At 43.5% G+C, this 142,829-nt stretch overlaps 2 protein-coding genes across 4 annotated transcripts in view; both read left to right on the top strand.

The window, feature by feature from the left end:
- FAM207A (family with sequence similarity 207 member A) overlaps positions 1-20,291 on the top strand; it is a gene marked incomplete at its 5' end in the record, with an annotated part of 39,453 nt that extends 19,162 nt beyond the window's left edge. Inside the window, 4 exons of the mRNA XM_041397090.1 lie at positions 12,529-12,597; positions 15,661-15,814; positions 18,282-18,350; positions 19,674-20,291. Of these exons, the coding sequence (XP_041253024.1) occupies positions 12,529-12,597; positions 15,661-15,814; positions 18,282-18,350; positions 19,674-19,800 (419 nt within the window). The remainder of the gene's footprint in view (positions 1-12,528; positions 12,598-15,660; positions 15,815-18,281; positions 18,351-19,673) is intronic.
- Positions 20,292-30,249: 9,958 nt separating this feature from the next.
- On the top strand, positions 30,250-90,644 carry ADARB1 (adenosine deaminase RNA specific B1). 3 transcript variants are annotated; one of them, XM_041397083.1, is made up of 11 exons: positions 30,250-30,285; positions 48,913-48,949; positions 56,542-56,616; positions 62,403-63,334; positions 70,986-71,100; positions 72,868-73,036; positions 73,545-73,693; positions 74,304-74,472; positions 83,129-83,310; positions 88,507-88,685; positions 89,801-90,644. In XM_041397083.1, exons 3-11 carry the CDS (start codon positions 56,589-56,591, stop codon positions 89,975-89,977), a joined length of 2,100 nt encoding a protein of 699 aa, XP_041253017.1. In that variant the 5' UTR covers positions 30,250-30,285; positions 48,913-48,949; positions 56,542-56,588; the 3' UTR covers positions 89,978-90,644. The 3 variants fall into 3 exon arrangements, with proteins under 3 accessions (XP_041253017.1, XP_041253018.1, XP_041253019.1); XM_041397084.1 differs by lacking the exon at positions 30,250-30,285 and adding an exon at positions 30,813-30,935; XM_041397085.1 differs by lacking the exon at positions 30,250-30,285 and adding an exon at positions 44,664-44,739.
- Positions 90,645-142,829: the final 52,185 nt, after the last annotated feature.

Genomic DNA, 142,829 nt, shown 5'->3' with positions numbered 1-142,829 from the left:
AGTTTCTTGAGAAGAGGCAGAACCCAGCTAAGAAATCTGTAGCTAGAAGTACTAAAGCAGGAGGTGAAATAGTGGAAGAAGGAAGATTTTTCAGGCTGTTGATGAGCTGGTGTTAGAGCAGGTCAAAACCTGCTGCTTGATGTTGACCCCTCAGCTGCTGAAGCTGCTTCTGTTTTTTGCTTCCAGGTAGCAATCACAGTCAGAATTGGTGCTGGAATGTTTGATCAGGGACTTTGTTTCTTCCTTCTGATGGTCAGACATGTATTTCTCTATTGTTCCTGTGTGTGGGAGAAGTGTGTTTGCAAGGTGACGGTTGGGGTGGGTCTGCCAATTATTTTCACGTTTCTCTTGTTTCTCATGGCTTAGTTGGTGCTGTCACTGCTGAATCTCTTACAAGATCATCCCTACCCACCAAGAATGCTTGGCATAGGAGCTGGTGTGCTGTGTCAGAGCAAAAAGAGTATCCAAACTGCGCACTCCCATCTTTTGAAGCAGCCAGCAGGGAGAACCTCGGGAGTATACAGCAGCACTTTCCTCAAAATGCTTAGCTGGGTACTTAAAGCATCCGCTGCCTAATAACTCTTACCAAAAACAAACTAGTGAACTGCACAGGTAGAAAGCTGTAGGTACCACCAGTGCCGAATCTACTGAGTGTCCCTGTTCCTCCAGCTGTGAGAGGTTCTGCAGACATTCCCTGTGTCCTTGCTTGTGAACCTGTCCTGAGGACTTGGGAGTGCTTGTATGCTCCTTCATGTCAGGCTGGAATAGGGACATCAGCTGGCCTAGAGATATGTTGCTACTGATAAATTTTAACTTCTGTCTAAAATAGATTGTGGCTACTTTAGACCTCGGGACTGAAGGCTGAAAGATCAGTCCAGCTGGCTCACAGAGCTCCCTGTGCTCCTGGGCACACATCTCCCTTGGTTTGGCTCAGCTCGTTAAAGAAGCAGGAAGCTGACCTGGTACAGGGGAGTTGGGTTTGTGTGCAGAACCTGGGGGAGGCAGGGTGGAAGAAGTGGCAACAGAAGCTTGGATAAGCTATGCCAAGCTAAGCTCTCATTTACCAGCACCCTGAGCTACTGTGGAGTCTGCTTGCTGTTGTCTCTGTGCCAAGTTTCCAGATGTCATGTGTTGATACTGCCCATGGTATTGATACTGTTTCACATTCCATGTCGATCTTTCCAGGGGAAACAGCCCTGCCTCTGTGTCATTAACATAGAAGTCGATTACAGTTGATTTTTTTTTTTCCTTTAGTTCCATTAGAGCCAAGTAATCCAATATTGCATTCAGTATTCCCTGGAGCAAGTCAGCACTTTGCAGACCCCTTCCCTGCTCCCCCAAGCATCCTGCCAGCATCACTGCAGAAGCTGAGAGTGTGTCTGCAATCCCTTTAGCAGTAGGTGGGGCATTGGCATACAGAGACCTTGGAGTGGTGTTCTGGAGATGTTGCCTGTACAGGCATGTGGTGGAAGAGGCTGCCACTTTGCCAGGAAAACATATTTACTGAACAGAGAATTTGTTAAATGAAATCGGGGCTCCTTCCTCCTCACCCAGCCAAGGGCGAGGGCTGCCTACCTTAGGTGTGGCTGAATACACTCAGGCTTTTTGACTGCTGACAAGTTTTTTTTTGAATAGGAGTTTTGGTGAAATCCCAGCTTGATTGTAGATGCTAAAGCACTATTTCTGATTAATGGAACTTTTTTTGAGGAGGTGGGGAGGAAGCAGAGGTGTGACATTTCAGCTTCCTTGTCCTTGAGCTGTGCTGCTCTCTGAACACTGATGGCAGGGTGATCCTTCCTACTGATGGAGTATCCTCTCTATTGAAAAGGCAGCCTGAGATAGCTACTTGCCAGTATTGGAAGGGTGCATTCAGGGCCATCCAGAAAACCCCTTTTCTCATGTCTGGATTGCAATACGCCCTTTAGGTGCTAATTTAGCAAATCTCCCAAGAAGAAGCAGGGAAACTGTTAGCTGGGAAGAATACTTTCGTGGATCTTCAAATGTTTTTCTAGGGTTTCTGATGTTTTTACACATGTGCTTTCATTGTATCCTTGTATTTCTGGACACTTGTGAAGGAGGGAGGGCTTCAGGAATAAATTTTAGACTTTTTAGTCTTTTCCTGCTTGGGGCAAGTCCAAGACCATATTGCTGTTGGAAGAGTTGTTACCACGGAAGATGGAGGGGTGCAGAGATCAGTCTTGGATGTTATTTTTGGGTCAGCTGTCATGTTTCAAAAGTCATAGGTTCAGATTTTTCTGGAAAGCACTGATTGGCATAAGCACAATTGCTTCTCAAACGGAATTTGCTGGAGTGAAGTGCTTGATGCCCTTCTAGCAAACTAGACACTGAGGAAGTAATGGTAGGGGGGAATTCTCTCCTCTCCCAGCTCTTCTCTGCCTTTTGCTGTGCCCCTGAAAGCTTATTTCTTCTCAGCTGATGGAAGGAGAGCATCTGTCCAATCTGTGCCTTATGTGCCCTGTGGAGAAGGGAGGCCTTAGTGAGTAGGTGCTTCAAGTCACCAGCCTAGGAACAGAAATAATCCTCCTGCCACCTCTTCTCCCTGTCTGCCCAGATGGGCTTTCTGTGGGCTTTGGTTTTGCTGTGGCAGCCCCACACCTTTCTATTGGAAGAAAAACCTCACTGAACATCTAATGGTGTAATGGGTGTCCAGTTTCCTTTAATATCCTTGTTTCTGCCCCTTCCCTTGCTGTTCCCACTTCTCCCTCTGCAAGAGCTTCATCCTTACGCTTCTGTCATTTGAAACTATGATTTCAGCCACTTTTGACAGTCTTCTCTTGACCTTCATGGCTCAATTCTTCCTCCTTCACTGTGGAGACTTTTGTGATGTGATCTTTTCTCTCCTCTCTGTGCTGCTGAAGCTCCTGGATGTAACTCCCACTTATTGCTGATCTTGTGATGGTTTTGTTTTTGCCCTGGAGTTACATATTGCAGACTCTACTCAATGCAGTTTCTGGCTGGCGTTGTTGCCTGGAAATATAATTAAGTATTGATCACTGGGCATTCAGCAGTCAAATGAGTTAATATATTAATTAAGTGTAAGAGTTTGTCATTCCAGTAATGTTTGTTACCTACTGGCTGGCATAGTGTTTGTGTGTGTGTGTGTGTGTTGAGAGGAAGGGTGTAGTTGCACCTTGGAGTGGTGTTTGCTTTCTCCTTTGCCTTTTAATGGTTATGAGTCCCTTGACCACTGGTGCTGTGGGCATTGCTCTTTTGCTGGTGCTGGTGTTTCGTGCCTGTTCCTGTTCATTGTTCTCTGCTGATCATAAATTTTCAGAAGCCTTATACTACCTCAGTGGTTACTTCCCAGGGAAGCCAGGCTGGAGTAATCCCAGTTAACATCTTGCTTCTAGGGGCTTCCTGGGAAATGGCAGTGCCTCCCTTACTCAGACTATCTGCCAGTGGTTGACGTGATTGAGGAGCTGAGTAGCTACTGGCTGGAAGATGTGTCTGTCTGCCAAGCCTCCACATCACAGAGTGCAAAAAATCCACCTTGTCCTCCTTGCTCCCTGGTGGTCTTCACTGCTCTGACTCCCACCCCACCCTTATCCCTACAGAGGGCATCCATTGTGGATATGTGGCTTAATATGGAAAAAAAATGTTTCTCTCCTCTGAGGTGTTGCTACCAGTTCACATTGGATTCTGTCCATTAGAATTCTTTAAAAACCTCTGGCCAAAGACAGCTTTTAATAGGAGCTGTGTTATATCCCTGAAACAGTCCCTGCCAGCTCCCCCTGTGCCACAATGGTGTAAAACATCACATAGCCTGACCTCAGTGTGTGGGGGGAGATTATTCACATGTCCAGAGAAGGGCAGTGGAGCTGGGGAAGGGTCTGGAGCAAAAGCCTGATGAGGAGGAGCTCAGGGGGGCTCAACCTGGAGAAAAGGAGGCTCAAGGGATACCTTCTCACTCCCTACAGCTCCCTGACAGGAGGGTGCAGCCAGGTGGGGCTTGGGGTCTGCTCCCAGGGAGCAAGGGACCAGAGGAAATGGCTTTATCTTGCACCAGGGGGGGTTTAGATTGGATACTGGGGCAAAGTTCTTCACTAAAAGGATGGTCAGGCATTGGAAGGTGCTGCCCAGGGCAGTGGTGGACTCACATCCATGGAGGTGTTCAGAAGGTGTCTGTGGTGCTTAGGGATATGGCCTAATGGTGGAACCTGCACTGGTGTTTGGATTTGCTGATCTTAGAGGTCTTTTCCTGCTGTCCAGCCTAAATTTCCCCTGACTCAGCTCCCTGCCCTTTCCTCGAGTCCTGTCGCTGGTCACGAGAGTGAAGAGGTCAGTGTCTGCCCCTCTGCTTGCCCTCAGGGGCATGTTGAAACCACAGTGGAGTCTCCCCGCAGTCTTGCCAGGCTGAACAAACTGACCTGAGGCACTCCTCATAAGGCTTCCCCTCCAGACCCTTTCCCATCCTTGTGATCCCTCTTTGGAAGCTTTTTATTAGCTTGATGTCTTTTTTAGTATTGTAGTGCCCCACACTGCACACAGGACTTGAGGTGAGGCCACAACAGTGCAAATCAGGGTGGGACAATCCCTTCCTTTGACCAGCTGGCAGTGCTGTTTTATTTTATGTGTTTTATTAGTTTCTCTTCTTTCCCCAACACTTGCCATCAGGTAAAGTGTGCACTGTCATTGCTTAGCAGAATGGAAGGGCTGAGCCCTGGGGTTCCTCCTGCCTCTCTTTTTTCCATCTCCATCTGAGGAAAGGTCCAGCTGTAGCTCTTGCTACTGGCTGCATCCCTCCCTTGTCAGATGATGGAGGGAGTGGTTCCTGCAGGCATTTGTTTCACCAAGTTGCGCAGTGAACACGGTCTGGTTGCCTGTCCTTCCTCATTTCAGTTAAAGAAGTGATTCCAGATGATGCAATCTGTCTGAATCCCTCCATGGCCTGTTTTCCCCAGGAAGATGGCTTTGAATGCTAAGTCTGACTCCAGGAAATGAGGAAAACTGGGAATTTCTACTAATAAACAAGTGAATCCATGGAATGTATTGTGTGTAGGAGTGGGGGGAAGGTGGGGCTCTGCATGTAACAGATTCTGGTGTTTGCTGTAATCCCTGAGAAACAGAAACAACTCCACAACTCATTCTGAGTGATGTCTCATACCTCCTCCTGTGTGCAGCTGGTCTGTTGCCAGTGCTGCAGTGGCACCTGACAGTGACACATTTGTCTGTCTGCCTTGGAAGTCTGTCCCTCTGTCCTTTTGTCCCTCTGTACTCTGAGCATCTTTAAATCCATATTTTGTTTCCCTCTCTTCCCTATTTTTGTCTGCTCTCTCACCTTTCCCCAGCACCCCATTAGGCCACTGCTTTGGCTTTGAGGGGAAATGCAGCATAAAATGCTGCCTGAGGCAGGCGTGGTTGGAACTAGATGATTTCTAAGGGCCCTTCCAACCCAAATCATTCTGTGATTCTATGATAAAATGCAGTGTCTCCACTGAATCCATCCACTGGGAATGTAATAACAAGTAGAGCTGAGCAGAGCTGCCTCCCCATAGGTGCTGAAAGAACATATATGAAGGCATAGGTAAAAGAAGCACCAGGTAACAAAAACAGTATGAGAGGGGTTGTAGGAACCAGTGGCTGGAGATGTGAAACTTCCCTAGGGAATGCGAATTTAATTGTCTACTAGCTAATATGCAGTTAAAAGACAAGGAAATTAAGGTGAACTGTTCTTGCTTTTTGGATAAATAAGAAGCACCAGATAAAATCCAGTAGTGTAACTATTTCAGATCTAGATCTTCCACTGTGTAATACTGCAAAGATCCTGAACTACTGATTTTTAAAGCGTCTCAGAGGACAGGATAGTCAAAGATAATCTTATTAGTAGGAAAAGAAAGGATATTTGGGGGAAAATCTCTTTCAAATGCAGGCCTGCAAGGCATTGTCAAAAAGCATAGCAATGTTTCAGTATTCTGCCTCCCTTAGTAAGCCCTAAGGAGAGAATTTACCCATTGGTAAACATGAATTACTCCTGGTCTCAGAATAAATCTCATTCCAGAGATTGGTTGCTGTTCAAGCTTTTATAGAAATGGTGTTCTGTTCTTCTCACAGCCTTTTATTGAAACCGCAACATCCACACCAATAGCTATGGTGTGTGTATCTCTGTTGCTAAAATACAAATTTTTATCCTCTCTGAGAGGACTCTTGCCAACTGTCCAAATTGTGCTGCAGACTCACTGGAGTTTACTTTGGTGGTCCACTTTGATCAGATAAAGCAGGTTGTTTAGGACTGTGTCTAGTCAGATTTTGAATATTTCCATGGGTGGAGACCTGGGGGCTCCATAACCTCCTGACAGTTTAAAGAATCATAAAAATTATCCCAAAAACAAGTGGTTCAGTGTGTGCTCCTTGTCTCTTGTCACTGGGCACCACTGGGAATAGTCTGTCTCCCTCCTCTTCTTCCTTTCCATCAGGTATTATGTACATTTATAGGATTTCCTTTAGGCCTCTTTTCCAGCTGTCTCAGCCTCTCCTCAATAAAAGACACACCAGTTCCTTAATCATCTTAGTGACCCTTACCTGGATTAACTCCCCCAGGTGTGTGTCTCCCTTCTCCTGGGGAGCCCAGGAGAGGCCCTATCACTCCAGATGTGGCCTCACACATCCAGATGTGGGACAGAGGCACTACAGATCCTGTCAGACCTGCAGGAGCAGGGAAGCAGGTACAATGGGTGTGATCCCGAGGAGGGTCACGTGTTGTTTATCTGCAAAACTTCTGCCAGGGCTGGGTGCTGCACCTTTGGGAAGGCTGGTCTTTGGAGAAGTGAGGGTTGCCTGTGCTCCCAGAGAAGCTTTCCCCCAAGAGTCTGATCTTGAGGAACATATATCCTTATATATATATATATATATATTTATATATATATATATATATAAAATAATGTATTTCTACATCTTCCCCTATTGCAGCAGAGGAAGCTGCTTTAACTGGATGGCAATGCTTAATGCCACTCACCAACTTGTGTTCTTCAGGAATATCTTGAGCCAGTTGCTGTTGTCTCCTCTGGGTGAGGGAGGGTCCAGGCTTTCTGAGTCTGCTGCAGACCTACAGCTCCCTGTACCAGCTTGACTGCAAGAATGCTTTGCCATTCATACAATCATAGAATTGTTAAGGTTAGGAAAGCTCTCTGAGTCCCACTGTTCCCCCTGCACTGCCAGGTGTACCCCTAAGCCACGGGCCCAAGTGCCACATTCACACATTTTGAATGCTTCCAGGGCTGGTGCACTGATGCTGTAGCCTCTGCTGCTCTTGTGGCTGAGTGACCTTTTGTAAGTCTGGAAGCTGCAGCAGAACTTGCTGAGAGCTGCTGGACATAAAACTAAATTCACTGTGATCACAGGTATTTATGTTGTTTATGGGGCTGTGCAGAGAGCAAATATATGCCAGTGATGGCAAGGAAAAAGTCAACTTTTTTGCTGTACCATTCCTTGACACATAAGAATATTTGCGCTGTGTAATTTATGATACTTTTGGAGAACTATTGTATTGAAAGAAATGCACACACCCTTGTTGCATGTACATGGAAAGGGATGTGGGGGTGTTAAAACGTCTTTTCTTGTAAGCAGACTCATTCTCCCAAAGCTGGAAAGCCCTTTTTCTTGAAGGACATCACACCTGGTTGTGGAAAGTCTCTGCCATGGCATGTGTTTCGCAGGGCACCTGTCTGTGGGTGAGCCTTTCTATATTTGTTTTGTGGCCTTTGAAGTTTTCCATGTCAGGGAGTACTGAGACCTGTCCTTTTATTTTCCTTTATTTTTTCTTTTCCCCATGGCAGGGGTTTGTGATGAGTTAGTCTTTAAGGTCCCTTCTAACCCAAACCATTCTATGATTTCTTTGATTCCCTGAGCCTGAAATAGCAATACGAAGCTCCTGTCTTAGACAAGGCATTTCTGCAGTCCTTGGCTCAGCAATCTGGGTTCCCTGTGGCATTTCAGCCTTGCTAATAAAAATAACTTTCAGCTGCACAAGTGGCTTTAGGAGCAGTGACACATTGGGCCACCTTGAGCATCCTCTGTGTTTCTGTCTGTGACTGAGCCTTGGAAGGGCAGCCTCTCTTCTGGGGAGGGCTGCTGAGAACATGCAGGGGGGCAGGATGAGGACCTAAAATGGACAAGGCTTGGGCAGAGGAGGAGAAGGAGGTGCTTTTACCTTGTGGAAGGGGCTGAGTGTGCCAGCAGCACTTCAGACACTGTGTGTAAGGACAGACTTTGCCTCTGAAGCCTTTCACAGCCTGTTGTGCACATTGTGACTTCCCAGTCACCTCCTGAGGGGATGTGCTCCCCCCTCTAATGGAACATCACTTGTGTGCTTCTGTGAGCTGAGGCTGAGCTGGGCTGCCCTGGGAGGCCTTGTGCCCTTGCTGGGCTGCTTGGAGCCTGGGGATGTTTACCAGGCCTGACAGAGCCATGACCTTGGTGTGAGGACACGAGCTGCACTGCTGCTCTGCGTTTCCAGTGGGAAGCCAGACTTGGAAGTAGGCTTTGCTTCAGATAACCAGGGGATCTGAAGGGGCAGAGAATGCAGATCCCACTTTTTGTAGGATGCCTTTGTTATAGATAAGTAATGTAAAAGTTGGCTCTCACAATTAAGAGATAATATAGATGTACATAGGTAGATAGATACATATAGATGTATGGTGATATTATTAAAATATGTCATTCCATAGTCCTCTTTCCTTTCCTGCCCTTGTAATAGCTCTAGTAGTCAAGACATTTAGAGGAGGCTGGCTTGTTACCATGAGGTGTGGCATAACAGCACCTGACCTCCAATGAAGATGTAAAAAGTAGTCTCCACCAATGGATGGCAGGGAAAGAGTTGACTGACAAAACTTTCAGAGGAGCTAAAGATATAAAAGGCTGAGCATCTATTTTGTAGAGGAGCCACGTGGCTGGTAGTCATGGGGAGGGGCTCCCAGCGCTGTGATTTTGCCTTATTCAGTCCTTTGTTGTAATTTTTGTCAAGGTTCAATAAGCCTTTTTAAAATTTTAAAAGTGAGGGTCGTTTCTCACACCTTCCACATTGGGGCAGGAAGAGCACCAGGCTTTTCTCCTAACACCTGGTGTAATTACTAAGTGTGAATAAAAATCACGTAGCTTGTTTTAGATCATGAAAAGCAAATGCTGTATCCATGGAGAAACCTGCCCTGGCTCAGCAGGAGCTGGCACCTTTTCCTCCAACACTGGATCCCAAGCCTGCTCAGGGTGCAGCAGGGCTCGGACTGGACAAAACCCAAATGGGTTTTCTGTGCCCACATGCAGGTACCAAGCTGTCCCTGGGGGCTCACCTAACAGCAAGAGGACAGAGAGTTTGGATACAGCCCCCTGCCTCTGTCCTTGCCACCCCCAAGCCTTGGTCACACTCATGACCCTTATGCATCAATGCTTTTGGGAGCAGTGGAGCTGTAGGTCACACATTGGGAGCTGTCAGTGGGATGAGGGCGGGGAGCTGTGGAGCATCCTCTCTGCCAGAGGACATCTTGGCTGGCTTTTTGCCTGGCTCGTGTTGTCCCTCAACTCTGTTCCTAGAGGAATAAGAACACCTTCAGGGGTTGTGCAGTGATAGCTGCCAGGTCACAGCACTGTTGCGTGTGCCCTGGGAGACAGTCCTTACCATTTCCCAGGCTCTTTCATTGGACAAGAGCAGTGCACGATTTACAAGTGACACTATGTAATTTAAAAAAAACAACCCCTAACCACACCCAATATTCTGCTTTTGGATCTAGTCTGACTTCCTTCATTAACTCATCCCACAGCTGTAGGCATATGCTCATTCTTGCTGTTACACAACCGAGGCTAAAATTAAAACATCTGTTGTTATTTAACTTTAGTTTGCCAAAATACTATGTTTTGAGCAGCAACAGCTTTACTGTTATGTATCATTGGGGTTTTGGAATATTAATTAATGCTACATGTTGTTTCTTAATGTCTCATAGCCCAGGAGGAGCTTTGCAAATGCCTGGTGCTGAAGGACCCTCCTCTGTCCATGTGGCATTGCACAGGTTTATTGAATATTTCTGGTAATGGCCAAATGCTCCAAGTAATGTAGTTTCCTGGAACTGTCAAACCCTCTTGGCTGCGGAGCCAAAATTAAATAGTGGGATCTTGGGGCAGGGAAGCCTGTAGTGTTACGGCTTTAACTCACTCCAGCTTCTTTCTGAATGCCTAAAAAGGATAAAATGGGGATTTCTAACGTAGGATTTATAGATATATATTTAGTCTAACGAGTTCTTTGTGGAAAATAGTCATATATATATGGGGGTGTGTGTGTGCGTGTGTGTATATATATTTTTTTTATTTTTAATCTGAGTTCTTTACCAGAAAATCCTCAAGATTTCTGAAATTAAGGAAGCCATCCTCAGAAATCTGCTTCTCTGTCATGAAAGCAGCATCCTGAGGATTGCCAGGAGTAGCACCGAATGCTTGATGTAGGTGGCAAAAAGCTATTATGGGTTTTTTTAACCTGTTGGTATTTGGCATGTCTTGTACTGCACAGATCAGATTGCTAAAACGAATAATTATCAAATTTACAGTGTGGAAATTTTCCTTAGCTAATGTAATGGGGTTTGCTCACCTTTCCTCCATGGTTTCAAAGGCAAGTGTACCTGTGGAATGTGCTGGAGAGGGAGATTCAAACCCTTCTGATTTCACAGGAAAGTAATTAAAATGGAGCTGTGGTTTGGCTTGAGCTCAGAGGTGCTTGCAAGCTAAATAAAAACAAAAGGCTACCTTGGGGACAGTCTGTGCTGTTAATTAACTAGCTAAATTCTGCCTTCACTGTCCTCCAGTGGCTTTCCAGTGGTTTTGGCGCTTGACATCACAACTGGAAGCTGCCAAACACAACTTTGCACCTTCAAGCAGCTGAACAGCCTTCTGAGGCCAGGCTAGGATATGGAAATTGGAACGTCTAGGGAGCCAAGTGATGGAAAAGGGCAGGAACTGGCTGCTGGCACAGGAGGGATGCAGCTCCTTGCCCTCAGGCAGCCTCTGGTTATCTGTGGCCACCTTCCCCCAGCCAGCAGCAAGGATGGGTTCCTGCCAGGAAAACAGCTTTTGTGTTTCCTTAAATATTCCACTACTGTTTTGGGGAAAAAAAACATCAACCAGAACCTGAATTGCTGTTATTACTAGGGTTGGCCAGCTGGCTGAATTGGGCCTTTTTATTTTCATTAACAAATGCTGCCAGACGATGTTTTTCCAGTGAAGTCATGAGTGTGTTTCCAGATGAGGGGCAGATCTTCCCAGCACTACCATGGCTGAAATTTGGGCAGGCTGGAGCAGCTGTGGTGTCTGTGCAGGCAGCCTTCTGGAGATCATTGGGGTGGGATAATAATTCCATAATAATAATATGTATGTGATAATTGACTGTAATTTATCCTTTTTTCCCCTTAAACCACAGAAATGTGGGGTGATCGGGGGTGGGTGTAACTCAAGAGTTGGTTATTGGATCATGCAATTTATTCTTTCAGCATCTGTTTTGACACCACAACAAATGTGGTTTTAGTAAGTGCTTTTGGGGAATTTATTTTTCTGGGAAATGAGGCTGTGGAAGCTCCAGCTTCATTCTCCCTGTCTTAGAAACTCAAAACATGGTGGTGAATGCTGGTTTAATGGGAAGGTTGCCTTAGCCCCAGCAGGTTTGTTCTGTTCTTAAGAAAGTATGAAAGGATGCTTTTGTTTAAATTATCCTAAAGGATCTGTAGCTTCAGAGAAGTTATCCTTAGTGAGTTGTTTTCATAATTATATTGAAGTCCTTTCTGCTCTTTCTTTTGGAGGGGGAGGAAGGGGTACTTTTTCTTCCCCAGACTTAAGAATAAGCTAAAGTGAATGGCTTGATCTTTGGGGAGCTTGTTACTCTATTGGAATTCTGGTATTTCCAGCACATTCAGGAGAAAAGTTGGCTAAAGTCAACTTTGTTTTAAACACGTGAGATAAGATACAATTTTATAGTAAAAATATTTGTGATGGTATTTTACTTTATGTTGAATATTAGTGTTGAACAGCTGCTTTCCAAATACTGAATTTGGTAAATAGTAGGTACTAGTTTTTTGGTTTTTTTTTACAAGCTGCTAGTAACCAGCTCCTCCTTAGGGCTGCCCTGGATATATTTCAGAAATTTCTCCTTGTGATGGTGGTGAGGCCCTGGCACAGGTTGCCCAGAAGAGCTGCAGCTGCCCCATCCCTGGAAGTGTTCACGGCCAGGTTGAACGGGGCTTGAACAAGCTGTGCTGGGGCCTGCAGCAGGGGGGTTTGAAATGGGATGAGCTTTGAGCTTTGAGGTCCTTTCCAACCCATACTATTCTGTGATCCTATGCTGATGATCTGATCTGCTTATTTGCTTTTGTTTTTTAACTCACAGCCAGGCAGTTTTGTTTGGCTAAAAGTTGGGGTGCCAGGTAGCTTCTGGATCTGTCTGCAGCCTGTCTGCTGTGCCAGCAAGTTCAAAAGCTTCAAGGGTTGAACAGAATCTGTTATGCAGGAGCCAGGCTCCATCTCATGTCTCTTCTCTTCTAGGTTTGGAAGAAAAAACAATACTTTCTAAAAAAGAGAAGATGAAGCTGAGGAAGGAAAGATGGCTGCAGAGTGAGTATTCCTGTGACACGGTATCACAGAGCATGGTTCTGATGGATCTCTGTAGTCTGGGTTTGGGTGACAGTGCTGGAAGAAGCTGAATGCTTCTCAGCAATCTTCACCCCTCCCCAGCACTGGCATAAAAGTTCCAGGTATTGTTTCTCAGTGTTTAGCCCCAAGACTTAGTCATTGCCCCAGTTCTACTTTTGATTTTTTACCATGTGTAATATATGTGACTACATAAACCCTTTGTTTATCCAGAAGGGCACTGTGCCCATAGAAGTTTAGCATATTTTTCTATCTTTTAAAACTCTGGTACAGATGTGAGTAGCTGTCTAGTGGAACTCCTCCTCATCCAGGAGCTGTGGGGATGGCAGGACAGGCTGGAGCTGAGCTCCATGCTGCCACCAGCTAATCCCAAACCTCTGTGGTGAGACCCTACAGTGGGCTCTCCTGCCCCCTCAGTGAGGAAGAACTCTGGACACTGCTGACTGTGTTACTGCTCTTTCCCACATGCTACAGGTCACTGAACCCGCTTACCAGACAGTCTGGCCTTTCTCGAGGCAGTGAAATATGAGCTCAACAAACCCAGCCCATGGCAGAAATGCTTCTTTTTTCCTATTTTTGGAGTGTCTTAGCACAGTAGGGGACTATGCTGTCGTACCCAGTGTGGCAGAGGGGTTCCTTGTGTCACCTGAAGCTGTTCTTGGGACAGGCTTTTCTCCTAACGCCTTCTTGCCCAACAGAGCTGGACACAGACTATTTTTGGGGCAAAGGGATGTGGCTTTGTGCTACACCAAATGATCTCTGTGCCTTAGCTCTGAGCCCAAGCTCATTAACCTTTGATTTCACCAGCTGCACTGAAGGTGTGTCTGGCTCTTCTTAGATAAAATGGTATGAATTTAACACACATGAGTATAAAGGAAACCTCCTCCCAAACAGTCAGCCAGCAGCTGCTGAGTGCCTGGACATCTTGCTTGGACACAGAACACAGATGGCTGTGCTAGTCAAGGTCAGCTGCTTTGGAAAAGCCCAGGAGCAGGATCCCTACAAGGTCTTAATCCAGCCTTCCTGATGGCTTTGTAGCATCAGTCTTTCCCAAGATCATGTGTGCTGTTTTGGCCCTGCTGTGGCCTCTTTCTCTTGGCTCTGAATTTACTAAGATGTGGGAATACAAGTGAAATGCAGGGACTTTGCTTTGAGGAGAACACCAAGACAGTAAACTCCAGGGTAAATTACCTGTCTTAGGAGATAGTGGATGTTAGAAATGCTTTACAGGCACAGGAGTACCTAAAAACTCTGCCAATTCTTTGTGGAGAAAGAGCTTTTTGTGGAGACTCTTTGTGGAAAAGGGGTCCCCCAAAAGAGAACCCAGCTTGGACTGCTGAAGTTATCACTACATCTCTGTTTTCCTAAATCTGAGTTTGTTGTTCCTTCTTGTCCCAGGGCTGCTTTTGTGGCACTGGATGCCAAGACCCTGGGAACCAAAGATCAGCCCAGTAGTACAAATGCAAAACTTTCTTCCATTCCAATAAGTAATCTTAGGAGACACTAGAGAGGGGAAAAAACTTATGTAATGCTTCAGACATTAGAAGTATGCACATTTAAAAATACATATATTGCCTGGCTCCTCAGATGAACAAGACTTCATAGGAAAAGAATTTGGGATGTTTGCGCAGAATCAGGTGTCTGAAAATTTTCAGCACATACTGTTTATGAAAGCACTGAAGTAGTCAGCTTCATAAAGCCAGACCAAAAAAAGAAGTAATGCAGAACAGAAAGCTGTGTTCTTGGCAGGGATTGCTGTGAGAAGTGTTTCCAATCCTGATTTGTCACAAACATCCATGTACAGCAGAACTGCAGCTCATGAAAAACTGTTGCTCTTCGACTCAGCTGAGTTGGAGAACAAGCAAGGCAAATGTATTAAAGGAGCAGCCACTGAATTTGAGTTCTGCTTCCTTGACTGTGGGATCAGGATTAGACCCAGGATTGTGGTCTGTAAGTGGGATTGGCTGCTTTTGTGCTCCCACCAAAAATCCTTCTGGCTTCTGTGGCCATGCTGCCTTGGGAGCTGTTGGCCTCCCTGTGTCACCAACTCAGCCCTGTGGCTTCTGGCACACTGTCATGTCCACACAAGGAGTTTGTACCTCAGCACTGAGGCTCATCCTTGCAGCTGTCCAAGGGACTTGTGGTCAGGTGGGGCATTTTGGAGTTCAGCTGGAGGCCTGTAGCAGTACTGGGCTTTTGTGGGCTGTCCTAAAGGACATATTCTGCTGGTACTCACCCTGGAAATGGCTGGCTTTGGGAAGTGTGAGCAGCTGAAGAACTTACTGCCACGTCAGGGAGCCTGAAGGACTGAGGCTGAAGCCTGTGGCTTTTAATGCCCACCTCCTAAGAGAAAGAAGACGACAGATGTAACATTTGTGGAGCTTTCTGTGCCACACCCTTGTCAGAGCTGCTGCTGCGCGACCAGGAAACCTGGTCCTGAGAAAAGCCATGTGCATCTGCCACTTGGTGCAGTGCTTTTCCAAGGGTCCAGTTTATCCAGCATCTGACTGCTTGCACTCCACAATGAGTCATTGAGGTGGAGCCTTGACTCGCTTCAAACTAAGTAAACAACTGACATCTAGTCCATCTTTCCTGCCTGTGCTAGGAGACTGTTGTTTGGACCCAACAGCAACACAGAGAGGGGGCTGTGCCTGTTTAAGGCCAGATTTGGAGTTGACTGTATTTGGATTGTCCCTTCCCCTCTTGTTTCTCAATTCCATGCAATGTCAGTATGGTTTTTTGTCACATCAGGACTCCTGTGCTGTTTTGCTGTGAGCAATGAACAGTGTAAAGGATGGAAACAGAGAAAATCTGGGAATTTCACTTCCCATTGCAATGTCAGAAGGGATGTACAATCAAATGCATCAATAGAGGGCATGACCCAGCTGCATTTTGTTCATTTTTTCTCTGGTTTAAATCGCTTCTGGCCTGTTGTGAATGGTAAAACAACATATTAGTTTCTCAGCTCAAGGGTTATCTCCTGCAGGTGTTTCCCCTTCTTCCAGTAATGCCTTGTTTCTGATACAGAAATAGAAAGTGTAAAGATGGCCAAGCAAAAGCAAAAAGCTGAAGCGAAGCGGAAAGCAACACCTGTGGTGGGAGACATGCAGCCCTTGATGGAAGCCCTGCCTGAGCTCTCCTACCTTACCACAGGTGGCAAGGGAAGGAAGCCTCTCAAAAGGTATGTGCCATTTGGAGATGGGCTATGTATTTCCCTTCTTCCTGCACGGTGAAGAGGCCTTCAGCTCAGCTTGTAGCTGCAGGCCATGGTCAGGAGAACAGGGTCTCATTCACAACTCTATTTTAACCATTTTTAGGCTTTACTTGGCACAAGAAAAAAAGATGAAATGTGTCTTCTGAACCCACAGCTGAGAGGGGAGCAATATTGCTTGGATGGGGCTTGGCATGAGACAGGCTGGGAGCATCCAGATGTCCTGGGAGTTGCAGGAGTGGCACGTCGGTGTCCACGTTGTAATGCTGCTGAGCTCACTGATAATCTCATCTTGTGGTGTTGCAGCCTGACATTCCATCCTTCCAGGCCTTCATCCAGACTTTATCCTGCGGCACTTCAAGCTTTTAAGCAGTGCCCTTTGTGCTCTGGCCTGAATGTTTGTTTTGTAGTGTGGCTTCGGCCAAGAGCATGGCTGAGTTGGCTGTTCCCTGTGCACTGTCAGCTCCCTCGCTCCCTATCCCAGACCTTTGCCAAAAGCCTCTCCTTTTAGAAGCCCAAGCTGGCACAGTGGAGGTGGGAGTTTGACATGGGCTGATGTCACCTACACTGCCTGTGACCTGCTAACCCCAAACCAGCCTCCCTTGGTACTGGCATGGAGGGAGCTACAGGCTCTTCTTCCCCTTGCTGGCTTCTGGCTTCCCAAATGTCTGTATAGGAGTGTTTGAAATAATCAGAGGAGGCCTTTATAGGATTTGAATCATTACAGAAAGGAAGGGTAATACTCTGGTGATTTGTCAGCAGTATTAATAAAAGATTAGATTCTCCAGGAATTTGATCTCCTGCAGGGTAAAAGCGCATTACAGGGAGGTTTTTATTCTGTTTTATAATGAATGAAGGCAATGAAGTGTAATGAAGCTGAGCTGCTAACAGGGTCCAAGTGAACAGGCAGCATGCTGGTGATTTTGAGGCGAAATCCAGCAGGACATGTACTCCAGGATAACTTTGCTTTAGACTTTGTCACCCTCTGCAGAGCTGCTCACTTCTGAAGGGACTGCCGTGGTGACTTAGTGGCACACACAGGTTTGGCAAGGCCTGCTCTGGTGACCAAGGCTGCCATCCAGCTTGAGAAAGGCTTTTCCTGAGCTTCTGTGAGCATTCCAGGCAAACTAGGACCAGAAGTTGTTCTTGTGCTGAGCTTTTAAAAAGGAGAAGAGGGAGAGGAGAGGAAAATGAGCAGGAACTGATTGAATAGAGGTGGGTGATGGAAATGAGTGACGTGAAGGAATGTGAGGCAAGGGAAGTAAGAAGAAAGGAAGAATGGGGGAAAAAAGGCAATGTAAGAGGATGGAGGATAGCATGCCAGAGAGGGGAGTAGGAAGAGGAGGTCACTGTAACAAGATACCAGGTCCTGCTGTCTTGAAGAGGAGGTGAGAAATCGTTGTGTTTCCTGACCTTTGGGGCAGATCAGGTGGAGGTGGCCATAGCCCCCAGCACCTACCCTTATGGGAATATTCCTCCTTGACCTCTGCTCCAACTGAGAGGTGGGATTTTTTTCTCCCCCTTGGCCTGTGTGCTGAGGCTCTGCTTCAGGGCAAATTGGGGAGGAGCTACCCCACAGAGGCAGTGCCTTTTCCCAGCCTCTTTCTTCTGTATTTCTGTAATCCTGAAAAATGGAAATTTCTTCTCCTTTCCTTAATGTCCAGTTCTACCAGCAGCTCCTCTTGTGCACAACACGTCCCAGAAGCAATCTCTGTGCTTCCTGTGTGTCCCTTGCTGGGGCTTAGTGCTGGCTTTGTGGTAAATCTCTGCTGCTGCTTGGCATCGGGTGTCACGAGGGATGGTATTGCACCTCTGGTCTCCTTGGACTTTGCCCAGGGATAAGAAATGCATAGAGAGGTGCTAGATCTGTATCTGCTGCTGTGCCTCTAATGCACACATTGCACCATCTTGCATTATAGCATGTTATACCCCAGTGATCCCACTGCAGGAACCAAAGCAGGGCTGGCAGCTCCCTCCGCTTGCTGAGCATCCCTGGTGTTCCCAGGGTGGCTGTGGAGGCTGGAGCTCTGCAGTGTCATCAGGAGGGAACATGACCTGTGCAGAGGTGACACATGTGGTGGGGAGGGGAGGTTCCATGGAGTCTTTGCTGTAAGCAATGGGATCAGTTTGACCTGAAGGTCAGTGATAAGCAGGAAGTGATCTGGGCATGGACAGCTAATGACCAGTGCTGGCTCTGAGTGATCTGGTTTTCCTGTAATGCCTCCTGCTCTCTCAGCCTCAGGTGGAAGGAGTTTGCATTTCCCTGCAGTGCCTGGCTATGGAAATAATTGCCTTTCAGGAGAATTTCCATGCAGGACAATTAATTACCTGTCCTTTCTGGAAAAGCAGATGCAGAATCCCTGGACTCTTTCCATCTAGACAGCCATTGCTAAATTAATGCTCTAACACTCACTTGTTTTGTTTTTTCTCTCCATAGCCACATAAAAGCAAAGACAGAACCAGCAGACTTCTGTCTGATGAAACAAGCTCAGAAACATCAGCTCCTGTAAGTACCCAGCTGTCAGTGTCCAGTTCCTGCTGAGCCTCATGGAATGGTTGAGACTGGAAGGGACCTGTGAGGGTGACCTGGTCTAACCCTTGTGCCAGTCCATATGGCTTTTGAATATCAACAAGGAGGGGGATCTTAAATATATCCAAGTAACTCCTGGACTTGGTCTGGCAACTCCTTATTCCCTACCTGTTGGATAGTTTATACTTCCATCAAGTTCATTTTCCCTCAGCACAGCTCTCCTAGGGCTAGGCTCTGTGATCTGGCACTGTTTGCTTTCTTGTTTCCTGGATTTCTGTCAGTTTTGAGCCATTCAGCTTCAAACTGAGGCTGAACAGTCAGGCTACAGATGCAGCACTGCTCTCCATGAATACCTTCTCTGTCAGAAACAGGCCAGTGCTGGTGCTGGGATGCCTTTCTCACTCAGTTCTGCCTTGCTTTGCTTTTGGTGGTCTGGCAAGTCTGTGCTTCTTGGGAGGGAAGAAGTTTGGAGGAGGTTTGAGGTTTCTTTCCCAAGATATTAGTTTGGATGATAGGTTCCCTAAGCCTCACCTTAATACCCCAAGCCAAGCTTCAGGAGCATTGGCTCCTCTCTCTGTTTCTCTGGCAGGAGCATTGAAGGGGAGGGAAGTAGCTGAGTGCTACCAAGTGTTTGTCTGGCGAGGCTGTGGAGAGCCTGGCAGTCTGAGGGAGATGAGGATGCTGTAGTGGATGTGGCTATGTGAAAACTCACAGGTTTTTTTTTATACTCCTGCTCTGTTCTTGTCCCTCCCTGCCTGCTTGCTTTTTGAGATGAGGCCATTTCCCCAGGAAGCAGCTGTGACCAGGCATGCAGAGGTAATTCTGTCACGTTCTTCCCATGGTGCCCAGCCAGTGTTGCATGTAGGATTACCAAGGCTCAATGTTCAGCAATAAAGAGAGTCAGTAGAGGAGCTCTCTAAAGAGAATTTGATGTTGTGCTGGTGCAATCTGTAGTCATTTTCATTGCTAGTGATTCACCCGATCCACAGTCTCTTGTTTCTAGTTTACTCGGGGAAAAGCTCTAGAAAAAGCCATTCCCAAGTGATGCTGGACACTGTCGTGATTGTTTGTGTCTCTGTGGCAAGAGATCAAAGTCCCAGGCTCCCATGAAGCTGGCAGCAATTCGAGCTTTGCCCTTGGCTAAATTAAGTTTATTCTTGTGCTGTCTTTCTCTGAGATTTACACTCAGGATCACTCTGTCTCAGCAGAAATCTGCTGCGTTGTGAGTTGGTCCTTATCTGCTCAGTTCCTTTCACATGAGGCACTTAGAGAACTGGTGTGTTATTTTTCTTTCCTCAGAGAGGAGGAAGTGGCTCGGTTTCAAGAGGTTATCAGCGATCCCCAGTACAGAGCCAACCCCCTCCTGGCCATCAGCAAGCATCTCTCTGAGAGGCTGAGGCAGGGGGAAGAAGGGGAACCCCTTTAGAGCTTCAGCTGGGCCCAGACATGCACAGGCTGCAGAGGAGCACATCCCTGGCACGACATCCCAGCCTCTTGGGTCCTTGGAAGCAGTTCAGCAGATGATGAAAACCAAGAGCCCTGCTTTCTGTCTGCAGGAATAATGCAGCTCTCTCCTGACAGGGGCAGCTGCTCCTTTACAGGCAGGCTGCACGGAGCAGGGTGTTCTGAGAGATTCCTGTGCAGGCATTAATCTCCCTGCAAAGTGTCTTGATACATTTGCTCTTCTTGTGGGCAGGTATGGTTTCTGAAATTGTGCCAAACGGCCATGTATCTGTTTTCTGTCATTCCCCCTCTCTCCCTGGCAACTTTGAGAAGAGGTTCTTGCTTGCTCTATTCAGGACCCCAAGCCCTGGAACCCAGGAGGCTTTTGGAGTTTGTCATGACCAGTGCTGCTCTTCATAGAGATTGTTTTCTGTGAGAAATTTAGCTTTGGAATAAACATACTTTCATACAGCACTGAGTTTGTCTGGCTCTTGTTTTGGTAAATAAGAATTGAAATACGAGGTTATTTGTTTCTCTGGAAAAATAACTTAAAATACTTGTTCTTTCCATGTGTACAGTGAATCAGGAGACTGCTACAAGCAATGACAAATGACTGCAGATCATGTCTAACTCAGTAACTTGCCTTCCTCCTGCCCTGGAGGGGCTTCCTATGAGTGGTGCTCATCCCTTTCAGCCTTTGTGCTGTGTTTGGCCTGCCCTGTAGGAAGCATCCCAAAACATGTCCAGCCTGCAGGCTGTGAACTTCAGCCGGTCATTTTGGGATTGGGAACCTCTGGAGCAGACTTTTCCTTTACCAAACACCAATGCTCACAAAATCCCAGTGAATTTTCATGGGGCACAACTGAAGGCAGGGCCATTCCTTATTAGAGAGGATCCTGATTTGACACCCAAAAAATACCAGTGCTTTTGATGCTTCTTAACCTTGGGAAAGCAGCCTGCTGCAGTTGACTCTGACCCAAGTTAGTGCCTGAAACCAGCTTCCATGGAGGTGGCTGGCACCTTGATCACGCTTGTCTTGCCTCAGTAGTAATGCTGCTGCTGTTGTCTCTAATGCTGCTGCTGTTGTCTCGAGGCTGGCACTGTTAAACAAAGGCTTTGTCTGGTGCCTCTTGACTCTGGCAGTGCAGACGCTGTCGCTGACTGCCTGTTAGAGAAATGCCACTCCTCTTCCCACAGGGCCTGGCAGGAGCTTCCGGCTGGCAGAGGCCATGGAGAGAGAGATGCTGACTCTGTCCCATCCTCCATTCTGCTGCTCTCAGACTGGCCAGCCCCTGGTGCAGCCATTCCTGTGCAGAAAGGGAGAGAAGGTGGGAGATGGAGAAGGCAAAGACATCCAAGTATTGAGATTGTTCAGCCTGGACAAGTGAGAGCCCCCCAACCCCCAGTGCCTTTAGGGGTTCAAACAGAGCAGGAGGGGGACTGTGGACAAGGGCCTGCAGGACCAGGACAAGGGAGAATGGCTTCACACTGCCAGAGGGCTGGGTTAGATATTGGGATATTGGGAAGAAATTCTTCTCTGTGAGCCTGCTGAGGTCCTGGCACAGGTTTCCCAGAGAAGCTGTGGCTGCCCCATCCCTGGAAGTGTTTAAGGTCAGTTTGGATGGGGCTTGGAGCAGCCTGGTCTAGTAGACAGTGTTCCTGTCCATGGCAGAGTGTTGGAACTGGATGAACTTTAAGGCTCTTTCCAACCCCAACCATTGGATAATTCTCTCATTCTGTGATTCTAAGTACAAAGGAGGATGGAAACTGGAAACAATGAGACAAGAAAAGGAACAGTAACGGCAACAATGTTAATAACAAAAGAGTACAAAAGAGGGGGTGATTGATGTGCAGAAATGCTCACCCAGACCCTGAGACAATGAATGAGACAATGCTGCTATGTTTTTCTTCGACTGCAAGCCAGAGACTCCCTACTCCCCATGCTGGTAATGACGTGAGGTGGTATGGAAAAAACCCTGGGTCCTAGTCAAAACTTGGATATACCTCTGCAAAACCCGCTCCAAGCACTTTGGAGCCCTCGAAGACATTACTGTCAGGAAGGGCTGTGTGTGTGTAGGTCTTTTTGGGCTGGCACCAAGTTAGGGTCACTACCCCTCAGGCTGCTGGTGGATTTCCCAGCACCTTTAGGTGGCTACGGCCAGAGCTGGTCACTGGAAATTTGGACACCAGCAGTGGAGTTGTCCAGCATTTTTTCTTTGCTCAGCCTGCTTGCTGGATCCCATTCTTTCCCTTTAAACCTCTGGGAGCCAACAGAGCTGAAGCCTCATTATGTGGGAAGCAAAGGGGTGACTGATCTGGTAGAGGTGCTGAGCAAGGTGAGCCCAACCTTTTTACTGCCTGGTAGCTGTCCCCACGTGGAGGTGTTGGGCCAGTGACCCCCCTCAGTACCTCCTGTACCCAGGCTGGTGGCCCTTGGATGGGCTGGCGCCCACTTGGCTATGTGTGTGTAGCTCTGAGCCCTCTGTTTGGAATTGTTGGTCCCCCAGGAATTTAGCAGCAGTTAAACATGTGAGTGTTTAGAGCTCCAGTTCACAGCCTGCTGCTGCAGGCATCTCCTGCCCCCGCCATCCGAGCAGTTGAGCAAAGGACTTAAAATCTGCCAGGAAACAGGCGTCTGAGACACAGAGTCGCCTTCGCAGTTGGCATGTTTTCAGGATGATAAAAGCTTTCACGCCTTTTTTTTTCTTTTTTAGATAGCAGGGTGGGAAAAAAATAGCTTCCAAGCTGTAAGGAGTAGTTGTGCCAGAGGGGTGGGTGGGGGCCCAACCCGGCAGCTCCAGACTTGGCAAGAAGTGAGTAAGCAGTGAATGCATCTCAGCTCCTCTCTGGAGAAATTTGGGGCTACTTTTTTGAGCTGTTCTCTTTCTTGTTGGGGATTTCGCCTTTGAAGGCTGTTCACAGAGCTGTGCCTGCAAGTGGGAGCCAGGGTATCCTGTCCATCTGGTGGTACCAGTGGATATTTTCAGCTACACACAGAGCAGTGGGTGGAAGGGGATTCTCCCTTCCCATCAGCTCCTGGGTAGTGTTCTTGGTGTGCAGGAATATTTTTTAATATCCCTGCTCTTCCCACTCCCACATTTCTCCATGGTACCTGCGATGGCCCATTGGCTGGTTCCTGCTGGAGCAGGGCTTGCAGCAGGGCAGCAGCACAGCCTGGAAAGGTGCAGTGAGTCACACACACAGTCCAACCCTAGGAAATCCCTTGGGCTGTGAGCACATAGCCTACGTCCTTCTTCCTTCCGCTTGCTCTCTCGTCTGCCCTGGAAAGTTTTCCTTACAGACCTCACACAAGTCCCCTTTGCCTATGGAAAATGTGGCTTTTGCTGGGTTGAGAGCACTTTCGCTTACACTCTGAAGCCATGAGCTGCCTTATGTGCCCGTGGCTTTCTTTGATCCCCTGGAGCTAACTGAGCATGTGAGATGGCTTTTACCAGCCCCGGCACGGAAGCATGTACTGGTGCTGTGGATATTGGGGTGGAGCTGGCTGCCTCCCAGGCTGCCACGGAAGCCTTGTGGTTGCTGGGCTCCAGATGGCTCGTCCCAAATGCTGGCTGGGAGCAGTGGAGCTGGGGGCTGCCATAGGCGCCTTGAGGTGACTCCCAGGTTCTCCAGCTGAGAGCAGGCCCTGGGTCATGCAACTCCAGCCCTCAGCTACCCTTCTTACTTGTACTTAGGGTGCCAGTGGCAGCTGGTGAGGAGCAGTGGGAATATTGGGAGCATTGGGTCCCTGCTGCAGTATGGTTGCTCTCCTCTCTCCCCTGGGGCACTGCCTTCCCATGCATTTCCTCACCACATCCACTGCTCAGTCTGACCTTTGAGCCTCTGTGGGTCATTTGGGGGTCTATCTGTAGCTTTGCTGTCTGGGGATGAGGAGTTGTCTCCCAGCTCACAAATAAGACCTGCACTCCTTACCCTTCCATAACCGTGCACGTCACCAGTCACACCCCAGCCCACAGGAGGCTCTGCCTGGGGCACCTTGCCAGGGATGTGGCTGCAGGTGCCAGCAGACCCCTCCAGCCATGGGGATGGCCCTCAGCAGTCCCACTGTGGGCAGTGTTGCTGACCCAGCACTCAGGGAGCTCCACACAGTTGAAAATCCAGCATCTCCTGCTCTTTCTGGTCCAGAAAGTGGCTAGTAGAGCAGAGACTTGGCACTTCTGACCTCCTGCCACTCTTGCATGCTCCAGCATGTGCAGTGAGCACTTTCCCCGTGTGGGGTTATTTCCTTTCCCAGATGCTCTCTTCCCTGGCTGATCCTTACATTTCCCACACTTGTATCTGTTTCTTTTGCTTTTTATTTACCTCTGAAACCAGCCCAGGTGGGTGCACTTGCAGGAGCAGCCTCAGGAAACCCAAGGAAATAAAACTGCATGCAAATTTGAGCTGTGAGATGGTTTTGGAAGCAGATGAGATTGGCACCAGCAGCTCCTTTCACTGAGGTGTTGCATAAGAGAGGGGCAGAGGTGAATCATCTGATTTAGCCTTCGCTTCAGAGCTCAGCCCCACTTGTCCCTGCCTAGAAGAACAGGTTTCACCATTTTTGCCCTTGTCTTTTGGCAGCCCTGCCCTTGGTGGCCGTCCTGCATGGTTGTGCTGTTACAGTGCTGGGTCCTGGCCTTTGCAGAGCACTCAGGTAGGATGCAGCAGCCCTTCCCTTGAGAGGTGCAGTTGTGTTCCTGCTCTTTGCTTCCCGACCTTTCACCAGTTACTAATCCCAGGAGGGCTCTACCTCTTATCCCATGGCAGCTGAGTTTCTTTAAGAGCTTTTGGGTATTCTTTAAGTGCTTAAGAGCATTGCCACATACCATCTTGAAATCCCCATAAAGTCCAGTTAATTGGATCACCCTTATCTCCATACTCACCATTTCCTTGCAAGGGAAAGCCTTGTCCTGCATGCTGACTCTTCCCAATGAGATAATTATCTGGGATCTGCTGATTGTGCTCTGAACCATGGCTGCTTTATGTGAGGCATTAAACCTGGCTTTGTGTTTTTAGTTTGATGAGCAATTTAATGCTGGTCAGACATTTTTTTCTGGGAGAGGCAGCTGGTGTGTGGCTCTGTGGTTTCTCTCTGCCTGGTCCTGATGCCTCATTGGGTGCTCTGGCATCCCAAACTGGGATTGGCATCAGGAGTGATGTTGCTGACAGGGTGACAAGGATTTTTGTGGTGTCTTCTTTTTTTTTCCTTAACCAATTCAGTTTTCCTTACGAAATAAGTTAAATATGTGCAAACATATTTAAATAGTGCAAACAGAACACAGTGCCTTGCTAGCAGCGTTTTTAAGATTTAGACCTTTGCATCTGGATTCTCTGAGATTTTCCAGACTGCTTGATTACAAGTAGGATGCATAAAATATTATCTAAGGGTTTCTCTCTGCTTTAACGATTGGTGTTCTGTGCCAGCTGGGGTCTGTTGGTGACCTTGTTTGAACTCAGTGTGATTTGTACATGAACCATACAGGTCTGCCTGTATCCAAACATCTGGGGAGCCACAGTTGTCCCTGATGGTGGGCAGTGAGGACTGGGGTCTGGATCCATGCTCAGTGTTCCTAAATTGAGAGTTTCTGTGGTTTAATGCAGAGCAGGTTCTCTTTGAGACTGAGTAAGCCATGACCAGGGCTTTGCTGCTGGTCTGTCTGCTCAAGGAGTGGGTTTGCTGTGGAGGATGTTGACCGTGGTGTACAACGCATTGTTTGCCTGGTGCTCCCTGGACTTGGTTTCAGCAGCTCAAGTAGGAGAGGAAGCTTAGACAAAGAAATGTCCCAAACAGGAAGGTGCTAGAAAGGGAGCAAATGTCAGGCCCCAAGCAGGTAAAAGCAGATGATACCAGGATATCCTCCCAAGAGAAGGAGATGAAGGAAGAGATAATCACCCCGGGGCAGTCACCTCTTTGTTCCAGCTCAGCCAGCCTGGGGGTGGGGGGGACGGGGGGATGGACAGAGGGTTCTCAGCTGAACACTTGATCTGTATTTAAAGTGTGGTTTGCCCAGCTTTAGCAGGAACTGTTTGAGGGGTTGATGGACAGAAGCCAACCCACGGAAGCGGAGAGGCAAGAAGAGTTGCTTCCCTGGGGGATGCTGCTGCTCCTGGTCCCCTGCTGTCCGCAGGCTCGGCTGGAGGAAGGGGGCTGCTCAGAGCCCTGCTGTGGGGCAGGGCCGGGGGGGCAGCAGTGCCCCCAGCTGCGAGGGCTGGGCTGTGAGCCCAGACAGCCCGATGGGTTTATGAGCACATCCACAGCCCTGGAGCCATGGCCTGGAGCTGCGTTGGTGGCTGCAGGCTGGAAGCAGTGTTGGTGCTCCATGCAGAGGGGACGTGGCTGTGTTTGCAGCTGTTTTGGACACACTTAACAGCTGTCCTGGGTACAAGTAATCACTGCTCACCAATGTGATGGTTCCTCTAAACACCTTCCACTTCACTGGTGAAACAACCCCTGCCTGCCTCATGAATTCTTTTGCTTTGGGAGCAGGAGGTGTTACTGTGGGAAGACACTTAACTCTTACAGCTCTGTTGACATTCCTCCACCTTTTGGCCCTCTGTGTAAAGGTAGAGCTTGTGCTGCTTTCAGGGGTGCTGTGCCACGATGCCTGATGATGGTGGTGGGCTCCAAGAGAACACTGGCACACTCACCATTGCTCAGTGTGCAATGCAGGTGCATCAGACAAGCACTGGATGCTGCAGGCACCTAGGGTGAGCTCTGGATGCTGATGCTGCTGTTGCTGGTGACCAGTGTAAACAGAAGTGGTGAACCAATTCAAGCAATCCTTTTCCATGCATTTTTCCAACTTCTCACATCTTGGGACTTTTGAGCCAGAGATATTCTTGTACTTGAATAGGACTTGCTGGATCTTACTTCCAGTTTTTCCTCCTCCTAATTCCCAATGTTAACTTTTTTTATTTTTTTGACCACTCCTTGTCACAATTCCACAGAAGGTCAGCTTGGTCTGTCTTGGTGCCAGGGCCTTTCAGCTGAGCATTAACAGCCAGCCAATATTGGAGCTCATCTGCCATGACCAGGACCTCCCTGGATGTTCATGGTTTAAAACTTGGCCTTGTATTGGTCACTGAGCAGGTTGGTTCATGACCTGTTGCTGGGCAGTGCTCAGACTGTCCCCAAGGCAGTTCTGCATTTTGGTGTCTGGTCCTGCCTGCCCACTGTGACCCCAAGGGCACATTTTGCCATGGGTGGCACCACACAGCCCCATGCCTGTGGCTGCCCAGCCTGGGGGTGTGAGAGGATGAGGGGGAGCCAGAGTCCTTCCTCTGCCCTGTACTGCAGTGGGGTCCCTGCAGGTGGGGTGAAAAGACCAAGACCATTGATACTCATGTGACATTGCATTGGATGTCACTCTTCCTCCAGCCCCAAGGATGGAGTTCCCTGTATTTAGGATGCGTTCCCAGCCCAGTGTGGGGCTTCCCTGTCTTGGGAGTGCCCTGATCCAGCTCTTCCCTTGGATGCCATCAGGCACTCTGCTTGGCTGTCACCCGATCTGTTTGCCCACAGGCAGTCTGGCAGCACCATCCTGCCGTGTAGACCCCGCTCAGGCACTGTGCAGGCATGAGGACACACCTTGGCATTGTTCAGGGGTCTACACAAGCAGCTTACTGCACGAGGAGCTGCCAAACTGCCTTGAAGCATGTGCTGGCCTTAGAAATCCCTGTTACACAGCATCTGTGAAGCAGCTGAGTCTTTGATTAGGCAGCTACGCTCCCCAGATGGCCTGCAGCAGCAGCCACCACGCCAGTGACAATGCCATTGTCCTTCCACAGGACTGCCAGCCTGCCCCTTGTCAAGGAATGGGTTAAACATCCTCCCTCCTTCTCTTTGCTGCATGGATTTGGAAACAGGTTCCCCAGGCTTGGCAGCTGCCCCGCTGAGGATCATATGGCGACAGCAGGGAGAAACTCCTAAGCTTGGGTCTGCTGCCAGGGCTTTTCAGGGATGCAGCTTCTGTTGGGTTGGTGGCACAGAATGGTGGAGGAGGTGCTGGGTCTGGCAGTACATCCACCACATCCTCAGGTGAGGTTAAGGACTCCAAAAGTAGGTCTGTATGAACTGGCATGCTGGATGCAAGGTGTGTCTCCAGTACGGTGGATATGGGATGGAGAATCCATCTAAATCCTTGCGGAACTGTGCACCAGGACCAGCACACAGGGATGTGTTCAGCACATGTGGGGACCACAAGGAGCAAGAACAGTTTGCAAATCATGTTTCCCTGAGGTGGAAAATCACTGTCAGAGTGTGGAAACCATGAAGCTGCTTTTGACTTGCGGTGTTTGAAATGCGCTGTGCTCACTTCTACGAGTGACCGCCTAATATTTCCAATTTCCCAGGACTTTGATGAAAAAGCCATTGTTAAAGAGCCATTCATTTATTAAAGTGGGTTTACAGAAAAGAAACCAAGCCAAAAAAACCTGACCAATAAAAAAAAAAAACCCACCCCAAGGTTTGAATTACTTGGAAAACTGTGATGTTTCATAAGCACCGGCAGCTGAGTCATAGTGGCTCAGCTCAGCAAAGCCAGTGCTGTCTGGGGAGGGAGCCCCTTTCATTCCACAATGGCAGGGGGCCAACTAATCCATGGTGGAGTTGTGTCTGCCATTGAGCAGGATGAGGAGCCTGGGAACATGCTGTGCCTCCCATCCCAGCCTTGTCCCTGCCACATTTCGGGGTCAGCTTGGAAGGGACCATCCAGTCCAACCTCCCAGCTCAGGATCATCACAGAGCACACGGCACAGGATTGTGTCCAGCAGTGATTTTCCCAACATCCTGGTGGGACACAACCACTTTGGTGACACAGAGTGGAACTGAGGAGCGTGGTTTTGTTTCGTGGCTTCACTGCTGATCCTGAGGCAGGGGAAAAATGCAGTAGTTAGTGTTAAATTTCCTGAGTGCAAAATGGGATAAGGAAACACAGACAGGCATTCCCAGAGGTGAAGGCATCAGCAGCCAAAAGCTGCCTGCCCGTTTGTCCTGCTGCTCCTGAGCAGGGCAGAGGCGAAGGGCGGTGCCTTGAGAGAAGGAAGTATAAAAATAGGTTGTTGTTTCCAGAACTGGCTTTTGTGTTGGTCCTCTTTACCCTCTCCCTGCATGGATCTTTACCTCACCAGGAGCTGGGAGAGAAGGAAGAAGGCACGAGCCTCTCAGTGCTGCATCTGGAGGCCACACTGGGCACTGAAGGGACATGGTCATGTGGGTGTCACCACCTAAACACTCTGGAGAAACAGGTGAGAAAGCACACAGGGTTCTCAGCACCCAGTTTTAGTAATGCCAAGGTGGTTGATGCAGCAGCATGTGTCAGCACATATCCAGGACCATAGGAAATGGCCTAGAACTGTAGCAGGAGAGGTTTAGATTGGATATTGGGAAAAGTTCCTTTACTGAAAAGGTGGCCAGGTAACCTCAAAGGGACAGAAAGCTGGGAAAGATTTCTCTGACCAGCTGATGTCAGTAGTCAACTGTGGCTAGGAATGAGATTTTGGGATGTGATGAAAGTGCTCTGAAGGGAAGAGATGAGGAATGATATCAGGCTGCAAGCCGGAATTGGCTTTTGCAAGCCTGAATCCTAGCTCCTGGTGGGGTAAAGATCCTGAACCACAAAAACTGAGGAGAGCAAGGCCAGCGTTGCATTCCTCTGTGTCCTGCAGCATCCTATGGGCTGAGCTGGGCTCAGGACCTGCAGGTGCCTTTCAACTGCAGTGATCTGCAGTGGTTTTAAACTGACAGAGAGTAGGTTTGGATTGGATATTGGGACAAAATTCGTGGCTGTGAAGGTAGTGAGGCCCTGGCACAGGTTGCCCGGAGGAGCTGTGGTTGCCCCATCCCTGAAGTGTTCCAGGCCAGTTTGGACAGGGCTTGGTGCAAATGGTGGAAGGTGCCCTTGCCTGTGGCAGAGGGTGGAATGGGAAGAGCTTGAAGGTCCCTTCCAACCTGATCCATTCTGGGATTCTATGTCAAGAGCAAAGTGCAGGTCAGAAATCTGCTCCCTGGGTGACCCCATGCCCTCGTTCCCAGCCTGCTGTCACACAGAGCCAAGGTGTAAAGCAGTTATTTAATCCTTTTCGGATCCCCCGTGCCGCAGGAGAATGAAGCCCTGACACACATCAAGAGCCGTACACGTGGTGGGAGCACCGACGAACCTGACTGATGATGGGCGGGCATCTCCCACCGCTTCTGCAAAACACTGTTTGGCCTTCTCCTCTTGCGCTCGGACACGGACACCGCATCCAGGATAACGCTGGAATGGCAGAGGCTCAGTGCTTGGGCCCCGTGGGAGGTGCGGGGTGCCCCGGCAGTGGGGGCTGGTGCGGGACCCGTCGGGTGTGGGGTCCCGGGGTGCGGCCCGGGGCTGCGGGGCTGGGGGGCCCGGCCGGGCTCGGCTGTGGGCGCTCGGGGGGGGCGGACCGCGCACCGCGCGGCGGCGGGGCCCGGGCAGCGGCGCGGCCAGAGGTGAGCCCGGGCTGCGGCGGCGGGGCGGGAGCGCCCCGCGGGACCTGTCCAGGTCCTGACGCGGTGGCAGGTGCCGGTAGCGGCTGGCCGGGCCGCCCCGCACCTGTTGAGGACGGCGGGAGCCGGGCGGGCCGGGCCGCGGTGCAGGTGCCGGTGCCGGTGCGGGGGCGCAGTGCGGCGCGGAGCGGGGCCCGGCCGTTCCCGGCGGGGGCGGGCGCCCGGGCGGGCTCCCCCGGGCAGGGGCCGCGGCGGCGGCGCTGGGGCCGTTTCGGGGGTGGCGGAACCACGGGAAGTTCGGTCCCGGCCGCCCGACCCGGGCAGCTCCACAGCGGCTCCGGCCGCCCGTCCGGGCGCCCGCCCCGGCCGCCCGGGGCCGCGGGGAGCGGAGAAGCTCCGTGCGGGGCAGCCGCTGCCGCGGGGGGCGGTTCGGCCGCCCTGCCCTTCTCCCGGTACCCCCGGGCCGCCGCCGTGCTCCGCCGGCGTCGCCGGGTCCGGCCGCCCCCGGCACCGCCGCCCGCCCTCTGCAGTGGGGAGGCGGCGCGTCCTTGGAGAGCAGCTCGGGCGTGAAACGCGGCTGCACATCCCAGCGCCTTCCTTCCCGGCTGGATAACCCCAGCGGAGCCCTTCTCCATCTGTTGCCGTGGCCCCCGGTGGGTTTCGTTGTTCCTTTGGGATTTGGTTGGATTTGTGGTGTGCTGGAGCAAAACTGCAGTCGTGAGATCGGTGGTTGTGCTTTTCAAAGTCTGCTTTGCTTAAAATAACAGAGATGAAAGGTTTCCAAAGGGCGCCTGCCTGGTGCCCGAGGGGCACCGCTGGCCTGGGCTGCTCCTGCTCTCTGCCCAGCTTCACCTTGTAGCTGTCGGGACTCAGGTGAGGGAAGCACTGCTCATGGCAGAGAGGGTCTACAGAGCATTCAGGACTCTGCACTCAGGCTGGTGAAACCAAGAATCGATGGATGAGCCACCATCAACCATGCTGGTCCTTGGCCTGGGCTTAATTTTTTTTTTTTTTTTTTTTTAATTTTTATCTACTGTTTTGGTGGTCTATAAAGGAAATACAACTTCATGTAATTTTTTAGCATAAACAATATTAGGGTTTCATGTCTTACTGGTTTTTATTTTGTCCAAGTGGTAGTGGGCTTACTGGAGCTGTTGGCATCTCCCAGGCGCCCTGCTTGCTCTGTGAGTTACTCTGTCACTCCTGAGAGTGAAGTTGTAGCATTGTTCTTGGAGCTGTTTTATGCTGGAGAGTGGCAGCAGGCCAACCTTCCTGGACGCACAAGATGTTTAGAATAATTAGTGATGGAATACCCCTTTAAAATAATTGTTTGGGTTTATCTAGCACTCAGTTGTAGCGATATCTACCTCTAAAAATAGGCAGGCCTCTGTGTAATGAGCCTCGTAGTATAAACAACTCATATTTTGAATGACTGTTGTTGCTTTTGGGATGTCCAAGACAGATGCCTTTGGGGGATTTGCCAAATCTTCTGTCTAACTTTTTTTTTTTTCCTCTGCAGTGAACTATGTTTCTTGGCCCTTCTGCCAGTTGTGTGCACTGACCAGAGGCAAGGCTCAGTAACCCTCGCTGTTCAGGGCTGGCACAGCTGCACAGAAAAGCTTCCCACTGCTCCTATGACAGCCCAAAGTTGAGCAGTCCTGGTTTTCCCGTGAAAGCCATGCTCAGCTGGAGATGGCTAGCAGTGGGCTCTGCCAGGTGACTGCATCAGCCCTGCTCTGAGGCACTGCCCCCTGTGAGTTCAGCACAGAGCCCCGTTCATCTGTGCTCCAGCTCCACAGTTTTCCGTGAGACAGGGACGGAGCAGCTTGGGTGTGATCCTGGTTGTGCTGGTCCTTCCTGGGATGCCTTCCAAGTGTCCCAGGATGCAGCTGTGTGAGCACACCATTCTTGCTTTCAGGAGTTAGGAGGGAGGATGGCACGAGGAGTGTTCTCACATTGTGCTGGGTGGTTTATCAGAGCGTGACAGTTGAGCATTGGCCCAGCCTCTCACGTGCACGTGCTTTTTGGGGTTTGTTTTCAGTGCATGTGCTTTTTGGGGTTTATTTTCAGTGCACGTGCATTTTATGGTTTGTTTTCAGTGCACGTGCTTTTTGGGGTTTGTTTTCAGCAGCCAGCATGCTGGCCAAGGCTTCTCTATGTTGCTGACGTTCAAGAGCACTGGCTCCTCAGCTTGAGAGAGAAAAAAAATCACTAACTTTTTCGGCAGGAGCAGTGTTTGCTCTGCGAGCACTTGTTTTCTGAGAAGGTACCATTGTGCTCAGTGTTGGAAACAGGACTGTCTCAGCTTTGGTCACACTGCTCACAGACCCCAGCCCTCTGCCCCCAGTTATCCAGATTTATCTGCTCAGTTGGAAGTTGAGCGCCCTTTTGTGGGCTGTGTTTTGGGAATGGAAATGCAGTTCCATGAGCCCTCAGTGGCAGGCCTCTGGCTTGCTATGAGCACAAAGGTCTTCTGGAGGACTTTTAACTAAATGGGACTTTTTTTAAAAATCATGTTTTGGTTTAAGTGAGTAAAGCCTAAATGGCTGGGCTTACTAGTTCAGACAGTTTGGGACTGGGACCAGGTGAGGCTCTGCTACTCCCTAGCAAACTGATGCCTACACTTGGCAAACCCCAGGCTGCTGCCTGTAATTGTTCCCAGTCACCCAGTCAGAGATTCCGCATGGGAACGAGGAGTTCTGCTGAACAGGGTGATGGCAAACACTGCTGTGAGAGAGCCCTGGGACAGACCATGAGTGTGACATGCCCTCTCAGCAATCAGTGCTGTCAGTGTCACCTGTGCCTTGAGGAGGTTTTGGGGATGGCAGTGCTGGTTGTGCTTCAGGTGGGGAATCTTTCCCTGGCCACAAGGGCTGGGTTGATGCTGGTGCCAGGGTGGTTTCAGGTGAGGCTGAAATGGGTTGTCCCCCGGTGCTTGCCTTGTTAGGCTCTTGTGTTTGAAGTCATGGTGGTGCAGGAATCTGAGGGTCTTTGCTTGGATGCCTGAGGATGTCTGGTCTGATGAAGAGAGATCACAGCTCTTGCTATTCCTGCAGCTTCTGAAACCGGTAGGTGCTTGGCACGTTTGAAACTCAGGCCATCCAGCTGCTGCAGTGTGGATTTCAGCTTATATTTAAGTACTGATGATTGAAGCTGTAGGTTTGGGCTGTATTTATCAGTGGATGCTGTCATTTATGTATCTTGGTTTTAAAGGAAATACCTTTATAGTAGAAATGCTGCCTGACCAAAAAAAAAACCCCAAAAAAACCTTGGTGAAATGATTATGTAAGCAAGTGAAATGGCATTCTAAAGCAAAAGTTTCTTTCCTGTTTGGAGACAGCGTGGCTGTTTTTTTTTTTTTCTCTTTGCTGCTGTTTAACATTTTTTAAATCCTTTTAGTGAATGTTTTTTGTATGGTAGGTATGAGAAATAGTTGTTTTTGCAATTTAAGTCCTTAAAGAGGTCATCAGCAGGCTGTGGGAGCTAGCAGGAGCCAGATATGAGTATTTGGGGCTGTAGCTGACCAGAGCAGCAGCACATGAGTGCATTTAAGTAACAATTAAGTAAAAAAAAACCCAAGAAACTCATGTAACTGCTATTACTGTGGGAGCTCAGAGGATGCTTGGTACAGTCATCCTCTTAAGAATGTCTGCTTGCAGAGGGATTCAGGATCTTTTCCTGTTCTGTGCCTCTGGGTCAGCTGTGGTGTGTGTCTGTCCCCAGGCCAAGGGAATCCATCTCCTCCACAAAAGCTGCCGGGGTTACCTTGAGCTTCTGTTCCCAGCAGGAGCGCAGGGCTGAGTCAGTGCTGCCTGCCCAGGGCTGTGACTCAGTGCTGTCCCCTCGAATGCACAGCCAGCCTGCTGCCAGCACAGCCAGGGTGTGCCTGTAACCTCATTCCAGAGCTGTCCTCTGTGAGTATCACCTGCTTACAGGGGTTTGGGAATGTCAGGCTGCTTTCCTCAATTGTGTGTGTTGGTGGAAGTTGGTTGTTACTGAGCTTTTTTTCTGTGTGATGCTGAGCATCTGTGCAAGTGCCAGGGAGCTCTGAGACAAGAAGCTTCTCCTGTGTGCAAGTATTATCGTTTCATCTTTGTGGCTTGTGTTCCCTCTTTATTTTAAATTACTTACTTTTCAATTACTTTTTAAGCTTTATGTGCTTGAAGAGGAAAGGTGCTTTGTTTTTCTTTTGGAGTTTTTTTTGTCTTCCCTGATGCTCCAGGGTAACTCTGTAGTTGAGAGCTGTCTATACTTCCAGCTCAGGATTGCTTCATAAAAAATGTCTTTATTGGGAACTCTGGCCGTCTTCCTCTGCTTCTAAGCTCAATTTCTCATTGCCTGGCATCACACTGTTAGTGCCCTTGAATGAAATTGTTCAACACCTTGAAAAGTCCATCAGATTTGGCAAGAGAGTGGATTTGTCACAGGTAAGTACTGAGTTGTGTGAGCACAAGAGTCTGTGAGGAAGGAAATCTCAGATGAGTGCTCTGCTGAAAGAAAAGCTGTTGCTGGAGTGCAAATATTATTGGACATCAGAGGAGCTCTGTGGTAATGAGACAAACAGGAAATCAAGTTTCATAAGTAGTTCCAGTAAAAGGTAGGTCCTTATTTTCCTAAGTATCCCTTGTTTTCCTCTGTGAAAACGGAGAGGAGTGATCTAAAGAGCAATCTTGCATCATCATAGTTGATGGAAGAAAACAAAAGGTTTAGGTACAGTCCCTCACCCTGCCCCTGCGGGCTGAAGCACGGGGGAGACAGAGCAAAGATTTTAAATTTCCCTATGAAGGCTCTTGCAGTTGTTTGGAATAATGTCCTTTTATAGGTGTAGGAAAGCACTCGGGTCAGGATTTTTCCATGCAGAGTGCTTTTGGCAGAGGTGCAAAAGGAAGAGCTGCTCAGCAGATTGCGGAGGAATTGTTGGGTTTAGTTAATTTTAAAGAGACTTTAACAGAATGGAGTTCTTGGACTGAGGTAAGATGAAGAGTATCCTGAGTATCCTCATTTGGAGAAAACATGTGAGGAATATACCATATTTTGAATTTAAAGTAGAAATATTCCTCAGTTGGGGGTGAGTTTGGTGCTGCATGGCAGAAGGTACTTTCTGATTACTTTGCTGCCTGGTGCTTTTGTTATTATGGTACTTCTAAGTTGCGTAAACAATTTTATGATGGGTCTTGGGTAAAATTATGTGTGAGTGCTATACCAATGTCAATTTGTCTTTGTTCCAAACTCAATTTACCAGTGGCTCCTCCTTTCTGCTATTAGTTTTGTCATATTACATCTGAAAAGAGATGAACTGTTTCAAATTTGATCAAAAAGAGAACAAACATGTATGCTAAACACTAGTTTCTTTCTTTTGTCACATGTAATGTGAATATGAAGTTTTTACATAGCAATTGTGAGGCAGCCTCAACCAGGGGTATATTTTTTCTCTTTTAGTCTGTGTAGGTTTTGAGATTTGCAGAGATAGTTAATACTTGCCTCTGCCATTCTGAAGGGCTTCTCCTGAAAGTGTTCAATGTGTCTAAAATGAGGTTAATTTTGATTTAGGTTGATTTATTCAGCACTTCAAGTTTATTAGCCAATGAGCCTTTAAGGTTTTGCTGCTTTTTCCTTGCTTAGTTGTGCTCTAGTGCATGATCTACTGGAAAACTATTAGAGGGGAAAAATACCTTTGACTTTCTTTAGATGTAGATTTTATAAAACCTTGTTTATGGAGGCCATTCTGTATCAAAATGTGATTTAATTTTTCACCTCGAACATTGAGCACAGATACTGCGTACTTAATAAAACAACTCTAAAACTCTTTAGATGGCTCCCAGTAAGAGCATAGCAGGATCTCCAGTTAAAACATTCTGATCAAAACTGGACTAAGATAACACATTTGAATGCTGCTTTTGGCCTTAGAGCTGCCATGTTTTTCACAGCTAAAGGATCAGTGCTGGTATATTTAAATACCTGAAAAATGAGAAGAATTAATATAAGCCGGTGGCTGAACTGTGATTTGTTTGGGAGAAACTTGCAATAAAGCTGGCTCAGTGAGGGAACCAGGGTTATAGCCCTCCTCCACTGCCCAGGTTTTAAGGCTTGCTCTTGATATGCACAAGTAGCTCATTCAGGGAGATCAAAGGAGGAGGAGATAGCTTCTTTTGTTGGGTGCTTACTCACTTTTATAGCCCTGATAGCCTTTGGTCAAGTTTACACCTGGAAGGCACTTCATAGCAAGGGTGTTTCCCACAGTATGGAAATTACCAAGGTGTGTTAAGTAGGGAGAGATCTCCTTTGCCATAGTTTCTGAATCTGGAAGACAAATTTTTCTCCCTTAATTTTGGTAGTTTTGGTAGCTAAAACTTGTGGGCTGATTGAGCAGCACATTTTGGATACTGGGTTTGCAGCCCCTTGGACCTGTTGCCTGTGGAGTCTGCACAGTCTGGGTGTTCACAGGTGTGGAGCCACAGGCAACTGCAGAATCATTATTCTCTGTTAAACCACAGTCATCTTTTCCAGCTGGACTAGAGCATATTCCTGATTTTTTTACCTGTAAGCTTTTCAGAGCAGCTGTGTGGCACCATGCTTGTATTTTCTCAGCCATGGTGGCTTTGATGTCTTCTCTGGGGCTGCAGCCCCTCTCTTGGTTTGGAAGCGCTTTTACAGCCAGCAGAACCATCCTTCCAGTGCTGGCAGCAAAGAGGCTTTCCTGGGATTTACTGTATATTATACAGACCTTCTTGTAGTGATATTTTTACAGATGCTTTTTGTCTCCCGCTGCTCACCGGTGCCAAGTGGTGTTCTGCAGTTTGATGTCATGTGATACTGTGTTTTGGTAACAAAGAGGAGCTGGAAATTAATGCTTAACTCAAAGCAGTGATCCTGGCAGTTGTGGCTTGGGTGTGTATGCCAGTGTTTTAATTGGAGTTGGGAGCATGCTTCTGAGTCTACAAAAACATGTAGATGTGGCACACAGGGACATAGCTTAGTGGTGGACCTGGTTAGGCTCAATGGTTATTGAGGTCTTTTCCAGATTTGATGATTCCATGATTCTGTGACAATCCTGCATGTCTCCACCTCTGTGCCTGAGGTGGGGCAGCTTGCACAGGTTCCCTTTGGAGGAGGGTGAATGCAGAGATGAGCTCTAGGGGCATGTCCACTGCCTCTAAGTTTGTGATTGGATTGTGCTTCTGTTGCTAATGGCTGTTCAGAGTTTGATTAATAAGAAGCTAAATCGGGACCCTTCACTGAATTAGCGGCTCTCAAGAACACGAGACAGAAAAGCACAGCTGATGCAAGCCAAAGCAGCAAGGTCTGCTTGGGAGCGTGTGCCTGTGCTTTTGGCAAAGCGCTGCCAAAGGGGTGCAGTCTCCCAGAAAAACCATTTGTGAAAATGGAGAAAATCCCATCTTCACTCCATAATCTACCGTACATGTTGGAATTGGTGGGAGTTCAAGCCCAGTAGCTCCCCCTCTCTATTTCATGAGCACTGTCAGGTCCTTCCATCAAATCTGCAAAATCTGTTGTTTCTCGTGTCTTTGAAACTCTTGCAAAAATCTGTTATGTTAAATGCAACTCTGCTGTTTTCCATGAGGATGATAATGAGTTGGGAAAGCTTCCCAACTGGGGGAAAGGGTGCATTAGTCTGGAAACCTTTGGGTAGTTTGTCCCTGTTTGATGCTTTTATATCCAAGTTGATTTCCCCAGACCTAAGTGCTGACAAATATGGATAACGAAGGATAGTAAGGGCTACTGTAGCTCTGTTGTTTTTGTTTTTTCCTGGTGCAGCCTAGTTTATCTTCTTTTATCCCCTGAAAGCTATTCTTAGTAGGTTGTTGTTTTTCTTGAATTAAATGAGTGAATAATCACTATTTCATTCACTGTCCTTACATATGTTTAAATATAGTATTAACCTAATCTTCTTATATGCTTTTCCTTCTGCTGCTCCTGAGTTCCTAAAGGAATCAGGTTCACTATTAGTAAGATCTATGAATGAACTTGCCTGGAAATGAAATACTTCTTTTGAGCTTTGGCTTGTGTTTATTGCCAAGATGGTAATTTATTCATATATTTGGACAGCAGCATCATTCTTCATGCACGTAACTTCTGTGCTGTCAAGAGAACTTTTTCTGCGTACAAATTCCTCAGATAAAGTCTGTGAGATGGTTTTTTTGGTTTTTTTTTCCCTGCTTGGAAGGGAAAACGATTGTTTGGTGGCAAACCTTTGGTTTTCCATTTTCGGAAGAAGGGAGGGAGCTCTCCGTGGTACCGAGCGGGGCCGGGGCCGCCGAGCTGCGGATGCTTGCTGCTGCCGGGAGGGAGGAGGGAGGCTCGTTCTGCCCTCCTGGTCCTGCCACATCCCACTTACACAAGATGCTATATAAATTATATTTCATAGATTTTTTTAGTATTAGTATGTGTGATAGATATAGATAAGCAACTTCAGTAAATATCGCTGGTGTTCCTATAACTCTGTACTTTTTTTCCTCTCATCACTGTGTTTCAGATCACGATGGCTAGCTGGCTTTTTTTTGCAGCCCAGATAATACCCAGTGTTACTGGATAATATTCCCACCCCACTGCTTATTTTCCATCTCCTTTGGCTTCCTCAGCTCAGCTGAAGGTGGGCCATGACTCTTTTGGGGCCAGTTGCCCAGCCTGGGTATAAACACCCACAGCTGCTCTCAGCATCTGTGATGCCCTTGATGGTTTTCAGCAAGTTTTCAAGTTCAGGGTTCATAGAATAGCCAGAGTTGGAAGAGACCCACAAAGATTGTTGAGTCCAGCTCCTGGCCCTGCACAGGACAACCCCAAGAAGAGCTGTGGTTTGTTCTCCTTTCATTATGTTCTTTCTTCAGTCTTTTGTTCAATAGATTTGCTTTCTTTTAAAGTTTGCTTTCCAGATTTAAGCGAGGTTCCCCAATAGCTGTGAGAACATTTTTTAAGTAATTGCTCTTGATGGCTTTCAGTGAGTATGGAAGGAACTAGAAGTACATTTGATTATTATAATAAAAGCTCTGTTGAGGAATAGGGCTATTGACTGTTGCTCTCTTGCCAGAGTATCACCTGATCTGTAGGACAGCTTAGCTGAAGCAGGCTGCTTTTAAAGCTAAAGAGAAATAGCCAGTATTTTCAAGGTCATAGCTTTTAGAATGCTGTGGTAGAAAGTAGGGAAAGGAGTTTTTCTTCTGGTGGCTTTCAGTGTAGCAGAGCTCCTCAGTGTTATTTATGGCCTTGGCTTGGGTATTTTTACATCTCCCTGGGTCACAGACCTTCCTTGCTGTCTTCTGGTGTTTTCTTGCCTAGGTTTGGTACGTTGCTGTAGTCCAAATTGGACATAAATTGTAAAAATACAAAATACAAAAATTGTATTAATGGGTATTTTAGTGGTACTTAAAATGCATACAAAAACCTCTTGCTCCAGCAGTTGTCCTGGCAGCATTGCTAGTGAGTGCTACTTTAATATGTGTGCACTGGGGTGGTTTTAAATAAATGACTTTTGGATCTGTCTTAGGAGGCTGCTGATGTTCTTATTGGAGGATTTCACCTCCCAGAGCTAAGACTTGGTTTCTTGTAAAGTGCATGTTCACAGTGCATAGGTTATCCTTGAGAGAACAGCCAACTATCTGTGTTTCTGAATCAGCAGCTGCTTCTTTACTTCACAAAAAATGCATGCAGTATGTGCATATATTAAAAATACATGCATATGTATAATATTTTATCTTCAGTACTTTGTCCAGAATAAAAACTTCAGTCTAAAAATAACTGCAGTAAAAGGTCACTAAAGTAGGTTCATAATCCAGATTCAACATGGAGGTTTTTTGGCATGTGAACTGATAGACTCTTTCCTTCTGTGGCTGAGATCTCTTAAGTATTCTTGATGGCATTAAATGGCTCTTTCTCTCTGTGGTTTTGTTGTCCTGAATCTGAAGGAAATGTTATCTCTTGAGTTATTTGCTCCCCTGGGTTGGTGTGCCAGGGAAATGGGGATTTTCCATCCTCTTACCTGGAGCAGGTGCATCACAGGTTGTGCAGAAGCAGTGCCGGTCTCCTTGGTAATCTGCTGCTGTTTCAAAATCTTGGGGACCTCTGGGGGTGTCATCCTTGGACCTTGTGCCTGTGCTGCTGTAGGTGTTGGGAGCAGCAGAGACAGAGGAAGGATGTGGTGGTGGTATGTGTGTTCCCTGTGAGATGGGGGGGATGGCAGCAGGCATCTTGGGTGGCTCCATTTTTGTCTGGAGTGGAAATAGAACTGAGGGAGGACACAACTCTCTGGTGTCCAGCAAAATCACAGGCGAGTGATTTCTTCAGTCCTTCACCCATGTCCCAGGTGAAGGCTGGTGTTTCTTTGATTTGTTGTCCTTCCTGTGCAGGTCCTGGCTGCTTGGTGGTGGGCACTGCCTGGCTGCTGCCTTCCTGTGGCACATGTGGGAGGATGGCAGCTCTGCCCTTCTCCTGGGGCCACCCAGATGTGCTTTCTGGAGGGCTGTAGAAGGATGGATGTGCTTGGCTAATCCAGTGTACTTGCTCTGCCAACATTTGCAGCATGTATCAATTCTGCCTGAAAAGCATAGACTGTTTCTTGCTTTTGATTCTGTACAGTGCTCCCTTCCAGGACTGATAATTGTTTCCCTTTTCTCCTGTATTTGTACAGTCAGACTCTGATTTGTTCTTCTTGACTGAGCAGTACTTTAGGGTACTTCTCTTAAACTCCCTGTGCCATGTACCACCCTGTAGTCCTTCTCTGTTTGCCTTCTGCTTTGTGATGTGATGCTGATTTGCAAGAGGTGGCAAAGTTGGGCAGGGTCATGTATGCACAGGCTGAAGCTGTGGCTGCCCCATCCCTGGATGTGTTCAAGGCCAGGTTGGACCGAGCTTGGAGCACCCTGGGATAGTTAAAGGTGTTTGATTTGGAATGAGATGAGGTCCCTTCCAACCAAAACCAGTCTTGGATTGTATGATCTGGAACTTTAACTACTTATTCATTTTTGCCCTTTAAATAGTTTCAGGTTTGTCTTGCTGGGAGATTCTTTGGGGCTACTTTGTGGAAATAACTTAGGTGAAAGTATTTTAACTCCCATTTGTCTTGTTTTCTTTGGCTATCAGGAACAACTTTTAATAATCAGCTTTTCAGATAACCTAACATTATTTGTTATGTATCAATTTTTATCTGAACTCAAAAAAGCTAATGAAAATTTATGTATGAGTTACCTCCCAACATCTCAGGTCTTGGGGGGAACACATCAAAACTGTCTGATGTAGTTTTGAGTCACTGTCTTGATACACCCACAAGTTTTGGTCCAGTTGCCCTCTGATGTGCTTTTTGTTCAAGGGGGACCTTATTGCTCCCTGCAGCTCCCTCACAGTAGGTTGTAGCCAGGTAGGGATAGATCTCTTCTCTCAGACAGCAAGTGACAGGACCAGAGGAAATGGCCTCAAGTTGTGCCAGAGCATGTTTAGATTAACTAGTAGGAAAAATTTCTTCACTGGAAGGGTGGCCAGGCACTGGCACAGGCTCCCCAGGGCAGTGGTGGAGTCGCCATCCCTGGAAGTGTTCAGAAGGTGTGTAGATGTGGCACCAGGAACATGGTTCAGTTGTGAATAATGGAGGTTCTGTCTTAAGAGCTGGACTAAATGATCTTAGAGGTATTTTCCAGTTTTAGTGATTCTATGATTCCATGTTGTGTGACATAGATCACAGGTTCTGACCTGTGCCTGATCATGTCAGCATCTTCCCTCTCTCTCGATTTCCTCCTGCCCTATCCAAAATCTTCTGGGTGTTTTCCTGGCTTGTCTTGTCCAACTTTGGGCTGTATTACAGTTTCTTGAATATGAAGGTGGTAAATCCCATTTCTGCACAACGTGGCTGGAAAATGTCTGATATTCTGTGATGGCAAACACTCTGCCCACACACCCGAGCGGTGATGGCACTCAGATTTTACACCAGAAGTATGGTTGGTGGTGGGGATTTTTTTGTTTTGTTTTGGGTTTTTTGGTTTTTATTTTTTTGTTTCTTTAACATACAGTAATTTGATGTTGAATAACTCAAGGGACTGCTCAGGAAGGGGCAGATTATGTCAGTCTTTTGTTAGAGAGATCCCTGACAGCCAGTTGCAGGGCAGATCCTGAGGAAGGCTTCCAGGATCTCAGAAGACTGGCGGGAAGTCAAGATGCATAAAAAGTTAGCTTGAAGTTCTTCAAATCTGCTCACATTTTAGTAGGAGAAAAGCAGAAATGTGACTGTAAAAGTGAAATGAAGCACTTTGATATTCTTAGAAGTCCAGGAGCTTGTTCTTCCTAAAACCTTGCTGGGATGAGACAGATCCTGGAAGTCACCACTATGGAGATGCAGACTGTCAGTGAGACTTGAGTCACAAATGTGGGGTGCTTCTAGTTTAGTTTGCTGCTGCCATGTTCCCCCTCTGGGACAGCCTCAGAGTGGGCCTTTGTGGAGAAGGAAACTCAGTTTAAGATGCTGCCACTGTTTTTTTGACTTCCTGCTGCGCTGGGACACTTGGTGTCTTTTCCTTGTCCGATGTGGTGAGGTGAGAGCCACCATGTGCCCAGAGTCCTTGCTGTGGTGTGGTTCAATCCCTGCATCACTCCTCTGCAGTCTCCAGCTCTGCCCAGAGCACAAAATTAATATCCATAGAGAAGCAGCAAGAAAACAACTGACTTGGAAACATGTTTTCCAGCTAACCCAATCCTTTGTTGGGAAAACAGCATGATGCAGGTTTCTTTCAGTCTTTTAACTTCCCTGTGCATGGAGTTCTTGTAAGGTGCAAGTTAAAGCTAAAGGAATAAAGAGCTCTAAAGCTCTTCCATGTTACTTGCATAACATATATTTAAAAATAATGTTAAGCCTGGTAAAAAGGCTGTTGATGGGTGCACTTGTGCAATCCATGATTTTTTTCCCCTCCAGTGTAGTTTGTGCTTTCTGGCATTTTGTGCACAGCAGATGCAGTTTGTGCTGTATCTAACATGGGGGAAGCTGTTGGTGTGCTGCAGGCTGCTGGAGAATGGGAGTCAAAGGATAAGCCCAAAATTCCTCCTCTGTCCACTTGGGTCTCCACCTGGAGTACTGAGTCCAGGTTTGGGGTCCTCTGGACAAGAAAGACATGAGCCAGTTAGAGTTGGTCCAGAGGAGACCTTGGAGGTGCTCCAGGGGCTGGAGCCCCTCTGCTCTGGAGACAGGCTGGGATAGCTGGGGTGTTCACCTGGAGAAGAAAAGACTCTGGGGGGACCTTAGAGGCCCTTCCAATGCATAAAAGGGCTCCAGGAGAGCTGGAGAGGGATGGCATATTGGGAAGAAATTCTTGCCTCTGAGGGTGGTGAGGCCCTGACACAGGTCACCCAGAGGAGCTGTGGCTGCCCCATCCACAAGTGTCCAAGGGCAGGGTTGACAAGGCCTGGAGCAACCTGGGATAGTGGAAGGTGTCCCTGTCCGGGAAGATGTCCCCTGCTGGTGGCAGGGGTTGGAACAAGGTGGTCTTTAAGATCCCTTCCAACCCAAACTGTTCTGAGACTGTATAAAATGGGCACAATCAGTGACTATGTTAAGCCTTGTTTCCAGCTTGTACATTTTACCTTGGTCTTTTTACTGAAGTTGCAGCACTCTCTTCTACTGTTTTATCTTCATCTTGGGGCAATACTGCAGTCAAGTTGCCTCTGGTCAACAAAACTGAAGACATTTGTTGTCTGGGCTGCATAAGATGTTTTTTCCTGCAGTGATTTGTGTATGGATCTGTCTTTGCCTCTTGGATCTTTTCAGCAGGGGGGGTGGTTTAAATCTCTGTCACGTCACTTGTCTTCTGTCAGGTGCTGAGAGGTAACACTTGGCATCTCTTGGTGTCCTGCTTTTAAGTCCAGGAATAAGTCACATTGGTTCTTGAGGCTGTAGGCATGGTCTGGGAGCTCCCAGTGAAGGGTGTATCACTTTAAGCCTGGCTTAGTATGCACACTTCATCCCACCACTGCTAATTCCCAGTCTGTCTCCCAGCTTTGTCAGCAATCTCTTGTTACACTAGGAGGCTGGAGGCAGTGGCACAGCCATGCCAACCTGTTTTAAAAGCAGAGGTCTAGGAATAAAGTTCTGACACTCCTGAAGCAATAAATTTTATTTAAGGACTGTGAAGAGTGACTTCCCAGGTACCAGCCAGAGAAGATACTCACACATCCTCAATGCACAACATAACCTCGTGGGTTTGAACACTGTTAAACTGAGTGATAATTATTTGGCATCTTTTATTAAACATTGATTTCTGAGGCATTTTTCTGAAGACTAATGCTAACTACAAAGTGTTCACATGCATCTAATCTTTGCCCTAGGGTGGGAGTGAGAATGAAAATAATCAAGTCTGCCTTGTTGTGAAAGCTGGAAAATACTGCTGCTGTTCAAAGGAAGAAAGATTTGCATTCCTTGAGTAGGTGCTGTACATGTGTAGAACAAGCTTGAAGGAAGTTTTACAGGTATTTTTTGTTTGACTGTGTTAAGCTGAAAACCTGCTTGAGCACTGTAGCATTGAGAAGAGCTTTCAGCAGTTTTATCAAGTTGGTGCAGCAACATCTGCTCCAAAGTGGGGCATCTTCCAGTGTCAGAACTGGTCAGTGTGGTGGGATGAGTGGGTTGTCCTGTCTCTGCTGCTCCTGTAGCCTAAATTCTTGTCCACAATTTGTCTGTAGTAAAAAATAGCTTAATTTTCTTTTTTAGCTGTTGTCTAAAAACTGCTAATACCAAACAGAGAAATTACAACTGACTTCTTAAATTCTGTTGCCTTTTAAAAGCTGCTGCTTAGTCTGGAGGTTGCACTGTTGGACTGTTAAAGTTTGACTAATGTTTAGAGCAGCTAAATGAGTAATGTAAATATTTAAACACTAGCTATAGAGAAAACATCAACAAGATTAAAGCCTAAGCTCCCCTGAAGACATTTATGGTAATTTTGCTCATGTTAATGATTCCTTTGGCTTCAATCACATTCTCTTCTAAGGTAACTGCTCTTATCCATGGGATGATCATGTGAAAAGAGGAGTGGCATTAAAACCTTTGATTTTGAAATAATGTTGTTTCAGTATCAAAATTTTGTGTGGAGGGTGTAGGATGCCAAATGTACCAGTACACCAGTGAATATGATTTTTCAAACATAGGAGATGGCAAAATTAAAAGTTAGAAGTGAAGAGTTTCTTGCAAAGAGTTATATGCAAATATATGAAACTATTTTTGTTGAGAGAACGTTTGAAAAATACTTTACTGTGTTTCTTCCTTAACATTTTTGGATCTTTTGTGTGTTTTACCATAAATGATGAACATATTTTTGTTTGTTTGCTGCAGTAAAAGCTTGGATAATACTTGATGGAGTAGCATTCTCTTTTTTTATTTTATCCATGGATTCCTGTTGCTTAATAGCTGCTGAATTTTCATAGCTTTTGAAGTGTCAGTGAACTTTGTTTCAGTGTCTTGTGTACCTGTTTGTAAGTTCCAAAAGAGGTTGTTTTATATCAAGGAAAGGAGAAGCATATGACATCTTGTATTGTGTATAAACTGTACTTATTTTTCCAATTGTAACAGATATGTCCCTTTTTCCTAAACTTTTTTTTTTCATTGTGGTGCTCAGTTGCTGGGCTTTGTTAATTTACTTCAGAATTTTAAATGAGCAGTTCAAAGGGGCTGTAGGGGAGTGTGGGTTGGATTTGGGCTATTATTTCTTTAATTCAGACTGATAAACTGATGTCAAATTGTTTCCTCATATTTAGATGGAAAATGTTTTCAGAGGAAAGCCCAGTTCTGTAGTTGTGCTGTTGAACTGCCTTTATAGTTTATGGCAGAAACTCATGCCTTGGTGTATGAAAAAACATGTGATAATCACAGAATATCCTGCCTTGGAAGGGACCCACAAGGATCATGGAGTCTGACTCCTGGCCCTGCACAGGACACCCCACGAATCCCACCATGTTCCTTCTTAACCTCATGTCTTTTACTGGAGCCTCACACTATTGTTTTCTGGGATCAGGAGCAAAGTTTTGCTTGAAGGCATTTCCTCCTCACATTCCCTGAGTGACTTTTACACAGGCAGATAGCGATAGGGAAAGGGGGAATGGTTTTAAACCAAGAGAAGAGAGATTTAGAGTAGGTGTTAGGAGGAAATTCTTCTCTATGAGGGTGGTGAGGTCCTGGCACAGGTTGCCCAGAGAAGCTGTGGCTGCCCCATCCCTGGAAGTGTCCAAGGCCAGGGTGGACATAGCTTGAAGTATCCTGGGCTAGTGGAAAGTGTTCCTGCCCATGGCATGGCCCTTCCAACCCAAACTGTTCAACACTGGATTTAACATACTTATGGTTTTTGCCATGCATCAGCAGTTGAGATGCCTCAACAGATTACTTTTCTTTTTCAACATGTGAGAAGTAAAATAAATAGGAAGTAAATACAGAAAGATTGGAAGTCATGGTTTGTTTTTTTTTTTTAATCCTGACCACAGGGCTGGTGCTGAGTGATGAGTGCCTCCAGGTGGTTGCCTTGTGTTTGGGTGTTTTTTGCAGGTTTATGTCTTGGCGTGGTACCTCAGATGTCTGTTTTGATTTTCATTGCCTTGAAATATTTTCAGCTGATCTTTAAAAAGGTAGTGTTTGAAAGTATTCCTAACTTGACAGCATGTTGTGTTCTTCAGATGATTTTGCATCCTTTGCTGCCCTGGGAGAAATCATGGACATGTTTCTGAACTTTTTAGGGCAAATTAACTCACTAGTAAGGGACAAAGAATTGGTTTATTGAATCATTTTGCCAAGTAACAATATGGAGATGCTGTGGCAAAGTGCTGAGCTCTGAGAGGAGCTCTTTCTGGCAGGCTCTCCCTGCAGAAGGTGTTGGGGAGGCATGTCATGACTTGAATAACCCCAAAGTAGCCATTTGCCACTGGACAGAGCCAGGTAGGACATGGTGAAGATCAGAACTTTGTTCCTGACTTTTGTAACAGTGGTATTTCCCTTTCTTCGGTTTTTCCTCCACCTGTCTTAATTGCTCACATTATAACAAAAAGAATTATTAAGATAAGCTTTTTTTCCTAGTTTTTAACGCTGGCTGGTTCTTTCTCTGTAAAATTCACTGCACTTGTCAGTATCTAAGGACTTTTGGTACTCAGTGGTAAACTAAAGTCTCAATTTTCATGGATTGTTTTTTGTTTGTTATAGAATTATCAACTGGAGTAATGCTGCATGTAAGGAAGATAATGTGAAACTTAAATTAACTCAAGGATATACTAATATAAAAACTTAGTTAAAAGTGTTAGCAGTGTGTTTTCTCAGGATTAATTGTAACTTTAAGTAATGCTCACATAGGAAGAGAATTATCAAAATCTTGTTTTTAAAGCACATTTTTGGTGGTTGTTGCCACAAATATGGGATTTTCACATGACACTTAATTTATAGCTCATATTCCAAGAGTTTGGAAGCTTTTATTGTGGATATGTGAACATTAGGTTGGGTCAGTATTCTGGGCATTTTTCCTTCTTTATGCTAAGACCAATGCAGTATTTACATTGATCTTTTTTATTTTTATTGGAAAATGCCACTGTGAAGTGTTGAAATTGAAATGTCTTAAAAGCTGGCATCAAATCAATGCAATATGCTAGTTTATGGACTTTAAATATTATGTCAGGTCCCTTTTTGACCAAACTAGTTTGAGAGATGTGCAGCCACGGGGTTGTGTTGTGTAGCTGTGCTCTGTGTAACTTGAATTCAGTGCAGGTTTCTGCAGGGTACCAGCACCCTCTCGTGGGCTGTGTGATTGTGATTTTGGATCTGTTGTAGAATAGTCTTATCTGCTCACTGCTAAGGCCCCGTCAGTATTTTTTTAGAACTAGGAGGTTTTTAAATAAAAGCTGTCTCTTCCTGGTCCAACAGCTGTTCTTATTTGTGGAAATAAAATTGTTCACAGCATCCCTGTTATCCTGTATCCTCCTTAGAATCAGAATGACAAAAAGGTTTGGATTTTAAGAGACCTTAGGAATGGGTGTGTGTGTGTGTGTGTGTTTTACCCTACATCTGCCAGTTGTTTCCACCCCACTGCTGGTAGTTGAGGGATTTTCCTCTTTTGCAGGGGAGGCCAGTCTGATCTCAGTGGGATCAAGAAAATGGTGTTTGGAAAGGGGGTTGTTGTATGAGGGGCCTTTTATATGGATTAAAATCACTCAATAAAAATAAAAACCGAAGATCTAACTTAAAAAAAATCTAACAAGATAAGAAGTTTGGATTTGCTTTCAGAATAAGTTGGCTGTGGTAGCACAGATGTTTATTTTGTTTTTAAACCATTATTTACCACATTTTTGCTGAACCCTCTCTCCTGGAAGGTAGAGAGATTGCAGATTGGGTTCTACTATGTAACTGCTTGTACCTTAGAGATGTTTGAAATGTTTTTTTCTCTTTTTCTGATTTTTTTAAGGTTTGGGTTTTTGTTTTTTTTTTCAGCCAGGAATGTCCAGAATGGTCTTTGCTAGGGTTACAAAAGACTTGGCTCTGGGACTGTGTACCTGTCAAATGGACTACTTATTTTTAGAGAATCAGAAATGTGTCCCTTTTTAAGGTCAGGAATTGCTGTTTGTAATGCACAAATTGTTAAAGAACCAAGGAATTGACTGCATTTCCTCTTCTTGCAGGTTGCAGAATCAGCATGTGTCTCCAATAGTTAAAAAGGTAAGCACACTATATTTGCAAACATGGAGGAGGATTCTCTGTTTCCTGATTGATGCATTTGGCTCATAACTTGGAAGAGGAGAAACTTCATCTTAATGTACTTGACAACTTATTTAGTACTTTCTTGTTTTATCTCTAACTTCTATTTATGTTTGGACTCTTAAATCCCTTAAAAAATACAGTGTATGAGTATTTCTTCAAAGAGTACGCAAAGTAAGCTGATAAAGGGGGCCAAATCTATAAGTAAATGAGAGTTTCAAGGATGTTCTGGTGTGTGGAGATGTTCATGGGATATCTATTTAAAAATTTATCACATGGTATGGGATGTATATAAACATACTTTATATCTGTGTAAAATATGGGCTGCAGCATGGCCTTGAGCCTCCTGCTGCCAGGGAACGTGATGGGAAGGGACTAGAGATGCCACAGCTGCAGGGTCACTAAGCTGGGCTCACAAATCCTTCATCACAAAACTCCATCCATCACAAGTCATAAATCCATGGAATAATAGGCTTTGTTCCACTGGGCTAGGTGGCAGAGGGGAGAATTGAGGAGATGCTGAAGTTTTTCATCAGTCTTGCTGTGTTGCTTCTGATCTTGCCTGGGTTAGTTTATCTTTGGGGTTTGGGTGGAGTATGCTTGAGTTGTTTAGTGTCTCTGCATTTTTGGTTCAGGGATGTAGGTGAAATGGGAGTATTGGAGATGGGTAGGTCCCAAATAGCACCTGGGAGCTGCTTTTTCTTTGGAGAGAAGGCAGCCCATTTTCTCCTTGATGCCTCAGTGTGTGTCAGATGTGTGAAATACAAGATGATGTGGGATTTACTGCTTCCAGCTCACACATTAACACTGAATGCCATAGTTTTGTTCTGTGTGCAGCATTTACTTCCTTGCACTTGGTTTTCAACCTGCTTTTGTCTAATGATGTGGACATGATAATATATATAAGGATATAGAGTATTTAACTATATACGTATTACAGATTGGTTATTACAGGGCTGTTCAGCCTGGAGAAGAGAAGACTCTGGGAGACCTCATTGTGACCTTCCAGTACCTAAAGGGGGCTTGTAAAAAAGAGGGAGGGTGACTTTTCATGTGGACAGATAGTGGTGAAAGAGGAGGAAATGGTTTTAAGCTAGAAGAGGATAGATTTAGATTAAAAGTTAAAAGGAAATTCTTCTCTGTGAGGGTGGTGAGCCCCAGAGAAGCTGTGGCTGCCCCTTCAGTAGAATTGTTCAAGAGCAGGTTGAACGGGGCTTGGTGCACACAGTGGAAGGTGTCCCTGCCCATGGCAGGAGCTGGAAAGAGGTGAACTTTCAAGTTCCCTTCTGACTCAAACCACTGATCTATGATTTGGTTTTATGATATTTTTTTATTTCCTAAAACTGTTATTAATGTTACACCTGCAGCGGGTCACCAAGTTTCTCTCTCACGTGCACTGAGTATGTTCTTTAGACAATAGCCACATTTTAGAGACCTTTTTCTCTCTTCAAAGCTGTCATCCTTCAAGGCCTTGTCCTATGCCTCCTTCCTGAGTGTCATACCCCAGAGTGACTGCCTGGAGGAGCAGGGGCTGGTAGAGTTAGGAGCTGCTTTGGGGAGGAGAGCTACAAAGGTGACCTGAAGAAGTCTCTTTTCAGTCTTTACATCAAATGTTGTGACTCAAATCTCTGACAGATTAGGGCAGATAAAGTAATTATTAAAAGCAAAATCACTTTTGACATCAGATAGCTAATGCAGCAACTCTTCCCCCAGAAGGAAGGAGAAATGCACATTGTTATGTATCTCCATCTTGGCTGTGTTGAGAACAAGGTGGTAAAAGTTTGAGCAGCTGAAGGAACTATGGTAAAAGGCTCAGTAGTTGTACGGGCTGCTCTTTGCATTTTACAAATTGTGCTGTTTTCTCAAAGATGCAAAATGAGTTCTCGTCACCCTAAGGGGTGTTTTTTCCTTTTCTCTCTTTGTCAGTGTTGCTGTTCCTTCAAAGCTGTGTAGATGTAGATACCTCACCCTCCATGTCCTTGGTCTGTCACACACAGCTTATTGTGTACTGAGATGTGAAACCTAGAAACTGTTAATTAGCATGCAGAACACCACACCAAATTAGGCACAGCACTGGTTTGTGGAGTTGCTCTTTGATGGGACTCATTTCCTCCTGATCTTACTGGTGAACATGTGACTGTGGCATGACTATTGCATTGGTGGCTTGTTCCTCCATGGTTAGTTCTTCTTTCTAAATTCAATGTCAGCTGAGCTCAAATGATCCTGTTGCTCTTTTCTTCATTTTCAGAGAAGTAGTGTCTAGTAACTTGGATGCTGAAGTAGAGCTTCAGTTCCTTTGAAGTGGGGAAGTTTGAAGCTTTTAGTGCTTAGGCTTCAGACAAAAATCATTACAGTCACTCAGTCTCTGCTTTCCATCACAGTCTGGAGATGTAAAAGCTGTTACCTGGGATCTGGGGAACGAGTGCCAGCAGGTAGAGTTCCCTGTTAGCACATCAGCCCAGTACCGGTGGTGAGCTGGAGCATGTTGGGTTTGGTTAGTGAAATACTTCTACTTTAAGATGCCAGTGGCAATGTTTTTCAAAAACTGCCAGCCTGGATAGTTGTCAAAATATGATGGTGCATGTAAGTCATGTACCAGAGATCATCTAGATTCACTCATGTGCTGTGTTGCTGATGTACTGAGAAATAAAGGTCTGAGAGCAGCTGGAGGTGACTGATCAGAGAGGTCTCATCACTGCAGTGGCAGACTGAAGAAACCTGTGGAGCTTGCCCCTGCAGGCATTCCCTGCTGGAAAGTGATTTTTTGTCCTGTGAGGTTTAATCTGAGGGCAGGATTAAAGGATAGCTGCAACCCTCAGCCTGTGCTCATGATCTGTAGGATCTACAGGATCAACCTATGTTTGTTGGTCACTCAAACGGGGAAACAGGATGATACGACATTATCCTATAATGTCACATGTTAGTTTTTAGTTTATGAAAAAGCTGGAAAATACCACAGGTGATGTTGACAGTGGGAGGCCTCTTGGTCAGGTCTGATAGAAACCTTTGTATGGAAAATCTGTGACTAAAGTATATTTGAGATTGGCATATTTAGGTATTCCTGCTATTTCCAGCTACATTCTGTGCCTTTTGAGGCAGTGTATGAAATGGGAACATGAGAAACACTTGTAAAGGATGCTGAAAGCATCTTGTTTCATGCACTAGGCTGTATAAATATTTCCTTGCTTATGTCTCTCCTTGTTTCTGAGCTGCAAGACTGAAGAGTTGCCCTCCTTTATTAACAAAATAAAATTAATTGTGCCTTTGCCCACCTAGGAGTAAGGATGCCTTTGATCTAGTCCTTCTCAGAGACCTGTCCTTCCTTGCCCTTGTGTGACAAAGGGTTAATTGTCACATGTGCCTCTGGCAGTGGGTAAGGGTGAGCTGCATCCTCCGCTCGCTCGTCTTTGTTCACTGGACTGCGCATCAGTGCACTCCAGGCTTCCAGGGGCTGGGTAGAGGAAGCCCAGGGATAACCTTCCTTTTGGGAATAGGTTGCTACTGCTTTGGGAGGGGGTGAGGATGGCACAGGTGGTAGGGGGGTGCGTGGCATCACATCAAGGCATGGCTCTGGGCATGGGGAATCTCTGCAGCGTGGCCCGAGTGCACTGGAAGCGCAGGAGGGTGAAGCGGTCTGAGAGGAAAGGTAGGGCTTTAACTGCTGCGTTTAAATGCTGGAACAAAGGAGTTGGTAGAGGGGTGCTGGTGGTGTTGTAAATGCCATTTTCAGGTGAGGTTTGAACCTCTTTGCTAAGTGCTGCTTCAGTGTTTGCACTTTGGATTCGTTAGAAATCCAGTTTGTCAGAAATACTTTGAGAAAGATCCAATGTTGTATTTCACTTGACTTTCAAAGTTTGGAAAGAGAGGACTTCTTAACAAATATGAAACTTCTCTAAAATGGCAGCTTTCTGACTTACACTGTTTTCTAATAGTTGTCATCTGTCAGGTTAATGGGATTTTTTCCATATATGCTATTCGCTGCATCTAACGTGTTGTTAGTTGCTAAATTTCCCTTTCAATACATATTTAGGTTTTCTCTCAGTAATGCAAATAAACCAAGATAACTCTTAAGGTCTTTCACAACTCTTTTTTGCATGCAGTTGATACCTAGGATATTGAAACAGAAGAAATGCAGGTTATCTCTAAGTCCTCATGTGCTATGTATTTACTATAACTAACATTTACCTAAAAATCTCTTTAAGTAGTCTCCTGTGGAAATAAAGGCCAATTCTGTTGTGTTGGCTGCTGCATTTTTAAGTCCTTCTGATGTTCTTTTTGTCTTTGGAAATACTCTACAGGAATGAAATACTTTAAAACCAGGAGAGCATTAAAGGTGTACTTTTTCCTGGCTCCACTTAAATTAGCATACATTTAGATACTGTTTTCCTGTTTGGTATGGCTGGCTTCTAATGCATCTAGGAGAATAAAGGATTTTGTAGTCAGAACATTTCAGGGTGTGCTGCTATGCAGAATCCCTTGGCTTCAGTGAGTGAATTTAGGTAAGAGCTTGGGTGGAGGTTTGTTGCTCTGTTATGAACAAAAACCTCTCCTCAGCTACACCAGCATAGTGCAGTCAAACCCTCAATTTATTTTATCAGTATACCTGGGAGAAAACAGTCTCTGTAGCCATGGAGCTGGCTTCTGCCACAGCCCCATTCCACACAGAACCTGCTGTAAATAGACTGATCACTTTGTATTTATGGCACTTATTCCTTGTTGCTGTTCATGAAAGCTTTGTTAATCTCTGAGCAGCAATTAAGCTTTTTCCTTTACTCTTACATTTTTTTTCACCAACAAAATTTTTTCCAGTGCTGAGAATGTTACTGTAGTTGTGTCCCTTATCCTATAGCAGCATTTTAGGAATGAAACTCAGGAGTTTATGATGCATACCTTGGTATCCAAGGCAGATGCACAGCTTCAGTGAAGTCCTTTTGGAAAGTGTCCTTGCTCAGATGCCACTGACCCAGCCTCTTTTGGTGTCTTTGTGTCTGTAGGACCTGAGATGTTCCTGGATGTCACTTGCTAGATGGGTTATTTACAGGCAGTGAATATGTTTATTAATGCAGTTTTGCTGCTTGAATAAAAGTTTGGAAGGTCAAAGAAGCTGGAAATGCCTTTCCTTCTTCAAAATGAAATGATAACTGAATCACTAATGATTGCAGAAGTAGTCAAGCATGCCTTGGCAAGAGAGGAAGCTTTTTTTTGTAGTGAGCAGCCTGGGCTCAGAGTCCATTTGGTGAAAACATCTCCCCTGTCTTTCTGAGGGCATACATAGGTCCTATTTTATATGGAAGGACTTGGAAAAACCTTTTTTCTTATTATCAGATCCTCTACCTTTGAAATCCAGGTGGGGAAAAAAAATCCATGGATTGCAGTGGGAGGAAGTTTGAAAGATAGATGTGTGTACAGAGTACTGAGTTCATTCTCTGCCCAGCTCACTACCGTCCCCTACACATTATTCACAGCATTGTAGAATGTTAAGGGATTGGAATGGACCTTACAGATCATGCAGTCCCAACTGTGGGCAGGGACAACTCCCACCACACCAGGTTGCTCAAGGTCTTACCCAGCCTGGCTTTGAACAATCCTGGCGTTGGGGTATCCACCACATTTCGTACTCTTTAAATATCTGATTCATTCTCTTGCAAGTATTTTTGATTTGAAGTGGGTAATTGTTAGAAATTAGTGGTAATGGAAATCAGTTATTTGTATAAAACACACACAGTCTTGTAGTGCTTAAAGTGAGGGAGGCTTAGCTTTGGGAAGTGATGGAATCACCATCCCTGGAATTGCTCAGGAAACAAACAGACATTTCATGCTTTGGTTCAGTGGACCTGCTCATATTCAGTCAAAGGGTGGACTTGACCTTGAAGGTCTTGAAGTTAGTGGTTTTGTGACTCTTATGTTCTTTAGCAGAGTGATCTGCTGGTGCAGTTGTGGGGACTGGAGGGAGGAGCTGAGTGCTGCTAACTGGACTCATGCATTTTTTAATAAAGACAGGATTAGAAAAAAAAAGACAGGATTAGAAAAAAAAGGTGATAATTCTTTATATGCCAAGAGTAGTCTAACTCTTAAACACATGTGGTTAAAGCTTAAAACTGAGAGCTTAGTGTCATTTGGCTGCAGTAACACTGTAGGATTGCATCTCTTAGGTGCCTTAGGGCTCTTCTGTCAGTTGTCTGTGGCTGTTTATCTTCCTCGATGCTTTCAGAATCTGTTTTAGCACAGTTACTGAAATTATTAAAAAAATAAAAAAAAGCAAGTAGAGTTTGTGTTCGCCTCTGCTTTTAGCAGACAGGAGCTTGCCTTTTTTCTCCTTCAGGCCATGGGGTGTTAAGCCCAGGCTGGTAACCCAGCTCCTCAGGAGGGTTTATCCATAGTGTGGAAGTGTGGGGCAGCTCTACAGCCTTTTTCACTTCTAGCTTGGCTCGGGGAGCTCACTGATCTCCTTGGTAGAAGTTAAACCAGGAATTTGTCAAGTCTTTAATCCTTGAGTACCAACTGGTGCTGCAGGAGTAACTGGAGCCGGTGTGATGTGCTAATTAAGGTGATAATTATTTACAAGTTCTCTTGATTACAGTCAACTAATTTCCTGTTGTTACAGTGGAGTGTGCTGATGTTGTGTAATGCAAACTGTCTCAAGGGTTGGGCACAAGGGGTTATAAGTGACATCAGGTGTGTGTTCAGGCCCTAGTGGGGTTCCACAGGGCTCTGTCCTTGTCCCTGTGCTCTTCAACATCTTTATAAACAGCCTGGAGGCAGGAATCAAAGGAACACTAAATAAGTTTGCTGCTGCTGTTAAGCTGGAAGGAGCTGTTGACTCCCTCGAGGGCAGAGGGGCCCTATAGAGAGACCTTGATCAATTTTAGGGCTGGGCAGTCCCCAACCGTAAGAAGTTTAATAATAAGGGCAAGTCCTGGATTCTGAGGTAGGGCAACCCTGGCTGTGTGTATAGACTAGGACATGAGAGGAATGAGAGGCTGGAGAGCAGTGTTGTGGAAAGGGACCTGTGGGGTCCTCTTTGATGGCAAGTTGAGTAGGAATCAGCAGTCCCCTGGCAGCCAGGAGGGACATCAGGCACAGCATCCCCAGCTGGGCAAGGGAGGAGATTGTCCTGCTTTGCTCTGGGCTGGCATGGCCTCCCCTTGAGTCCCAGGGGCTGGTTTGAGCACTACAGTGTGAAAAAGACATGAAGCTATTAGAGATTGTCCAAAGGAGTCTGCAAAGAAAGTGAAGAGTCTGGACGGAAGCCATAGGAGGAGCAGCTGGGAGCACTTGTCTTTTTCAGCCTGGAGAAGACTGAGGGGAGACCTCATTGTGATCTTCATCATCCCACTCTGGCCTTTGGCAGATTGGGGCTGCATCTTTCAGTCACTGATGAACATCTCAGTTTTAGGAGCTGGGTCTTCAGTCAGGATTTACCCAAACAGCCCAATGCTAAGCTAGGGCCTGGGCTGCTGCTTTTAAAGGCTCTTAAAAACTTACTCTTAATAAGTTTTGAACCTAATAAGTTGGTACCTTAAAGCCTAAATATCCCCCTCCCTGTTTTCCAGACAGAAGCCGTCTCTGCCAGCCAAGAAACCAGCAAAGATATTTCACAATGGATGTAGACGATGAAGAAAACATGAGTAAGATGTGTTTATTTACATTGTAATAAACTCTCTAATAGTTCCTGAAAGTAACTTTTTTTCTTCCAAGCACAGGGGCACCTGCAAAGGAACGTCAGGTGCAGAAATGAAGATACTTTAAAATGCAGTGAAGAAGAGTGAATTGGAGCTTTTGCATTAACAGTGTTTTTAATATGCTAATATAGTTATACCTTCTGTATTGTACTTTATGTTTTTCCTACAGCAGCTGACTAATCAAAATATTTCCTTGTCTTGAACCAGCAGTGGAGAAGGGAGGGGTAATATCAGTAGTGCCCATGCCAAGGGTGAAATACCAGTAAGGAGTGATGGGTAAGGTGGAGGGGATGGAGTTGAAGAGTACAATATAAAGGAGGGAGAGCAGAAAAAGAGAAAGGAAAAAGCAAAGGAGGAGCTGGAAAAGCTCTCTGCAGGTCTCACTTGGGCTTATTATTCTCTTTAGATGCTGATTGTCCCAGCTCTGAGCTACTGAATTATTAAAGTGATTTTAAAGCACAAAAGTAGTCAAATAAAGTGATCATCTTGGTGTGTACTTGATGTAGCCAAGTGTGTGAGACTGCTAACTCTGGGGTATAATTAAGATCCAATAACTTATGAGAAGAGTATTCTCCTTGAACTGTTCTAAAATATTTTTACTGTTACTTGCTTTTCAGCTGTCTCTTTTTTCTGTGACTCAGAGAATTGTTCTGTTGCTGCTGTGCTTTTCCTGACTGTAAATAATTGTACATTATGTTATAACAAATGTGATTCTTTTTCCCCCAAGTGACAGTGGCTAAAGAGTGCAACTGGCAAAGGTGGCAAAGCCCAGCACTGGCTTTGGAGCAGAAGAGTTGCAGTTCAGTCTGGAGGAGTTACAGAACAATTTTAGAGGGAGATGAGGAAGTTAGATCATTATGTTAAAATAAACCAATCAAACCCAAAACAAACATCCTCCCCCCAAAAAAGCCAAAACTGAAGCGAAAAATATTACCTGAAATAGAATGAATTTTTTTTCTTTAGTGAAACAGTGAACTCAACTGCCGTATGCTAGGTATAATTTTCTTTTCCTTGATATATGAGAAATTACTTCACATGGATATTTTAACTGTTTCTAAAGGTACCTTCCCTATAGAGGCCTTCAAAAAGTGTAATTGGATAATTCTCATAGTTGTTTTTTTTTTTTGAATAAAACATCCCTTTTCTCAGTAATGGTATAACTGAACATGACTAGAAGGTGCATTCCTCAGCTGGAGAAATACAATCTCTTTATAGGGACATTCTTTAACTCTGTGTCATTAAGAAAAACACTAATTTTCTTGCCTGCTTCTGGGTTTTTTTGTGTGTTAGTGCATCAATATGGGAAACCATTCAAGGAATTTGTTATTTTGTCAGGAGCTTGGCTCCATGGAACTGTTTAGGGAATGCATTTGTATGATTTCAGTTGTGAGATGTCAGAACCTTGGCTGAGCCCAGTTCATATAAAGTGCAAGATGACCTTCTTCATGAATTTGAAAAGTTAAATCATCTGATTTGGGGAGGTCAGAAATCAAAGTTTAAATTCTTAAGTTATTTGCTTTGATTTGTGCAGAGATAGATTTTTTGAACTTCTTATCTCTCTTATATCTTTAATCTCTTATAATTGTGAAGTGGCATGTTAGAAGTTGCTTATTTAATTTTTTATGTAACTGCTTTTGGGGAAAGGTTCTTGAAAGAAAGGAAGGTGGGCTATGCAGTCTTTGTAGCCTGTGGTTGCATAACAAGAATTCCTCTGCAGTAACCAGAATTAAGGTGATTTTTTTTTTGTTCAGATGAAATATAAGACAGTGATGATGTCTTACATTAATAAATTAATATCCCTGAGAAAACAGTGTTTCAGACTTCAATTTTTAGTGTTTTCCTTCTTTATCCTTTGGTCATAGAGATGCTACAAGATATTTGGGGAAAGAGATGGTTGTTTAGAATGTTTATATTTGTTTTTTGTTGCTTTGCATGGCTGGTATGTCTGCAGTACTCTGAACACTTGGAACACAAGCATGTGACTCTCCTGATCTTTATCTTAGAAAAAGGAGCAAATACATAAAAAAAGATGCTCTGAAGAGAGCATGTGGTTTTTTCTGCTTATTTTTGAATTAAAAAAATTACTTAATTAGAATTTCCCGAGGCCACTAACTAGAACAGCAGTATAAGGGGTAGCTAGAACCATCTTTTGGTTCAGCTAAGAGTTAAATTTAATTAACTGTGTTCCAGATCAGACAGAGCAGGGGGAGTGTTGTCTCTCAGCAGGCAGGTAATGGAAGGTCCCCAATGGAAAAAGCATCTTAATGGCAGACACTTTTTAATTACAGGGAATAAACCCAAAAATAAACCAGCACGTCCAGATGAAAGATTTATTTCTTTACTGGCATGAAAAATTCCCCATGCCATTTTCCTGTTTTGAGTGTTGTTGGGTTTGTAAGTGCTCAGCTGAAATCTGGAGGGCAGAACTGTCCTTCTGCTGAAGTTGTTGATGTCAACTATGATTTTTACTAAAGTGGCCTCCAAAGATATAAGTCAAATATCTAGTTGAAGCTGCCAGATATTTTTAATGACAAGGAAATACACCAATCTCATGAAAAATGTCTGGTTTTAAAATAATCAGTTATATAAATGTTTAAGAAAACAGGATCTCAGTCATCAAGTGTTTATGTCTGTGTTAATGCTGCTTTAAAGCCTTAAATACACAGCAGGTGTGATGGACTTGGAAGGGCTCTCTAAAGCATTCATTCCTTGAAAAATTAAATTTGAAGATTGGAAATATTAGAGATTTTCTGTGAAATCATGCACAACATGAGGTGTTTAATATTAGAATCATCAAACTTGAAAAAATAGCAAGTAAACCCCAGTAGATGCAGTAAGACTAGCATCAAAGAAAGAGATGGGAGATGTTTTTGTGCCATTTATAATGAAGTGGTGAAGCACCTTGCTCAGGACATTGTGGATACCATGGGTTTATGGGGTCTTTAAAAGCCATTAGAAAATGTGTTTTCTGGGGAAAAAAGGCACGTGTAGCTCCCTGCCATGATCTCTGGGAGAGCCCAAAACTGTGAGAATGCTCTGGAGCACGTCACTTACGTCCCTGGGAGGACACTTATATGTCCTTCTGCTGGTGTGATGCTCTCTCCTGGTGTCTCTTGGTGGCCCTGTCACATGTGGGCAACTGGGCAAGGTGAGGAAGAGCAGGAGGGCCATTCCTAACTTCTCTGCAAGGGTGGCATGCCTGGAAAAGGCATCCAGGGAGAGGCTGGGCTGGAGGAGTTAGTCCATGTCTGAACATGGACAAGATTAGAGGTGACTTGACTTGAACATCTCTGACTTGAACAGGTTATGTTTTGACTACTCTTCCCAAGCCCTCAGGTAATTAGAGAGCCTCAGCACTGCTGGGCTGGACAGGCTGACCAAAAGGACCAAAAGCACACCTTCATCCTTGGTCTGAAAGGGAGAGACCTTTCTTTGCAGTCCAGCAACTGTGTGGGTTGAAACAAGCTCAGGTCCTTTTGGTTTGCACAGAAAGTCTTTCACTTTCCATCACAGACTTGGACTTGGATCAGCTCCACAGTTACCTCCTTTCCTGGTCTCTTGGTTTGATTCAGGATCTGCTCCCTATATTCTTCTTCTCCAAGTTTCTTCCACCCTGCAGGTTCTCCAAAGCTAACAAAGCCTAGTAGCTCTCAGGCAAGGAGTAGTTTTCTTCCCTTCTCTCTTAATGAGACAAGGTAAGCCTGCAAGTTTTATTTCCTGCTCCCTACAAGTCCCTCCTCTCTGCCAGGACATTGTTTCCCCTGCCTGATGGAGTTCCTCCAGCTGACATGCTTACATGGAAAAGTTTTTAGTGTTCAGCTGAAGTCTGTTCAACTCCTGTTTTCCTTCTACAGGCACTGGTAGTGGTTTTCATATAAAAAGAAATAAAACCAGAGACCCTTAATTAGTGTTAATGATTTCTGTTTAGATTTAAAGTCTTGGTGGTTGATAACAAATAGCTGGTGCCACCAGTAAGGGCAGTTTTTTAGATGAGATGTAAGAAACTCATGATGTAAGGAAAGATTTAAAATTTCCTCCATTGTCCTTAGATTCCTCTACCATAAATACATATTTTTATAAAGAATATATGCATGAACACTTTGTATTGACAGTTGTGGCCCTATAGTCTTCATTCTCCAGGCAATATGTTTGTTGCTGAACAAGAGATACTTGATTAAATGTAGCAGATTTCTAGCAATGAAACACTTCAGAATTTTGATTTTTGCCTGAATTTAAATGCCTTAATTGCATGATCAATACTGTAAATTCTTTGTTGTGCTGCTATGACTAAATGAAATGTATTCCTACTTTGGCTTTTTCTTTTGATGTTTTTTTTTTCCTTCCTTTTTTCTCTTCGAGCACCGAAAGGAGTAACCTATCGAGCTTTTGCTGGAGGATGTTATAAATGAAAATTTAGTAACCATTCCATCAGCTTTGTAACCTGGGTGAAGTGATGTGTGCATGGTAGGGGATTTTTAGGGAAGACTGAAAGCATGACTGGAATTTGTCACTGTGAAGGAGAGCTTTCACCTGGTTTGCTCTAATTTCAATGACCATTTGTCACCTTGAGTCAGTGTAGATGTAATACAGATAGGTTGAAGTTTTGGAACAGGAGAATTAAAAATACTTGATCTATTGCATTTGCCTTTTCATTCACAAATGCCAGTAGAAAGCACAAATAGTTAATTTCCTTTGTTTCTTTATCAGGATGAAAATGAGGTCTTTGAACTTATAGTAAATTCAGTTCCTTATATATAGCTCTGACATATCATTACCCCAACTTACATTTTTGAAAACAAATCATTACATTAATATTATATTGTTTTCCCTGTCCTCCCATTAAAATGTTATCTCAGTGAGTGTGCAGCTTTTGTCATACTTCTATTCTGCATAGCCTTAGAGAGGATCTCTAGTGATTTTTGGGTTTGTAACTCCATTACAGCAGTTTCCTTGACAAGGAATTATGCTTGTAAATTACAAAAATAGAGATTTTTTTAGTAGAAGGCTATCTGGAAAATTATGGAGTTGTGGTCCTGCTGGCACAGTGGACAGCTGTAGTTCCTGAGAAAATTTGGATGAGGTGAAATAAATGTTTAGAAAAGGCATAAAAACCCCATTGAATTTGAAAAATATGGAATAGCTGAAGAGAAATAAAAGCATTCAAACACTCTTCAGTCATGGTACTTATCAAAGAGCTGCCTAATTTTTCATTGCTCTGAACAAAGGTTTTATTTGTGCAGTTTTTCAATTTAAGCAACTAAAAATCACTGTGGGGAAAAAAGTGACATGACCAAACTGATAATAGAATAGAGTTAAATATCTGGCTCAGAGTTGTGGTCTTAGGCATCCATTTTTACTTTACTAATGGCAGTTGTTTGTTTTGTGGGCATATGTTGCTATAGCTTATATTGTTGATTTAAAGAATTTTTGAGGCTAAATGTAACTTAGAAGTAAAAGTTTTGTTCCAGCATAATTAAAATGAATAAGGTTGTAGTGATTTTTTGCCATGCAGTTGTATCAGGTGTGTGTTTTGAAGACTGAGTGTGTTATTTCTTGAGTTATTGAGAGGTTGTGTTACATTATCATCATCTCCAGTTGCATTGCAAAAACATTTAACGTGTGAGCACACATCACTTAACCAGTTACAAAGAGAGATAAAGGAATCTATAAATTTTGCATTTACAAGATCCTGCACCGAAGGCATTGTAAGTTACTCTTTCTGGGCATCGCAGGTTCGAGCAGCACCGACATTAAAGAAAACCGCAATGTGGACAACGTTCCCCCCAAGGACAGCGCCGGGCAGGGCCTTGGCGAGGGGACCCCGCTCTCCAACGGCGGTGGCAGCAGCAGCAGGAAGAGACCTCTGGAAGAGGGCAACAACGGCCATTCCAAATTTCGCCCCAAGAAGAGGAAGAAAACGCCCGGCCCCGTTCTGCCAAAGAACGCCCTGATGCAGCTTAACGAGATTAAACCCGGTTTACAATACAAACTCCTCTCCCAGACGGGGCCTGTCCACGCCCCCATGTTTGTGATGGCGGTGGAAGTCAACGGGCAGGTGTTTGAGGGGTCTGGCCCAACAAAAAAGAAAGCCAAGCTTCACGCTGCCGAAAAGGCTCTGCGCTCCTTCGTCCAGTTCCCAAACGCCTCGGAGGCCCACCTGGCCATGGGCAGGACTCTGTCGGTCAACACAGACTTCACGTCTGACCAAGCCGATTTCCCCGACACCCTTTTCAACGGCTTTGAGACGCCGGTCCCTTCTGACGCTTCCTTTTACCTGGGCTCCAACGGGGACGGCTCCTTTGGCTCTGGCGGGGACTACGGGTTGCCGTCGTCTGCCGTAGCCAGCAGCCTTTCCCAGTCGCCTCTGCCCCCGCCCTCCCCCTACCCCACGGCCAGCGGGAAGAATCCCGTCATGATCCTCAACGAGCTGCGCCCCGGGCTGAAGTACGAGTTCCTCTCGGAGAGTGGAGAGAGCCACGCCAAGAACTTTGTCATGGCTGTGGCGGTGGACGGTCAGACTTTCGAAGGCTCGGGAAGGAACAAAAAGCTGGCGAAAGCTCGGGCTGCTCAGTCAGCCCTGGCATCTCTGTTCAACATGCAGCTGGACCAGACTCCATCTCGCCAGCCCATTCCCAGCGAGGGGCTCCAGTTACACTTGCCGCAGGTGAGAAGCCCTTTGGGTGTTGTGGATGGCTTTGGGTAATGACCAAGAGGAGTCAAATGGCGTATTGAATCAGTTTGAACAACATTTCTGCCTCTGCAGATATATGTGTGTCCATATATATGTATGCATATCTGTATTAGGTGATTTATACAGTTACAGCTTCTGACAATTTGTATTCTCTTGCACAGAGAAGAGGCTTTGTTTCTGATGTTTTCAGCCTTGATCCTGTTGTGTAAGAGAGCACCAGTGCCAGCTTGAATTATGGCTTGTGCTGGGGAAAGATTGAATCACATCTTGCTCGTTTCAGGCAGCAAGATTTAGATGGAGTTCAAGTGAGAATTACTGCTTCAAGTGAAGTTATTATTTGATACAAATTTAGCAGAGAAGAAAATCATTCTCTCCTGCAAACAGAAATTGTTGCGAGTTAAGGTCAGATTAAGTGAGGCTGTTGCAACTGTCTCTGATTTCCATGTGCATGTATCCAGGATGTGTGGTTAAATGGCTCTCATCTGAAGGGGTGTGCTCTAGGCAATTGAATTAATATGCATATAGAAGTTACTTAGGCGAGTAAATCTGGCTGAGAAATAATTTAAATCAAATAGTTAATGAACTAGGGAAAGTATCCAACATACCAGACACAGATCAGAAATTTTAAATCACTAGAATGGAGTAATTTTAAGGGTTTTTTAATGCAGAAAAATTCTTCCTTCTTTTCCTCTTTTTGTTTCTTCCCAGTCAAACTACACTAATAATTGTTTGACTTCTGTCTTTCTACTGCGTCTCTTGGGTCTTTTTAATGATATTATATGCCCTAAATCTAAATTAAAATATTTGTCTGTGAATTCTTTTGCAGCTTTATTATGAGAACTTCAAGGCTTTGACCTTTTCTATCTCAAAACCATTGTTCTAGATTTCATTAAAATTCTAACATAGTGTTCTGATTTGATCAGGTGGGGTCAAAGAGTATAAGTAAATGTGACTATTTTGAGTATGTTGTTTTCTCAAAATATATAGACATTATGCATATTTTTGAATGTCCTATATGGTTTCATGTTAATGTTGCACAATTATTGTGTTACTGATAAATGTTTCCTTAATTTTCAAATTCAGGATCATGCTGTTTTGGGTAGTTACAATTTCTTCAGTAGATTCAGTGATTTTAGACTGTGTTCTCTGCTTTTAAAAGTAGATTTGACCCCAGACACCAAAAAAAATTCACTGCTAGTAATTCATGTGTTTTTAGTTCTTGCATCAGTAAAATGGTGAAAACTGAAACTGGAAGAGCAAAGTGTGAAAAACCCAAGCTGAGCTGGGAAAAAGATGGTACATGGGTGCTGCCTCATTTAGACCCTATTTCAAGTAATTTTTTTATTCTGGGGCTTTTGATCAGCTTGTCATCAGGATGTCATCAAGCACTTCACTGTGTTGCTTTGCTTTGAATTATAATTAGCTTTTACTGGAATTACATTAGGTCTTCTACATATTAGTGATTTTGGTCTGGTATGTATTTAATGATTTAAGCATTTGTGCTGTTTTCAGGTCCTGCTTGATTTATCTTCTTTTAGAAGTCTATGAGTTGTTTAATTATTTTAGACATTGTTTACTGTGTGAAAAAGTGTTAAATTCAGAGATAATCCTAAAGTGGGTGAAATCACAAAAACTGGAGAGTGCAGGAATGATGTAAATGAGGATAGGATTTGATAGAACCAGTGGAAAAATAAAATGTTGACCGGGTTGGGAAAAAAGGTAGAAATATGTGAGGGGAGGAAAAAAATCAAATACCAAGTGCTTAGGGGAAATAAAAGAAGTACAGTGTGCTTTTGCCAGTGAAGATGGAATTGTCTGTTGGGTGGCTGGTCCAAACCTGCCTGTAGCTCATTTGTGGAGAGAAGAATGGAGTTGAGAGATGTTCCCTATGATGATGGTGCTCGTGAGTGTGGCTGGATGTCTGTCTGTGACCCCAGCAGAGCTGCAGAGAGTTAAATGCGGAACTCAGGTGCAAAGTATCAAATAGTACAGAAGGGTTGCTGCAGTCAAAAATGTATTGTTGTGAAATGGATGTGAGAATAATCTTATGGGCTGTACAGGGGGTTATTGAGGTGCTGGTCCTGTGGTTCAATTCAAGCTTGCTCACAGCTTGGTCTGTTCTGATGGATAAAGGAAGGTTCCCTGCAGTCAGGAACATCTCTGTGCTGGGAAAGTGAGTTAAACTTAGCAACACACTCAACATGTGCTTCAGAGAGGGTAGAAAAGTCCCACTGAAAAACTCAGCAGTTGTGCATGTAGCACCTTGGCAGTGGGTGTGTTGGTATTGAACAGATTGTCACGCTCGCGTTAGAGGGACTTGCATCTCCAAAACAAAGAAAATATTTTTATGGTTAGCTCTGCTTTGTGAACTGATCCAAAAAAATAATAGAATCGCAAAATTGTTTGGGTTGTAAGAAACTTCCAAGATTATCTTATTTCCACCCCCTGCTATGGGCACAGACACATTCTGCTACCACAGGTTGCTCCAAGCCCTGTCCAACCTGCCCTTGAACACTTCCAGGGGTGGGACAGCCACAGCCTCTCAGTGCCATGGCCTCACCACCCTCAGAGGCAGGCATTTCTTCCCAGTATCCCATCTAATGCTGCCCTTTGTCAATGGGAAGCCATTCCCCCTTCTCCTTCACTCCAGGTACTTGCCTGAAGTCCCTCTCCAACTATCTTAGAGCCCCTTCATGCACTGGAAGGGCCTCTAAGGTCTCCCTTGATCCTTCTCTCCTCCAGGTGAACACCCCAGCTCTCCCAGCCTGTCTCCAGAGCAGAGGGGCTCCAGCTCTTGGAAGAACTTGGTGGCCTTTTCTGGAGGGGTCTCACACCTTTGTCAAAGATGGCATGGTGCTGTCCCTAAAAGAAGTTCTCAGGCCAGTACCAAATGCTTTGGAGTAAAACTGAGAAAAGAACACACTGGCAGCAGTAATTCCCAGTATATGCTTCAAACCTTCAGCAGTGCAGGCTGCTAGTGTCGCTCAAGGAAAAGTTTTCCACCAGACAGTGGGATCCTGCTGCTTGGAGGTATCACCTCTTCAGGCCACTAATAGCCTACGTTAGAAAGCTGATACAGAGGTTTTCCTAATATTATTTCCTCAAACTGTTTGCTTAAAAAGATAACTCATTAGTTATGGTGAGCAGAGAGCTGGGAATTGAAGTCGTACACATTGAAGCTTAAATACAATTATTTAAATTGTAGAAAGCTTGACTGTGGTGAGAGAAAGCAAGTTGAGCTACACAAATGAGCAGTGTAGCTGCAAATGAGATCAGTTTGAAAAACATCACTAGAGAGAGTATTTTTAATCATTTACCTAATTCATTTTATCCTTTTTGTTGTTGTGGACAGACACTGAAACAAAACATTAAGCAGGAGAAATGGGGTGAGAAGCAGTTCTGAATGGCTGCTTGTACTTGATGTGCTTTTTTTAGTCCTGGTTCCACTTGGGGTGAGAGGAAGTATAAAAAATTATTCAAATTTATAAAAGATACACAAATAATTATGAACATGATTGGAGATCTGGGAAAGCTGCTTCTGGAGAGGTACCGAGGAGTTCTAGGCAGTTCATTGAAGTGGATTGCTTAGTGTATACAGGAGAGTAAGAATGAGATGGACTCAAACCTGGGAAAAAGATAATATTGAAGATATTTATGGGAATATCATACATTATATGTTGGAATAATTGCTGTGGAGTTGGAAGAAATATACAAGACACATCAGCATAAACAGTGAAAGACTCTACAACCAGGCAGAAGTTTCTTTAAATCATTACAGGAAAGTTCTCTGAACTGTGTGTGCTGGTCACTGTTAAAGGAGGGGACCTTGATTTTACCTGCAGTGGGAAGTTCACATAAGCCATAAACTGTGAAGATAAGGAAAAAAAAAATCAGAATAAACCAAGCAAGAACATTTCTGCTTGAGAGGGATCCCAGGAGAGCACAAAGGACTGAGATGTCTTGGGTCAGTTCCTGTGAGAGATGTGAGCCATTGCTGCTGCCTTTCCCACCATTCAGGGGATCCCCAACATTCATCTTGGGGGTCTCCAGGGCCTTCCAAGGTCTTCCTTCAGCTCCAGATTGACCTGAACTTCATCAGCTCCTGAATATTTTTCAAGTGTGAAGGATCAGGGTTGTTGTGCTACAACATTGCTGCAACATCTGTATTTAACCAAAACCAGTCTGTGTGTGTGTGTAGAAAAGGAGTGGGTTCACTGTAGCTTCATCAGAGAAGGGAACAACGCACCCAAAATAATTTGGAGCTCACATGCCTTACTGAGCCAACTGTCAGCTATTTTAGGTCTTTCCTTTTTTGAATTACTCAACTTGGAATAATGATTTAATGCAGAAGCGGGGGTGGAGAAACTGTGTGTCAGATGTTAGGGCATTCACAGGGAAGGTGAGACATGAGTTCAATTTCTGTTCCACTTTAATGTTTATTTATATGAAAGGCAGTAGTCAGAATGTGATGTGAAAGATCCCTACTCAGGCCAGTCACTGGCCTGGGCTTGCTGTGGAAACAGCTTCAAGTCAATGGTTTTGAGATGGGGACAGCAGGATGTAATTTCTGGCCAGTAAGTCTTGTTCCTGGTGCTGCCTTATTCCCTTCTCTTCCATGCCTTTAAATATGTCAATGTAATAGCCTGCCTGGGAGAGAGGGATAATTCTTTTAATTACTTGGGGGAGTATTCTTACCAAAGACCAAAATCTTAGTGACTACATCTATAGGCATTTAACAGTGTTTATTCCTCACTGCCCAGCTGTTGTCTCACAATTTGTGTATCAAATAGAAATAAGAAAACTTTAACACATCTGCCTGTTTTATGGCAGTGATTTTTTTTCCTCTTCTGCAGTTCATCCTGGATTGTTTGCATCTCCAAGGTTCATTTTGTCTTGCTTGAGTTCTGCTTAGTCCTTCTCATAAGTTCTCCCCAGTGACCAGCTCCAAGTTCGTCCAAGCATTTTTAGGTTTCCTTGCTCAACAGTTTAGCTCCAGGCTCTGTGAGATGTAGCTCCATCCTGTGCATCTCCAAGGTTCATTTTGTCTTGCTTGAGTTCTGCTTAGTCCTTCTCATAAGTTCTCCACAGTGACCAGCTCCAAGTTTGTCCAAGCATTTTTAGGTTTCCTTGCCAACAGCTTAGCTCCAGGCTCTGTGAGATGCAGCTCCATCCTGCTCTGCTCTGCAGACTTCCATCTTCCTGGAGGAACTCACTGCGTGCTCCTCTGTATACCAATACCACAGTTTCCTCTGCTTTGCTTGTTATGTGGGAAAATAAGATCCTTCTGGAAGAAGCTAATGGATGCAGCCTGTATGAAAGTTTACTACCCAGCTGCTGTTCAGGGAGCCTTTTGTCAGTGGCTTTAGCAGGCAAAGTGGCCATGGATTTCTTCCCAGAAAGACATGGCAGTTTCAGTTCCCAGAGTTGGGGAAGACTCCTCCAGGTACCAGTCACCACCCACCACCACTTCTTTAGAAAAGGTGAATCACATGGTTTATTCCCTGTGTGCTAAACCTTTTCTAGCAGGTTTGAAGCCTCTGTTAAGCATAGAAGCATAGCATAGTTTGGGATGGAAGTATTTCCTGTCCAGAAGCATTTCCTGTCTGGATTAGTTTGTTTCTGTAGTATCTAAATTCCATCCCAGTGTCATTCAGCATGATTTTACGATGTGCTGTCCAGCACATCACAGTGTAGGGTAGAGCAGAAAATACATGGATTACAGAAGTGAGAGCGTGAAACTTGCAACGAAACTTGCAACTGGGAAGCAAGTATCCATCACTACACAGTGAGGCTAGGGATAAAACACTGCAATGGGGACTCTGTGCCTTGGCTATACAGTGATCTGCCCTCATGGCTGCAGGGAGCTTAATTTAAGCCTTTTGTGTATTAATTTTCCATTTCTAAGACCAGGGTGATTAAAACCCACTCAATTATTTGCCTTTTCTTTTGTGTATTTACCTAAAGTTCAGCTTTCTGCAGTAGGTAAGTACTGGGACAATTAAATGCAGATTTTAGCTGTGTGGTTGTGGTGCTGGCAGAACATGGACTAACCCAATTTTGGGTCCAGCAACAAAAAGAGCATGTTTGAAAAGGAGTGCCTCACCAGACATGTTCATGACCTCTGAGCCAAATTGTATTCCTGAAAAATATATGGAGTTTGAGTTGCAGTCCATTCAAATGATTCAAGAAAATTGGTGTTTGCAATGTCAAAAGTCTTCTGATTCCACAAGCTGAGTGATTGCAAAACATGGATGAGGCTGGTGCAGCTGGGACCTGACTCCTGGTCACTGTTTTCTGTCAGGCTCTGGTGGGAGCTGCTGAGCTCTGCAATCATGGCACCCAAGCTTTAGTTATTTCTTGGCTGCTAAAGCTTTTCCAAAAGAAAGTTAACACTGAGAGCATGTCCACAGCATTTCTAGGCTACTTGGTTCTCATGAGCCTTGTTAAGGAAATGGGGGGGAATGGGGCTGATGCTCTTCAAACATTTTTCTTCTCTTTTTTTTTTTCTATTTTGGTTTTTTTTTTTCTTTTCCCTTTGGGCATCTAACACATCTGTATCATAGAATGGTTTGGGTTGGAAGGGACCTTAAAGCTCATCCAGTCCCATCCCCTGCCATGGGCAGGGACACTTTCCACTGGATCATGTTGCTCCAAGCCCTATCCTACCTGGAGCACTTCCAGCAGTGGGGCAGCCACAGCTTCTCTGTTCCAGTGCCTCAGTCAACATCTGAATGGTGGGTGTGACACAATACCTGTGTCTTTGTGGCATGTGAAGCTGTGGGCCAGGTGTGCACACCTAGAACATCTCAGACACTCCTGTTTATCATCACATGGTTGCCTTGGCTTCAGCTTCTTTTCAGGTGAAAATACAAGAATTTGGTCTTGACTCATTTTTTCTAGCAGTTACAGTTCCAGTTGCCCTGAAAACAGCAGGTGAGATTAGCTGCAGTGCTGAACTGGATTGTCTGTCAACAGGAGCAGGACTGCTATTTCAAAGTTTTCCTTCCTTTTGGAAGTTAGCCCCACTTACAGCCTGACTTAAAGTTCAAGTTTTCCTGAAAAACAGAAATCTTTCCTAATTTTAAGACATCTTATTTGGGGTTATACACTGATATTTTCTATTCCTAACTTTGTATAGGTCTTGTAAAAATAGGGAGCTTAGAACTAGGGTTGAAAACAAAATTGTCCTTATTTATATAATAGTTAGATAAGGAATTAGATTGTTATAAAAGGTTCATTTGAGGGGCTTGGATTTTTACTTCAATCTTATTGTCAGGTTCAATTTTGAGGATATTGAAATGATGCATTTTGAGGTTTGAGCATGACTATAGACTTATCTGTCTATCCAGTTGTTCTCCCAAGCCTCAGATGTTCATCAGATCATGGGCATTAGGTGCTTCAGTGCTTTGCTTAGCACTGTCTGACCTTGTTTTGGTAGACATGGAGCACTTAAACCTCTGCTTCCACTTGTAAGGGACACCTCAATGTCAATTTTTAAAGTGAACAATAAAAACTCACTTCATTTGCTTTGTCCAATAATTTAAAAGTGTAAATCTTTATAACTTAATGCTCCTGTAATTTTAAAATTAATTTTTTTAATGTGCATTTCTGTGTGGTCCTACAGGTGTTAGCTGATGCTGTTGCACGCTTGGTTGTAGATAAATTCAGTGATTTGACAGAAAATTTCTCATCTCCACATGCACGTCGAAAAGTCCTTGCTGGAGTTGTCATGACAACAGGTAAATAAAAAAAAAGTAGTATCTTGAATGCTTCAATATGAGAGCTCTGTTTGCATCTAGTAAACTAACTCTTTTCAGTCAAGCAGTATTGAAATATGTTTTTATGGTTAAATCTTGAAAGTGGACTAAATATAGTAATTAAATCTCAGGTACTTACAGGAAAATTAGACCTGCAAATACTTCTTTTTCCACAGAGTTCCTGTCCTCTGCCTGAGACATCTTGAGTAGCTCACAAAGTTTAGGTTTTAAAGTTAATCATGAAACTTTGGGAAAATAAATAAAATCCCCCATCAATATTCCTGGTTTGGGCACATTATGTAAGAATTACACTTCTTTCCAAGGTTTTAGGATTTTGCACTTTGTTATTCTTGCTAAATTTTATTCTTAGTGCTCTGTGTTAGTCATTTTAGTAAAAATATCTGAAGAAAGCAGTTTATGTTTTGGCAGATGGCAGTGGTGTCGTGGCTGACACGAGATCTCTGCTTGTCCAAATCACCCAGAACAGTGAAGTTCTGCCCTAAACTAATCTGTGATCATGCTGCTGCTGATTTTCCTCACATTAACATTTCTCTTGGTCTTCAATCCATGTGAACCCTTGGTGGAATGTTCATTTTGAGGCTGTCCCAGCTGTGTCCCCCCTGATCTCTTGCCCTCCCAGTCACGCAGGCTGTTGGGAGGTTTGGGAAGCCTTGATGTTCCTCAAGCTCTGTTGAGCCCTCAAGCTCTTTTTTAGCCCCAAATACACGAGGAACATGCTGTAGTTTTGTTTATTTTGTTTTGTGATACTTATTTGTGGTTTGTGATATTTAACAGGTTTTTATGCTATTTACAGCCCTGTATGTGCAATTCCCAGAAGAGTCATGTGCCAAAGAATTAAGACTTAACTAACATGTGAATGCCTTCTGATTAACAGAAGAAATAGCTTTACACATAATAAGAAAGTATCTTGCTATGAACACGTGTCTGGGGAACACCTGCAATTAAATGACCCCATGGCACAGCCTTGTGTTACAGCTTGGTGCTTCTCCTCTGGCCCTGTGGGCAGGAGAGCCCAGCTGGGCTCAGGTTCATTTTAACTTGCTGGGATTTTTTTTTTACCCCTGAGTGTTTTGCTAAGTGGCATTTTGACCTGTCTTTCTTAGACCTTCATTCAGCTGGGTTTTTTGAGTGATAAAGGCAGTTCTCTGCTTAGAAAACATCCACACAACATACTTTTGCATGGAATGGTTTAATACCAAGAACTACGCATTATACTGGTAATCTTTACAGTGATTTAAGCATTTCTATTTCTTTTTTCTCTGGTCTTACCTTTCCTGTTGTTGGCTCAATACCCTTCCATAATGTTTTGCTGCATTAATAAACCAGTGCCTTTCAGATTTCTATAGTGGCTGTGAATATCTGCATAGGTGACCACAAGGTACAGCTGAAAGTTGCTGGCTGCCTGAACCTCAGGAAAAAAAAAATTCTATCTCGGGCTTTAATTATTCTTCTTGAAGCAGCACTTTCTGCCTTCAGGTTTTCAATTTTTAACTTGTCTGAGCTCCAATACGAAAAGAGTAGCTCTCATAAGAAACACTGATGGTGCTGGTGCAGGGAGGTATGGCTGAGTGAAGCTTTTGTTTTAAATAAATTATCAGAAGAAAAAACTTTTTGTTAAAAGAAGCAAACAGCTGAAAAAAAGAGCTTTGTTTGGGTTCTGCGAGAAGATCACTCAATGCTTTTTTTGTGATGTTAATTGCATCTCCTTCCTGAAATTTCATTTTGCAGGTACAGATGTGAAAGATGCCCTGGTAATAAGTGTTTCTACAGGAACAAAATGCATCAATGGTGAATACATGAGTGATCGTGGTCTTGCATTAAATGATTGCCATGCAGAAATTATAGCTCGACGATGTCTGCTGAAATTTCTGTACACACAACTTGAGCTTTACCTAAGGTAAGCTGGAGGGAAAAAGATGATGAGCTGATCCCACAGTGCTGAAAAGGTGTCTGTGGAAAACATCTGTCTTCATTATTTCTGTGTAAAGCACTTGTCCTGTTGCATTAGGATGTTGAATTTAGAATTCGTGCTCTTTGCCCTGAAGTTTAAGTTGAACAAAACATTTATTCAGTGAGGTGTCAATCATGAAAAGGGAGGACAGGGAAAATAATTAGCAATCATTTTGTAAACTGTAAATGTATAAATCAAAATTATATGAAGTGGGCTAAAGGTTGCTGATGTTCCATTTAAGTGCCTGAAAGCTCTTGACATCTGGGATTGCCACAAGCTCTTTGTTTCCTGTCTTGATGGTCCTTTAATTTTGTTAATTGTCACAACTGTTAGATTTATATTACTGAAATTTCAGCCATCCTGTGTTTGTTTTTAATGCCTGTTAAGTCTGCCCAGCTTATGCCTATTCCCATGTTAATGTCAATTTTGACTCCAGCTTTCTTGTCTGTTTCAGCAATAAAGAAGATCAGCAAAAATCCATTTTCATCAGATCAGAGCAAGGCGGGTTTAAGCTGAAGGAGAATGTGCAGTTCCATCTCTATATCAGCACATCTCCTTGTGGTGATGCTCGGATTTTCTCACCCCATGAAGCAGCACAAGAGGGTATGATAGCAGTCCTCCTCTTCCACCCAAGGGAGCTTAAATTGTTCTTGGGGCATGTACAAGCAGCATGGTTAAAATTTAGGTGTCTTCTTTCCTTTTAGCATAGAAGTGTGTTAGACAAAGATCTCTTCCAAAAAAATCTGAGCTGTTCTTCCTCTGGTAGAAGTTCAGTATAGAGTGATGAGCCCTGTGGTCTTGAAGAGGCTGATGCTAACTGAGATAAGCCAGTGAGTCAGCAAGTATTCCTACAGCACTAACCATCCCCTTTCCCTGTTTCCATCCTTTAACAGCAGTTTTCTGCCTGCCCCTTCCACAGTCTGCCCATTAACTTCATTTTGACTCTGTAACACACAGAACAGAGCTCCAGAGTTGCCTGCTTCCTACTGCTCCTTTGGTGAAAGCTTGGTTTAAGTGCAAGTGTGTTTTGGAAGGCAGTGTTTGTGAGAGGTGTCTGACGCTGTAGCTGAGTTGCCAAGAGCAGTAGGAACTGTGATGCAAGCCAGCAGTAACTGCAGGCAGATACCTCAAATCAGTCCTTCTTACTATGATTCTTACGTAAAACCCTTTGAGGAGGTTCCTCAGCTGATCCTCAGTGTTTTTTGTCCTTCAGACCAAGGGGACAGGCATCCAAACCGCAAAGCCAGAGGACAGCTCCGGACAAAAATCGAGTCTGGGGAAGGGACCATCCCTGTGCGCTCCACCACCACCATCCAGACGTGGGATGGGGTATTGCAAGGAGAGAGGCTGCTGACCATGTCCTGCAGTGACAAGATAGCCAGGTGAGACTCTGAATGGTTGAGTTTGTTGCTGTTGATGTTGTTGCTGAAGGAGTGCATGGGATAAGGGGGAATGGCCGTAAGCCGAAGCAGGGCTGGGTTGGTTGGGATATTGGAAAGAAATTGTTCCCTGTGAGGGTGCTGAGGCACTGGCACAGGCTGCCCAGAGAAGGTGGCTGCCCCATCCATGGAAGTGTCCAAGATCAGGACTGGATGAGGCTTGGAGCAACCTGGACTAGTGGAAGGTGTCCCTGCCCGTGTCTGAGGGATTGAAAAAAATAATCTTTAAGGTCCTTCCAATCCAAAACCATGCTGTGATTCTTACAAGAGAGGTGGACTCTTACCCACAATGAATGTGCAGGAAATTGATGGGCTTATCTCACTGCTCGGACATAGTGTGAGGATGGCTGTCACCCCTGTGATAAAGCTCTGATTCTTCACCTGCAATTGGTGCCACACCTTTTGCTGGCTTCAGAGGGAAGGTGTAGTCACTCTGTATCATTCCAGCCACACAAATCATGACAGCTTTGTTTTGTATTTCTATCACTGGGGAATAGCAGAGGAATGTTTTAGATTTGTTTTCTCCCCTAAAGTAGTATAGCATCAGGAAAGCAGTACAATACACCTCTTGCATTACTTATATTTGGATAACTTCTTCTGGTAATATATGTCCTTGCCCCATTGTTGGAAATGTTCAAAGTCAGGTTGGATGGGGCTTGGAGCAACCAGGTCTAGTTGAAAGTGTCCCTGCCCATGGCACAGGGATGGAACAGGATATGCTTTAAAGTTCCTTCCAACCCAAGCCATTCCATGATATTTTACATTTCTACATTTTCCATGCATAGTTTAGATTTTTATTATTTTTTATGGTGAAAAGCATCCCTGTTAAAAAAATCCTAATTGATGGGCACTTCTAGTTCTTGCTCTATAATTTTAATTATAGTTTAAATATTTTATTGAAATATTTTGCTTCCCGAACAATATTTTAATTTATATTTCATCAAATTCCTTTTTTGTCGTTCTTTTTGACAAAGATTGAAAGATTTTTGTTGTTTGGTTTCAAAATCATTCAGCAGTAGTATTCTTTAACAAGCATTGGAAGTATGAGAGAGTTGCAACATCATATTTTTTTTAAATGAGTTTGCATATTTGCAGCATTTGTGCTCTTGCAAAGTAGATGAGAAATGCCAATTTTTTTAGCTAATGATACTTCAGTTATTTTTAATGATATGTATGTTATAAATGTTTTAATTAAAAGAGCTCTGCTGTTTTCTCAAGCCACTGTTAGCCTGATTCAAAGTTTATTAAAGATATTAAGTTGGAACTATTCTTGTGAACTGCGTATGCCAAATGAAAAATAGAGGAGGAAGGTTATATAATGGCTTTGTTCCTTTAGTCTTGTTTCAACTAATCAGCATCTCTACTGAAGGAAGACATTTTATTTTAGTTTAAGTACCCCTAACATAAATGAATAGAGCCTTTCAGAAGCTAGGACAGGCAGCTGGGGAAAGGTAATTCTACAAAAATGACATTTTGGCTTCTTTTATAATATTTTCATTAAACTTCACTAAATAAATCCCCCAGTTTGATGCCAGGGGCTTCTCCCAATCACCTGACTTGGGATTCATGCCACATTCTTTTATCACATTGTCATTGCAGATATATATTAAAAAAGCCAGTTGTTGAACTAGAACACATTTGACTCTGTTGTTGATTTTGTGTGATGCAGAACAGAATCCATCTCTCGCTTCCCTAGCTAGCTGTCACCTCTCCTTGGGGCTAATGGGAATAATTTTGTTTGTGCCAGTGAAGGAAGCAAATAGAACCCCTTGACACAGAACAAAGACTGTATGATGGGTAAGGAGGCCCAAATTTTTTTTTTTTTTTCTTTTTAACATTTCCCTGACATGTTTTGTCCATTTACATTTGAAAGACTGCCTTGCTCCATAGTGTCCAGCAGTCAGTCCTCCAGAATGCCTCAGACGCAGGAATTTCCACTGAGCTTTCCCAGAGGCTCACAAGTCACAGCCTGGAAAGGATGTGGATGAATTTTGGGTGATGGATTGCATTTGTATCAAGCCACTTGTATCTGAAGTGCCTCATCTGTGTGGATTATCTGGATAATCCAAGTTGCTGTTTCCAGCCTTTGGGTGCTTTCCTGCAGTGTGCTGCCCAGCACCCTCCTAGACCTGGCAGGAACATCCAGGAAATATTGTGAGAAATGTGGGAGGGCCATGAGTGTAATCCCACTTGGACTGGAAGCATTAAAACAGGATTGTCGTGGTGTGTTAGAGCTTGGTGGCTCTGCAGTAAGGTGTTAGGGGGGTTTCTGACCAGTAAACATTAATATACATGCACTTGTTTTAAATGTATCCTGGCCTGGTGCCATGGTACTTCACAATGTTGATTTTTGTCATTTTTCTTTTGATGTGTTTTTTTGCCTGTAGCTGTGGTTTCAAATAATTACTTAGCTTCTCATGAAACATTCCAGTTAATGGCTAATGTCCTGCTAGAAGCACAAAATTCCTCATCACACAGTTCCTTAGAAACGCTCTAGGAGCTGAGAAAAACTTTAACAACTTTGAGTTGTTAAAAAGGAGGTCTTCTACTTTAAAGAAGAGAAAATATTTTTCTGATAAATTTTTGTGTAAAAGAACATCACATGCCCATCCACTGGTGCCTTCTGTGCTCATTCAGAGTGGGAAATCCAAACAGACATTTGTAACTCATTCTTTCTCTTTTTTTCTCCAAAAGTGAGCATTTCTTCTTACAGGTTTTTAACCCAGTGATAGGAGCTGATGTGAATTGCAGTGTGTGGTGGCTTTGTGGCACTCAGGTGAAATACCTGAGGGCAGGTGGTGAGAAATGACTACCCAAAGTGTACCATTATGGAACCTCTCAGCTAAGCTCATATATGTTACAATCTGGTTTAAACCAACAAGAGCAAAGTCTCTGTGTATAAAATGGACAGAACTTTGAGTGTTCAAAAAATACCCAAAAAACATGATTAAAACCAAATTAAGTTAGATCTTGGTGCCAAAAAATTGATATATTTTATTTAATAGTAAAAGTGGTAAAGAGAAAGAAAGAGGAAAGAAAGAAATAGAGAAAGAAGTGTGCGTGGGGGGTAGGGGAACAGGAGGAGAATGACAAGGGTTAGGTAGGGGTGTATCACCCTTCTGAGGGTCCCAATGATGCCTCGTTGCTCCCCTCCATCTGATCTTGGTGGTGAGGGTCCCCTGCAGCCCTGAAAAGTATAGAATCAGTGGAAGAATGTAAGTTTTGGGCAGGTGGGAATGCCCACGTGCCTCCCTTGCAGGGAGCCAGTTGGACACTGTGCCTTGCAGGACTCTGGAAGTGTTGCAGCATGTGCAGTGCTCTGGTGCAGGGTCTGGGGACCCCTTCAGGGGCCTTTGATGGGCCATGACACCCCTCTGCTGTCCCTGTAGCTTCTCCTGGGGTGAAGGGGCCCACAGGTGTGCTCTGCACAGCAGAGGATGGGCATTCACTGCCTCTGAGCAGAGGCTTGTTCACCACACACCCAAAACCGCTCCTCCCTCCACCCTTTGGTGAAGGGTCAGTGCCAGCTGATAGCCCCGGGGCTGTGCTCTCCACCCCAAAGGTGCTAAGCTCCATCCCTCTGTGAATGTATGCTTCTCCCCCCAGCCCAGACCTGAGTCACTTATCAATGTGCAGTCCAGGATCCCATTCAGGGTTTTGGTGGTTTTCTCTGCCTGCTTCAGTGCAGCCACAAGGGGAGAACTTTAATGAGCTGAACTTTTCATGTCTGTAACTGCAAATCTAAAATGGTGTTTGTGAGGAGAGCTGCTGTCCAAGACCAGAGACTTGCTGCACTTATGATTTATAGTGTGGGCTGATGACCAAGCCACTTGATTTAAAAGAAGCTCTCACTCCTTGTAAAGATACTGTTGCCTGTTTACAACCGTAGCTCTTGAAGAGGAGTGGTCATAGAGAATTAATCTCTTTAGGAGACAAAGAGAAATCAGGTTTAAAGTTGTGCCTTCTGCATACCAGAAGGAGAAGAGGTTTCTGGGATACTGCTACATCTTCCACAGTGACACCTTCTCTCCCTTGCCATCAGTTGCAAGTAAAAACTTGTGATAAATGAAGTGCCAACTAAATAATTTTCATTTCTTCGTAATAATTGTTGTTTATAAATAATATTGGTATTAGAAGCTCTTTGAGCTGCAAACACTTGTCAGGTTTTGCCTTGTTTGAGTAGCTGCAGGAGACTTATTTTCCTGAGATGAATTTTGGCACCAGTTCCATGTGGACACCATTATGGGTCACACATAGTGACTCCCCTGCCCCATCCTGCTCTCTGCATAAAAATTAGTAACTAAGATGTTATTAACATCAAGTTTTATGACTTACTGCTGTTAGGCCCCCCTCAATTCTGTATTTTCTCTAAAATAGTGTGAATAACAGAATTACTGTACCTTTTGCATTTGGAAAATTCAGAGGAGAGTTTTTACCTGGCACTTATATTTTTAACTGGTTTTATTTTTGGCAAGAGGTGCTACCAGCACGCTGTGCAAGTGTTGCTGAGAGTTAAATTTTGCTTACCTTCTCATGTGTCAAGAGCTGTGAAATCAGCTGCATTTCATGAAGAAATCCACAGACCTTTTAGGAACCCACTGTAGTTACCCCTGAGCAGATGGTGGTCCGAAGCAGAAATGTGACAACATTAGCAAGGAGGAGAGGACTCCTCTTGATTTGGTGTCAGTGTCTGGTTTCTCCACCCTCTTTTTTTAGTGCAGTGTGCTTGAGAACAGCAGAAAGGTTGAGGAAGCACATCCATCCTCCAGCCTGTTAGGAACAGGATATACAGCAGTCCATGCAGAATAAGGAAACCAGTGAGTGTGACAAATTTATAAAATTCAGATTTCCCACTGAGGTGCTTATCTATAAGACATCAGGTGAGAACAGTGCACAGACAGTGTCCTCTGTGTGAATTGACAGGAACTGAACACAGCCCATGTGCCTTGATCTGCAAAGGCCAAGGTTGGAGTTGAGCATACAAAGGTGTTGGGATGTCCTGGTTTGAAGAAGCATTGCCCAACACCGTCCTTGTACTCCAAAAGTGCAGGAATCACAGTTAGCTGTACCCCAGCTCAAATCAGGACACCTCTGTTTAAATGTTAGCAGTCTGAATGTAAATCTTGTGGCTATTTATACCAGTCTAAGAGCTTGCACTTTAAATATCATTACTTTAAGGTAAAGTTTTTGAAGGTTGTCAGAGAAAATTTTTGTAGTAACATAAAACCAGAATGCTCACAATATGTTAAATAGTGTCATAAGACAATTTTTTTTGCTTACCTTAGACAAGCATTGCAGGTCTTTCCAGTGAGAAAGTTTACACTGGGAGAGTTTCCCTGCCTGTTTCCCTGGGTGTTCTTTCCCATCTGTAACTCTGCTTTACATGCCTTACTTCAGGCATTCCAGTATCTGTTGATGTGATGCAGCATCCTGTGCTCTGCTCATGCTCGTTCTTCAGCACCCTGGTTTGGGTTAGTAAGTTAGACTTAGGTCACTTCACTTACTTAACTCTTTTCTGATGCCATTTTTAATGTGAACAAAAAAATTCCATTGTTTAAATGCTCCACTGGAAAGACAACACTGACTTGAAGTTTTCTGCAGTGCATTTTGCTTTTTCTGCTCTTCACTGCATGGTTTGTAGTGAAATACAGCATTTGGCCCCTTAATTTCAGAAGAAATTTTGCTTTCAGTAAAGGTTAATGCTATTTTGGCAGCAGTTGTTGGTGTGAGTTCTGACAATCTGTGTTTGTAAGCTGGAGGATGAGGCAGTTTTACCACTTCTGGAGGTGATGCCTGTGGCCTTTTGAAAACTGATGTGTGGTGGTGGTTCCTTCTCAGTTTATATTCATAAAAGTTGTTAGAGTGTACATGCTGATGGAAGTGAGATATCACTGTTTGACAGAAGTACAGGATAAAAAAGGAACAAGAAAAAAGTCTCTGTGCAGTCCTTTCTTTCACTCTGCTGTGATCTGCAGAACTCGACCATAAATCTGACAGGGAGAGGCTGAGGGGTCTGGGGGGGCTCAGCCTGAAGGAAAGGAGGCTCAGGGGTGACCTTCTTGCTCTCCACAACTCCCTGATGGGAGGGCACAGTTAGCTGAGGGTTGGTCTCAAGGGACAGGACCAGAGGAAATGGCCTCAAGCTGTGCCAGGTGAGGTTCAGGTTGGATATTGGGGAAAAATTTGGCCAGGCACTGGAACAGGCTACCCAGGGAAATGGTGGAGTGTCCCTGGAAGTGTCCAAAGGTGTGTGGGTGTGGCACCTGGGAACAGTGGTGAACAGGGTGGTGCTGGACAGGGTTAGTGACTGGACTTGATTTTAGAGGCTTTTCCAGCCTTAGTGATTATGGGATTCTTTTGGGTTTCGTGTTTGTCTCTGCACTGTAACCAGTTTCTGCTATAAGAATACATTTCTGTGTAGAATATGTTCCTCTATTATAACAATGAAATTTAAATCTAGTTTCATAAACCTAACCACCACCCAACCCTGCCTACTGAGTTTTGGTTGTGTGAGTGGTTTCTGCAGTCCTTGCAGTGTGTGCTGGGGTGCCAAAGGGGGTTCAGCACAGCCCAGCAAAGCAGGCCTGTGCCCAATAATATCAGTTCATTCAGTCCTCTCTGCAGAGGTTTGCTCAGCTGTCCTCACTCCTCATCCTCTTCTAATCAGAAGTTCACAAGACAAATGTCAGCTTTCATTTTCTGCTCCAGAGAAGGTCACCAGCTGTGGGAGGAAGCAGCAAAACATGAGCTCTGGAAATACTGAAGTCAGGAGTAAGGAAAAGGGTCTGGCTGAGGGTTTACTTAGGAAGTAAGGGCTTGCCAGAGGGGAGTGCATTGGTCCATTTTAAAATGTCTATCATCACTTAAGCACTGATCATGTAATGTAAAATGGGATGTGCCTTGTCTGCAAACCTCAGCTTGCAATGCTCAGTCTTGAATTCTTTCCAGATGTTTCTTCAATAGTTTTACCTGTGTCTGTAGCAGTCAGAAAGGCATATTGGTACTGGGAAGCAGCAATTTTCACTTGATATCTTTACTCTGACACTTGGTTGCTGATTGTGTTTTCAGTCTTATAAAAAATATGCCTTTATTCCATGTAAAATACACCTCATATATTAGCACAGTATTTTTATTCACTTATTAAGGCTAGATTTTTTAATGATGGGTGAGTAAATTAATACATATTGCCTCAATTTTCATCATCACTAAAGATATGCAAAGAAATAGTTTCTTTGGATTATAATCTTTGTTTTACTGTTTTTATATTTTAAAAAGAGAAACATGTTGCAAGTCCTGAAGCCAGCCTGTGTAGTTCAGTTATTGCAGTAGTGAAACAGTTGTGGTTTGGAATTTCTAGCCCAAAAGGATGCTGATGTGTAGCCTGCCCAGCACAAGCTGCAGGAAGCACTGTTAGCAGCATCTGAATTCCCTGTTTTCCTAGGAGAACCTTGCAACCTGTTATAACATGGGCTTTTTAATAAGGAAGACCATTCTATGGGAGCACAAGAGCTTCTCATGTGCTCCTATGTTTTATCCAAGTACCAAAGGAAACTTTCCCTGCTGCTTGTGTCTGGCTTTTGCAGTTGGACTCCAGCTCCAGGTTGGACAGGGCTTGGAGCAACCTGGGATAGTGGAAGGTGTCCCTGCCATGGCAGGGTTTAAAACTAGATTATGTTTAAGGTCCCTTCCAAGCCAAACCATTCTGAAATTCCAGGACTGAATTATGGTATTTTCATAGTGCCTCAGTATTCCTCAGAGCAAGGCAGTCAAAGTACTCTGCAGGAGATGTTGAGGTTTTCAAAAGTATTTTGTGTGACAGTTACAGAGGCATTGAGAGCCAAAACTTTATCAAATGAGCGCAATTAAAAAAACAAATTATCACAATCAGGATTTTGCTCCTAGCATTCTGTATCCCTGCCACCAGACCTGATCCAGTGTAAATCACAGTGCTCAGACAGGGATTTATGTTTGGAATTTGTAAAGCAACTAAAGAGAGCAAGGATTGTATGCATTCTTTGTATGTTTTCAGTTTCATATTCAGTTTTGCCCCTGCCCATGGCTATTGCAAACCAGTGCTCATGCCCTTTTTGTCAGCAGCATTTGGGCACTTGGGCCAGGGTTTGAAGGACAGGCCTTTCCTTGTGGTGGTGAGGTATGGAGGTCTTGCAGAGAATCCTTCTTGTGCTCTGGGAAGGATGCTCTTCTCCCTGCCAGGTGTCTTGTGGAGGTATCAGCTGCTGTTTCTGGTGGAGAATCTCACAGTTTGGCTTTCTCCCATTGAATGATACTGTCCATCTCTGGCATTAGAGTGCTGGAAAATGCATCACCAGACATGTTAGCAGAGTTACAAGTTGCAGAGCCTGCTCCTGTTTTAGGTCATTTTACTCAGGATTACGCTGAGTATCCCCTAAGCTGATATCTGAAATTCTGGCAGGTGTCACAGCTTATGCTACCATGGTCATGTGCTAGTCAGGAGGAAGGGTTGAAAGTCTGGTCCATTGTGATTAACTGCTGTTATGTCTGGCAGATGTTACTTGTTTCATTAAAAAGAAAGTGTTTTTTTGTTTTTTGTTTTGTTTTGTTTTTCCCTCCCTCTTAGGTGGAACGTATTGGGTATTCAAGGAGCCTTACTTAGCCTCTTTGTGGAGCCAATTTACTTCTCTAGCATCATCTTGGGGAGTTTATATCATGGGGATCATCTATCCAGAGCCGTTTACCAGAGGATAGCAGAGATAGAAGATCTACCACCTCTTTATACACTCAACAGACCTTTACTTAGTGGCAAGTATCTAATGGAGAAGGCCGTGCCGGTAACTAAGTCTGTTCCAGTAGCATTGTAATTTTGTAGTTCTCAAAACCTTGCAAACTGTGTGCTGTGAGTAAACTGCTTGCTACTTACAATAGAGAAGCTGTGGTCCAAACATAACACAGACAGCCAGTCAGAAATACCATAGCAAGGACCTTTAAAAGTTGGAAAGAACTGGGGGATGAAACTTGGGATGAGTTTTCACACCATTCCTGTCTGGAGCATGCCCAGGAAGATGTGAGCAGAGCTGAAGGCTTAGGGAAATCTCCTCCCACCTGTGGAATAGTGTGTTAGTACTCACTGTCACTTCTCTTGCACTGCAGATTTTTGTTGAGTGGTCCCTTCATCTATGAGTATGACAAGATAGACCCACTTAGTTCACATTTTTTAGGTCAATAATCAACTCAAAATGGACAGAGATAACACCTCACCTGTCTTAAATTCAAAAATGGCTTGTTACAGTAATGCTCTGAAAGCTTTAAAACTGAGATCTTATCCTCCCTCTCACTGTGTTTACTGCTTTGTTCTGTAGAGGTTAGCTTTTGGCATGTGTTTATTTTCCAGGGAAGAAAACCCAGCTCATAATTTTAAAGCATGTTTAAAGTTTGATGTGAATTTTTAAAAAATATTTGGGGACGGAGTGGGGGAAAGAGCATTGTGAACAAATGAGTAGTTAAGAAAGGTAATAAGGATTTCCTGAACTAGGATGTATAAAAATGTTAAATAATGTATTTTTCCTTATTAGCAAGTAAGTAACAGTTGCTACACTCTGTATCAAATATCTAATAGTTTTATGGGCATAGTAGCTGATGTATGGACTGTTTCTGCCTGAGTTTTGGCAATTTTTATCAGTCCTTCAAGACAGCAGGTTTGTGGCAGGGTGAGAAGCATTTCTGTTATCCTTTTCACAGCATGTAACAGTACCTTGTCTTCTTGAAAATCATCTTTCTGCAATGGTGCTATCATCTATTTCCCATGAAAGAGAACCATCTGTTTAAACAGTTGAGCCAGGACTTGCTGTGCAGCAGAGAGAGCTCGGAAACGTTCTCAGCTGTGGAGTTTTCACAAAAATACACATCTCAAAAATGTACAGAAAGGTTCTTTAGGAGGTTGGGCTGAGAACTCTGTTGATGTATTTTCTTTTACTGGTTCAGTCTTGAAAGCTGATTTTGTGACCTCTGCTGTTAGATTCAGCTGGGGCATTTGTGAAGCTGCCCATGTGCTCCTGGATTCACATATTTTTCAGTGTATTCTTACCTAGAAGAAGCGTGGCAGGAATATGTGTCTCCAGTTCTGTGTTCTTTCTTGTATCACACACACACACCCCTCTGAGATTTATTTCCACCAGGGGAATGAACTAGAACAGAAATACCTGTGTTTCTCCACTCTCCTGCCTGTTTAGATGAGAAAGTACTGTCAAAACAGGTTTTCTTCCTCTAATAAAGCAAATTTTGTCTGCTGGGGCACCTGCATTAAGTCAAAATTATTTTGAGTATTTTGTACTGCTAGACATTGTCTTTCATCAGCTTTCTTTGTTTATCATAGTTTTTACTTACACTTTTTGCCAGCAGATTGAATCATTGAGATTGTTAATGACTCCCAAGATCATCGAATCCATCCACAAGCCCAGCAGTGCCCTGTCCACGACTAACACATCCCCATATATTCAATTCCAGCGGGGAACATGCATACCAGAGCAGGTGTTTTTCAGCTGAGGGATGCAGGAAATCTGTCTGTTCATAGAAAACTCCCTCCTGTGCTGATTCTTGGAAGCCTTGGTTGCAGGATCCAGATTTTCAGGGTTCCTTTAGCACCCCAGCACTGAGGGCAGTTGAGCTCTCCCTGAGAGGTGGCCACCCCACTTGAAGAGAAGACAGGTTTGAATCTTGTAAATTTCTAGAATAATCTGAAAAAAAAAAAATTGATTCCTCAATCACAGTGAGGGTGGTTGGATAAATGAGCCAATATCAAGTTGCCCATCTGCAGGGTGATGTGCAAGGCACAAACTCTTTTTGAGGGGGAGCCATTGTGGGAGGTGGGCATGCAGGCGTTCACCTGGGCTGCAGCCTGAGTCAGCTACTGAGATCTTTGTGTTTAGAAATCCTTAACACATCTTTAATTTGTTCATTCCTGGTTCCATTCCATTCAACTTTTTGCCATCTGCAGCCTCCTTGAGTAAGGAAGACTGAAATGTGCAAAGGTTTGTGCAAAGGAATTTCCTTTCTGCTGATTTACTCAATTAGATGTTCCTCAGTGCACTGTGAGATCCAGGCCATAAGTAGTGGTCATGACACTCAGTTTTTTATATCTCTGAGATAATTCCTTCCTACATAAATCTTATTTTTTGCCAGCTGAAGCGTCTACTTTGTTGTTCCTTGCACAGAGGCCCTTTCACATAAAGGATCATTTTGTAGACCCATTTTTGTGTTAGTGAGACCAGAGCAGTAGCTGATATCAGGGTAAAGCCGCAATACTAGTCCCTGTAGTGGCATATATTCTGTTCACTTCCCTGATCCTTCACTAATAATTCCTGACATTCACTTTGATTACTGTTGGTGACTGACCTGACCTTTCGGTAGAACTGAATATTAGAAACTAAAATCTCATTCCTGAATGCTAATATCGAGCTCCAAGTCCAGCACTCCTTGTGCAAGATTGCTTTGAGTTTTTTCTTAGTATGTGTTACTTTATATTTATCTGTGAAAAATTTAACCTCTCTTTTTATTGCCTATACACCTAGTATGTGAGGTTTTTTTCTGCTGCTGTTTGCTATTGCTCCTCTTATTGCTGTTTAAAAATAATTTATAGCATCAGTGATCCTACCTCAGTTTTTTTCCCCCCCACACATCCCAGGTCTGCCCTGAGCTGGAGGCTCTCCAGCTGTGTTCACTCTTCCCAAAGAGATCATCTTTATCCAAGTGTTAGTGAATTTGTTTTTAAGGCAGACAAAAATAAATCCTTCAGCAGAACTTCTGGTGTTTTTTTTATTTGGCTGTTCCCTTGGTACCTTATCCTCCTGTTCATATTGATGTTTTTCAGCTTTCTGTGTCCTTTTTCATGAAGCTTGTTTTAGCTCTCTCCTCCAAGAACTGTCAAACTTTATTATTTATATAAGCAGTGGTACAAAGAACTGTGACCTTTGCTTTTGTTTATTATATCCCTTTGTAAAAATACTCAAGAATAAGTTCTGAGCAATGTTCTCTAAATAGCTTTAGTTCTATTAGTTTTCAAAGAAAAGTAAAATATTTGATTTTCTATCCTAAATTTCTGTTTCTAATCTCAGCATATTGTGCTATATTCATGTCTAGATTTTGATGGGGAAGACCTACCCACCTAAAGTTTTATCAAATGCTTTGATTTTGAGATGACCTTTATTCCCTGTCCCTGCTACTTGTGATCCACCATCAGGAACTCCTTTGACATCTCTCCAGGGTTCTTACATACAAATAAACAGTTGAATGGGTTGTTATTAATTACATCTATCTGAAATTCTAAATCTGGGTTGGTTTTGGTGGTTTAAAAAAAAAAATTAATTAATCAAAAACCAAGGAATAGAGTAATACAATTGCAGTGGACATGTAGTGCATGCTGGATGTTCAGCTTTCTCATTTTTATTTGATTTGCTGGTGGGACTGGTTGTGACATCACAAGAGTTTTGGAGTACTTGGTGACCTCTGTCTGATCCCTCGACTTGTTTGATAGTGTATGGAATGAAAGAAAAGGTAGTAGTGTAGATGTTGTTAAAGAAAAAGACAAAAAATTGCCATGTGGCATCAATTTCTTAGCACTGTTGCCTCAGTACTTTTGGTAAAACCAACTTTGGTACCAATTCTCAATTTTTTCAGCTTATATTTTAAGAAAATGGAGAATAGTAGGTTATTTTCTGTTATTATTCAGTTAATTATTCTTATCAGTCATAGTGACAAGATTGATCCAAACCAAGACTAAAAATTTGACAGCTTCAGTGGTTTATGTTTCAAAGGGTTTCTTTGTTTATTAAATGAGGAATTGATGATAGGAAGCAAACTGAATTTTGCTGGGTCATTCTGACCTTGCCTACTCTCAGTGCTGGGCCCAGAGGTGCCATGAGACTGAGTCAGGTGAGCCAGTCCTGCTCCCAGGTGCCCAGCTTTATTGGATTGTGTTCCAGATATCAGCCAGAAATGCATCCTGCTGTGTTGCTTATGTTCAATTTCCACAAATTCTTTAGATTTTATTAAGTGTTGGACCTGGCCTAACAGTGGAGTAGACTTGAAATAGGTTCTTGGTGGGAGCTGCCTTAAAGTAAAAGTGAGGTTTTTATTTACTGGGAAGAGCAAATTGCCCTGGTGCTTTGTTCTCTCCTGGTGAGGTGACTGAGACATCTTAAATAGAGTTTTGCCACCCCTGCAATATCTGAGGAGTCACCTGTGCATGGCAGCAGCTGCTGTGACCTTCCTTGTGTATAGTCCATCTTTGGGCACCAGGCTGTTGTGGAGAATAAATCCTGCCAGACTCAATTTGCACTTGGGTTGGATTGTGGTGGCTTTGCTTCTCCATCCCTGGACACACAGCCATAATTGGAAGGTGTTACCTAATTTAACACCTGAACAAAGTGATTTGAGTCCTGTTTGGAATCCTGTGGTTCCCTGTCTCTGGGCTCAGTGTGCAGCACTGGCCTGTGAAGTGGGGAGTCAGCTAGACCACAGTGGATTTGTGCCGGAAGTCCCAAATGTGTGCCACTTGTGGCTTTGTGGAGGGTGCTGGGCGCTTTCAATAGAATCACAGGATGCTTTGTGTTGGAAGGGACTGTAAACCTTCCTCTGTCCCAGGTTGCTCCAAGCCCCATCCAACCTGGCCATGAACATTTCCAGGGTTCATAGCTTCATATCCATTTGGAAGTGAGATGAACCCCATGAACTCCTGCCACAGAGCTCTCCATGGTCCCCTCTGCTGAGGAGGCTGCTTTCTCCAGCAGTGCAGACTTGCCCTGCTGGGAGGGACAGAACTAGAGAGCACTTTAGCCAGAATGAGAGCGGGATGTCACTCGTGACATGTGAGTGGGTGAGAAATCTGCAGGAGAAAGCCCTCAAAATAAAAGATCTGCTTCTAAGACTGTTCACTCTCCAACCCAAAACCAAAAGCCAGGCATTTGTCTTTATTATCATCATTAAACATCACTTTTCTTTCAGGTATCAGCAACGCAGAAGCCCGCCAACCAGGGAAAGCCCCGAACTTCAGTGTGAACTGGACCGTGGGAGACTCGGCTCTGGAAGTCATTAATGCCACGACCGGCAAGGACGAGCTGGGCCGCGCGTCGCGCCTCTGCAAGCACGCCTTCTACAGCCGCTGGATGCGCATCCACGCCAAGGTGCGGCTCCAGGGGGCCCCTGGGCCGCTCCTCGAGTCTTGCTGAAACACACGGATCTGCTTTTGTACTCACAAACCACTTTCTCAGCCTGTTTCAAGCTGAGCCTCGTGTTAGAGCCACAGGATCATTAAGGCTGGAAAAGATCCTTAAGATTGTCAAGTCCAGCCATCAACGCAGCACCACCACCATGTTCACCTTAAACCAGGCCCTCTGCCACCACATCCACACGTTTGAACATTTACAGGGATGGTGACCCCACTGCTTCCCTGGGCAGCCTGTTCCAATGCTTTACAACCCTATATGGTTGTGTTCGAGGCTGCCAGGATGTGGGAAGAGATGAGAATCTTGACTCCATGTTTCAGAAGGCTGATTTATTATGATATATATTATATTAAAATGCTATACTAAACCAATAGAGAGAAAAGGATCCATCAGAAGGCTGGAAAGGACAGGAGAGGAATGATAACAAAAGCTCCTGACTCCCAGAGAGTCCAAGCCAGCTGACTGTGATTGGCCATTAATTAGAAAAAATCAACATGCATCACTCACAGATGCACCTGTTGCATTCCACAGCAGCAGATAGTTGTTGTTTACATTTCTTTCCTGAGGCTCCTCAGCTTCTCAAGAGAAAATCCTGGCAAAAGGATTTTTCAGAAAATATCATGGCTACACCCTTTCAGTGAATTTTTTTCCCCCTAATATCTAATCTAAACCTCCCCATGTATAACGTGAGGCCAGGTAGCTGCTGCTTCATGCAGTAACGGAGAAGAATCAATGTGTTTGTTAACTTACTTTTTAACGTGATGCTGTCTGGTCCAAAATGCATCTTCCTTGGTTTATAGCTGAGTAGGCAAAGCATGCTGTCTCCTTTGAGCTTGCCTTTGCATTCTAATGTATTTGGAACGATAATCCCATTTTCACTGCTGAGGTTTCACTGTTTACTCTCAGAAAGAAAGCTTCCAGGAGGTATGTCTGTGGCTTTTTGGCCTCAATGTTTTGTTTGCTAGATCCTTAGCTTGTTTTAATATTAGCTGTTTAAGTAACTCAGTCATTCTGGTGCTGTTTGGCTTAATGGGGTCTTGTCTCTCTCCTTCTCTTGTCTCTCAACCCCACAGCTTTCCTCCAGCTTGCGCTCAAAGATCCTCAAGCCCAACCTGTACCACGACACCAAGCAAGGAGCCACCGAATATCAAACTGCTAAAGAGTGTTTGTTTAAAGCATTCCTGAAGGCAGGACTTGGAGCCTGGGTGGAGAAGCCCATAGAACAGGATCAGTTTTCTCTCACAGTCTGATTCACAAACTGCACATCACTTGGGAAGGAGAGTTGTTCTGGAGATCCCTGGTGTCCAGCATTGCTTTCTGGCATCTCCACAGCCGTCAAAACATCTTTCTGCTCTTTGGAGTTGGGTTTCTTTGGGTTTTTTTTGAAACTTCACAGTAGCTGTTTCTGTTTTGCCTAAGTATAGAAACTCAATGATGATGCAACACATAATTGTATATTTTGTTATAGGAAAGTAATTTCTGGTGTATTTCTAGAAATACTTTTACTGTAGAAAGCTTGCAGTAAGGCTGTCCTTACTGTGTACAATGACTCATTTTTTCTGGGTTAAAATAATTTCTTTTTTAATTCAATGTCATCAAATGCATGAAGAAATTAATAGTTTCTCTAGGTTTTACACCACACTTTTAGGAAGTAGCTTAATTTTTAAAAAAGAAAATAGGTGACAAAGCTGATTCTACTCCTCTGTTCACTTGTTTTTCAACTGCAAATATTTTTAGTACATAGACCACAGAGGCGGAATGGAGTCTGGACAGCTAGTTTTTTTCCCAATTCCTTGCTCTTTAAAACCAGCTGCTGAAAATTTCATGTCTTTGATGTATGTATTTATTAGTCTGTGAGTCAGTTTTTAACATGCAGCTTTTTATTCTGTTTTTAAAAATACATTTACCTCCCATTTATACCCATTGTGAAGTCTTCATTTTTTTACCATTGTAAACTGGAAACAGCAAAATAATTATTTGTAAGAAGTTTAGTCTATAACATGCAGAAGCCTGTTTAGAAGTAGGTGATTTGTGTATCCCAGGAACTCATCCAAATACAATATTAACTGTAACAGCAATGTAACAGCTTTAAAAAAATCTGCTCATTTTAAGGGCACCAAGCCTGAGTTGCCAAAACCAGTGACTACTTGTTGGGTATTAATTGCTCTCCTCTAGAAACTCTTGTAACAGAGAAACCAATTCTTAAAAGTTATTTCCTGTGAGTTATATCTGCTTTCAGCCAAATTGTTGTGTCTGAGATTTCCCTTGCCTTTGGGCTTTACATGTGTGATGGGCATCATGAAGCTAATTAGGTAAGTTCTCTCAAATTGTGTCCATCTGTTTTGACTATTCCTTTAAAAAGTGTTTTTCCTGAAGGTGTGGACACTTCTGCTTTATATAGAAATGTTAAGATGGAAGTGAGATACCTGAGGTTTGATTAACTGCTGTGTAGAAGGAACACCTCAGCCCCAGCACCCCTGGGGTCAGCAAGTCCTTGGGGTGTTGAAGACTTTGGTGTAAACCCACTCCTGGCCAACCTTGAATGCTGAGGCATTTCTGCTCCAGTAGGAGCCTCTTCTCAGCTTCAGAACCTGATCAGACCTGAAAATCACTTGTGCATTAGTTGAAATCTATGGGTTCATGTCCTGGGAGGAAGACACTGAGATGCAAACAATACATTGGGGCGGTACTGTGGATAACAGCAAGCATTCCTCTGGGAAGACAAGAGAGTCTGTGACCCAGGGGTCCCCTCAGGGAATTGATGCTGCTGGAGGTTACTGCCTTTTCCAGATGCTGGGGAAGAAGCTGCAATACGAGGGCTGGGTGAATTCACCTTTGTGGTGGCTTCAGTCACCCTGTCAGCTTCTTATTAAAGCTGAGAGCACTCCTCTGCAGGCCCAGCAAGGCTCTTGGAGTCATCATCCAACTGAGGTGCAGACTGACCTCTTCAACACAGAGAGGAATTCAGCTGTGCCTGGTCAGATTCTGCAGGCACTGGGACACCGCTCTTGGCATTGACCTTGTCTCGGTGACACTGCAGAAGTTCTGCTTGGGGCTGTTGTTGAGTGTGTGAACTTGGTTCTTTTTCTGAGCAAAAGGTGGTCAGAAAAAGCTGTGTGTGTTTCCTTGGAGTCATTACTGCTCTCAGGTGAAATACACGTTTTTAAGGGACTCATTCAAAAGTTGGTGTCTCTCTGATTTTTTTTTGAGGACTAGGAAAGTAGTAGCTCAAAGTATTTTTTTTTTAATTAAGTCAAAAATATGAACAAAATATTTAAAAAGTATTATAGACATAGTTTTTTTGCTGTTGGAATGAACTATTAACATTAAACTGTAATGGAAATACATTCCATGCCAAAATCTTTTGACGAAGGAGTTGTGTCAGGTTATTTGTGAGGAAGAGTTCTCTTGTTGGTAATTCTGGGATTTTAAAAAGAAGTTTTCCAGGGTTGTCTGCAATCCGTATCTGTCTTCTGGGAGTCAATAAAAACTGCTTGGCTTCCTTCAATCCCTTGTTCCTTTTTGTGCAGCTCACAGTGGAAGGAGGTAGGGAGAGCTCCCTGGAATTCAGTGTCACTGAGCAAGGAGGGACAGCCATCTTTATAGTCTCAAGTGACTGCAAAACAGATCAGACACCTCAGATTCTGGCAGCTGCCAGATTTTGTAGGAGACCAGCTTTTGGAGGCTGAGGGCTCTGGAAAGCCTGGGCTGGGTAGGTGGGAGCTGGCCTGCCCAGGGAACTTGTACTGCTGCTCTGGGAGCTGCTTCTATTCTTTTCCTATTTTTTTCCCCTTCTATTTGGTTGAATATTTATATAATTATTTTGATTGAATATTTACATAAATATAATTGAGTATTTGTCTCAGGATCTTCAAAGGACTTAGAGTAAGAACTTTAATGTTGATGAATACTTGAAATTGAATTTAAGGTGTTTTTTCTCCAGATGGCAGTCTGGCTTGTAGTAAAGTTTTATAGGTTAGGTAAATAGATAATTTTAAATATAGATGTTTTAAATATATATATATATATATGTTTGCAGGATAATTTTAAGAAAATACGGGCCTAAAGATTAACACTTGAAATCTTGCTTATGGCTGTACTCAGGACTGGTAATAACTGTAGATTATTCTTACTGATTGTGTGAGTGTTGTACAGGAGCTTGTTAGCAGTGAGGATGTCCAGCTGGCTCTGCCCCTGGAGCAGCTGGTGGTGGGAACAGCAACTCTGCTGCCTTAGGGATTTACAGCAGTGGGGTTTCTGTACAGCTGGCAATTCTCATTTTCTCCTTGTCTTGGAGAAATCTTTTCATGGCTGGTTACTGCACGGGAAGCTCTGGAGTAGAAGGTTTTTGTGTGCAGTTCCTCTAAATCCAAGAGAACCAGCAGCTGAAAGGCTCAGGGTCAGGGAACTGCTGTTGAATTTCATCGGTGCAGGTCTGGAGACAGGCTGGGAGAGCTGCAGTGTCTGTGTAGGCTCACAGTTACAGTTTGTGGGGATTGGGAGTGGGAATGACCCAGCCTCATCCCCAATGAGCTACAGCTGTGAGCAGCAGGTGAGCAGCATTGGAGGTAACGAGACACGTGGCACTGAGCAACCACCAAAGGGAGCAGAGGGCACACAGGGGCAGGGCATCAACAGGAGGGGATAAAAGGCTGGGCTGAGGAACAAGAAGGGCAGGTGCTTGCAGCCTTCTGAGGTGCTACTCTGTGTTGGTAGTTGCCTGAAGCCTTCTGAAGTGGTAAGGTGTTGCTCTGAAGCTCTCTGGTGTTGTGTGGTGATGCTCTGTGTAAGGTGGCTGTCTCAGCTGTGACATTTGCTGTGGCATGTCCTGAGACATGGCTGTTCACCAAAACAGAACCTCTGGGGAGGCCTTAGAGCCCCTTGCGTGCCTAGAGGGGCTCCAGGAGAGCACCTGGAGTGACAGCACAACAGGCACGGCTACAAACTAGATTTTGACTGGATATTGTGAAGAATTTTTTCCCTGTGAGGGTGGTGAGGCCCTGGCATGGGGTGCCCGGAGAAGCTGTGGCTGCCCCATCCCTGGGCGTGTTCAAGGTCAGATTGGATGGGGCTTGGAGCAACCTGGGATAGTGAGAGATGTCTCTATCCATGCCAGGGGGCTGAAAGTGGATGAGCTTTAAGGTTCTTCCAAATTATTCCATGATTTTGTGGTGTCCAAGAGTGCGTGTAGCCAAGGAAAACCCCAAAACTCACTGTGCTCTCAGTGTGAGTGTGCACAAGTTAAAGCTGTTGGTTCTGAGTGTTTGGGAGCGTGAGGCAGAGCCTGTGTCATGGACTAGTGCTGCCTTTAGAAACCAAGCTCTGGTTTTAGAAAAATTACCAGCTAGGAGTTGAGAGTGTGTTCTAAGAGCTGCTTAGTCATGTTCACCACATAATTAAAATTTTTGAGTTTTTTAGATATCAGTGGTTTTGAAAATAGTTTTATTTCCATTCCTTAAATTAATGTATGGAAGGCTGATGCTTGTAGAGAAGCTGCACTTTGAATTCTTTCCCGTTTCATCATCATTAATTGTCCTCTGTGAAAATTATCCCAGAGTTTACTGAAAAGGAAGGAGAGCTGCAATTCAGGTAGAGAGTCAGAACAAAAATCTCTCATGTTATTTAAAACCTAAAACCCCACAGAAATAAAACACATAAAATATAACTGTTCTGTCTCAGAAACCCTGTGTGGGTTTTGTTGGGTTTCTTTATCCATTTATTTATTTGTTTTCTCTTATAAAGTGTTTTCAGTTGAGCTTAAATGTTTTCACCTTCACTTCGTGTGCTCCTGTTGGGAGAGGAGGAGGTAATGTTTATCATGGGGCTAGAGCTAGCAGAGGCACAGAGGTTTTTGTGTGTACATCTGAGACTTTTGAGGTTCGTTGGGCTCGCTGCTCTTTTTCTGCAAACAACTGGAGTATTTGCAGCAATTTTGGGTTGATTCCCTGTGGGAGAAGTTGTGTGGCTCTCTGGGCAGGCAGGCTGGGTGTTCGGAGCTGTAGGATGGGGGGATTGATCCCTGGGCAGGTGCTTGTTCCTGAAACACAGCTGCGGGGATGAGCTCTGGCAGCGTTCCCTCCATGCGTCCACTGGCATTGTGTGCTCCAGCCCATACGGTGCTTCCAATAAAACTGCTTTTCCCACAGTTTCTGTCTAGCTGGGAATGATGCAAACCAATCATCAGGGGGCTGCAGGAACTGAGCTGGGGCTGTGGGGACCAGGGAGGGCACACATTCCTTGTTGGATCGTGTCAATGTACCGTGGTTTTCTGCACCTTTCAGCCAAAGGCCCGTCCCACTGCCTGTTAATGAATGCACCAACAGCGTTCGTGTTTGCAGGAATGACATTTGTGGGTAGCTGTGTTTTGTTTTCTTCAGTCATTCCAGAAAAGAGGAATTGAGAGCTGTGTTTGCAGCCAGCCTCAGCAGATGGAACAGTTTAAATAATATTTATTCTCTGGAGGGAGAGATCCACAGCTGGTGTCACTGCCGTGTTTCTGTTTTCAAGTTCTTCATCACTATCATACCAGTATAATTTTTGTTGCAGTTTGGCTGAGATGTCCTCAACAAGTTTAAGATCCAATGTGTGTGTGTGAATATGTATTTATACATCCCTATGTACAATATTGCTGTATATTATTTGCATTAAGCAGTTACTCTTCCCCAGTCTCCCTGTGTGACAGTGCAAACACATCAGCTTCACCTGCCTGGTGTAAGGTCATTAAAGAACACTTTCAGATACTGTCCTTGACACTTTCTCCATTCATAACCCCCAATTTGAAGAGGAGACCTGGTGATACCTCTGGTTTGTCACTTTCCTTCCAGCATTCTTGTCCTTCTCCCAGTGTCACTGCTGAAGCACAACCCCTTGGTTGATTATTTTAAGCAATGACTGTTTTGCATACTACCTTGCTTTGTTTAAGTAATGTTTGTACAGAGATTTCAAAATATAAAGAGCTATATAATTGCTAAGTTTCATTATTATTTTTTTTCGTATCAGTGTTGCTAGTGACAGCAAAACGATAAGTGAAATGTCACAAAATAATGGGTATGTCCTTAAGGTGGTGGTTTTGGTTATGTCCTGAAGAGCATGGGGAAGGGGAGGGCAAGTGACAGGTCCGTGACTCCAGTGCAGACACATGGCCTGTGTCAGGGTCTGAAAAGGGCTGTGCCACCTCTGGTGTGTTTTAAATCTGGCATTTTGCACTCAAATCCCAAGTGGGATCCCCAAAACCTGTAGGTGGTCACCAGGGTTGTCACCCCAGCACGTGTCTGGCATTGAGTTAGGGTCCTGCCCGTGGTGCTTGCCCTGGGCTGCTGCTGTGGGAGCTGGTGAGCGCCATGGGGTGCCAGCACTGCCACTGCCCAAGGAGGGGACCCAGCTCCCCAGTGCTGGCACAGCAGGAGCCCAAACACCTGATGGCCATCTTTAACCAGCACCCGTCCCAGCAAAGCATCCCTTGGTCTGGTCCAAATGTGCTACCCTTGCATCCTGCTCAGAGGATGCCTCCGGAGAATCCTGGTCTCTGTTAGCAGTCAGAAATGCCAGCTCAGATCCGGGGCTGCAGCACTGGCCGAGGAAGGGCAGGGAGCCATGGGCACATGGCCCCTCTGGATCTGCCACCCTGGAAGCAGGGGCACCAACTCACCTTGCATAGAAGAAATACGTCTTAAAGAAGAGTCGGATCCAAGACAGCTCTGCTCCACAGCCTGCTTGGTGTGGGGCTGTTATGGATAGTAGCCTTCAGGCTGATACTTGCTGATCCCATCATCTGGCTTACCAGATCAATTTCTGATTGGGAGTAGGGGTAAGATGGGAGATCCCTGCATGGGTGATGCACCTGTTTTGGAAAGACCCCTTGTAAGCTCGGATGATCCTTGTGGGTCCCTTCAACTTGGAATATTCTGTGACCTTTCCTAGGAACAACAGCAAGGAATGTACTGAAGGAAGCTCTACCAGTGTACAAGTGGTTTCTGGCTTGATGGGTTTAGGCTGGACTTGACTTCAGAGGTCATTTCCAACCTGACTGCATCTGTGATACTGACACCAAGCGCTTGCACAGTTTTGAGGATGCTGGGTGAAAGGCACCACAACAAGAGGCACCAGTGCCAGGAGCAGCTCCTGGCTGGGGCATGTTCCCCCAGGCTGTGGCACTGGGTTTTGTCCAGCCAGGTGACAAACCCCACCAGGACTGATTGCTCCAGATTTGGCTGTTGGTGCTTGGTAGAGGGCAGCGATCTCCAGAGGCCGCAAAGGGAGGGTGGTGGTGCCTGGGGCAGGAAGGGTAAGTAAAGCTGTGTTTATTCTATTTCACTTGGAAATCTGTAATTTGTAGCAGATGGGAAGATGATGGGAGAGCTCAGTGGTGATTATTGGAAGCACTAGCCTGTGGGTACCGAGGTAAGTTTTAATGGGGTTTTTTTATCACTCACTGTCACAACCCTCATGGAAAAGTTGGGCTCTGAATTTCAGTTCAAGGCTTTGCAAATGGCCAGAATCACTGCAGTTTGCCCTGCCACAGTGGTGTCACAGAGGTGTGACCTGCTGGTGCTGCTCTTCCCACTGAGGCGTCAGCCCAGACACGAGTTCTTCAGCTGCTGAAAATGTCAATTATCTCCCTCCCAGAGCCTGTACTGAAGTGGGGTCTGTAAACCAGGAGATGTGCATGTCAGGCAAAATCCAGTATTATTTCTGAGGACGTGGCCATCTGCCTGAAGTGCTGCTCACACTGAGTTGTTCAAACAAAGATCTGGAACAGCAGCAAACAGGCAGCTATTTCAGATGCCACGCAGCAATGGCTGCATGCTTTTGGAAAAAACCCCAATGTAGTCCCAGGCACGAGAGGCATCATCCCAAGCTTGGCAAGCATGCCAACATTTGAAGAAGACAGCTTGGCAGCGTTTCTGCTGCAGCCACTGGGACCTCTGCCATGGGGGCACTTTCTTTGAACCTCGGAGCAGTAGGATGGGAACCTGTGAGCTGGCCCCAGAAGGAACCCAAGGGATGCCATTAAGAGGTGAATGCTTTTAGGGGGGCTGTGCCTACAGGGATCAAACTACAGTGGTGACCCATCACATGCTTTGGGGGGACAGCAGAAGGCGAGATCTGTTGTTGCACAGGCACCTCTCAATTCACTGAGGCCTCTACTCACATGGCCCCACACCACTGAGCCTTCCTAGAACCCAGCAGGGTTGTATTCCTCTTTTTGCAGGAAAAAAAAAAGGATTTTCATCCCTCTCTCTTCAGTGCCTTAGGTACATGGCTGGAAATAGTTAAATCTCTCATGAGCCACAGAGTGGTGAACCTCAAGGGCCATTCTCCTCCTTGGATGGCTGTGCAGTCAGCCAGGGTGCTTTTTAAGGTAAATGTGCTTTTTCCATGGCTGTATCAAGCACTGCAATGGAAATCATGGGACTCTTCTGGCAGCTGTCACTTCTGGGTGTACTGCACGATGAAAGATGAGCCATCCAAAAAGGTGGGTTTCAGCAGCAGCAGCCCTGTGTGCCAGCAGGGGTTGGCTTCTGCAGCCCTGGGAGAGGGGAGCTTGGACCACTCAGCAGGATCATGGCAGGCTTTCTTTGAACCTCGGAGCAGTAGGATGGGAACCTGTGAGCTGGCCCCAGAAGGAACCCAAGGGATGCCATTAAGAGGTGAATGCTTTTAGGGGGGCTGTGCCTACAGGGATCAAACTACAGTGGTGACCCATCACATGCTTTGGGGGGACAGCAGAAGGCGAGATCTGTTGTTGCACAGGCACCTCTCAATTCACTGAGGCCTCTACTCACATGGCCCCACACCACTGAGCCTTCCTAGAACCCAGCAGGGTGTATTCCTCTTTTTGCAGGAAAAAAAAAAGGATTTTCATCCCTCTCTCTTCAGTGCCTTAGGTACATGGCTGGAAATAGTTAAATCTCTCATGAGCCACAGAGTGGTGAACCTCAAGGGCCATTCTCCTCCTTGGATGGCTGTGCAGTCAGCCAGGGTGCTTTTTAAGGTAAATGTGCTTTTTCCATGGCTGTATCAAGCACTGCAATGGAAATCATGGGACTCTTCTGGCAGCTGTCACTTCTGGGTGTTTGTACTGCACGACGAAAGATGAGCCATCCAAAAAGGTGGGTTTCAGCAGCAGCAGCCCTGTGTGCCAGCAGGGGTTGGCTTCTGCAGCCCTGGGAGAGGGGAGCTTGGACCACTCAGCAGGATCATGGCAGGAAAAATGTTGTTTGTATTACAAACCAGACTCTGATGAGAGGGACTAATTTGAGTTTTATTTTTGCCTCAACATGTTATGAATCCATTTTGTGACATGGGGTGAAAAATGACTGTAGGGGCTGAACAGGTGCTAAAAGTCCTAATATGTACCATGTGTTAAGGAGGCAGAAAATGGAGGGGAGCCCTGTCCCAGGGAGGCTTTGCCTGGCAGCCAGACAGGGCAGAGAAAGCTTCCACAATTTTCCCTTCTCTCTTTCCTATTGCCTCTTTTGCAGAGACATTTATCAATGATAAATTTTCAGATGTAGAGAGTTCTCAGGCTCTCAGATACCATACTGCTGCATTTGTCCTTTATTTTCGTCCGAGGAATATCAAAAAGAATTCCCCCTGATTCCTCTTACAGCAGGACAGGACACCTGATGGAAAGATAATGGTGGTCTGATCAGCCTCTGTTCCTTCACCATCTAAACAAAGCCACCCACTCTCTTTTGTCCTTGCTGGAGTTTTCATTTGGTAGCTGATTCTCAAGGGCACTGATCCATCAAGATCTCTCTGGAATGGTCTCTCTACCCCCAGGGGAATTAAACGTTCCCTCTAATCTGTTATCATTGGGCTAACACTGAGCCTGGGAAGCACAGCCTGGGATTGGCTGCCAGCTGAATTTTGCCTGAATCTCCTGGAGCTGCTTTGAGTCTGTTTGTGATCTTATGATAGTCCCAGTTAAAGGTAAGGATCCAGAGATTTTCCTTAATAACCTATGGAATAATAATACAGTGGTGTTCTTTTGAGGGATCCTGCCAACTTATGAGACAAAAATTATTTTCCAGCACCCATAAAGATCCCTGGTGTTGTGCAGATCACCCCACGGTCCAAACCCACAAAATGCTGCATTTCTCAGAGCCAGATATGGATCAACTGCTTCACCTGCCTCTGTTGATGTCATTCTCTAGCTGGGAGGATAGAAGAGACCAGCACCTCCCCTCCTAAAGCCTTTAATAATTTCCCCACACCCTTGGGCTTCTCCTTGGGACTTTGTTGGTGCACACAGAAAAATGACAGCCAATAATAATAATCCTGAGGCTCTATGAGGCTGTAGAAGTTTCCTGGTAATGTCTTATCCTGAGCCCCAAGGAAGCAGAAAAATTCCCTAAAAGGAGAGTTTGGTCAACAGATTAGGACTTTTGTTCCCCAAAAATGCCAGGGTTTGTTTTTTTTTTTTTTTTTTTTTTTTTTGGTTGTTGTTTTTGTTTAACTTTCATGGAGATTGTTATTAATTACCTGAATATACATGGTCCATGTGTTGACAAGTACACTTATGAAAAACATCTCTGGAATGCTTGGAAGGCCTTCAAGCCAACCTTTTCCAGGATAGCTGCTGGTATCAGGTAGAATTGCATTTAAAAATCCAGTTTTTACAGTTTGTTCACAGGGTACCTTGTGCTTTGTAGGAAGGAAGGAAGGAAGGATTCTCTTCTGCCTGTAGCTGGGTGTGATTTACATGAAAACCAAAGTTAAGGTTCAGCTGGTGCTGGGAGCATACTCAGGAAAGGGAGTTCTGATTTCACTTACATGGGGTTTCTTGTAAGACTGCCCATGACACTTTTTGTAGTACTATGGCTTCAGTTTAAAAGAGAAATTATGAATATTTATTTTCCATTGTCTGTTTGTTTCACAAGCATGTTCCTCAGGTATCTAATTCTTTGGTATACGGGTTTTAATTTGAAAAAGGCTTTGTTCAATTGTGTCAATGGTTATTTCCCTACTATTGAAGCTATTTTTGGGGATAAAATCTTGGTGTTTATTTCTTTTTTTCCTTCTCTTCCCCTTCCACCCCTCCTCAGTTCAGCTTTCTAGTAACTTTCAAAGCGAGTGATATTTATGTTGGTAATTCACTCTCACCAACATAAAAAAGGCACAGAATGTTACAGTGACTTGTGTGTGCCTCATTTCAAAGTTATGGGCTTTTACCTCCACCGTGTGGCAGCTGTTCAGAACTGACTTGAAATACTTCTGCATAGAAGTAGAAAAAAGGACAAAGAAGAATTTAATAATAGGTTAATTCAGCAGTATTTCAGACTTCTAAATATTGCTTCAATGATGTTGTTCTTAAACTTCGCTTAAAATCTTAGCAGTGTTCATTCATTTCCATTTTGAGATGGGTACATTGACCAAATGATATTTCAGCAGAATATACCATAATATAGGTGGGTTTTTTTGTATAAACTTAATTACCTATTTTCTATCAGTCTGTGTATATGTGTAAAAATACAAAACTTGCATAATTTTCCTTTAATTCACAGAGGAGCCTTCAGAAAGGTGCTGCTTAACTACATTTAGGAACACTCGGCTACTCAGCTATTAAGTGAGGGAAAACAAAACCAGCTGGTCCAGAAGCAATTTGGATTTGGGAGCTGGTTTATTGAGTTTCAAACTACAGGTGAGAAGGCTCAGGATTCAGCATCTTAGAATAAAAGCATTGTAAAATGCTTTTTGCCTTTATTAAGGAATGCTTTGGCTCAGGCATGTTGTTGAGCTGTGCTTCTACCAGCAAAGTGATGTTTTCCACTTTTCCACAAGTAAAACCCGTGTTGGAATCAGGAGCATGGCTGAGAAACTCTAAATTCTGGTGTCCTCCATGTCAGCAGATATCTTGGTTTCTCAAGTCTTTCAGCTTTGCAAGTAGACTTTCAGCGTGAATAAAAAAATTATTGCTCATGTGTTCAGATGCATTTAAAGTGACCCCAAAATTCTGGTCTCTGCAGATGAATTGTGGGTTTTGTTCATTACAGTTGTTTGCCTGAAGCTGGAGTTTCTCTTCTGCTCAGGAGCAGCAGGAAAGTGAGAAATTGTTCTGAACAGCCTTTGTTTCATGGTTTCAATTGTTTATTGCCTCAGGTTTTGGTATAGTTTACTGCAGAAATCTGTTTATGAACATATAATTAATTGCAAGGATGAAATAATTTTTTAGTATGAAAAACTGAGAACTTTTCAGTATTTTTTCTTTTGTATTGTTTATCTCAGCCACCTAATTTTTGGGTGCTGGTGAGTTTAATAGTGTTGTTCTTTTGCCAAAACTCCTCTATGGTTGGCTTGAAAGAATTAGAATTACAAAGTTGTCTGTAATGACGAAAAAAGCACTGTAAAATCAATCTTTAAAGCTGTTTAGATCTTTTAATATATTAATAATGTATTATTAATTCAACTAGAGTAATTTTTGTCTCCTGCTCAAAAATGGTTATCGATCCAGACTGCAAGAGAAGTCAGCTCTTGCAAGAGCATCTTTCTAAAAATTAATCTTGTTCATGAACATGGGTATAATGAGGAATTTAAAATGTACTTTTAATTATGTTGTTATGGAGACAGCTAGCCTAATAGACACACAGTGATTAACTGGAAAATGGGTGTTTTAGTGCAGTGGGTGACAGTTTTCACTGTCCCTTCAGCTAGAGATGGTCAAATTGAGATGTTTCTGCTCATCTTCCTAGCTAAGCCTTGAGATGTTTGGGATTTTTTCCCCAGATCTAAGGTCCTGAAAGGTAGAGAATCATAAATCATCCCAAGCTGGAAGGGACCCATAAGGATCATAGCTGCCACCTCCTGTCACTACAGCTGAGGCACTGGTACCTATTTTATCTCACTGCTAGTTGTACTGCGGTGGTGGCAGCTGGAATTCTGACCCCTAGGAGACAAATCCAAGTTTATTTAGGAGAATTAAAGCTGTAGCAGCAAATCAAGTTGTGATGCAGGAGCAGCTGTGTAGATGCTTTTATTTCTAGGAGGCTTTTGTGGCATCTGGCTCTGGGTGGGCATTTAATGGACCTTCAGAAATGTTTTTTGTGTGTGAGAGAGAGTCAGGAGTCATCGGTGCAGTACACAGTGTGACAAAGACCAGGTCAGGTATAACTAATCCAAAATGAAGAATAAAATCTGTAAGGCACCAGGAATAGCCTGAAAAAGCTACTGGGAAACTTCCCAAATATCACCAAACTACTGTAAAACGCTAACAAGTGTTGGAAGCTTTTGTTCTGATTTATCTCCTGCCGTCTGAGATGTGTTTGAAAAGTTTATATCCTGGTTTAAAGAACAAAATGTCTGCTGAGGAAGGTGGGAACCTCCCTGGAATGGAAAAGAAGACCCTCTCCCTCCAGATTAGTATAAGTCTGAAAATTATGGGCTTCCCGGGCAACAATGAAGGAAAAGGAACAATGGTTCTTTATTTAGGATATCTCTGCGTGTGTATTTATATAACACAGAACAAACAACAACACAGTCACAGAAGTTTCCCACCTGCCGAGCACGATGTCTTTTCAGATTAAGGAATTCACAGAGAGAGACCTACCCCACAACAGTTTAAAATCCTGACTTTAAATTTAGCCTTGACATATAACAAGAGGGCACTTATCTCTGAACCTTGACACCTTGCATGGGAAAAAAATGAGGTTGCATAAATTTATTCACTTTCAGCCTTATCGCTGCATATGAAAGAGAGAGAAATGGCTCAAGAACATTTTCTCAGCATCCTTTTTTTCAGTGCTGTTAAAGTAACATGATCAAAACTGGCCTCTCTGTTTCTACAAGGGCTGCCACCTTTGCCCTGAGGTGGAAGATCAGGGGATGTGGCTGTAAATGCTGTGTGGAAGAAATTCCCAGCCTGGTTTTCCTGGGCATTCTGAGCCAGGTCTTCATTTGCTGGGTGAAGGAGCTCCTTCCAACACCTGGAGGTGCTTTTGTGGCTCTGCCCATTGGGAATTGCTGACACTTGAGTCCCAGCAGGATGGACTTGGAACCCCAGTGCCTGCTGTTTGTATGAGCTCTTTGGGCTGGGAAAAAGGAGCTGTGTAGGGATTGGATTCCACAACCTATGTCAGGTTCTGTTTGGTTTTTATGTTTCCACTCAAAACATTTTTTTTATTAAAAACCCAAGGAACACTAGCTTAAAAGTTAACCAGCAGAAAACTGTTATTCCTAAAAATTAGGCAAATCCTGATCACAAAACCTACTTTTTTGCATATTTAGACTTCAATTTTTGTGTAGGGACTAATGATTGACCAGATCATTTGATATGAACTGCATATATGCATCTATAGTTGTTGTTCTCTCATGTCACTAAGAGCCAAAAACCCATTATACTTCAACTATTAGTGTAATTATTCTTTTCTGAAGCCTCACAGTATTTTATTTAATATTCCATGGGTTTAATTTTCTCAAACTTTTGTCCCCTACAGTCAGTGAGAATCTTAAAATTGAAATCTCCAGCTATGCAATGGCAGGACTAAAATAGCTGGTGAGTTTGACAGTGTGTTAAATGAATTGTGGGTATATTTTATTGTTTTAATAATAGCCTCATAGAAACAAATGTACTGATCACATCAAAGAAATTTCAGTAAAAGCAGGGGAAAGTTTTATGCAGCTCAAAGTTCACATTCACATCCAATTTTTTGGGGGGGGGGTGCAGGTTTTGTAAGTTTCTTTGGTTTGCCTCCTCTCATAGAAAGAGATACCAATACCTGGAAATTCAGCTGATAAATCACTGAATTGTTTTTATATGTTTCAACTGACAAGATTGTAGGCAGGAAAAAGGTCACAGATCTTCACCATGCAGGGAGGAAAAGTGTGGGAACAGGGAATGTTATAGCAGATGATGGCTGGGGAGGTTTAGGTCACCATTCAAACCTGGGTTTTCAGAGTATCACTCTTGTGTGGGATGAGTCTTGCTCTTGTAGGAGAATCTCCTATTTGCTAAGGATTGTCTTCAGTAGGAATATTCAAAATCTGGAAACTTAACCCTTCCAAATGCTGTGTGGAGGACTTGACGTTCTGGAGCAGAGAATTATTTGCTGCCACGGTGGTTTTGGACTCCCACCCCTGTCACAGTGCCTTTGGTTAGCACTGCAGAGACACTTTGGGAGGAGGTGCTGCCTTCAGAGCTGAAAACCTGGAAGTGTGGCACTGCTGGAGATTGGGGTCATCCCTTTATAGACATGGAAATGATTGAGCTGAAAGGTCCAGGGACTGGAGCCAGGGGGATGCCTCAGGTTTTGGCTTTTTATTCTTTAACTCTGTCTGGCCTCTGCTCTAGGTCAGACTTCATAGGGCATCAAGGGTTACAGGGTGGATCTAGAGTTACAAGTGTGGATCAGAGTCTGGTTTAGCACTGCAACAAAAAGCATGCTTCCCTTGCTAATATCACTATGGAACAAGCAAATATATTTTATTTGAAGAGAGCTTGGTGTTGGGCATCTTCTGCTGGAAGCCTCTGGGTAAGGTTATATCAGTGCACCTTTTGTTTTGGGGCACAGACACAGAGGTGCCTGCTCCCCTCCTTTGTGCTCCCTCTGATTTTGCAAACAGGAACCCAAGTGCATTGAGGGGGGTGTCAAGAATGTTTTACCTTGTCGTTTTCAACTGAGACAGCAGCCCCTGTGATCAGCTCAGAGCCAGGAGCTGTGCACAAGTGCTGTCACCCCAGTGCAGCCGGGCTTGTGTCACAGCAGCAAAGAGGAGACTGGAAACAGCAAAGAAGGGTTTGGTGTGTTATGGGGTGGTGGCAGTAGTACATGCCTGAAGGTTAAGTCCCAGTCTCCTGCAGAAGCAATAGAGATCTCTCAGAAAAAGAGAAGAGAGAAATATGGCATTACACAAAGGAGACAGGGTGAAATCCTCATCTGAAGTGTCAACTGCACACTGCAGCTTCTCTAAGTGAGGGGAAGGAAAGCTTGGTTTTTCCCTCCTAACAGAGGTCCTGTCAGATTGAGATTTAAATACCCAGTTACCCTACTAAAACCAGACCTATCCTAATACATGCATGAAACATTTCTTTTTTATTTAAAAAGATGCCCAACTTTGGCAGGAATGTTTTGGTGGATTGTGATTTTGGTGACAAATAGAAGTAATACAACAAATTCTCCTTTTTTTCCCTTTTTTTCTCCCCTCAGGTTTTAATAATCTGTATAAATTAGTAGATATTTTTCCTCCCAATGAGAAGGAACATAACTTTAAAATTAGCATCTTGGTGGAAGTATTATGGCCTGTAGAAAATCCAAGTGTGTATCTCTGCCACCAAAGTCTTTGCAGGGCTTGGCCCCTGGAGGGGCCACGTGGCTTTGAAAGTTGGCAGAGGTGATTGCAAAAAGCCAAGGAGCTCCCGACCTGGCATTTGGAAGCAGTTCAAGAGATTGTCCCAGGTACTGATCCAAATGTGTTTGCCTGGAATGTTAAAATTGATGGCTGCAGGTAAGATTTCACATGGCAGCGTGGTTGTAAACAAAGGTCTCTGCAGAAGGTTCCCAGGATGAGAAAGAACTTTCTGACAGGTAAAAAAGACACCAGAGGCTGAGACAGCTGTGCAGTTTGGGGTAGTCTTAGCAACTGAGTGCCTGCTCACTCGTTTTTCCCCCTGACATTTTCTGGTCACATACACTAGCTTTGCTTCTGCCCTCTAGAAGTATGAGTGGGACAAAGGGTGTCACTTGGTATCCAGTAGTCACTTAAAAAAATTCTGATCCAAGATTTAGGTGCCATTGAAAGTGGTCATATTAGATTGATTTTGGACTGCAGGTCCAGCTGAAACTCTCACATTGTTTCTAAAAATAAAATTTAATAAATTGAAGCAAGTTGGGTTGGGAGTGATAGTTAGGATATTTGTTTTAAAACACTTTGTTTCAGTACAATATTTGGCCTAGTAATGTAAGCTCTGTGTGTATCTACTCCTTTAGTCATCGCTTTAGTGATGCTGTTTAGGTTTATATTTTCTTTCATCAGATTTTGGCAGTTTAAGCTCTTTTTTTTCTTCTGCATTTCCTTCTACAAAACCAAATGAAACCCTAAAACAGAGCAAAAGGGTATCTCAAGTTGGTTTACAAAATACATGCCATGCTCACTTAAAAAAAACCCAAGGAACAGCTGTTTTGTGCTAATTTTATGATGAAAATAAAATATTAGAAAAATCCAGGAAACTTTCTCAGTATTGCTAGTGTTGAAAGAAATAAATTCAATATGCTGTTTCAAAATGGGAAAGTTACATTTGGCCCAAGTGAGAAGCTGGGTAATGGGTTAATTCATAATTGATGTTAATTACAACTTGTAACTCCTTGCCTAGCAGGCACAGTTTTTCTGGGGACAAATGAAGTGGGGCTGACCTAATTAGTCTCCCATGTTGTCCCTTGTCACATAATGGGGTTGATCAGCTGATTCCTTAATTGCTTGTCCTTCTGGTGCTGCAGAGAGAATCCTTCTATTCGTGGAAATGCCAAGTACAAATGCAAAGTACATTTATAAAAATAGAATGTTCACTTATTAAGCTCTAAAACATTTCAATGTTCAAGAGAATAGAAAAACCTATAATTCAAAATGTGATTTCTGTTCTATCTTCACCAGTTTGCAAATACTGGGTTGGGCTGGTCTACTGGAGGGACCTTTGTTCTCCAGGGATTACTAGTTCCAGTGCCTCATTGTTATTTCATTGAGGATTTTCTTTTAACTTATTCCTGTATTAACAAATTAAATCGTTAGTTTATTTTGTCCATTAGTACTATTTTAAAGGAACTGTTGGGTACTGCTTATGTATGTCTTTATTTTTCCTTTGGACTTGTGCTGTGGAACAGACTGACAACAGTCCCAGATAATACTTATTGGCAATGATCAGCTCAGGTTTGTGTTGGGCCAGCCTGAGGATGAAGGTCTCAATTCCAGGAAGAAATATGTAATTTCCCAGGATATCCCTATTTAGCAAGTTATTCAGGGATATGCTGCTTTGAGATGACAGATTAAAATAATATGGACTTCAGTGTAGGTTTCACAGGAGGCCTAGATCTTACTTTGTGCATCAGTGTCTTGCTGGATAGGAAAAAACCACCAGTGAATATCAGAATATAATCTTTTGATCACAAGAAAACAGATGTAAAGGTTTTAAATTTTTTTGTGCTTATTGTACAAACTGCATTGGTAATACAAAACCTGCATATGTTTGCATGCATTCATGTGCAGAACTAACCTGTCCTTCCATAGTTTTCAGATGTGGAAACTTGTTTGCAGGTATGCAAAAAAATGCTTATGAAGCAGAGATTTTTATCACAGTCTTTGGTGAAAATCAGAAAAGAAGAGGTTTATGTTGAAGTTCAAGCGTGTTTAATTTCTTTTCGTGCTTGCAATCGGAGTGCGAGGTTGTTACACCAAAAGTGCACGGAACAGGGTCTGTTCTCAAGGTAACTCTTTTTAAAAATGCACCCAGCAACGGTTTAAGCTAGCAAGGTTAAACTGTAGAAACAAACTCTGTCCTATCATGAGCTCTTTATGTTCCATTATTCCAACATCTGGGATCAGAGTGCCACCTGGGTGAGCTGGCCAGGATTGTTTTCTGCAGCGCTGTCTCTCCTGGTGCAGTGCTGACTCTGTCATTGTCCCCCGAGGAATGCAGGCTGGCACGCTGGGAAACACACAATTCTCATTCCATGTGCAAAGCCAGGAGCCAGGGAAACAGGCTTGACCAAATGCTTGGATTGCAACCCGTGGTGCAGCAGAGTAATGCAGGTCCTGAGAATGAAAACTGTTGCTGTGCATTCATCAGCTGAAAACACTGTGAGCTTCAGGAATCAATATTTATAAAAAGAAACTGAGTGTTCATCAAGTGAACCCTCTCGGGTTTAAAAGCATCAGGATTAACGCTCCTGTGAATAATGAAGGTATTTGTTACTAATAACAATTAGTGATTTTATGCTGAAGGACACATGTGGCACTTGTGTTTTGAGTTGATGAGTTCCTTGGCAGCAGCAGCCGATAAAAGTGGATAGAAATGTCCAGTACCAGCAGCAAGGACTCTTGCAGGTCAGATTTCCTGACTCTGCTTTAAAGCTAAGAAAGTTGCATCAGCAGAGTTCCAGATGTCCTTGAGAGCTTGACACCAGCTTGGAGCCCCTCGCTGTCCCCACAGTAATTGTGTGATTGTGCCACTGTGCGCTGGCAGGATTCCTTTCCAGCCCTGCCCTGCTCTTGCAAAAAGCTGCTCCCACTTGCACAGCCCAGCTTCTGCTGCTTAAAAGCATTTTAATCTATGATTTTTTTTTACCATTCCAAAAGCCCACGGAGTGCACAGCTGCTCATTAGTGTGTGTGACAGCCTAAACGGCTCTTGTCAACATTTGCCCAGTTAGAAAAGTGGCACTGCTCATCTGTGGTGTTGAAACAAAAATGATCTCTAAACAAATCTTGTGTATTTCTTAAACTATAAAGTGATGTCTCTGGAATGTATTTGTGAGGTGGGAAACAATTCAAAGAATAATTTGTGCTCCATAACAGATCAGTATAGAATAAAAAAAAATTAAGGTTTTTAGAACTTCTTTTTGGAAGACCAACTTGTTCTTGTGCGTACCAGAAAAGTTCTGGCCCTACATGAATCCTGTGGTTATACCAACACTGTTTGACAAAAACAGTCACGATATAAAGAGAGTAACATTAGAAAAAGTAATATGAGCCAAATGTAAAATGAAGGAGAAGAAAAAAGTTTCATTTCCAACAGTTCCAGCAATATTTATTTCCTGAGATACTCTCTTTTCTCAAACGTTCACAGTGTTTTTTAAACAGAGCAAAAAATTCAGCCTCCACTGAAACTAATCATGGGTAAAACACTGTCTCCTGTGGGGTTTGACCCCTACTGTTCTCAGACACTGATTTCTGTGGGGAAATCAGACCTGCAGACTCTGAAAGTGAAATTTCACCATGTTTTTTTTCCCAAATAGCTTTGTGAAATTGAAATCCAGGATGGATTTGAGATTGCAAAGCATTCGCTAAAGCAGCGTGTGGGGGGAAGTGAACGGAAAAAAGTTCAGTAATTTTGATAAAAGTTGAAGCAACATAAAGAATTCCTTGAACAAAGATTTATCCATCTACTTCAATGTAAACCTATTGCTATGTGCAGGTGAAATCAGCCTCCAAGCTATTGCAGTTCTCTCACACTTACCATTCTCTCACTCGGCAGTACGACTTCAAGTTGTTTGTAACTAATTCCAGAGCAGAGAAATACTTTGCTTACATGGAGAGAGAGCATGCATAAATAGAGTATCTGTCTTTTTGAAGAGGATAGAGCAATTAAAATCATTATAATTTATGCACATAATTACATGCATAATATGTGTATAATTTATGTGTAGACGGGGGAAAAATTCCTTTAATGGGGAAGTAAGGCTGAGAAAACTGAGAGGTGAGCTATTGATGTGAGAGATGACTGCAAATTTCAGTTTCATGCTTTCCTTTTTCATATTCATTGTTGCTATTTTATGAGCCTACTTTTGTGGAAAAGTCAGTCCTGACCCAGACCTCTTTAGAGAAAAAGCCTGAAAATCAGAGTAGAAGTGTGATGACCTGTGGGGGAAAAGAATTTGAAATGTTCTCTGTGTACAGTACATCCTCTCACATTCTGTGGCTTCCTAGTACCACAGGGGTTACTTGGTTTTCTCTTTTTTTTTCTGATTTATTTTTCAAAACTTGGTGATGTAATTGCAGACCAAATTGTAATTGCCAACCAAATACATAAATTCATGAGATCAAAAGATTTTACCATGGCTCTGTTAGGGTGTTGCTGTGCTGGAAGTTTCTAGGCACAACTGGAAACACTGCTGAGAAAAAGCTCTCATGCAGGTTCATAAATTGCCCTGTAAACCTTTATTAAACTGGAGGAAGGGGTGACCTACTTGATAAATAAGGACTGTGCTGAGCAGCCTGGAAACAGGTCAAGGAATGCTATAGCTGTTGTCTTGTAGCACATTAAAATACTGCCCTTCAGCGCTTTTGATGCTCATCTGTGGCCCAGAAAAAGAGCAGTGTAACATAAACTCTCATCCCATCCTGTGCCTTTTGTTCTTTCTCAGGTTTTTTATTTTCCTGAAACAGCTATCCCACTTTCCAGGGCCTTTTAAAGAGCACAAAAACGTATTTTAGGTAAACTGACAATCCATATGTCATGAACAAAGTCTCTGAGTTAGGAAAATCAAGAGATTAATGTTTTTCATTTCCAATATTACTTGTCTTTAGGTTGGGACTATGGGTTATGAGGATTAGTATTTATTATGCTTCTTGGATTTCGAGTAACTTTGTTTTAAGAGAAGGTAATTGTTTTTGCTGTAGCTGTGGTCTAAAGGGCACTGAGTATCCCAGAGAGCTGCCTTAGTGTAATAAATACATGCACAGACAACCAGACCATGAATGTATTTTACCCTTTATCTGTGGCAATACTAAACAGTGACTATGTGGCATGTTAAGACCTAAATTAGTCTTTTGTGCCACTGGAATTTTTTTCTTTAATGAAACATTAATTCACTTGGCATTTTAATGAGCAGCCACTGTTTTTCCTTCTTTCTAGTGAAGCAAAATCTTACAGTGCTGCACTTTGCCATCCTCTTTTCCTTACTATTTTTGGAATGTCCTATTTGCTTTGAAAATGAATTTGCTTCCCATTCCACTTCTCTTGCCAGCTTGGGTAAAAATGGCTTGATTGCCTACAAAAATAAAATACATCATAGAAAGAGAAAAATTAAGGAAAAAAATAGATTAAAGAACACACAGGTTAGAGAGTGATACAGCTAAGGGAGCAGAAGCTGTTGTCAGAACTGTAAAAACAGTTGTACTGAGTTATAAATATTATGATATTATAATATAAATATAGCATAGTCTAAAGTATGATAGAAAAGCAGAGTGGATGAAACTGAAGGATTTCACCTGTAGCATTGGATGAAATGATGGTAATTTTTAATGAATATCCCTTTGAGGTGCTTTTTGAATATGTGCCAGCAAAGCTGTGAGGGAGAGCTGTGGAAACCAGAAATATCCACTAAAGGCAGCTGGTTACAGTCTCTGCAGGGGCCCAGAGAACAAATGGGTTTATTCCCAAAGGAATAAATTTGAACTAGTGAATAAATTTGAACAAGTCCCTTAGATTGGCTTTAGGACTTTGGGTTAGGATCTGATTCTGTAAAATTCAGAGCAGCTTTAGGAGTGCTGATAAAACTCAGCCCCTGCATGAAGTCTGTGTCTGTACCACCTTCTGACAGCTTGCAAAGAGTTCTGCAGCTTGTGTTATGAATCCTAAACCCATCAGCCTCCTTCCTCCTTTAGTCTGAGGAAGAATTCAAGATTTAGCTGCATTCTTGTGAATGTTGCTGGTTGTTGCACTGCACTGTGATTACTGATGAGCCGCTGTCCTTGCCAAAGACAGGATACTTGAACTTCAGAAATGTGGGAATAGTGACCTCCAGGAGGCTTTTGAGAGGACCAAAATCTTGCAGTGGTAGATGCCAGAAATTATGAGGTTCTAAACAGAGAGCAGTAAAAAGTTGTACTGGTGTGACTATTGCTTGTAGAGTAAAATTCTCGTTTTGTTGCAATATGAGCCACAAAATGGATGTGCTCAGTGCATCCATTTTAACTTCTTTTTGGATCATTAGTAAGGAACAGAATATGGTACATATAAATAGTCAGTTCAGCCTGTGTTCTGTCAGGGAACACCAAGGGGTAACAAGAGCTGTATAGATATTTTTCACAACTGAGATGCAATTCAGGCTGTGCAGTTTCCGTCCAGTTTATCTGGAGGGAAACATCCACCTCCTGCAAACTTGGAATTCACTTGGGTAGATGCAATCCCATAGCCATTCTTTCCAAAGCTTATTTTCCCATTTTGTGCATATGAACACAAATCCAGATGCTTGCTCTGCAGAAACATGGGTGCAGAAAACCAATTTAATTAAACATTATTAAAGTTTTAAATCAATGACTATTATAACGCATTCTCATTAAAGCTCGACAGCAGATGATTTCATTATTTTCCTTGGGTTAGGAGTAGCTAGTTTATAACAAAGCCAGGAAAATAAATCAGCTTTAAAATTGAGGTTATCTAGGTCTTTTGTTTGCTGCTCCACCTTACTGTTTGATGAAGATTAATCAGTTCACCCCCTGTTCTGCTCTGCAAATATGGAGGCTACGAAAGCCCCTCCATCTAAGCCTAAAACACTCTTGCTCTTCCTGCAGTGGAATCTGCCAGGATTTGTCACCAGGTTGGATGCACTGGGCTCAGTCTTTTCCACTCTCACATCTGGAGCTCTCAGTGGGATTGCCCAGATTGTCTGGGGTGGGAATTTGCTCAGTGAGGACTCTGGGAGTGCCAAGTGAGCTCCTTTCCATGCACACTCTCCCAGCAGTCTGCACGAGGCATAGGGAGGTTGGTGAAAGAGGTGAAAGCACTGGGCACCTTTCCCTCACAACTTTAATACTAATTTAATAATTGAATAAGTAATTTAATAATTGCAACAAAATTTTAATAAACAGTAATAATATGTGGTAAAACCCAGGGTTCTGGTTTGAAATAGGATATATTTTAGCATAAATTCACCTTGAAGATGGTGAAACCTTTCTCAGTTTTAAGGTTTGGCTTGTCAGAGTTTCTTTTTCACAGTACAATTTCATCTCTAAATTCTTAAGAACCATGGAGCCCAAATCCAACAGTTATAGTTGGATAGTTTTTCTCTAGGCTAATTAGATAAATAAGAACTTGGGAGTTGCTTGTTTTTTGGGCAGCCTGAAGACCTTGCAGTCTTTTTATTTTTTTTATGGATAGCTAGGTCGGGGATCTATACCCATTGCATTTTTGACTCTTCTCCACATTTCATCCTTGCTGTCCTATGAAAATGCTCTTCACCACTGGGTCTGTAGGTTGCTGCTGAGCATTGAACTAAAGGAAAGCGGATAAAACCTCTGTGCTGAGACCCTTGCTTTCCAAAGAGCCTTCAGAAGGAGTGTGGCACTGCCCACATCTCTGGTTCCACCGGAGAACCAAGACTCAGGGCTCTGTAAAGAGGAAAGGAGAGCCCTGAAGCAGCACAGTGACCTGGCAAGAGGAAATTTTCCAACAGCAATGATGGAGTCTAAAAAAAAGATGAAAAGATAAGCTTTGAAAGCCTTTCTGCTTGCACAAAAAGTACTGGGAGGTTGGCATGATGGTGCATTTTGCTGTTTGGCTTCGTTGTGGTTAGAAATAGACTTCAGTGAAAGGTGCCACCAGGATTTGGTCTTTGTCGGCCTTTTGAGGGAGATAGCTGAGCTGACAAGGACCTCAGGAGAGGGCTGGGGGTGGTGAGACAGGATTCCCCTGTCCCTTTTGATATTTACTGGAGATTTTGGATCTGCCACTTGCCAGCTGAAAAGCTCACATTTCACTTTTTCCACAGAGACTGCAATCAGTAGTAGCCCATTGAGCTAATTGTTTGCTTGTTTGTGTGTTTGGAAACAGCAAAATTAAGAGAGAAATGAACAGAGGCAGGCTGCATTCTTAACAGAGTCCTAGAAATAATTTTCTGTGTGTTGAACAAGCCTGTAGCCAAACTCTTTTGTCTCAAAGTGACATATTAGTCTCTGAGTTCCCTGAAAGAGAGGAAAGTGGTGGCCACTGGGGCCATTTATTTTTCTTTCTAGGTGTTTAAGGAAAAAGAAACAGTCTGTTGGTTGGATCAAAAGGAGTAGCTCACTCTATTGCCCCTCCCCTTTCTGATTCAGAGAACAAATCCCCATGGTGTTTTAAAGATGCTGCTCTGAATTTTGTTGCCCTTCCAGTTCAAATAAAATGTAATTTTTTTTTGTAACTGCAAAGGGGTTGGGTATATAGAACTCCATGAAATAATGGGTCTGTGGTTGAGTATCTCTCTTAGCTGTTTCTCTTTTGCACTCAGGGACTCATCTGCATGCCAAAGAGCAGAAATTCATACCTAGGTTATTCTTTGACCAAATTTCCTCCCTTCAGTACAACAAGTAGATATGATTCATGTTGGGTAATAGAGCATTGGCTAAGAAGGAATTAAACTCTAAATTTTTAGTTACCAAAATGCATGAGAGGCGTACAGAGGGGATGGGGTGGAGGGGAAAGATGTAGAGGGGTGAATTAACCTGGCTTGGACAATGTAGTGGTAAAGCTGGACTAATCCTGGAGATCCAGTGGAAAGATTTAGGACTCATGCTCACATGGTGAGGAGCTGCAGCAGTTTGAGGTGTTGCTGCCCTTTGGCAGAGTGTGGGAGGAAGGTGAGTTCTGAGATGAGTAAATTCATGATTCTCTCTCCTAGACCAGGGCACTTCTGTTTTGGGGTGTAGCTGCTGGGGATGACCTTGCAGAACTACTCCCTCAAGCTGGGGTTTGGGTCCCTCTTCTCCTTGGCCATAAGAGTCATAAACTGGTTATGGAGTTCCTAAGCTTCTTGCTCTTACAATCTTCTAGATATTGGAGGCTTGAAAACATCACAGCGCACAGCAGCTTCTTACAGGAGTTAATTTTCTGCTTTGGTACTAGAGGATCAAAATAACTTTATGAAAGACAATTTTGTGCATGTTAAAGAGAACAGTATAATGTTATAGTGTGGATGTAACCTACTCTGAAGTGTAGTAGGAAAGCAGAGGAGGTGAAAGCTGGGAATTTCATCTGTGCCACTCAAGGCAGCTCGACCTGCCAAGAGTGTGGTAATGCCCATGTGCCCTGGTGATGAAACAGGGTCCAAACCTGTGTTCACTCACAGGGACCCAGCACTTGGTACATCTCCTTTAGTGACCACTTTGAGATTTCTGTCATTATTTCAATGGCCTTTGCATGCCTTTGAGTGTATTTTATTTTTCTTTGGAAGAATTCAGTAGATGAGGAGCATTTTTTTCTTCTGATGAGCATGCCAATTCTGTGTTTCAAATCATAACTGTTTAATATATGTATTGCACATATTTGTGTATATTATGTATATATAAAAGTCCAATAGAGAAATACAGCTAAATTGAGCCCCATTTAAGTAGATGAAGAATGAAATCTGTGTTTAAGTGGGTCTGCTTTGCATGTACTGTGGCCTCTGGGAGCTGGCTTCCCTCCCAGTCTGTGCTGATCACACTCCAAACACCTTACTGAGTGCTCTGAGATTTTATATGCATCTATATGAACATAAAAAGTCTAGAAAGTCTGGAAATCCATGCAGGAATTGATTCCAAACCCTTGGCAAGCAGCCAGAGCAAATGTGAGAGAAAATGAGGATTTTTTTTTTCCCCAATGAGCTCAGGCAGTGTTTGGTAGCTGGGTCTCTCCTGAGCACTTAGGGATGCACTGGAGCTGTAATTCCATGTGTTCCCCCATTATCCTTAACTCTAAATTTGTCTCCCAGTAGCAGTGCTGCATGCTGAGAGTCCAGGGGGTTTTTTACACCTATGTCCATGATGATGATGTCTCTTCCAATGAAATATAATGCTTACATTGCTTAATAGTTTTGTTTTAGAGCATGATGTCAGGGGCAGGAACAGTGAGCCCAGTTCTCCATCCTCCCAGCTGAGTACTTAATAAGCCCAAACTGTTGCTTTGTCAGCTCAGAGCAGCCAAAATCACTGTGTTGTATTCTTACAGAATAAGAAGTTATTATTTGTACTTACTATTTGCATTTTTATTCTTTCTTTCTATCCAGTTTATTTTGTAGAGCTCCTGCACCAGGCGACTGCTCACTCAGTGCTGTACAATTTTGGTTGGATGTTCCAGTCCCTTCTTTGTGCTTTGAGCAAGGGCTCAGCCTCTGGAGACCTCTCCATGGATTCTGCCAGTGTCAGGACTTAATTATGGAAAAGCCAGTTAGGATCCATACCCAAGCAATTCTCCACTGAGATAAAGCAGTTGGCAGAGCAGTCTTGTTTCTGCTTACAGAGGTGTTTCTTAATAAGCTTCAGCAGGTCTAGGAACAATGATCACTGGAGAGTTTCTCAAGGAGGCACTTGAAAAATTGTGGAGACCTGAATTTTCAGGGTGATTTTCATGCCTGCCTTGCCTGCATGAGGCAGGGTGAGCCAGGATTTCAGTTTTCTCCTTGTTTTAAATCTCCCTCTCTGCCTGTGAGCTTGGTACAGCTGAAGGAGGAGGGGAGGAGAGGGCAAAGACGCTCAGCAGAAATCAGTCAACCACAACAAAAACACAGAGAAGTCCTAGAGCTGGTTTTACTGCTGAGATTGGAGGGAGGAAAGGATGCTAAAGTGTCAGTAGGGCATCAGAGCTGTTGCAGAGTGCAGTCATCCCTGGGTTTTGAATTCCCAAACAGATTTTTGCAATAGTGTGATATTTCAGTTTGACTTCAGCCATTTTAATCTCTAGCAAGGAGGAGGAATCCAGGGCAGCAGTGTCAGGAGAACTGCAGGTGAATGCAGGGCTGCAGGAGATGACTTTCAGTGGCATCTGCTACAATAGCCTGGAACTGCCAGGCAGGATGCTTTTTTCTCCCTATTCAGAAACCTTCTCACCAAGAGCAAATGGAATGTAGTTTTCAGGTCTTTTGTCACTGAAAAATGATGTGAGATGCCCCTTCACACTGTTCAGTCATTCCTCTGGCCAGCGCTGTGCAGAGCTTGTGAGTTTGATACCTGTGGCTTTCATCCTAGAGTGACTTCCCCAGAGCCCAGAAGGGAATACCAGGGTGCTGGAGCAAAATTCATTTTATCTGAGGTCCCGACCTCTGGCTTAGGGACAAGACAGACAAATAGAAACAAGAACTTGCGTGAAATCCCAACCATTACTGCTTCATCTGTAGCCTCAATTGCTGTGATGCCTGAATTATTTTACAGGGAAATTCAGTCTTTATGGTGTGGTCTTTGGGAGGTCTTAAGCAGATTTTTCTGCTCTTCATCCTCAGTAATTGTGTACACCCCTACGCTGCTCCTCAAAGGTCCAAAATGAAATGTAAAATCAGTGAAAATAGGAATTACTTTCTTCATGTCTTTACAGACTTGCTGACAGAACATTCGGGGATAGAAAAGACATTAAATGAACAAGCAGGTAACAGGCAATTTTTTAATGGAATTCCAAGTGCAATTGTTCCTTCTGTCAGCTGAAAAGTTGTATATGAAAAGAACTGCTAACCCAAATGGAAGAGTAGACAAATTTAAATGTAAAAGTATCCTACTCCGCTTCCCCTTCTCCTCCTGGCCAAAAATAAAGTTTTTTTGGCATTTTGGATAGATTGATGTAGTGTGTCACTGTGTCAGGACTTGGAGTTTCAAGCCAGATATGGTTTTGTGGTTACAACCAGAATCAAAATATGGGCTAGAAATCAGATTATTTTTTTCCTTCTAAGACAAAAACTTCATGACAGAAGCGGTTTTACTCCTGAAGGCATGGAATATATCCATGTGTCTCATTTAGGATTCACACTGAGGATCTTGGGAGATTCACGTTATCTGCAGGGTTTGAGGATTGCTTTTTATTTTTATTTTTTTTAGGATGTTTTGGTGATACAATTGTACTAAAAATGTATATAAGTTCTCCTAAACCTGCTGTGGAACCTGTAAAATAGTTTCCCAAACAGCTGGATATGAAGAATTTCAGATTTTAATACCTTTTTTGACACAGTGCTTCTGTATGAGCTCAGGGATGGAGCAAACAGCCTGTACCTGTGGGCAGTGTTGGCTTTTCCAGAACTTGCTGTATAAAGTGCCCAGAAGATGGTGCCATGGTGTTGGTTTTGGCTACAGAAATGCTGAGATCTTCAGGTTTCCTCTGGGTTTAAATTAAATTAAGTAATTTTATATCCTCTGATCAGAAGCTAACGTTTTAAGAAATGGAATTTTTACAATAATTGTAGAGGTAATGTGTATTTTTGCTGAAGAAAGCAGCTGGATTTGATACACATAGCTGAAACACCTCCAAATATCCTTACAAACAGTACCATTCTTTTAGGGAAGCCATGACTTTCCTTAATCCCTGTTCAAGGAGAGGTGCAGTCATTATCACTCACGGCTCTCAAAGCACCTGGCACAGGGGGGTTCAGCACCTTTGCCTCCTGTGGGAAACAGAAGTTGTGTCTATAGGAGACAAGCCAGTTCTTGGTTGATGTCTGCAATTTAAAACCAGATGCTTTCTACCTCACACAGTCATTTTCTGATGTTAATAATCAATACCAAACAAGACGTCTCTGTATTTCCATTTTACAATGATTAATTATGATCAATTAGAAGCTGCTTTTTGGAAAGATAGGTAAACAAGTTCTTGGTGCTGCCCATCTCATAAAAAATCAAAAGGCTCCTTTGGTGCTGGAATGCCGCAGGCTGACACCCCTTCTGGGTATGAAAAACTTGATTACATCCCCTCTACAACTCTTAGGCAAACCCCCTAACCAATCAAACAGATAATCCCTACAAATTATTTGTACAAACCTTACAACTGGAGCAGTCAAAAGGCGATACAAATTATTTTTCCTTCCCTGATCCCCTTAAAATGTGTCTGCCCATTTGTCAAAACTTCTGGGAGGCTGTGTGGTTGAAAAATGCATGCTGAAGAATGGAGAGAAGTTGTGTAGCCCTGCAGAGACTCGAATCCTTTGCAGCAGATGCTGCTCCTATGTTCTCTTTTACTCCATTTCTGAGTAAGCGACACAAATTTATCTTTAGAGCCAGGAGCAGCGAGTAAGGAGAAAATCATGTCATCTTTGGAGACAAGATTCAAACACTCAAATTCCTTCCAGGGCTATATGGGCTTGATTCAATGATTTGCTCATAGTGTTTAAAAAGACCATTAAATTACTTGCCAACTCCTGTTAATAATGGAGAAGTCCTCATAGAACCTGAAGACCTCAACAATGGAGATGCCCCAAGAGTGCAATAGGTTTTATTGTAATCATGAAACCACAGTCTATAAATATTTAAAATCTCCTAAAATTGTGTTTCTAACCCTTCCTTTTATATGAGGGTTAGAAATGCTCCTGAATGCAGTGTAAATGTGAGCAAAATGCTTCTGGGAAATGCAGGGAAATGTGATAAAATTCAATTTAATACCCAGCTACCCACATTCCTGTGTCTGTTGCTGCTGGAGTTTGGTGGTAAATAAGCCATGGGCCACTTGCTGTTTATTTCAGCCAATGTGAGCACTGGGATCCAAGTTCACATCTGGAGTTCAAACATTAACTCCTTTAATGCTGTTGTGGGGTGGAAGCGTGGAAGAAGCTGTGAGCCTTGTTCTTGGAGGAGGAAACGGAGCAGTTGTTGTTTCTCTGATGTTTTAAAGTTTAGTCAGGACCGATGCAGTCCTGGTTGAGTGACAAGTCCCCCAGTGTGCTGTGTCTCACCTGGAAAATGTGTCACTGTGGCGCAGACCTGGTCAGGGGGCAGAGCAGGACACCCGCCCCATCCTGTGGGCTGCTACAGAACGTGTGATGGGTTTGGGACTGTCCTTCTTCAGCCTTTAATTCCCTGACCACCTCCAAGCGAGGGAAATTCTTGCTTGTGATACAGGGGGTTAATTTGGAACATAACATCAGCTGGCCTTTGACTGAGAGGCAGTGTCAGATTTGCTGACTTGACGTGCTTTCTGGAAGTGCTTCCCTGCTAAACTGGCTCTGATTAATAAGATATATGAAGGCAAAGATAAAGATTAGTCCTCCCTAGCTGAGTTTTTTTGTACTTTTGACTAATTTACATGTGCAAGACCTTAAAGACCTGGTTTTTTTGGTTGTTATGCTTGCATTTTAAGCCTTCTGGCACAGAACCGGTCTAAACTGGAAACTTTGTAGTTGCTTTGGTACAAGGCTTTGTTTAAACCAAACATCTTTGGAAAGGGACAGAGTGCTACAAGTGTACAGCTGAATGACTTTTAGCATGGATATGTTGGATTTCTGGTGGATTTTCAGGCCAAGCTTTTCCACAGTTGTGGAAGGCCAAGAGGCATTAGTCCATAATGCTGGAATTTTTACAAAGCTATGAAAATAGTTAAAAACCTCATCTTCTTCTTGCCCTGTACAGGTTAATAAGGAATATAAAGGTGATGGCTCCCTTGGCATTCAGTGCACACAGGGGCGTGTGCCTAACGGGGGTGTCTGGATGAGCCTGCCCTCCTTCCCTGCTTGATCCTTGGGAGCCAAGTCCAGCCTTTGCTTGTCATTTTGCCCCTTGGTTGGCAGTCCCTGGGCCAGCACAGCTCTGGGATGCAGTTGCTGCAGATTCCTGTTTTGGGAATGATAATTCAGGGAATTGCTTTATTGTATGCCTTTCCTTGGAATGGGAGCTCACGGTGTTTGGGGCAGTCAGCACAGACCAATTAGTTTGCACAGCCTTGCTTGTCAACTCCTCCAGCAAGACTGCAGCACGCATTCCTGCTTTTTAAGCCCACTGGATGTTTATGGACTCCTCTAGTGCACAGGATCTTTTCCCACACTTGGAGCAAGGCAAAAGGCACTTGCTGTTTCACCCACAGCGCCAGCAATCATGGATCAGTGACTGCAGAGATTCATTAGTCAGGAAGAGTAAAATCAAGTCAGAGTTGTCCTACTTATTTGATACTATCCTAATAGTAAGAAATCAAGTCTTTTAATCTCACATATTAAAGCTTCAGGTATTAGTAAATTAAAGAGATTATGTGCTTATTTGATTTTCCTGTTTAGAAGCAGTACAGCTGATGTATCAGTTGAGAAAAGGAGAGGGAGAGGTGTATGCAGCCCACTATTTCCTGATAAAATGCATGCACTGGTTGTGTACACAGCATCTCGTGTTTGTAGTTATAAGCCTGTCACTGTCATTCAAGCTCAACTTTCTACCACATCCCAGTTAGGGTTGGGAAAGCATATTCACTATAAAAAGAAGTAACTTAAGAGATAATGGAATACCAGGGTTTTAAGTGTATTTAAAATCTGTCGAGCAAAGCTAAGGCAGTGAACAAAAGTCACAGTTGTGCATTATTCTTTATCCTTTTGTTTTTAATGGTCTGATTTGAATTTTGAATGCTTTGGCTAAGCAGCACTACTGCAGGACTCAGTAAAACCCCTTCTGTCTGTTTTATTTAAATAAATCTGAAAAAAAAAATCAGGGCAAATATTCTAAGATTTCTCTTTCTGAAACTGTATTTTTTTATATACCTGATTCATTCCAACTGAAATATCTACTGTATTCTAGAAGTCCTCCACCCTTTTCCTTCTTTCCCAGGCAGCAGGAAACTGGTGTCCACCATAAATTTTAGAGCAGTGAGTTATTAATGATCTCTGCAGGTTTTTCACAGGTGGCTGTTGCTCCCTTGGCTCAGGGCCTTTTCCTTGCTGTCATTTGTATGGCCTTCACCACAGGTGATAATGTGGCTCCTTGACTCCCCCAGAACTGGATCAGGGATGGGATGGGCAAAGTGATCGCACAGGCTGGGTCCTGCTTGAGACTGTCCTCTCCTGCATGTCCTGAAGCCACTCCAGAACTTGGCACAAACAAAGCAGAGAAGATTTATTGAGAAGGCTTTTTTACAGTTAGGGCTACACAGATTATAGCAATCATCATAATGAATTTAGTATAATATGGAATAGAGAGAAAAGGGCAAGTATTTAATCAAATAGCACCGAGTCCCAAAGGAAGGATAAAATAAGTGAGATAGAAGTTGCAGCTTGATTTTCAAAGATTTATCACCCAAATTATTCACTTTATTTCAGACAGATTAAATCTTAAAACCCAGCTATCACCATGCAAATACCAACAGGATTAAGCATAGAATCTTTGGAGACAAGTATGTAAGCCAGGTAATTTAGCCAACCAGCTAGACCCTTTTCTTCTGAAACATGCCTTTCACCTCCCTTATCTGCAGTGCAGATCACTTGTGTTCAGTTTGGCCTGCATGGATAATTTCCAGTATTTCAGGATGTGAAAAAATATGAGAATGCCTGCAGAGTTCTGCTGTGGGCAGAGGAAACTGGATACCTGCATTTTGAAGAAGTACCTGCAGTGGTCCTATATGTAAAACAACCGTCTGTACTTGTGTCTCCTGTTAACTGAGGTGTTGATCTCAACTGTTCCCAGCATATTTTGGTTTGGAAGGCAGTCGACCACTTCTTTCCAAGTTCAGGCCTCTGGTAGCTCCAGCCTGAAGAGGTAAGTACCAAAAACATGCTGCCTGAGGAATAGCTTATCAAAACCACAGCCAAAGTCATAAAGGAAAATGTTAATGCAATAGAAACATAGGGGAGCAGTAAAGCCTATATGAACATCTCTGGGGCATTAAGTCCCTTCTTGTGATATTTGCTTAAGGGTCATAGAATAGGATGACACAGAAACAATAATGCTGGAAAAGACCTCTGAGGTGACTGAACTTAACAGTGAATGCAGGACTGCAATGCCACCACTAAACCATGTCCCCAGGTATCACACCCAAGGGTTTTTGAACACTGCAAAGGAAGACAGACCGGTTTCATCTGATCATCCCAGAACTGATGTGGGGAAAAAAAAAGTGCCTCCTGCAAGCTGATATCAGGAAACTGTGCTGGGGAGTTTTGTTTCCCAGGGAAAAAGCCAGCATTTTTGTTCAGAAGGCTGTGCCCTGTGTGGCTGGCTGCCTGCTGCAGGATGCCTCCCAGACACAAGCTGCCACCGCTGCCAACTCAGTCTTCTTCGAGAGTCCCAAGGGTCTTCTGCAAACTGACACCAGGAACGTGGGCTGGTGACTTTTGCCTCTCAGGGAAAAAGACTGGCGTAGGTGTCCAGGGGCCTGTGGCCCTGAGTGCCCGGCTGCCTGCTGAGGTTCCGCACGGCGCAGGATACCTCCCAGACCGGAGCTGCCACCAAGGGAATCTCGATCTGCTTTGAGAGTCCCAAGCTCCTCCTGCAAGCTTACAATAGGAACCTGGGCTGGTGAGTTTTGATTCCCAGGGAAAATATCAGCATGTGTGTGCAGGGGCCTGTGGCCCTGAGTGCCCGGCTGCCTGTTGAAGTTCTGCACAGCAAAGGATGCCTCCCAGACCCGAGCTGCCACCAAGGGAATCTCGATCTGCTTTGAGAGTCCCAAGCTCCTCCTGCAAACCGACACCAGGAACGTGGGCTGGTGAGTTTTGTTTCCCAGGGAAAGGACTGGCATGTGTGTCCAGGGGCCTGTGGCCCAGAGTGGCCGGCTGCTGGCTGAGGTTCCTCATGGAGCCGGATTCCACGCAGAGCCCGGCTGCTGCCAGTGCCGACTCGGGCCACTTTGACGTTGTGAAGCACCTCCTGCAAACTGACACCAGGAACCGTGGGTGGTGAGGTTTGCTTCTCATTGTAAAGGGGTGGTCTTTTGTGTTCAGGGGCCTTTACCCCTGAGTGTCTGGCCGCTTCCTGAAATTCCGCAACACACAGGATTACTTCCAGACTGAATGTCCCACCACCTCCAAGTTGGGCAGTTCTGCTACGTCTTGCTTCTCTATCTCTTTATTGCTATGTTCACCCTTGGATAACCATCCTGCCCTTTTTCTGAAGGATTCCGCCTCTTTGGATTCTTATTTTTGTTTTGCCACTGCTTTTTTTTTTTTTTTTTTTTTTGCCACTCATTTACTCACTTTACAGCTCCTGGTGTTTCTTTTATTATTACACGTGTTTATATGGCATCATCAGATTAATTGTAATTGTTGAGTCTCTGATGAGCAGACAGGGGCTGCTCAGTGCCTTCATTGCACCTGGGAGTCTGCCACGGGCAGTTTTGGCCTGGTGTCAAATCAATCACGCACTAGAGGCTTACATCTGACAGTGGTTTTGGAAGTGTGGAAGCAGATCCAGTGCTGAGAATATTTCCAAAATAGAAGCCTTCCTCCCTGCTGCTGGAAGGTCCCTCTTGACTTGTCAGCCTGGCTTTGCTGCAGTTACCTGCTAGAACATGCTACCAGGTCATGTTTCTCCTGGTGTAGGAAAGGTTTTTGTATCATAGGTCAGTCTAAAACGGCATCCTGCACAGTAGGACCTGTTTAGAGATGTTTACAATGTGCAAAATTAATTCTCTTGGTGCTCAGGAATGCTGATTTTGGTTTTTGTCTCTCTCTGCTCCCTTTCCCACAAGGCCCAGCTGTCTCTGAGCACTGCTGCTTGCCTTGGCCCCCCGTTGTTATTTTAGGAAAGTTGATGCAGATTTTGTGTTTTCACTTATTTTTTTTAAATGAACATTGAAGATGTTTTGTCTCCTAGGCATGACACTTCCCCCCAACCCCATTTTTAGCTCTCCCCAGTATTAGTGAATACTACTTAGAAGTACAGAAGGGAAAAACTGGAGAGTATCTTGATGAGGTGCTGCTCTCGTTTGAGAGCAGACAAATCATTCCATATGGAATGGATGTGATATGACAGCATAAAGAGCAAATGTAATTTCACCTTGCGTTATTATTTATTAGATTTATAACAAAACTGCAGTTACAGGGTAGCCTTGCTTATTCAAATATGCTGAGACAGGATCAGTTTGCACACAAGTGAAAGTTAATAGTATTGCAGTGAAGCTGCTGCTAGCACAAAAAATGCATTTGTTAGAGTTAGTGGTGAGGTTTTACTTTGAAACAATGAATCTGTGACCTAAAAGTATGTACAGTAAGTTCCAAATGTGGTGGCAGTGGCCCCAGAACTGCAGAGGTGGCAACAGAACTTTAGCACAGTGACATTCCTTAAATCTCTTCAAGTCACCTCTGTTAAGGAAGTTCTGCCTACAGATGGATGTCCCATCTATTGTTTCTGCTTGTGCTGATAAATAGAGTTGGTGAAATATCAGACCCTTTTCTAGCTTTACCAAAAACCTCAAAACCCTCTAAATGTCTCCATGCTGGTGTCACAGTTAGCAGAAAGGTGAAATATCAGCAGACCAATACAAAGCTGGCATGAAGTAGTTTCTCTTCCCTGGCTCTCTTCTAATGTGTCCACCTGTTTTTCAAGAATTGAGAGGCTGCAATGTTAGACAATGCAGCAGCAAAGAAAACCCCTTATTTTCTGGAAATACAAATTTCCTTTTTTTCCCCTTGTATCTTACATCTTTGTCAATAGATAACAAGAGTGGAGGATGGAGAGAATTATGAAGATCAGCCTGCCTGCCTTTTAATCTGCATGGATTCTGTTTCAATTACAATAATTTCATCTACAGAAGTGAAAATTGCACTGATGAAATACAACAGTGCTCTCTGACAAGTGGCTTTTGGGAAGACACTCATTCACACAGGGGCATGAATACTGTAAAGAAAGAAAAGTCCTTGCTGGTCCACTTCACTTCAAAAGGGCTGCAAGGTGGTGATATGCTCTGGTGTTTGGTGGTTTGTGTTTTTCCTATTGAGAAATTGCACCTTAGAAATCAAGATAGCAGGAATCTAAAAGGAGCTTGCAGGAGGATAACTGTAGCCATGATATTATGGAAAATCCTTTGCTGGGATTTTTTTCTCTCCTGAGAAGCTGAGGAGCCTCAGGAGAGAAATGTAAACAATAACTATCTGCTGCTGTGGAATGCAACAGGTGCATCCGTGATTGGTCCATGTAGATTGTTTTCCATTGATGACCAATCACAGCCACCTGTGCCAAGGCTGTGAGCAGTCACAGGATTTTTGTTATTCTGGTCTATTCTGTTCTTGTTGTAGCCTTCTGATCTCTCTGTTCTTTTAGTATAGTCTTAACGTAGCATTTTAATATAATATTTAACATAATAAATCAGCCTTCTGAAATGGAGTCAAGCCTCGTGTCTCCACACACAGAGAGGAATCATCAACAGATAACAAAAGGCTTCCAGCATTCCAATTCAGTAAGTTCATCCAATTTTCCCTTTTCTCACAGCTTGAGACAGACAAACACTGTGGGTAGGGGATGTATGGGATCATTTCCTTGTTCCCCTGACATCTGGCTGCCAGAGCATGCTGGGTGCTCCTGCGAGGACCTTGGCACGCTGCTGGAGACACTGAAGATGGGTGAAGATGGGACAGTTGCCATGTGCTGGAAGCCATGGATCCACCCTTCCAGGCTGGAGTGGATTCCCATCCCCATGGCTCAGAGCATGGCTCAAGTCTGTAGCCACAGCAGGTAACACTCTCTGGGCTCTCGTTCTCTGCTGTTTTGTTCCTGCCCAACGTGTGTTGGGAAAGAACACCAGTGTGGAGGAAGAGTGAGTAGACTGTGCTGGAGCTGGTCCATACTTGTAAGTATAAGTTCATGATCAAATGTGCTCCTAGGGAAGCTCATTTTCTTGAGAGCATACATTTAGAAAGATATTAACACTGGAGTGTGGTAATCAGACACTGCAATATCCATGGTGGAATGACAATTGACAATGTTCCACAGATCTGACAAATCCAGCATTTGTTATTTACCCATCCAAAATGCTCTGCTTTGAAAAAGCAATGCTGAGTGCTAGCCAAAAGGGTATTCATTGCAAATTCAATGCAACATGCACTCAGCTTCAGCACAGAGCTGACTGTGGCTCCACTTACAAGGTAGAAAGTATATTAATTGGTCCATAATTCAAGCTGAAATAAGGAAAAGAGAGAGATAAGATGAGCTGTCAAGGGAAGCAGCTACACTGACTGGTGAATTTTGGGGAGTGAGTTGAGGGAAGGGAGCACTTACCCTTGAGAACTGCACAAGATCATTTGTAAAGTCATTAGTCTTATGAATTATTTTGACTGTTATTGTTATTAATTATTTGTACTGAAGTAGCACTTGGAGAAAAGAGTTATGCTAAAAATCCTCCTGACTTCTGCTAAAGCACACAATAAAAAGGCAATCTTTCCCCTGAAGAGCTTTCAGTCTTAATGCCACTCTATAGTCACAGTGTTCATAATTTCATCTGGAATTTCCACTCTTTCATTCTGGTACATAGCACCTGAACTTGTTCCTCAGAGCTGTGTTGGTGTTTGGCAAATCTGCAATTCATGCATCTGCACTTTTATGTCTGACTATTGTTTGGTTTTCCTCTCCTCAGTGGTTCTTCTTCTCACACTTAACATTCCCCTTCTCTTATTTTCCTCACTCCTTTTCTGCAATTTCTTGCATTGTCTCAGTCTCCATTTTTAAACCTTTGTCACAATTCTCTCATATTTTCCATGGATGCTTTTTTATCTGACATTTTCCCTCTTGGTTCTCCCTTAGTGAGATCTGTGAACAAACAACTCCTGCCATCATCTGTCCAAATGTGAGTGAACTGTGCTTTTTCTGGCAAATTCTTCTATCCCTCTTTGATGCCTTGTCAAGGCTGACCTACAACAGAGGCCAGACAGAGTTAAAGAATAAAGTAGGGATTTATTAGAAGGCCTCCATGGATCCACCTAGGGCAGCAGAAGAGCCCAGCCAGGGCTACAGCCAAGATGAACCAAAATGGTCACAAAATGGACAGCAGGTCATGGGGTCTGTCACTTTGATAAGTTCTGCTCCATTTGCATATTGGAGTTAATTGCCCAATTACAGCTTTAGGTTGTGAAGTCCCATCCTTCTTGTTTTTCCCTCTTCAGTCCACATTGTTTGTGCTCTTGGGCCTGAAATTTGGGTGGCTGTGCTTGATTCCAAGCTAGGAAAGGAATTGTTTTTTCTCCCTGTGCACAGCGCTTACCATGCCCTAATATGAAGTTCAGAACTACACACTAAAGCAGCACAGAATCTGAAAAATAGAAAAGCTAAAACCTGAGACATCATCTTCGCTTCCCATATCCAACAAGAATCTGCCAACAGGAAAAGGTCGTGTGGAGAAAGCACACCTTTTCATAGAGAAGGTGATTGCATTGCCAGCAGGGCGAGGGAAGTGATCCTGCCCCTCTGCTCACAATTTCTGGGGGGCCTGGATCTGGAGAGTCTTCAGTACAGGACAACTACACAGAATTTACTTGGGGTAAAACCTGGATGTTTTAAACTTTTATAAATAATAAGCATTGGGAGCTCCCTGGCAAAATCCCAATGTTGTCTGTCGGATCATTGTGAAGAAAAAGAAATTTGGCAAAAGGACCAAGTCAGCTGTCAGCAGCTTGTCCCTCAGCTCTGCTGTTAATTGTGGTGCCTCGCTGTAGTTTGTTTGCAATAATTCCAGCTGTACTGCCAGGGTAGCCTTTAAACAGAATTGCTGCTGTTGTCACAACTGTTATTGTTCAAGAACTGCATTTTTCAATTAGGGGGAATATATGAGATACATTATCTGTAGCAATCTCTTTTAATGATAACAACAGATATAATAATTAGTCCAGTGTATGAAATTAAAGATATTTAAATAATTATAGTGTAATCAAGTCAAAATTACTGATGTCTTTATTTGAGGCTAGATTATGTGGAAAACACCACAGGAAAATAAGTGCTTTGTAATCTAAAAGGCACCAGCATTTGATAACACATTTGCATATATAGCATCAAGTAAGTTTGGTTTATGCCTTCCAAAGATTTAAAATATAAATAACAGCCATTAGGCCTAGTTTCAGAGGCTTGGGTATGACAGCAACTCCTTTGTGGTTCAGTTTGCTGACACATCTCTCCTTGTTATGGTGGATTTGCAGCATAAAGGTGAATTTAATGGTGCTCAACAGGGCGGCTCAGAAACATCTGCATTCTAAATGCCTGCTTATTGGACATTTTTGGAAAATTTTCACTTTTTTTTCAGTTCCCTTCTCCCGTTTCTCATCTGATACTGCACATACTCTTTAATCAAAGATAAATAGACAAAAAGACCAGGGAGCCCAGGGACATCAGTTCAAGGGAAAAACATTAATTTTTGTATTATGAGGGGGAAAACCCAACAACGCCCCCCTGCAAAGCAAGCAAACAAAACCAAATCAATCATAAGCAAAATTTAAAAAAAAAATCCATACATGAACCCAAAATTCACAGCTACCCACTCACTCCATCTTCTTTTCAGACTTTGAAGAAAACAACCTCTTGTGTAATTCTTTACCTTTAGCAGCAGGTGCCTCTGTCAAGGGAGAGCTGGAAATAGCTGTTTGTTTATGTGTGTGAAAAGGATGGTAAGGAAGTATTTTTATCATTTGCCTTTGCTGCAGGAGATTATAAAGGCTATGTTAGTACTTTATTTTCTCTTGGGATGTAATTCCCCAAAGAAATGTGAAATATTGGTGGCAAAACCTCAGTTTTGGAGCTGGGCTCTGAATTTTGGAGAAAGTGCTGATACCTTTGGTTGGAAAGTTGAACACCAAGCCTGCGCTGGTGGTGCACATGAGGGGCTACATTTAAAGATGCATTTAAAATTAATACTTCTTTCCAACTTGCCCATACAAACAGCAACACTTGACCCTCAAGAAGGTAACAGGCATCTCGTGATTTATTGTAGACTAAAGTTCATTCTTTTACCTGACAGAAAAACATTGGAAAGTGCAAAGGGACTGATTCAGAGGGAACTGACTCCATTAACTGCAATTTTTCATCCCCTTTTCCACATCAGCAGCAAATTTACCTTTTCTCTGGGTTTGACATCAAGTATCTTTAGTGTCCTGAAGGTCACAAATGTTTCTCCAGCCCCACGGGTGCAATAACCAACAAGAAGAATAATCCATGCAGGATTTTCTTTCCATTACATGGGTGACACTGGGAAAACAGGAGACTTCTTTACTTCCAATGTGGTTAATTTTTTGTAGTTGGTTATTACTAAAAAATAAGCACAGAACAGAACAAATACTGGTTTTACAGTAAAGACAATGAAAACAAACAAGAAAACAATTTCAGGAATTGAGATGAGGCTTTAAAACATGATGTTTCTGTGTTTAGACAGTTTGTTTTATAAGAAGATCTCTCTGGTGGACACCCTCCATGCCACCTCTAATCCTTTGGAAGCAAAATGAATAACTAGATTTCCCACACAGAGACATTCTGCAGCAATTACTAGGTGCAAGCATACTTCCAGAAAGCTTTGAATTGCTAAGAGGTAAATTGATTAAACTTATCCTATATGCCCCTTTCAGCAGGTTAGGAAATGAATCCCCTGGTTTTGGTGTATCACACAGAATTATTTGAGACCTGACCTTTTAATGAGTTTTATCAATAAAATGGAATAATTTCTACTCAGAATTTATTTACTTCTTCACTGTTTTGCTTAATTTGATTTGTGAATCTATTATTTTTTTTTCCTCTTGCTTTAAACTCATGGTTTTTATATTGAGTTTTTCAAACGCTTCAGTAGTAACTTCTGTTATCCTTGACATTTCTGTGTTACCATAATATGAACTGCTGCAGTGGGAAACTTAATCCTCTAATCTGTCTAGCTCAGATGCATTGTTCATATAGAGACATTTTCTAATTCAGTGTATTTATTAACAGCTCTGAGCACTCTGTTCCTGCTGGCATCTGCAATAGGAGCAGTTTTATTAGTGGAAACTGTAGTCAAAGAGTGGTCTGATGTCTATTTGCACTGGCTGGAATGACAGTGCTGGTCCCTAGGACTGTAGGATTCATCTCTCCGGTGTAAGATGCACATAAATGTACAAATACACAGATATATGTGTGTGTGTCCAGCCTGCCAGTTTATCAACTCTTCTACGGCAAGTCAGATCTCAATATTAACCCAAACTTCCCTAAGATTTCCTAGGAATCCTAAGAATCGTTTGTGATAGCTGTTCAAGAAAACAAACCATTCTGGCAGTTTGGGGCTTTCAGATGAGTGTTCAGTTTTCTGTTGAAACAGTTTTTTTATGTGATGTTTTTCCAGAACCTAAGGTTTAAGGGATGTAGCATTTCTGACCACTCTTATAATTTAATTACTTTATTTCGTCTCAAAACCAAATTGGTTGTGGCAAATAATTGGCTATTGTTGAAGTTGTAAAACTGGTCTGGATGAGTTTGCAGGGTAACTGATCTGCCACTTTCATTTGAATGTTGGAAAAGATACATAGCAAAGTGTCAATATAAAATATATAGAACTAATCTCAAAGTTTTTATTCTTCCTAATAAACATTATAAATAAAGATTAAATTTTTATTATTAACTTAATACAAATAATATCTAGATCTGCAGGTGCTTTTAATCAAGTCAAAACAAACTGCTTTAATAAAGCATAAAATAGACTCTTTTAACAAACTGCAAAAATCACAGGATGGGGTGGAAGATCATTAGTGATATGATGTAGTTTATACAGTTCAGCAGGAGATTAATGGCAAATAGCATCATGATGCTTGGAAAGGGGATTGAATAGTACATAGGAAATAAATACTGCACCCCCATGAAACCAGGATTCATCTTGCTTATGATTATTCCATGCTGGAAGCATGATAGAAAAGTGCCTCTACTCATGGTGTAACAAAATTTCCTTCACTCTCTCTTTCCCTTCAAAAAATAAAACCCAAGGGAAAAAAGGTTTTACACACAGTGTCCCAGAAAGAAACAGGATGAAAACATCTCTCAAGCTGAAAGAAAGAAGGTCCTCAGCACTAATAATGTTTTCTATTACCAAATGCTCTGTAATCTGAAAACTAAAAACAAGAGCAAATATTATTTCTGTTTATCTGTCTGTATGTGTTATATTGTAAAAACATGCTCAAAGGTTTAGTTTTTTCTTTTTGTTTCAGAAACACTCATTAATGACTATGATTCATTGTCAATATAATATCAACTGAGTGGGAAAAAGATAAGTATACAACATGTAATTGTTTTGAATAATGGACATTTATTTTTCTCAAGAGTTGGCACAATTATTAGGAAGCCTTTTGATGTTTCTTGGAGAAACAAACCAGTGCTAGTTGGTTTCATCCTTTATTGACAATGGCATTTTGGATTTGGCAGTGTCTGGAACACTGTTTTCAGCTGAAGTTGTTGGCATATCACGGAATGATGCTATTGTGAAAGAAAAAGAATTTCATTTTTCGCCTACTGAAAGCTGCAATAAAATCGCAGAAGAAATATCTGCTCACATTGCAACTTTAACATGCTAAAAACCCACAAGGAGATTGCTGCGAAAGGGTATATTTTGACAATCTTGGAAATAAAGTTCTTCTGTTTCAATGAAATAGAAAAACTTCATGTGCTTTTGTTCCCCAGTAACTTCAAGACATCTGTTTTGTACCATTGAGTCAAATTATTCTTGGTCATTCCCCATGACTTCTCTCTTCAGATTGCCCCTAAATTTGCTGCTCAGTTTACCCACCTTTGTTTTTTCCTGTATCTCTGTGCTATTCCTCACAAATGCTGAAGAGAGTCAATCTAAACTTTCCACACTGATATTTGTTACCATCTCTGGCATCTTCCCTGCTTAAATTTTCTTGGAAAGCTGTACATCAATGCCTCTAAAAAAATCATTGTTTGAGGGTCCTGTTGCTTCTGTAAGAACCAGAAATATGTGACTATACATGTATACCTCTTCAATTTCCTAATGTTTTGGGTAGCTTTGTGCAAAATGAAAAACCAAAAACTACTGAAGGTACACAGAGAGATTTTGGCAAGTCTGTTGGTGTTCTGGTATTTCCTAGTAGCAAGCAGATATTTCCTTTTGCAAATCAACACTAAATATAGATGAGGTGTGAAATTCACTGGACCTGAGCACTCTGCACTTGTCCCTTGCATTCATCATTTCTGTTCTCACTGACCCTTACTAGGGAGTTACTGAGCCCAGTGCCATGATTTGCCGCAAATAGCCCTTATTAAATGAGAAATTGCTTGTGAGAATGATAAATTCATATAGTGATATCTTTCACAAGATCAGATCTAATAAAAGGTCAGCTGGTACAATTTCTTATGTAAATGAGTTTTTCAGATTGTTTCTCTTTCTACTTGTGCTATTGCCTAGGCTGTCATCAGACTTCAAAGAAATTCATTATTCTTCCAGCTCTTGACTTTAAACGAAATGCTTGCTGAACCTAATTGATGCTGCAAAATGTCTCTGCAGGGCAAAGAGAATTGTGCAAGAGTAATTCAGTCTATTGAGCTACTCACAGCCATTGTGTTTGACTGTGCCCTACTGACATTGTATTTTTTTCCTGAAGAATATTGGAAATCATTTTCACTGATGGAACTGATGGGAAATAATGAGTCAATCACATGAGAGAGAGTGGATTCAGTAAGCTCAATGCAAACTATTGTGAAAAGTTTTAAAAGACTCTTTGTCCATAAAATGTAAGTGGTTTGGTTTTTGTTGGTTTTTTTCCTTTTCCTCCTCAAGGTTATTTTGAAAGTAAATATTTGAGGCTGGCATACAATCTTGACTATTCTGAGCCAGTGAAGAAAGAAACAAAAATATCTACAAGCAAGCAAGAGGAATGAGTAAGAGAAGGTGAAGGCAGGTGCAGTCAGTTGTGCGGATTCCAGCTAAGCTGCTGTAGGGTTTTTCACATCTGCTCCTATAAAATGGCAGCTTTGGGTTTGAGAGACCGTGATGGGTCTTTTGGATAAAATTGGGAAACAGAATTGTTGCCAGCTTCTTTTTCTTTCACCCTGGCAATCCACAGGAGCAAACACTTTGTGCCAGCCAGCAGCAATTCCTGCAATGGAATTAAAATGCAAGTGCATGAGTGAGTGCAGTGGCTACTCTCGCCATCCTGTGGAGGTTTGAATTTTGCCTAATGCTGAAGTGTGCCCTGGTAGAATTTGATCCCATCAGTGCCATATTGAGCTCCACTAGTTACAGTGCCAATGTTCTAAGGCCTTGTCCTTGTTTCCATTCTAAATCCTGCTTCTGCATGAATGAATATCTCTCATTTATTTTGGTTCAAATTTGCCTGTCTGGTCTTGGTCCATGAACAACTTGCACTTCACTGCTCTTCAGCAGTTTGGTTTGTTCAGAGCATAAATCTGAGTAAATTTCAGTTATTTTTTCTTGAATTAGCAGAGCATAAATTGCTCAAACATAGTCCAGCTATTGATTTTGAATGACAGCTAATTATACCTTGGTCCTTATTATACTACTGATTGAGAAAGCAAATGGACTGCATTCCTGTCTTGGTCTGGCAGCATGCAAAGGATAAGCATTGAATGTCAACTGTGGTTTTAGAGTGAGATTCCTTGATAACAATGGTTTTTATACAGATATAATGGTTAATATAAAGCAATACTTAAACTTTCATTTAAGAAGATGTAGGAGGGAAGATGGGTTTCTGTTATCAAAAATGTCTCCAGCACAGATTCAGACCCCACACTGAAGTTCTAACTAAGTCCATGGGTAATCCCAATGTCTTGGGTACTTAAATTCTGAAATAGATCCATTAAAGACAATTTTGGAATTTTTATTTCCCCCCCACTGTCTACCAGAGAAATCTTTGTGCTCGTGACTGCTGTAATACCTTCATGTGCAAGGTGCTGTGATATCTTTATTTCCTTCTGATTGCTGTTTCTCCTCTCCCTGTAGCCTTAAAAAACCCCCAACCCTTCAAAACTGACAAAAATCAAACTGCAGAACACGGGAAAAGCTGAAAAGTTCGCTGCCTTTCTACCAATTTCCTGGCAAATGAGACACAGTACAAGTACAGTAGTACTTGAGCCTTGGTTTTTCAGACAAAGGCTGTGAGAACAGCCAGTGACATGACATGAATCTGTTCTTGTGTCAGTTCCTTCAGTGAAAATGGAGCACCGTGGTGCTGCAGCCCCTGAGCACCCCCAGGATGGTCAGGAGCAGGAGATGCTGCTGTGCTCAGCATGGCTGGCTGAAGTACCCACACCAGTTCCTGGAAACTGCTCTGCTGAGCTCAGACACTTTCTTCCTGCTGTGAGGGGCTCTAAGGCAGGGATGTTTGTTACCAGCTTTAGAATTGAGAGCCAAAGGATCTGGAGACACTGTGCAGGGGAGATGGCATTGTGGAGGAAGTGCAGAGTGAGCCTCCTTTGTGGGGTTTCTGGATTTAGAATTCAGCATTCAGTGAAGGCAGTAACCAGGCTGAACCACATGAACTACCATACTCTCCAGGCAGAAAAAAATACAAAAAAGCAAGTAATTTAACTCACCCTTCTGATTTCAGGCCTGCTGCTACTCCTTTACAGTAGCAGGCTGCATAAGAATTCCTGAGACTAACCAGCTGCTAAGGCATCTTTGACAGCTTTTGTTAAAAACTGATACCAGTGTCAAGGGGCAGATATGAAGCACAGGTCCTGCTGTGACCTATGGGTCTGCTGGTGTTGCATGATCATGTAATTTTCTGTGCTGGAGTCCCTTTCTCTGTGCTCTCATTTAACAAAGACAAAAAAGCTTACAAAGCTTGTCTTGATGTACAATCTGATTTTTCTCTTTGCTGTCTTCTGAAATTGGGTATGCTGGATGTGAAACACTTTCTGGCCTTTCAGAAGTAAACCCTGAGTAAACCCTGCCTCAGTGACAAAACAAGTGGGGTTCTCCTGGTTAGATGCTGAAATCAAGTTGCCCAACAAGCAATAGTCCCTTGGGCTATTAACCCTTGGGCTCCTAGTGCCTAAGAACCTAAAATTTTATTGAAGGATTAGTTTCCTAGGGATCACTATATAAAGCAGTGCTTAGAATTTTTTTCATTTAAGAAGATGTAGGAGGGAAGATAGGTTCTGTTATCAAAAAATTTCCAACTCAGATTCAAACCCCACACTGAAGTTCAAACTAATTCCATGGGTTTCCCCAGTGTCTTAGGTACTTAAATTCTGAAATAGATCCATTAAGGACAATTTTGGAATTTCCCTACTGGAACCAAGATCTTCTCATTTCCCAAAGCTCACCCACCTTTGGCCTCAGCTTGATATTTTATATATATATTTCCATCAAAGTTTTTTCTACCTGCTGAGAAGCTGTAAAAGACAATGAATAAGGAGAGTGTAAAATGGGTAAAGATTAAGTCACAGCAGCTGAGTTTGAAAGACATGTTCTGTCTTTTAATCTGTCCACTTTTGGCATTGTGAAAGTCTCTCCTCCACAACAATCTCTTAAATACTTTATTTAATGCTGACTCTGAGAGTCCACTGGTACAAACAGGGTGAATATCTTGGTCAAAGTGACAGTGGGCAAGTCCTGTTCCACATGTGGGCTCTTCACAGTGCATACAGCAGTGGGGGAGGTTGGCTGGGGACTATACCTGCCTCAAAAATGCTTAGTTACACAAGAAATACTGAACCAGCCCACAAAGTTTCTATCCTCAATCTGACAAAAAAACCCAAACCAAATAGCAAACAAACAAACAAAAAACCCACACCAAAAACCCCCAAACAAACAAAAACCACCCAAACAAACAAAAAACACCACACCAAAACCAATGACAAAAAACAAACAAAAAACCAATACTTGCTGTGTCCTGAAGCAGTGCCTAAATGCATTTAGAATTTCTATCCTGACTCTGGCTGGGAAGAATGCAGTTGAAACATATGATTGCTTACCAGAAAGTTCTTATGAGGATTTAATTTGTGGTAAAGAGGAGTGAAATTTTTTTTTTTCATTCTAACAGGGCACATTTTGTTGTGCTGTTTTAAATAAATGTCATTCTGAAAGGAATCCAATCATTACAGTGGTTACAAGGAGTCAGACCTTTGGTCAAAACAAAACAACCCTGCAATTACACTATATGGGATTTGGTTATGAACTGCCAGCAGTTTTGACAGCACCTGTCAGATGACACACTGTGAATGAATGACATTCACAGTTCATGGTGAATTCCTCTTTGTGATAAAACTAGTCCAAATTATCTTCTTATATCAGACTGAAGGTTTCCTGAGAGACTTGGCCCATCATGGATTGTAAAGAACCTTACTAAAGTGTCTACACTTATATATATGCTAAAACACAGGGATTTTATTAGACCATTAAGGATTTTTTTTTAAATAGTAAAAATAAATTATGTGTCTGAGGGTCTAGCTCATTCCTCCTTCTTGAAGATATTATCTCAATGGTCCTTAGTTTCTTGCATAAAATACAGTTTTCACAAGTCACCTGAAATTCTGTTCTGACTGGACTAATGGGGGACACCTGACTGAATAAGAATGTTCGTATTTTCTCATAGTGTTCAGTGTAGTAAGTTTCACTGCCTGATTCTGTAGTAGTAGAAATAGAGGTAATTTTGACTAATTATGTCCAGTTCTGGACATTTCACCATTCAGTTGAACTCACATTGGAGCTGGATGCAGCCAGCAGCCCCTTGTGCGTTGTGGGGGGATGGAAGGTAAGAGACTGGAGACAGTGCAGGAGGCAATCTCACCCCTGAGGAGTTGCAGCTGCACTAATTACCAAAGATTAGGGACAGGCCTGCCCTTCATAGGCCACAGCTGTGTCCAGTAAGGATGAGAGCTATAGAAGTGTGGGTTAGGTGGTAGAGAGGGGAGCTGGAGTTTGTTGGCTGTGCTGTGAAGAGCTGCCCATGAGAAATCACCGAGAAGGTAACGAAGTTTTATGATAAGATGACAACAGTGCTTCAGCTCAGACCTTTGCTGTATCTACTTGGAATCTGGGGTTTTTGCCCCACCTGTAGCTGGTTGTACCTTGCAAGTCCCTCATGGCGTTAAAATTGTCCTAACCCAATTAATTGTACTACTGGGAGAATCAAGCTGTCTGAAACAAAGCAAGGAGATCAGCTAGCTTGGAAAGCATGGCAATTTTGGAGCACTACATCCTTTTCATAGCACTGCTTGGTTTCTCTCCTTCAGAGCTGACACTCAGGTGTCTGTTGTGCTTTGGTTTGTAATACATCTTCTGAAGGAAGGTGTGCCCTAGAGCTCCTCCTGATTTAGAGATCAAAGCCAGGGCCTATCAAATGTGCTGATGAAAACACATCAGTTCAGTACATAAAAGAAAAAATCTCTCTGCCAACAATAGTTTTCATGTAGAATGTATTGCAAGGTGGTTGACGCATCTACAGCACAAATTAATGTATTTTATGAACTGGGCTGAGGTCAGGATCATAAAAAGAAATGCATTGTACTGCTGCAGTGAGTTTTGAACAGTCCTTTCAAATGGTTTTCATTTGTGATCCTGCTTTGAATGTTAGATGTTCCTTTCGCTCAGTTACATTTAACATGGCAAATAAGGCATTCAGTTCTAAAGTTAACTTTTCACAGAGTATCAAAGTGCTGCTAGCAAATCCAAACTACTCACTCTAGTGCATAATGAAGAGCTGTAATGCTCTGAATAAATCCATTACTCAAATGTGTACTGTAATGAAGGTATAAATCATTAGTGTTTACCTGATTTTTTTAATGTGGTTGAGATTAACAGCAAATAATGAAGAGCTGTAATGCTCTGAATAAATCCATTACTCAAATGTGTACTGTAATGAAGGTATAAATCATTAGTGTTTGCCTGATTTTTTTTTAACGTGGTTGAGATTAACAGCAATGTAAGCAACCTTGCAAACAATAAAAAAAAAAAATCCCAAATATTTTTAAATGAGGATTCAGAAAATATTATCTGTAAAGTACACCCTGGATAATCTCTGCGGATAAAATGTTATCTGCAAGTGGAAAATGTAGCTTCTTTCAATTATTTTTCCTTCCCTTTTTTTATGCACAGCAGAGAAATAGAAGATCTCCTAAAAGCTCTTCCTAAAAGATCATATGGCACCAGTTGGCATTTAGTCTATCAAAAGTGCTTCTCCTGGTACATAAGGAAGTGTGATATCCCATTAAAACAGGAGAGAGTATTATTAATCTCTATTAAAAAGACTAATGAAATGGAGTATGATATCCTGCCAGCTGTGGCTTACAACTTTTTCTTCTTTCATTTAGACTAGAAACAGGAAAACCTATAATCAGAGCAGGGCATGGAAGCGGTGGAGAAGGAAATAATTTAGAAGTGTTTTCTTTCATTTTTCAAATCTGAAGGACCTGAGGGATTCAGCTCTTGGTTTAAACAAGAGCAGCCATCTGACATTCTGTAGCTCTCCAGAAAATGCAAGTCAAAAAAGTCTGGGCTGTGGGTATAAAAAGCGTGGGTGGTTTTTCCCCTTTTGTCTCACTTTGATTTTTAACACGTGGGAATTTACTAATGCAGGGAGATTTCCTCCATGCTCTGTAGCAGGTGAGTTCATGTCAAAGGGCTGATCCTGAATCTGCGAGTCTGTATGCTCAGCAGTATACACATTTTGGTCATGGCACTTGATGGTTCTTGCCAACTTCTATGGCCTTAGAACAGATATTTAATTGTACTGGCAGCCAGTACAAAATGCTGATGTAAATCTGTTCCCCCACAAAGTTGTAACACCCCTCCTGAGAATACCCATGTTATGCATTTTGAAGTACACAGACCACGTATCCCAGAAGGAAAGGGCAGGTGTTATTGCAGTCCTGTGGCAATGCCAGAGGTATAAGGTTTACTTTGGCTGTCATATTTTGCAGCGGCGGCTGACCTTTAGGTGTGTCCCGGCTAGCTGCGGCCAGCACCGCCGGCAGCACGGGGGCACTCTCCCGTTCCGGGGTTCGGTCAGGGGAGCGCCTAAGGCTTTCGCCTTAAGCGACGAGGATCCGCGGCTGAGAGAGAGGTAGAGGGCTGCTAACCCACAGGAGGAGTAAGAAGAGACGGACTCCAGAGGTAGTGCAATCTGGGTTTAATTTCCAGGGCAGCCACCAGCTGGAGACAAGCCAACTGGGCTCCAACCTGGGTTTTTAAAGTAGGGTAGATACAGAGAAGAAAGGTGGTCTCCAGCAAATCACAGCAACGGTGGGAGTGGTGGGAGGATAACAGGCATGCAGGGAAAACCAATGGGGGAAGAGCAGGGGAGGAGTCCTGGCCCCTGATCCAATCACTCGATGCCCAGGATGGAAGATTCTAGACAGAAGGGCTGGGGCACCGAGTGACAGACAGGGAACCAGGGAGGGACTGAGGGAATGGATACAATGGTTGCTAGGGGTAACAGGGAGGAGAGAGGTGACGGACGGGGCGATCAAGGAGAGAGAGAACCAGGGCAGAACCATTATAACAGAAAGGAGAGTAAGGAACAGACCAAATCAGCACATAACATAACAAACACAATACAACAAAATTTTTCTTTGTTTGGTGTTTATTCAGCTACTCTGGAATAAGCATGTAATTTCTCTGCAAAGCCCCACTATTCCATATGTCATCAAAATATACGTCAGTGTATAGTGCTCAAAATAAAGATGTAACACCACAGGTCAACTCAACCTATGAAAATGTGCACCAAAAAAAAGAGAGCCTTGGAGTTCCTGAACTCAGTTGTGTGAGATTGTTGGGTTTCACACACTTGTTACTCATGAAGTTTAATGGTGTATTTCTACCCCCATGCCACGGCTTTCCTGCTGACAGCTGCATATAAATACCTGGCTGATGGCAGCCAGTGGAGCTCAGGTTTGGGCTGGGTCACGTGTGTGACATGGCACTTTACAGCCAGGGCCACCAAGGCCAGCAGCTGCACAGGAATCAGTTACAGACCAAGGGGCCTGGCACTGCAGGGCTCACCGGTCCTCCTCTTGAAGTTAAATATCAAAAACTAATTTAATAAATATTAAACAAGCTAAATATTAATTATTATGTGATTTTGTGGCAAAACCCTGGGCAGGGTGGGACAGTAGGGAGCAGGGGGAGACCTGGGGGTGGTCTTGCAAATGTAATTAATGGTATTTGCACATATTCAATAGTCAATAAAGAATAGAAAAAGCACTCATGTTCTAATATCCTTTTACAGTCATCATAGCAGCTGTACCTATTTGAAGATGTACATCTGTGGGGTTTTTCAAGCTCGGTTAGAAGCACCTTTCTACCAAGACTGCAGAACTGCTACTGGTAAGGGATGCAAGTACCTCATGAGGGGAAAAAAACCAATCACATAGTGTTCCCCTTCCATAAGCTGAGAATCACATTAGTGCTCAGAACTATGAATGTTCATTTCATTTTATTATTGCAACTGAACACCAAATTAAGATTATTTTTTTCTAAATTATTTATTTATATGTAATGACAAGTAATCCCAGATTAAAATGTATTTGAGAAGACATTTATTTTATGAGCATTCAAACAGAGAAACTGTTTCACTGGAATGTTGAAGCAGCATGTAGGAGCTGATTAGGCATTCCTGTCACATTGTCTAGGCATGACCTTGAAGAACTTGGGGAATTTGAAGAGTTATAATGCTACTGACATTGTACCAGGCAGCGTGGTAAGGCAGAAACCAAAACTATGCACACCACTTGTTTTCCAGTTTGGTGCCTCACCTTTTATCTAAAGTATGATTAGGAAAACCAAGAGCAACCCCTTCCTTTCCAAAAAACCAACCATCTCTACAGCTATACAAACAAAGATGTTTATCTTGAGCAAAATGTTTTCTTCTGATGAATAACCAGCATAATAATTTGTCTTCCATTTTAGTGGTTTTTAATTCTGCTCAAATCTGAGCTTCTGATACAATTTTTTTTTGATCAAGTAAACTTGTATTTCTAATGGATTACTTGTGGAGCAGAGCAGGCAATAAAATGAATAATGGAGGGAAATCTTTAAAAATTGTAAACTGACCTTTGAAATGTCAGAATTTGGATGTTTCCTGTAATCAGCATTCTGTGATAAATGGAAGCAGTAAATGTAAAGATCCTTGGTTCAAAGTGTGTGTAATCGAAATCCAATGAGAGATCGATGGCCTTTTGGTGACCTTTTCTGAAAAGGTCAAATGACAACATTTATGGGAAACTTTTCATGTGCTTGGAGGATGATTATAAATGGGTTTATTGCATTTCAGTGTTCTGGTTATAGAGGGAAACTCTGCCTATTTGTCTGGGGTCTATATATGTGTATGAGGATGTATGTCATTGCCAGTCATATCAATTTTACACATAAAATATGTAAATACATAGCCTGACATACTTGTATTATTTGAATTTTTAGGTTAATACTGTTATAAAATAATATAAATGAGAGAAATGCTACTACATGCATATAAAATCCTACCTAGTTATTTTCAAGGAAGGCAACAGGAGGATCAAAGATGACTTCAGTGGTAAATTGGTTCCACTGTGCCAACGGTGGCCACAGATTGGAAATAAAATAACAAAAGCTCCTATCATAAGTGATGAAAGAGTAAGTCTCCCTCTCAGAGGCACCTTTTAGGAATAAGTCTACTGACATTTTTTTTCCTGTGTAGCTGTTGGAGAATGCTTTTGTGCTGATCTTACACATCAAAATGTCCAAAGGTAAGACATTAGAGACTGTCATCACCAGATTTTTGATGTCTGCCTTGCCATTTTGTACTTGATATTATGAAAAAAATGCTCTTTATTTGTCTAAATGTTTGATATAATTTTTTTTTGCTGGAATTATATATATGTTCAGCTTTCTGTAAGGGCC

Source organism: Onychostruthus taczanowskii, unplaced genomic scaffold (assembly GCF_017590055.1).
Source record: "Onychostruthus taczanowskii isolate IOZ18803 unplaced genomic scaffold, ASM1759005v1 scaffold135, whole genome shotgun sequence".
Lineage (NCBI taxonomy): Eukaryota > Metazoa > Chordata > Aves > Passeriformes > Passeridae > Onychostruthus > Onychostruthus taczanowskii.
Note: the sequence above shows the minus strand (reverse complement) of the source record. Positions and strands in the feature narration are given on the sequence as shown.

Excerpts from the sequence above, each read along its gene's own strand:
- ADARB1 (XM_041397083.1), top strand. The coding sequence starts at position 56,589 with ATGGATGTAGACGATGAAGAAAACATGA. Across the intron at positions 63,335-70,985 it reads TCCAGTTACACTTGCCGCAG|GTGTTAGCTGATGCTGTTGC; the intron begins GTGAGAAGCCCT and ends GTGGTCCTACAG. Across the intron at positions 88,686-89,800 it reads GGATGCGCATCCACGCCAAG|CTTTCCTCCAGCTTGCGCTC; the intron begins GTGCGGCTCCAG and ends TCAACCCCACAG.